Here is a 144,179-nt window from a genome sequence, read left to right as displayed (position 1 = left end):
CTTTGCTGTGAGCTAACATGCACAGCTTGATAATGGGATGCAGAGCGGAATATGATCTCTATAAACAGCATGAGTCAGACAAAGTCAACACAACTACAAAAACAATGGTTTAAGGTGGATGCATATCTGCAATGTGAGATTAGGTAACATGATCCTTAACAAGCCCAGTCAATACTGTCTTTATTATGTTATTATTATTATGCCATGTTTGTTGTTTAGCCATTTTTGTGGATAGAAAGAGATTATCATTGGGAAATATCCACAAGCAACATGCACCCAGGAAAACATTTAGTCAGCTTAGGAGCATTGGCATTTCTTTTAATGGTTTTTAAATGTCTTAATGGTCTTGGTCCTTCTTATCTTTCAGAACTGCTTTTACCCTATGAACCTTCACGGCCCCTTCGCTCCTCTGGCAGAGGTCTCCTTGTTATTCCTAAAGTCAACAAAAAGACTTATGGCGAGGCGTCTTTCCAATATTACGGCCCTCGCCTCTGGAACGACCTGCCGGAGGAGCTCAGGGCTGCAGAGAACGTTCATGTTTTTAAGAGCAGGCTCAAGACCCACCTTTTTAGCTTAGCTTTTAGCTGATTTCTACTTACTTATTTATTCAGTTATTTTTACTATTATTTATGTTTATAATTATCTTATTATACTAGTTTTTAGTTAGTTTTATATATATGTTTTATTATTCTAATGTTATTATTTGCATATTGCAGTTCTGCATTTTTAGAATTTCCAGTGTTTCCTCTGAGGGAGCCCTCTGCCCCGGGAGCGGTGGTCGGCTGTGGCTGTGTGGGCACTGTCCTCTCCATCTGCCCGGATGGAGGTGTGGTGTTTCTGCTGCACCTCCGCTGGGTGCCCGGTGGTGGTGCCCTGTGGCTGTGGCTGATGTACCGCTCCCGGTGCAGACGGCTCCTCTGATGGTGTTTCCTTACCTGGTTCATCTGTACCCAGACTCAGCACTACGTCCATTACCTGTGTATCCTGTGTGTGTGTGTGTGTGCGTGTGTGCCTGCGTGTGTGCCTGCGTGTGTGTGTGTGGCTATGGGGAGGGGGGTGGGGAGAGCAGTGTTGTCTGTTTGGAAGAGTGGGTGGTTGGGTGGGCGGGAACTGCTTTTAATCTGTAAAGCACTTTGTGTTACAACCTTGTATGAAAAGCGCTTTATAAATAAAGTTTTGATTGATTGATTGATTGAAAATAAATAAAAAAATAAATAAAGTAAATGTCATGTAAATGATTCAGCTTTATAATTGCTGTGAATCATTCAATAGGGCTGTTTTCAAAGTGTAGTACACATTCAATATTAAATTCTGTTGGTCTCGAAGGCAGTGAATTTTTAAAGGTAATGTTTTTAGGATGAGCTCTTAGTGCTTTAAAAAAGCACGACAACTGAACCTGTTGCCTTAAGCTGCGTTTACGGACACAGGAACAAGTTTCACTGTATGTGTACATCATCATTTAAAAGTAAAGAATCTCCATGAGTCTGTCGGTAACTTGCTCGCTTGAATCCCACAGCTAGAAAGCTTTGCATGTTCTCCCCGTGCCTGCATAGGTGTCCCAGTCCACAAAAAACATGTACAATAGCCCAGAATGAATGAGAGAGTGTTTGCTTGTGTGTGTGTGTTTTTGTACTTACGAGATTGTGAGGACCAGGTTGAGTTTTTAACCAACAGAGTGAAGACATTTTTGAAAAGTGAGGACATTTTGGGTGCTCCTCACTTATTTGAAGGACTGTTCGAGGGTCAAGATGTGGTTTTAGGGTTAGGGTTAGAATTGGGTTAAGATTAGGGTTAGGGTTAGGATTAAGGTTAGGATTAAGGTTAGGGGTTTAGGGTTAGGGTCTGGGTAATACATTATGTCTATGAGTGTCCTCACTAAGATAGAAGTACACAATCGTGTGTATGTGTGTGTGTGTGTTCTTGTATTTACGACATTGTGAGGATCAGTGTGAGTTTTTAACCAACAGAGTGAGGACATTTTTGGAAAGTGAGGACATTTTGGGTGGTCCTCACTTATTTGAAGGACTGTTTGAGGGTCAAGATGTGGTTTTAGGGTTATGGTTAGAATTGGGTTAAGATTAGGGTTAGGGTTAAGGTTAGGTGCGTAGGGTTCAGAGTTTTAAAATTGCTATATGTTAAATTTTATTTGTTAGTTTGAGCACAACATTAAAAAAAATCATCTCATCTGTAGTATTTGGTGTTGATTTGGTCCATATTAAGATTCTGGAACTATAAATTGTGCATTCTAATGACGACCCACTCAGAAACGTATTCTTATGTGCATTTATTTCCATAACCGTTTGATTAAAAAAAGGTTACACAGGCTTTTTAACATAACATAACATAACAAAACACATTCAGAGAAAAACCTAATTTTACACACAAAATGCTCATAATAAGGTTAGTCTTTTTCTTTAATGATACACCCATTTGATAGTATACACTGACGCTTTTGCATAACTAATATTTGAATCCACACAGAGCCAGTGTGCTCCATATTTGCATAATATTTCTAAATAAAGACAGAATTTGCATAGGTTTATAAAGGGTAACATGCACAAAGCAACACAGTAAAGCAGCAATACTATAAAAAACATTTCTCAAGTCCAACCTTTTTCCTTCTATGGGCATAAGTGGTTCGGCAAGCTACATTATACATATGGCACTGAATGCACTGGATTAGATACAGCTTTAAGGCAATAACAGAGTACCCTCAGTATTGTTACATTCTTAAAAAGGTGCTAGATATAAAAGTATTTACACAACGATTAGAGTTTGAAGACATGTGAAAAGTGATACCTTGTCATGCAAAACAGACCACCATTTACTTAATAGGTGGTTTCAAAACAGTACAGGATAGTAATCTTACAACCAACCAGTGGTTAAAGGAACAGCTGCTTCTCAGCACGAAGAAAATATTTAGAACAAGCCTCAAAAATATATAAATTGTTAAGATTGAGTTGCATGTTAATTCAGTGAGCCATTTGGACTCCGAAGACATGGTGTTTTTAGTTTCGCATGACTTTTCTACAAGAAACTGACTAAACACTGTGGAGGTCATTTATCAAGACAAGAGCTACATAGCGAGTGGAAGCTGCAAAAATAGAACATAGCCTTTTGTGGAAATGATGCACCAAATTTGGAAGTGCTTGTATTTCAGTATTAAGGCCCCAAACCTGATGTAAATGAGAGGGTGCAGCGCGAGTCTAAAATGTGCAAATGACTCTGCTGCTGATCCGCTCTAGCACATGCTACTCTTTTTGCACATGAGCAAACGCCTCGGCAAATGACTTCATGTATCGACTTTTAATCTGCTTTCTGAGATATAACTAGTGTATTATCTTTTGTCAAATGAACTTGAATGAATTATTGGATTGTGGTCAATGTAGTGCAATACAAAAAGCAAATATCAAGCAATGGCTTAAATGACTTGAACTGAGGAAATATATCTTGTTTTGAGGGGTTTTCATTTATTAAGACCTTTTTCCTGCTCTTACCAATATTGTTTTGCTAATTTGATGACATTTCAGACAGGTTCTATGGTAAATCTCGCTTGAAATAAGAAAGTAAAACTGTCAATGGGACAAGACCATTTTTCTTACCCCATTGGCAGAGAAACTTACTTGAAATAACGGCGAAATGTATTGAAATGAGTCAGAAACATCTCAAGTGAAATAATCTAGGTCAAATGCCCAACTAAATCTCGACTAAAATTTGGATTATTATGCTCAAATTGAGACATCTAAACTAATCTAGTAAATTACTTTTTGCAGTGTGGTCAATGTAATGTTAAATCAATGAGGATTTTAAAATGTAAAGTTCACAATTTAGTGTTTGCACGAAAGCATTCTGATGCCATAGTGTGTGAGTTTAACTGTGACCCGACAGATAAAGTTGTTCTGGATATATTTTTTTTTTACCTCTTTGATATTGTTTTGGATAGTGTTAGCAACCAAACGGCAGATTTTGTCCATAAAGTTCATTTTCAACATTCAAAATCAAACTCTCTCCGGTACAAAAAAAATTAAAATAAAACTTCTTCGCTTCAGTAAAAGCCGAACTTGATTTGGTCAGCGTTGCCGTGGTTACATGCTAAAGCCAACAGTAGCTTTAAACGCTCGCCAAAGAGGGAAATTACCGGAGCGTGTTTGAGGGCGTGGAGGCGTTTCAGAGGGTGTGAAGAGAGCGCAGATAAAAACAAGTGGCCTCGAGCAGTGTAGTTAAATGGGCCATAAAAAGGTGCTGCGTCCGGGATGTTTATTTTTTTCCCCCTCTCTGAGTTTTACAGTAACAAGTGCTGGCATCGAGAAGAGACGGCGAGGCCAAGAATATGCCAAAGACACTCCACTATTCACTGTAAAGGGTTAGCTGGCCGTGAAAAGACAAGTTTAAAACACAGTAGCACTATAGTCTTCAGATAATTAAGGGGAAAGGGGGCAAGAGTAAGAGATATGTTGGTAATGGTTTTTGTACACAATTTCCGGGGCCAAGATAAGATGTGATTGTGTTAAACACATTGAAACGATAACTTTGATTGTGTTCAGCGTGAGGCAGGTGCAGTCTGTCAGAGCCTCAGTGGGAGCTGGAATCCTGCCCTCAGCACATGACAGGGATAAAGGATGAGGTCACGGCTATCTCAGTAATGACCATCCATCCTCCCAAGTCTGCACAGTAGAGAAATTTATATCTCATGTTCCTACTTTGTAACCGTAATCTACCGTCTGATCCAATTGTGTTCATTAATTGGATTTATGTGAGGTTTGGGCAGGTAATATGAAAACTTAACATGACATTTCAGGGTTCAAACTCACATTAAGGTCTTAATAAAAGAACGTTTGGGATATTTATATATACAGTCGGCATTGTATTATACAAGGGGGCGAGGCCTCGCCGAGGGGGCAGTATGTTTTGGCAAACACAATTTTTCACTCTTTTTAGCTCTTTTCTGGCGGAATTTTAACTTATTTGTTCCACACAAATAAAGGAAAGTCTAAATCGGGCCCATATGGATGCTTTTTCAATGCAGATTGTTCAGTAGAAGTGAAAAAACAGCAGTTATAGCTAGCGTTATCATGTAGCATTATGGGCTGTTGAACTACTTTGCTCCTCTCCATGTCTCCATATCTTTATTTAGCAGAAATAAACAGTAGTAGTTATTTAGTTTTGGAGTAATTATAGAAAGTTTAGACTTTTCTCCTCTTTGTTTTACCCAGGAGGAGCTCGGAGTAGAGTCGCTGATCCTTCACGTTGAAAGGAGCCAACTGAGTTGGCTAGGGCATCTGTTTCGGATGCCTCGTGGTCGCCTCCCACGGGAGGTGTTCCAGGCATGTCCTAGTGGGACAAGGCCTCGTGGAAGGCCCAGGACACGCTGGTGGGACTATGTCTCCGAGCTGGCCTGGTGTCGCCTCAGGGTCCCCCCAGAACAGCTGGAGGAGGTGTGCGTGGATTGGGAAGTTTGGGCATCTCTGCTGAGACTGCTGCCCCCGCGACCCGGCCCCGGATAAAGCGGAAGAAAATGGATGGATGTTTTTTCCCTGAACTGCATAAAATACAAGCACTCATTTAATTATTGATGGTTTTTCGAGTGAATATTAACTCTGAGCACATGTATCTTTAGTGTTGGCTTGCCGCAGTTGATTTTCCAATTTTCTGCTTTGCACAAAGTTTAAATCTATGTGTGATGAAATGAAACAAGGAGTACCTTAGAAACATTGCCGTTAACTCGACATAATAAAAATTGTGAGCAACATTTCATTGGAAGAAATCACTTTTTGGCATTTACAGAGCATGGACACAAGCTATTAATAAAAGTTTTGTTTAGAGTCGATTTATGTAAAAGCGTTTTAGTTAATTTGGTTTTAGTAGTGTCTGCTGTATGAAAAAAGAATAATGTAATGTAAACTGTTGTTACTCGTCTCATATTCTTGTGATTGTCTAGTTTTACATTTTATTCCTAGTGATAAGCGGTAACGAAACAAGCGGCTGATTTAGCTAAAAACTCAGTTACAGAACGTCTCTTAAGATTAAAGTCTTTTTACATTGTCCCTTAAATAAATACTATGTTAACACAGATTGAGAGTGTGCTGTTGATCTATTTCATTCTATTTTACATGAAAAAAGGTGAGATAGCCCTTAACTTTAAAGCATAGTAATAACATGGTGATAGAATGGAAATAGCATGGTAACTAATTGGTGTAATAACATGATAATTATGCTAATTACAAAAGAGGACTAGGGCTGGATACCGTTAAGTTTAGCTACTACTGGTATTGGGAGAAAATAAAAAAAAAGGAACCAAAAAAATATATGTTTCTTTACAAATTATGATGCCAGTTGGGTCCTGTTTTATGGTTCTACCATGACAAATATTTAAGTATAGGTATGGAAAAAAGTATTGTTCAGGCATCGGAATCATAACCCAAGCATCATTTAAGTACTGCTATCCACAAAAATGTAACGGTACCCAGCCCTAAACAACACATTCACACATTTTATTTTTTTAATGGTTATAATATAATCATTCCTTTACCCTCACTTAGTATAAAGAGTCTGGATATCACATATTTATATTGTCTTTTGTCTTGTGTCTTTTGTTTGGTGGAAACAGTGCTACAAAATGCACTATCCCCGTTGCCCCTAGTTACCATCCTATTTCTATCCTCATTCTAGTAAAGTAAAGACCAACCAAAGGTAAGCAAATATATTTTGGTTTTAGCTGGTTGGGCAACTGTTAAAGTTAGAAGCTACAGTCATTTTTTGGCTTCTTCAAAATGTTACATACATTCAAAGACTAGAGGAAAATGTATAGCTTTGCAATCTAGTATGGACTTTGTGGAGATATCACCAGTCGGGCGGTGAGTCCGTGTGGTTCTTATGTGGGCGGGGGTCCCTGGTAACGCAGCATGATGTTGAACGACCGGGCGAAGTTGTTGGACAGAGAGCAGGAGCTGGATTCTTCGGCGAGCGGCAGCATGAAGGCCAGCAGCAGGAGAGCCAGGAGCAGGAGCCAGAGAGGCAGCGCCATGCAGCACACGCGGTACAAAAGACCAGCCTTCTGTCAAGAGACACAAGTACAGCTCAGTGAATAAACAAACAGCACATCTACCATTATCTCAGCATAGATATTTCACTTCTTAGGATGGAAAATAATGTCTAGGTATGAGGGAGAAAAGTGGTTTATGAATGAAGTCTGTGTTGGTCAGGATTTCCTGCAGCGTCCTCTGCGAGTGGCAGTGGGAAAGACGTGATAAAATGTTAGAAATCATAATTTTTTGCATCAGATTTCTGTGCGCTCATGACGTAAATCTCTACTTTTGCAGAAAGTTCCACCAAAAAAAAAAATCTAAATTCCATATACTTTTTAGCCATGAGGAGGCAGTACACACATGGTTTTAGCAATGGCCGCTGGTTATTCTGTTTTGTGGCCGTGACACTAGGGGCCGCCATTGCTGCAATACCTCCATATAGGGGCGGCAAAACAAGCTAGTTTTCCATTAGAACGCATTGCACTTAACACACGTTCTAAGCAACTCTTTAAAATGATTTTACAGCTAGATATTGCTCCTGTGATAACGCTGGGTTAGTTACAATTGAAGAAACCTGGCTGGTTTTCGTAGGGAACATTTTAGAAATCTCGTATACTGATGAGGGCTGGACTTTGATTGACAGCCCGTTAGCATGAGAGCTAATGGCGCGGTTACGACCGAACTAAACGCTCCGCAAGGGCCGAATCTACAGTGATGATCACGCTCTTATGCCCTTTTTAGGAACATGCACGGTCAGAGCTGCTCCACCCTTGAATCTCTTTCGAATGTGGTCATTATGACAAATGGGGAGGAGCGAGAAGACGGTGTCTATTATTTATGTTTATGGGTATAATACGTGCAAAATAATCTACACTAGAATTACAACAAACTCAGTGGGAACAGTTGCTCTTTAAATGACATGAAATACTCCTCCAGGTAAGTTTTGATTCTGGGAACAGTGTTATGACGCAACCCCTTTAACCATCATCATTAACGGTGGTGGTGCAGTTTTCACTCTTGCCTCACAGCAAACGGCCCCTAGGTCTGCTGTGGAGCTGAAACTGTTTCTATGATGCTGTGAACAGCCAATGGGTTGCCAACAACACCCACATATTATTCTTACAGATAAATCACACTGACCTTTTCTGAGATAAGAATGACACATTTCGGCAAAAGGTGACAAGTTTGCAGCCCTGGAGCTGAGCACTGGTAGTATTGGGAAATTGACATGTTTGCAAAGGGCTGATAAAAAAGAGTAACAGAATCAAATGTACTCCACATAAATTGGATGTACCTTTTTTTACAAAGTGTTTTGAACCAAGTCACAGATACAGTCACAGATCGGTTCATGTTTTCCTTGTTCTCCTGAGTTTGTGTTGTGCAGATTGTTAGTCAGAGTCGGAGCGAGAAAATCTTGTTTCGGAAATGAAAATATCCTCACGACGACGAGAGCGGCTCAAACACCCACACAGCAAGAGCGCAGCGGCATCATGTCCACCGCACAGAGCCGAGCCCAGGCCTGCTCCCTCCCCACACGAGGGCCACTTGTGAATCATGTTCACCACCCACACCCATCACATCAAAATAACACATTCAAATTCATAAAATCAAAGTCAAAGTTAGAATGGAAGTATTTGAAATGTTTTGTTTTGGTTCCTTTCTTATACCTATTTTACTAAATATGGACTGAAAAGACAAAATGTTTATCAAACGGCGGGAAGATATTTGGGATTGGTTTAGCATACAATCCCGCTGGAAATGTTTAAATGCGCATAATGTGAATCTTTTCTCTTGGGTAAAGTTAACAGACTGTGCAGTTCGCACAGAGAAAACTAGTGAGTCATGATGTGAAACGCGAGAGTCAATAGTCACAGAGAGTTATACAGAAGTCAAACACAGGTCGGGGGCAGGTCTGCGTCAGGTTGCGGGTCTGTGGAGGGCTGTGTGTGTGCCCTGATGTTACTGATTAATGGAGCAGGAAGTGAAACTACTTCTAGAGACCGAGCCTCCACAAACAGAGGGCAAAGGTAAAGCTGGCTTTCACCTAAAGACACGACACAATGGGACGCTTTAACACAGGTTTATTCAATACCTGCACCAGTCTCCTCTCAAAATGTTAGTGCTCCTAGTTATTCTCTTCACGCAGGACCTTTAAGTGATACCTATTTCAGGAACGATATAATGCTCAGTGCACAAAGGTCTTCTTTTATAAATGTCTGCTTTTATAAGACACTGAAGGACAAAACTAATTGTATTCCACTACTATACAAAGTCAGGTATTGAGATATAGAGGCTTTCAGGATGAAAGAGTTGCAACACCAAATGTATGCACTGGAGATGTTTGAGTTTCACAGCAGTAAAGAGAAGAAATAACTGGTCGATAAAGTCACCACACTGGACTCTGCAGATAAGTCTGGAGCCTGTGTGAACGAGAGGGAGGAATGTCTGGGGGCTGTTTTGGCCGAGCGTCTATGGGCCGGCATGACACTCAGGGGAACGGCATTCTTTAATCTGCCCCAAACCCCCATCAGCCACCACGCTACCTCCCCCAATACCCTCACACACACACACAAGGCTCTGAATGAATGAATGAAAGCTGGAGGGGGGATCTAAGCTTCAGACAACAGCGAGGGTGGTCAGGTTTCAAGATAATGCAGTAAATCTGAATTGTTGACTTTTGCAATGTATAAAATTTAGTCCAGAAGCAACGTCATGGTAAAAATAGAAGATAGAGCAATGTAGCTGTACAAGCTTCAATTCTTCACAGAATGTTTACAGTCTTTGAAGTAGATGTAATGAAGTTATTTGAAAAGTCTGCTGATGTACTGACCTTTTGAGGTTTAGAGCGAGACTGCAGTTGGGACTTCTGTGGAAAAAAGAAATAAAAATGACCTACACAAACGTCACCAAATATCAATACCATTTTTAACATTTCATCTTGGCCTTATGTGTGCTGTGGCTGCTGTAACCAAGGAATAGCAGTCACACGCCTGTCTTTTACTGCCATCTAGTGGTGCCATGGCAATGATGCATATATTTGTATAAAAAGCAGAATGCCCATTTAAACTGGGCATGCATGGGTCAATCAGGATCCTAAATTTCAGCTACCAAATAAACCACGCCACTTGAACACATTGAAATGTGTGAGCGAGTTCAGGTAGCGGAGCTTGAACACTGAAGTGTATTGAGCCATAGCAGTAAACCGTAAGGCTTACAGGCAGTCTTAAGTGACATTTCTTGCACATATCTATGTCAATATCTTGAAACCGAGGGAAGAGACAAAGGCTCAGGGCGGCTGCTCTGTAGGCAGTAGTGGACCATAGTCGACACTAGTAGAGACAGGACCTGGAATCAGCCTGACACTGACACAGTCACTTTCTAAATCAGAAAAAGCTTCAAAACAGTGTTTATGTTGAATATAGTTTGGCTGTGTTGTATACCATCAGATCACTCATGAAAAAATACAAATGAAATAAATTTAGACTCATGTGCATGTGGATCTATCTGGCCAAAATTAAAAATACTTTGTTTACTGTCCACCTCCTTATTGAGAATGAAGATTCTATGTCGTCTTTATTTCTTATCCCTGTTTAAATATTCAGCCACAGTTTCAGACCCTGAACTTTGTCCAACCTTCCATCAGTCGCCTTCAAGGGTCAGAAATGTTTTTCTCCAACTATGTGAACAAGGACTGGTCGTCACTTTTGACATCTCTCTTCATATGAACAGCAGTTCAGTTCTTTCTGTTTCTGTCTATCGTCGTCCGCAGTCCTGGTTGTAAAAATAGACTTAAAACTAATATTGTAACAGGCTCCACGGCTACTACAAAAACACTTTAAATCATCAACTTTCCAGCAGTTGAAATGGTCCAAATCAAAGCTTTCTTCGTTGCTTCAAGTTAACTATCAATATTGTTTGGTAGCCAAACAAATTCTCTTACCCATAATGCAACATGCGACCCGAGATGGGCTTATTGTTTATCATGAAGGATTAGGTTCAAAAAATATCTATTATAGAAAACGCTATCTCAATGGCCGCCGCCTGGGCGCCGCCATGTTTATTTCCCATACCGACTTTGAAGCTAAGCAGGAAAGTGCCTGGTTAGAACTGGGATGGGAGACCGTTCCTCCGATGCTAAGCAGGGAAAGGCCTGGTTAGGACTGGGATGGGATACCATTTGGGAACACCAGGAAGCCTGGCGACAGTACTGAGTGTGTGCGTGGTTGGTGTTATTACATCCGCGGCCGGCCCCCACGTGACGAGTCCCACCGCTCGCGGGCATTGGCCACGGGTCCATATGGACCGCGGTGCTGCTGTCCGAGGACAACCCGCTGTCACAAAAACCCGAGTGCACGACATCTGACTGCCGTGCGTGTGCGCGCGTACAAACAGGGCGATGTGTGTGTGCGTGTGTGTGTGTATGTATGTGTGCGCGTGCGCATCCAAACAGGGCCATGTGTGCGTGCGTGTGCGTGTGTGTATGTGTGTGCGTGCGTGCCCAAAACCTCCTCAAACACGAGCCTCTAATCACACGCGCTGCTCCGACTGATTTCTCCTCCGTGTGAGTAAAAGCGAAAATGACACTACAACTTAACGAGCGCATGGCCTGCACTGCGTAGTTTTTTTTCTTTTTATCTTTTTTTTTACTTTGCTGCTGTACCATTTGTTTTCTATTTTGCTTTCACATATTGAGCCCAGAGGTACATTTTATTCTAAAGCAGCTTGGAAAGCATTGCCAATTTTATTGTAAGGTTATAAATACTGTCTAACAACGATAATTCGGCTATTTCATTTCTAAACCTACTCATTATTTTTTGGATTGTAAACTACCGTGATGCACCAAACCACGGGTCCTGCACTTTGAACCAAAGCGTTAGAGCTGAACCCCTAATATTTATCCATAATTATTCCACTGTCTCTTGAATTCTATTCCCTGAGTTTAGCGAAAATATTGTCGTTGTAGTTTATAAGAAAGGAGCACGGGTGCATCAAACACTCCAATTGCAGTTTGTTTGACATTTTTTTTTGCATTCATTCTTTTACTCATTTGTAGTGGCCATACTTTTTGGCATGGGTTGGGAACCACTGGTCTACAGCTGAACTGTGTGACGGGTTGGACATTTCTTTGTAATCACTCATAATCTCAGAATATCAAATGTGGAGACTAGCGAGGCCCGGCCGAAGGCCGGGTCTCAGCTAGTATATATATATTATTACCCTTGGATTTTTAAACATGTAATTCAAAGATTTAGATGCAATTTTCTATAGTATAATTAAATATATAAGAACATCCTATTTATTCATCTCAGTGTGTCAGAACTTCCACTCACCGCGCCTGTTGCTTTGACAAAATCGACATCCTTCAGCTTGGACTTGTAAAGCATCCATCGGTAGCGCAGGTCCTCCATTTCTGCCGACAGCTCTGGCTCGTCCTGCTCGTCAAAAGAGGCGCGTAGATGCTGAAACAACTCCTGACCGTGAGGCAGATTCTTCCTCAGAGTCTGTGTGGGGTAAAAAAATAAATAAAAAAGCTGTAGGTACAGCAATCAACCACAAGAGGTCAGTGTAACATTGTTCTCGATTATGGATAGGTTGTAATTCAGTAACTACCCCAAAATCCCAAAGTAAATAAATGATTTAGACTTACCTGGACTTTGCCCTGGTTCATCTTGAGTTCCTGCATGCTCAGTGGACCAGCAGTAGAGCTCAGAACATCAGAGAGGACCGTGTTTTCTTTCCTTAACCACTCTTCAAACTCCCTCCACCTGAGTCTGTACTGCTCTCTCCGGTCTCCTCTCGACTGAAAAATAACAAGCACTGGTGTGAACGCTCACTTGAAATCAGACAATTTTGGCTGTCCAGAGTGTAAAGTTAGAATCACCATGTCAACATCCAACAAAATAAAAGTGGCAAGATATAACAGTACAGACAGTTCTTTTCATTTTGAGACAAATGCTATAAATTGGAGCATGTGACAACAACCTTATTATAAGCGGAATAAGTGTGGATAAAAAATGGTTTTGTGACATACATCTGCACAGCATGTTTAATATAACAGTTTTTTTTCAGTACAGTAAAGTAACAGTAGGGCTGCGATATTGACAAAAATAAAAATCTCAATAATTTGGGGATTTTCTCGATAACGATGATAAAACAATATTTTTTGCAAACCATCAGAAATACGCAAAAATGTGCAGGAAAACAACCAAATTTACATTGCAACAAGACAACTGTCCTGAACAAACAGGGCAAAACAAAATACTTTCCCAATTTTTGATGTTTAAGAGATACATTTCTATTGATTGATATTGTAAATTTGCATATTGTCCACACAGCAAATGTCTTATCTTATCTTGTAGCTGATATATTGCCCGCCTCTAAGCTGAGGTGGGTAGAGTAGCCAAAATTTTACTCAAGTAAGAGTTACTTAAAGTTACTCAACTAAGAGTAACTTTTTAATTACTGTATTTTCCGGACTATAAGTCGCTCCGGATCATAAGTCTCACCAGCCTTGGCAACTACCTGGGCATGGAGGCGTAACTGCACCGTTACAAGCCTCTCTCGGCAGAACACTGTTCAAGCTCTCACTTGCGAACTCGTTCCTCGACCTGTAGCCATCTAGCTTTTAGCCAGCTTTTTTAGTTTTCTTCATTGCAGTAAGAGTAACCTCCGCTTTTCACCAGTCCCTCACAAGTTTCTCACTCACTTTCCTTTGTGCTCGATTACCGTTTTTTAAAATCTTCAGAGGTACAGGGGTAGCAGATACAAGCCTAGAACACCCTCTAGCAGCTGTCAGTGTGAAAATAACAAATATGTGAAACTATATATTTTTATATATAAGTCGCACCTAACTATAAGTCACCCCCCCCCAGCCAAACTATGAAATAAAGTGTGACTGTACCCCTGTCCGGAAAATACGGTACTCAAGAAGGAGTAAAAAAGTACTTGGAGAAAATGTTACTCAAAAGTAACTGTTTGAGCGGAAAAAAACAAAAGTTAGAATCATGTGGAAATCGTGATATTTCCAAATAAATTCCAAGAAAATGAAAATACAGAAAAACTAAATAATTTTGAAGAACAAGGAGCACGAGAAGATCTACACCTACTGGTAAAAATTGTTTTTATTCACGTAAGAGTACAGATACTTGTTGTACTTATTATCATTATAATTTTGCTCAAGTAGAAGTAAAAAGTCATGTACGATAAAACTACTCAAAGAAGTCCAATTTATACAAAAGTTACTGAAGTACATGAGCTTGCCTTAATGGAACTACTCCCCGCCTCTGCCTCTAAGGAACAGAATTTCCCATTTGCAAAAGCAGCAACTAACGTGCGTGCAGCAATCTTTACTCATTCCACTGAAGCGGGGGTTTGTCTTTAAAATTGATTGTTGTTGATCTCCAATCTAGTCTGTGCTGCTGCCAAATTTATGTCTAGCTTTCACAATACTTCTTTTACGTCCCGATTGCTTGGACAGATTGATGAAATGCATGTTGCAGTCAGACAATCATGCAAAAATGGAAATAAACTGCTCGGATTTAGACATATAGACATTTACTTTTGTGCTCGCTGTTGATAAAAATGTGCTATAGTTAGATGCAGAGCAGACGATGCCCGTGGCCATTTCCCCCCCCCACAAATTGCTATGTTTACGAGACAAAAAAAAGAAGAAGAAAAGCACATTCTCTACCTCAAGAAAATGAATCGGCTACTCAGCTTTAAACCATTGTGCATACAAAGACAGCTTGCTCACCTTGTCATCATGGATGTGAGTGCCAGCCCCGATAGTCTGAGGAATGCCAGTCGCCGCTCTCTCCCCCATTTCCTGCTGGGCTGCACTGTCAAATAAAGCCTGCGGGCCAAACACATTATTAATTAAAAATGTGAAAAATGTTGAAACTGATTGATGCTTTTTATACTGTTCACTGTAAACATAACAAAAAAGCGGGGCATTTGTAGAAGACGTTTTAGGGCGGGAAACAATTACCGAAGAGTGATGAGACTCCCGTGTGCTTCTTCTGAACTGTACAAAAGCTCCTCCTCCAGGGCTGAGACTGTCCCCTGCCTCTGCACTGCCGCCTCTGTACCTCAGGCCGCCTCCCTCGCTCATCCCGACCGCGGAGACGGTTACAGCTCCTGTCCTGTCTCCCAATAAGACGCCATCGCCACCACCACCAGCAGCACCAGCAGCACCACCAGCAGCACCAGCAGCATCGGCACCACCAGCAGCACCAGCAGCAGCAGCACCACCAGCACCAGCAGCAGCAGCACCAGCAGCAGCGGCACCAGCAGCACCACCAGCGCTACTTCTGCCACCGCTGCCTCCTCCAGCGCTACTTCTGCCACCGCCGCCTCCTCCAGCGCTACTTCTGCCACCGCCGCCGCCTCCTCCTCCAGCTTTCAAATGATCGACAGCAGACGCTCCATCCACAATTACGTCTTTGGCAACACTTTGATCTTCCCTTTGGCGGAGAATCCACGCGGTTGTGTCCGTTTCATCGCCACCGTAGGACGTCCCGCTGTCAGTCCTGGTGCTTGAAAGTCTGGGATTCCTTTTGTTTTCAACAGATGCAATAAAATGACCCTGCGGCTGCCCCTCCACCCAGCTGCTTTGGCCGATAAGATCATCCTCATCGAACTCCAACTCTTGACTTTCCTTCTGGTAAGCTTGCAATCGGTATATGTGGCCTGAATGCTCCTTTTGGTCTAAAGGACTTCTGCTGCTGCCAGTGTTGACCTGGATGTTATCCCCGACCAAAATGCCCGCCGATGACAGGCCTTCTAGCTTCCACGAGTCAGTCTCTGTCTGCTCTGTGGAGAATCTCAGCAGCCTGGAAAAGAAAGAGATTGTAGTCGAGAGAACCGCCAGAAAACATGAAAAAATAATCCTTATTCGGTACTGGAATCAATTCAGGATGCTGGTTATGAGCTTGGCTAAGGCTGGGCACCGTTAAATTTTTTCCCGATACTGTGCTTTAACAGTACTTGGTTTTCGCTACCGATACCTGAACGATGCTTCAATATGTGTCATCTAAAACCAGACTAGCCTTTGTTGATCATGAACGTCTCATAAAGCTGGTCTAGACAAAGCTGTTGTAAAAGTACAGCCAAAAATTATATATAATTCTTACTAAGCATACTTTGATGAGTTAATTTAATGATCTGCATGTAAGATCTCAACATATTCAAAACCTATTAGTATCAACATCTCGAATGGCATCGCTGGATTGAAGCAGCTGAGCAAATTTAGCATAAACTTTCCCCTTTGACGTGAAATATAATAAACGGTGATTGCACAGTCCTTTGTTTATTTGATCACAGTGCATTGATATCGCTTCCCGTCTTCCACCTATCTGTTTTAAGAGCACATCGGAGTGTTTTGTGCCATTGCATCTTATCTTATTTAGTGATTCATGGTGTTTCTGTTCCCTCGTCCTTGAACTGAATGCCTCATAAAAGCCGTCTTGCTTTTGAGACTTTATATTTGTTAATGTCCCAAAGCCGTCTTCTTTTATAAGCAATAGTTTCTTTTCCACAGATGACAGACCTGCTCAGTTGTCATGGAGATTAAAAGCCATTAATGCAACAGCGAAGCATCCCGGTGTTCTGGTCACACAGGCACTTTGATGTGAGTAATATCTCCGAGTTATCCAGGTAGTGCCGTATTTTAGCTTTAAAGTTGTTGTTTCACCTTTCAGCAAAAAGGTGTAAAACATGTCCACAAACAAAACAGGCTCTTTGGTCATTTGAGCAGCATAATAAGTAAAAACAACCTGATATTTGACACAGTAGGCTGTTTTCAACTGTAAATGCTTTGATTTACTAGACTAATTGTGTCAAAATCAAAACATAAAAGACGATACCTGGACCTATAGCCAGAGCTTTGCCACAATTTTGGAGTTTGATTGTATTGATATTGCCATAACTCTCTTCTTGCGATACACTGTGCTATTCTTCAGATGATCGTTACCTGTCCAGATTGAAACTGATGTTGTAAAGGGACATCCAGGACGCTCTTAGTCTCTCCATGTCTCGCTGAATGTGCACCCTGCCCTCCTCTGAGGTCTTCTCCAGCACCGACCGACCCTGCACCTCCAGCCTCTGCAGCTGAAGCTCCTTCTCTGGAAACTCCCCCAGGGCTTTCTGCACATAAGATTGACAGTAAAAATGGCCGCTCTTCTTACTGGAGTGTTTTCATCGTCATCTTATAGTAATGAATGGTTGGCGGAAAATGGACAGTGGACAAGTGGTAAAAGAACTGGGCCTGGACTTCATTTACTGCACTGAGAGTCATTTTGCTTCCACTTTACATGTCGGCATGGTAACACAGACACTGGTGGCCTCTGCGTCACTGAAGGATAGGTCAAAAGACGGACAAACTTCCCCACGGGGACATTTCGCCTGTGTCGCCACAACCGGCTGAACTCTCCTATCCTTGCCCTTCGTTAGCAATGGCAAAGAATATAACAATGTCGAAAGGGTCAAGGGTGCTTTGAGAAACTTGCTAAGTGCCAACCAAGTAAAATAAAGTGAGACATCAGGAGATTGGTCCCCAGGCGCTGCAGGCGGCTGCCCACTGCTCCTTAAGGTTGCCCCAGCGGCATCAAAGCATGAGTGAGGCTCAGAGGACACATTTCGTTCAACAGCTGTATAATGACTAACAAAGCGCTTTACTTACTCTAGAGAGCTCTAAGTTGTTACAAACTGGAAAGCTGAGTGCATAAAAGCCTTGACCTACGGTATTATTAGGCTGGTTATGTTCACAATTTTCGTTCAAGCACCAAATAAAACTTGCTCATTCAAAAATTAAAAATACATCAATTTCAACTTTTGACGCAACACAAAGCTCTGACCATGGAACAGGGCAGAGAAAAGCTGCCATCCGCCCCTGCAGACGCTCTCAAGGCAGACAAAAACAGTGATTTGTTGTATCTGGATTTCATCATATTTTTAGTGTTGAAGCTGTTTGCTCTCTGCGTGCACGCTGTTTAATTCTGGGAAGCACACTGGGCTGACAGTGTTACTCAGTGGGTAAAGAATTCTCTCCTGTGCCTCACTTCTGAGGATTGTCGTCATCTTTCAAGTGAGCGCTAAATTTGGAAGTCTGCAAGGCCTGGACTCGGAGCGTGGGCAAAAAACAAAAGTGTAAGGGCACATTCTAATATTTCGTTGGACCACGTTTAGCTTTTCAATAAGCTTCTGCAATGGCACAAGATTTATTTCTGTCCAGTGTTGCATTCATTTTTGCAATCAATCTTGAATTGATGATGGGACAGTTGGTTCACTGTGGCTTTGTGGTGGTCCTTGTGTGAAAATTAGGTCTCTAATCTTGAATTACTCTTCCACTGTTTGAGCCACATGAATCCTGGCAATGTCATCTTGGAGTATGCCCGTGCCCCGTGCCATCAGGGAAGAAAAAAAAAAGAATAATCACCATATTCAGGCAGTCAGTCGACCTTAACCCTTCAATAGTTTGCTCAACCGTTTGGTAGAGCACACTTTATCGGATCATGTGTTGTTTCTAATTCTGCCAATCACTACCATTCGGTTCAAGTTTGTAATACTCAAAATATCCAGTTTGGACTAGTATAGGTTGGGGTTGGACTAGTTAAGCCTAGTTTATGCTGGTTTAGAGCAGGTTTGGGCCTGTTCCGACCTAGTTTGGACCGGTTTAGAGCAGTTTTGGACAGGTTTGGGCCGGTTTAGAGCAGTTTTAGACTGGTTTAGACCTGATCTAGAGCAGTTTTAGACGGGTTTAGACCAGGTTTGGACTGGTTTATGCTGGTTTTGACAGGTTTAGAGCTGTTTTCACTGTTTTAGAGGAGGTTTGGGCCTGTTCCGACCTAGTTTGGACCGATTTAGAGCAGTTTTGGACCGGTTTAGAGCAGTTATAGACTGGTTTAGACCAGGTTTGGACTGGTTTATCCTGGTTTTGACAGGTTTAGAGCTGTTTTTCACTGGTTTAGAGGAGGTTTTGATTGGTTTTCGACAAGGTTTAGATCAGGTTTGGACTGGTTTAAGGCAGGTAACTCAGAGGTCTATCAAAAAATATATATATATATAAACTAATAACATTGATGTTTGACCTCCAAATGCTTAGAAAATACAAAAAAGGGTGTAGGGAGTAACATTAAAGGGTTAATCTTTGGGCACATAAAGTTGCTGAACACATGGTTTGAAGCCATGGACAGACTTCCATCAGTTGTCTACCATTTCACTACCAAACACACTCTCGTTCAAACACCTGCTTATACTTTTGAGTAAAGAGTCTTACTCAAAGACACAATGACAGCAGAACCATCACTAAAACAGTCGGGGTTCTCTACCTCTGCCTCCTGCTGACGGCCGTCCACGCTCCACTCTCCCGAACTGTGAAACGACTCCAGCTTCTGCTTCATGATCATGATCCACTTCTCCACGTTCAGTAAACTGTCGTGGAAACTCTCGTGCTCCGCGATGTTCTCCTCGCTGTCATGCACCTTCTTCTGCAAAACGAAACAAACGTCGATCATTAGAATTACATCAAGCATCTGAGACAAGGTTTAAAGCTTTTAACAATTCTCTCTCTTTACTTCCATGTGAGATGTCTTTTTGTAATTATGGTTTTCTCCAGGTGCCAGTTTCTCAATTATTGAATTTCTGAATCTCTAATTAGGTAAAATATTTGTACAATCCACCACTTTGATTAATGTTGCTAAAAAGGCACACCAACAAAGCATTTACTCACATTTTTTTTGTAATTTAAAGGGGGGGTATTATGCAAAATCGACTTTTTCAAGCTTTACATAATGTTATTATGTCATTCCCACATTAAAAACATGCCTGAAGTATTGCCTTGGCACATTCACGTATTTTTGAGTAGTCTGTAAAAACTCTGATGGCAGCCATTTTAGGGATAGGTTTGCCTGAGTCCTCCTTGGAACGCCCCCACCTCCTGGAGACGCCTCTGAGCTTTCGTCACCAGCCGAGTAACCAACCACTACTCCTCAGCAGAACCCCCTCCCCAGTGATGCCACAGACAGCGGGTGGAGGGGGTGTGTCGGAAAGGGTCAGAGGTTCTTAAAGAGACAGAGGCCTATTTCAAGACATTCGCTACAGCCATTTTGAGAGAGCAATTTTATACAAGGCAGTTATTCTAATTTACTGCATTTACAGACCAACAGAAGGTGTGATATAGACTGGTGCTATGTGATTGAAAAAAGCATAATACCCCCTCTTTAAGGACAAATCTTGTGCAGGTAAAAACTGAAAATGTGTGTAGTTGTTTTGTTTCTTACTTTGACAACTGTGTAGAGATTCTTCCACTCCGAGTAGAGGCGTTCAAACTGCGTCCTGTTGTTGGGGCTGGAGGACACCAGCGTCTCCAGAGCCGTAATGTGAGCCTCACACTCTTCAAAATCCTTCTGTATCACCTGTGGACGATCCGGAAACAGAAGTGTGTGCAAAAGAAACCAGATTTAAAGTTTTGGCTGGAAATGCAAAGTTTCCATTGGTGAAGATTTACAAATGATTTTCTCTGTAGTCGTCATGTACTCACTGTAAACTGGTCGGATTGGCTCTTCTTGGTCAGTATGTCGGGCTGCAGGCCGTCAGCTGCCTCCAGTCTGTCTCTGAGGCCCGCCAGTCTGAGGCTGATCAGCTCGTAGGCGTCACCGAAGTCCTTGGTTCTGGAGATTAAGCCCTTTGAGAGGAAAACGATTCACTGTTATGTGACAAAGCAGCATTCATGTGATGATGAGCTTTGTACTCAGCAAAAGGACCCATTAGAAACTGGTAATTTTCATATTCCAGGCTGTGTGAGTAAGTTAATATCCCTCAATCAATTGAATAGAATATAACAATAAAGCTGTGACTCCATATAGAGACGAGACGCGAACCACCAACTCCCTCTAAATTCCTAAACATCTAAAACGTAAATCCACAAATGTTGTCCTGGCTATTTATGTGAGTGACAAGGCTCATTATAGACCATTATCAGTCATGTGACTAATGATTGGCAATAAGTGTGACAACGCAATAATAAGCTCTTCCGAGTCCAAACTGTTGAGAGCTCCACTGATAACCACAGCAAAAACCACAGCCTTATCTGAATCTCCTGCTGAAATAACAGATAAAAGTGCAAAAACAGGTTTACTCTAAGTTAGAATCATATATTACAGGCCAAATAAAGATGTTTTTGTTTTTTTAAAATAAGCCTTTATTGTGTATGGAAAAAAAAAAGTTGATAATTAATGCCAGAAAAGCATTACTAAAGAAAATCCAGATTAAATGTAATATTTCTGTGTGATCTGATGTTTAAAAAGTGCCTTGTAGTCGGCTTTATAGCAATCAGCAAAATCCAGGTTCAATGGAACTTTGGCCCTATTCACTGTAATGGGAAGTAGAGCAACGACATCATCTCTTAACAAACGTATAGTCAATAGCACCTTTTAATAACTGGTAAAAGGTTTGAGAGTCGAGTTTCAATTCCACTTTCAACTTCTAATGGTCCATCTAACTCATCTTTGATAATACCTGCCCACCCCAGTACACCCATTACTGATCTATGGGCCCAGTCATCAGTCCATCCACATTCACTCTGATCTCAACAGTCCATAAAACCTTTGAAAACCTGTCTCTAGATTATCCTTGCATAATAATCCGGCACTTTATTCAGAGGGGACCTGCTTTGACTACACTTCCTCTAGCTACAAACACCACCATCACCTGGGACACAACAATCCAACAGCCATTCACTTTTACACCGTTCGTAGCTTGAATATGTAAAGAAAAATCAATTGCGTAATAATTGTGCACGCAGCGTAATTGGCAAAAAAAATCTCAACTAGAACATGAAGAGTCTCCTGTAGCACTGCTGAATTGTTGAAATAGGAAAAGAGCACTTTAACACACTTTTAACTAATCGTAAGTATAATTTTCTGTACATGCTGTGCTTTTCTCATCTTGAAGGCCTTATTTTTGAAAAGGCCTAATTACAACATAATATCAGCTTTTTATTTCCCTCCAGTGCTGCTGACAAGGACGGGCTTTCGCGGGGAGGAGGGGGGGGGAAGAGCGAGTATTTTTAGCTCCCATCTGCGCTTGGCCTCAAAAAATGGTCCGTCAGTCACTTACACTTCAGACTGCAGCGGGCTGACATTAAAGGGTATTTAACTGAGCCATTATAAAGCCCTCACTTGGTCTGGTGACAGGAGAAACTGCTGCAGAAGAGACGTTAAACCCACTGCTGGTAAATGATGTGATTTTTCAGACTTTTTCAAGTGGGATTAACTGTATTTGTGTTATGACAGCGTCAAAAACGGCAGAACAAAGAATGAAAGGGAACTGTTGCACTTGTTCCACCTTTGGAATCTAGGGTTGGTTTGTGATTTGGGCAGCGAGACATGAGACAAACATGCGATATTCGATGACAATATTGCGATATTGTATTTCAAATGGAGCTCAATAAAGGAAATCATGACAAAAACGAAAAAAGTTGTAAAGTTTTCGTCATTTACCTGTAACCTGCTCTTCCTCTGCAGCAGCTGGGGGTGGAGCAGCTCTCTGTTTCTGACGGCGGCACTGAGCTCGGTTTGTAAACTTTCGGATCTCTCCTTCCCGTAAACAGAGTCCAGCAGGTCGCCCTTCGTCTGCAGGAGTCCCAGCTGCTCCTGGAGTTCAGCACTGTCCCGCAGCAGACGCTAACAACGCAAACACAACGTGAGGAAAGAGAGATTGAAAAACCCTCAAAATCATGTTATTTTTCCAAAAGTTAACAGTTTGTTATGGATTGGGCAGGGCAGCGTTACATTCTTTTTGATACCGGTACTTTAACGAAACTTGGTTTTCGATACCAAAACGTGAACGATACCTATACTAAAATATTTGTCATATTTATCCAAAAACAGATGAATAAAAAAAGTATTTTTTGTTTGAGGTGAAACAACACAGAAATTTCTACACAGAAACTACAAAAGGATGGAAAAAAAACTTTTTTCACATTTTTCACATTTTTCCCCCCTAAATTTCGCCCAATTTTCTTACGTGTTTTTCCCCAATTTTTCCATTTTAAATTTTCCAATTTTTTTTTCAAAATTTACCCAAATTTTTGCAAAATTTTGATTTATTTTGGCCCAATCATTATCCATTTTTTTCCATATTCTTTACAAAGTTGTGTTCTTTTTTCCTACTTTTTATTCCCTACATTTTTCAATTTTTTTTTCTCTAAATTTACCCCAATTTTTTAATTTTTATTTGTCCAATTTTTTTCACCTTTTTCTCAATTTTCCCCCTTTTTTCCAATTCTTTTTCAACTTGTGTGTCACTTTTTTATTTTTTTAAATTATGATGACCAACAGCATCAAAATGTGAATGTAATGATTTCATATTTCCGTACCAGACTGGTATTGTTTTACGGTACCCAGCCCTAGTTGGACAAACACTTTCAAATAAAAAGAAACCTAAATTGTGAATCCCTGTTTTTACTTATCGGACCAAACGGACAAATAAATAGTAAAACTTAAAAGTACCAACCAATTTTCACTTTAGATAATATATATTATTAATAAATAGATAGATGAATTATAAACTATAAAGATGATGCTTAAATTGAGACATCTCTAGAACCAAAGTAAGATTGACCATCAAAGACATGTCCGTGGTTAAACTTCAAGAGCTGACGTACATGGACTTTCCTGGATCTTTGTACGGCTCCACTTCAGTGCTAGTGTGACGCAACAGTAGCAAACGATTTTACTTTGAAATGTACTTAAACATGAAAGTAAGACGTTTCATGTCTTTCTGCCGTGTTTTTGACGATGCCACAGATATATCAGGGTAACGTACTTTTCAGTCGAGCTTCAAAGCAAATCTATAAGTATTCTTTATCCATCAATGCAAAAAGAAGTATATAGTCCGCGTTTAGCACAATTCTGCTTTTAATACACGCCTCAGCAAGTGAATTCCTCCCTTCTGAGGTAAGTAAATGATCATCTCGTTCCATTAGAATGTTTTGTGAAGGTGCTGGTGCGGAAAAAGCCACATTCTACCCCTGAATGTTAAGCATTTTTTCTTGAACAGTACCTTTTATGTGTTTATGATACAAAAAAGAAGAAATATAATGTTAGGCACAAGCCCTGTCCAGCTTGTTTTATGTCAATGGAGCCAGGGGGCGCCACTTCTTGCTCCTCTACAAATAGCAAACAACAATGCCAATTCTATTTCTGATCAGGTAGTTTCTTGCTCGGTTGAAGCTTTGCGTGTCTACCTCGATCTTCTGGACGAGCAGAGCGATGTGTGAGAAGTCGGTGACCTCGGCCTCCAGTGCCTGTGAAACCTGGTGGCTCCACTGAGAGAACAGCAGCAGAGGGTCATGCAGAGTGCTCCTCAGGCCAGACTCGGACTCCGAGCACAGACGCACCGCTCGGCATTTCACACTGAAAGACACGGCACAGTCAGAAGGAGAGTAATGGCACTAATATTTTAGAAACAGTCGAAATCAGACAAAACGCGATGACCATACGTGCAGATGCAGGCTTCAAACACATCAAAATAAAATGATTTGTGTCCTACGTGCATAGTAATACACATACAGTTTTGTATGTTATGCATTTATGCTATTCCCTGGGCCCTGTTGCTCTACCTGATTGGTGGAATTCATATTAACATTACCCACTTACGTATATGTCTATAAGTCACACTTTTCTCTTAGTTTGGCCGGGGTTGCGACTTACGGTGGTACACAAAGGTTTGGGTAGCCCGGAAAATTTTCATGATTTTCCTTTATAAATCATTGGTTGTCTGGAGAAAGAAATTTCAATTAAATATATCATGTAGGAGACAAACACAGTGATATTTGAGAAGTGAAATAAAGTATATATTTGATTTATGGAAAGTGTGCAAGAATTGTTTAAACAAAACTAGGCATGCCCATAAATTTAGGCACCCACTTGTGATTTCATTTTAATACCTTTAGCACCAATTACTAGATCTCAAAATTGGTTTGGTAACCTCAGTGACCTCCATACAATGGTGAATCCAGTCATGAGAAAGGGTATTTAAGGAGGCCAATTGCAAGTGTTTCTCCTCTTTGCATCTTCTCTGAAGAGTGGCAACATGGGAGCCTCAAAACAACACTCAGATGACCTGAAAACAATGATTGTTCACCATCATGGTTTAGGGGAAGGATACAGAAAGCTGTCTCAGAGATTTAAGTTCTCAGTTTCAACTGTGAGGAACATTGTGAGGAATTGGAAGACCAGAGGCACAGTTCTAATTAAGGCCCGAAGTGGCAGACTAAGAACAATCTCAGATAAGCAGAGGCGCAGGATGGTGAGAACAGTCACAGTCAACCCACGGACCAGCTCCAAAGACCTACAACATCACCTTCTTATCCAGACAACCGATGATTTATTGAGGAAAATCATGAAAATTTACAGGGGTGCCCAAACCTTTGATAAGATAAGATAAGATAATCCTTTATTGATCTCACAAAGGAGAAATTCACTTGTTACAGTCGGCATTCAAGAAGATCACTCATACCACTGTATACTCAGGTGCGACTTATATATCAAAATATATAATTTCAATTTTCACGTGTGTTATTTTCACACTGACAGGCACTGCCATGACAAATAAAGAACTTACATACTTACTGCACCACTGAAAAGGCTAAGTTTGGAGTGAGTGAGAAACTAATGAGGGCCTGGCAAAAAGCGGAGGTTACTCTTATTGCAAAGAAGAAACCAAAAAAAGATAATCACAGACTAAAAGCTAGATGGCCACAGCTAGCGGAACGAGTTAGCAAATGGGTGTTTGAACAACGAGCTGCCGGGAGAGGCTTGTCAACAGTGCAGCTACGCCTCCATGCCCAGATAGTTGCCAAGGCTGGTGCGACATCTACTCCAGAGCGACTTATATATGTTTTTTTCTTTTTCAGTATGCATTTTTTTGGCTGGTGGCTCATAGTCCGGAAAATACGGTACTTATTTATCAGCGGAAGAGTGTATCATTTTACAGCTGTGAGAGTGCCACATTCAGACCACGAATGAAATGTGTGACAAACCTTTGATGCTCCTTAACCACAGCGAGCACGTCGTCTGACAGGTGTCGCGAGTCCTCGGAGAATCTAAAGAGGTCTTTGAGTTGAGCTTTGAGATGCTCCACCTGGGACTCCTCTCCGACCAAAGTGTTCTTCACACCCTGAAAAGACACAAGGGCACTCAGACCACAATTCAACACCGCTATTAACGTCAACCACATAACAGCGCAGCAGCGGGGCGCACAAGTTAACTCCAGGTGTGTCTGGAGAAACATGGACAACAGGAGAAAAGTAAGTCGCAAGTTCAAAAGTTGTTCCCTTACAAAAGTCTTCTTTTATGGCACGGGTCTGTCAACACTGCGATTAACTTTAATACTGATGTCCCTTTTGAACAGCTGCTCAGAGCGAGACTGAGTCATGAGCGTGACCAATCTGTAGAAGACAACTTCCTCAGAGCTCAAAGACAGAAAGAGAAGAGAAATGTATATTTGTAGTAATACATGCTGTCAGTCTCTCTTGAGATTAGTGAAAGTCTTACAACCGCCGTTTCATTGTATATTTTACTACGTTACACAGTAAAAAAAAAATTTGATAATATATTCCATTATTAATTTCAATTTCAATTCATTTCAACAGTATATTTTCTTTGCTCACTGGAGGAGCAGAGACCCTTGTCTCCAAGAAATTAAGTCTTTAGATAGGATAAGACAGAAATTGTAATATTTGTAAAACTTGTCCTTGACAACAGTGACAGTGCCATTGGCCCTCTGGCCTCCTTCTGTCATTGTTTTGCAAGGAATCTCGGAGTGTTTGTGAAAATATACCAAACATATAAATCATGTTGAGCCTTTTCCACCTTAAACTCTAAGCAAGGTCAAAGGCTGTCTACCTGCTGGTGACTTCGAGAAAGTCATTCATTAATTCATAACTTTGCGATTATTGTAATTCTGTGTATATTGGTCTTGATCAGCGTTCAATTTGATTCCTCAAGACGATACGAAACGCAGCTGCCCGTCTCCTTACAGGGACCAAAAAGCGACAGCATATCACTCCTGTGTTAACTGCGCTTCATTGGCTTCCTGTTCATTTTGCTTATTGTTTTTAAATGTCTCCATGGCACTGCTCCTTTGTATTTGTCTGAGGTTCTTTTGCGTCACACTCTTGCTAGAGATCTGCAGATAAGCTGCTGCTGAAGGTTCCTCTCTCCAAGCGTGTGACCAAAGGGGACAGGGCTTCCTCTGTTGCAGCTCCCGAACTGTGGAATGAAATGCTGATCCACAGATGCTTGATCAATTTAAAAGCTTTTAACACTGTCTAGAACATGCATCATGTCCAAAATCTAAGCTGTTAGTGCTTTGCTGCTTGTATATTGTGTATTGTCTTTCTTTATTATATGTTTTAAAGGCCTTTGTGAAGCACTTTGGTCAACAGTGGTCGTTTTTAATGTGCTATATAAATAAGTTTGATTCAAATATCTTAAACAAAGTCGGCGTTGTTATTCATATAGCAATTCAGTTCCCTCCTGGATCGTGCCATCTTTTGCATCCCAAGCACAGCACACAGCAGCTTCCACCTAATGTAGCCCAGAGTATTTATCATTCCTCCCTTGTAACCTCAAAGTGAAAACAAACAGGCTCCACCATTACGAGGTGACAGCCTATCATTGCAGCGGGTGACAAACACAGGAGCAGTCCGCCACATCATTGTCCATTCCCGTCACACCCAGTTAGACTCCCATCGCCAACCCCGGCCCTCCTTTGACAAAGCCCCTCTCTGAACTGTCTCATGCTGATTCTACCGCCGCAAATCTCTCCCTCGCACTTCAGAACTCAACCCTGCTTGCTTGGGAGATTTATTCCACGTTTCTTGCTTCTTGGTGGGGTACGGAAGACACTGGTAACCTGCAGAGAATGCATCACACCTTTCTCAAGCACCAGCCTTTGCACAAGTATGAGGCGGAGGCTCACAAAACACAATTTCAAACTAACATTTGTAATTAGATTTATGGCTGTTAAATGTAGAGGCCATGTTTTGGGCCTCAGGGAGCTGAATGTAACTTTTTTTAAAGGGTCATCTGAGGGTTAATAGAACAATTTTCTTCGAATTAGATCACAATTCATGTGCACTTAAAGGAACAGGCCACCGTTTTTACATACTGAGATATGTTCTTGCCTGAGCTTAGACAAGTTGATGCGTAACTGTCTGGTCTTTGTGCGTGCCCTCAGTCATGCAAAACGATCAAAGATGTTGTTAGCATTTGGCCTCTCCTAATGTATTCCTATAGCTCCAAACAGGGTGAAGTTAGAAGCGGCCATGCTCTTCCATGGCCACGCACAAAGACCAGACAGGTACGTATCAACTCGTCTAAGCTCAGATAAGAACATATCTCAGTATGGAAAAAACGATGGCCTGTTCCTTTAAGACGAACGGCAAAAGAACCGTCTCCTTTATTTTCTATAAGAGAACACCGAGGCTGCAGCGACATGCAGCGACACTCGATCCCGCACCACGATTCAGCTGAATTCAGACGCGGCACCGCGGAGGAAAACACACACTTTTAACCATTCTGCAGACGCTCAGATGAGTCTGGCCAGTGACAGACAAAGAGACCGCCGTAAAGGGACGAGAGAAAGAGAAACCATCACCAGGGCTCATGCATCAGGAAGCATGATAAACTTGTGTCTGTTGCCAACTCGTTATTAACCTGCAAAAAAGAGCCACGTTTGCTCTCTCTCTTGCAACACAGACATACATGTCTACTTTTATTCATAATAAATGTATAAATCACATGTTTAAAGCCCTGCACGGTTTGAGAAAAGCCTCTGAAGTGCCGTGACGCGGCGCGCTCTAGTGGGTTTTGAAATCCCACATGGATGCGTGTCAGATGGCGTGCCACGATGCACTGCGTTCTAGTGTGCGCTGGCTTTAGTATCTATGTTACCTTCAAGAGGACATGAAAGCTATCTGCTTCTTTTAAGAGTTCACACTTTCCTGTGATTGGTTAAAGGGACTATATGGAGATTAAAAATGTTAAAGTAAATGTTAAAGTATTTTCATCCACCTACATGTTCCAGCAATGTCCTAATGTGTAGAATGAGCTCAGACCTGTTCACCACAACGGCCTCTAAAATCCTGCACGGTCACTCAAAAAGTTGTTATTTCGGGTCCGAAGTGCTGTCATGCACGAATATAGAGACTGCAGTTACACTCAAGACCCGTTCATGACAGACATGACATCTCAATGTGATATTCTCACAATAGCATAAATGCGAGTGCTGTGATGCACGGTGCGAGTTGTTTAACCCCGTCTACCATGAGTCCCACATACTTCATATTTGTTTAATTCATTTACTTCATTTACTAATTTAACTTACCATGCTAAACTACAGGGACTACTCCATGTAAGTCTTTAGCCGGGGGCACACTGCCTGATACTTTGATACTCTGATACTCTGTCGGGTGCAACAAAATACAACATCAGCGCCCGCCGCACCGCCAGAATCCAAAGCAACAGAGCACAGACATGAACAGGACGCATTTGACTTTCTTTGCCCTTTTTTTGTGGAAATAAACACCGCTCACGATCTGCCCTCACCTCAGCAGCACACACGCCGTCTTCTCCTGAAACTCACGACAAAACTTTGGTTGTACAATTCTCCATTTGAGAAAGCACAGTGGAGACTGGTGCAGGCTGGCAAAATAATAATCTCTAAAAATCCACCAAAACGAAAAAAAAATTGAGAACTGTGAACTATATCTTGATTTTATAACATGTTGTGAAAATAAACCACAATTATATATAATCCCCGTAAATTTGCTCTCCAGGACGACACGGCCACCTGCAGAAAATGTGACAAACATTTCTAAAGCATTCAGTCGAGCTGCTGTTAGACAGATGACACGCTGTTTGTAAGCTGTAAAAAAAATTATGGCGATGGAGGTAAAGAATTTGTAATAAAGTTGTCATGTTGGGGCAAGCAGCGTGGGATAGTGGTTATAATGACAGCTAGGCGTGGTAGATAGTAGTAAAAGATAAGTGATAAATATTTTAGTAAGGCAGCCATCCATCCATAGAAGAGAACGGCTTTATAATGGGGTGCCATTTCAGGCAGCTCCAAATGTACCAAAACATGTCTATCTTCACAGTTTTGTGCCACAGAAAACTTTTTGTCACTAAAGCTGCCATTAGAAAAGGTAAGAAAGGCGAACAAAAACATGTTATTGTGAGCCTCACAGGAAGAATGCACTGACAAAGCTAAAAAGTAGCTGAAGCTGAAAAGTTTGCTGCCAACAAAGAAAACAACAGCACGTAAGAAGGCTGTCATTATGTTTATGTCAATCACAATGCAAAACGATGTAAAATCACTGATATACCATTGAAAAAGCCTTTTAAATAAGAAGGCAGTGACATAACACTGAAATAACAGGGAGTCATCATTGAACACTGTAATCGGCAGAGCAGCTACTTTTCTGTGTAAATGAGAGAGAGAGAATGGGCACAATATAGGTTTATAGGGTGGATACAGTTGGAATAATCAGTAATTGGAAGGGTAAATATTAGTTTGTAAAATGTGCAAAATAAACAGGGCTGCTACAATCCCACACAAGGTTCTTAAAGTTGATGACAGTTTTCATATGTTTTTCTAATCATTGTGAGTGAAATTTGTAGTCTAATCTGCAGCCATTGAAACTGTTTGAGAGATGAAAATGCAAACAAAGCTCGCCTGAATATAGACAAAACAAATAGTTGGACTAGAATAACCATTATGCTGGGGGCAAATCAACAAAGCCTCGTGAGCTCCAAAAAACCCAAACTTCCTGGACCTGAACATCTGAGTTAAAAGTTCACCCTGCCCTCACCGTGTACGTCCTCCACTGGCCCACCATCTGCTCCTCTGAGCGTCCGGCAGGATCCCCAGTCTGGCGGCCCTGCTCCAGCTCCTGCTCCAGACCCAGCAGGAGCTGATGGAGGCGAGTGATGTCCTCCCCGAGTCTCTGGCAGCGGGACATGTACTGACGGTGGGAGTCCAGGCTGGCCCTCAAACCCTCCTCTGCCTCACACAGCCCCTGTCTGAGCCGCTGCCAGCCCAGACGCAGCTCCTCGGCCTCCTCGGCCACCTTGTAGGGACATATAATGTTAGAGCAGCTGATAACTCAATAATAGCTCATTCTAAATATATAAGCCAATACCATAATAACATGACAATAATGCAATTAGGGGGCGATACTAATACTGGTGTCGGATTTTATAATGATATAATGGATTTTCTATGTAATCTAAGTATTGATTAGTAACCAAACCAACTGTGCTGAAACGATTCATGTTACTTCTTTGATGCCTTTACTGAGTCTTTAGAGTAGAAGCAGAACTTTACCAGACTTGAGCAGAAATAACTTATCATAAGAACTCTGTTTACTTTGCATAATTGGCCACGTATAAGGTTCAGCTTTTGTTTTTAATCACACCCTGTTGTGTTATACTGGTACTTTGTATTGGCATCGACAAAATTGATTGAAAAGCAAAAAGGCGTAGGACCAGCACTAAATGTAATATAACTTTTGAGCCAATAACATCTAAACTTTATTTGAATAATGTGAGCCTTGTTAAAGTCTGATCAGGCTGCAGAGGAATTTTAATTTGAATCCCGAAAGGCCATTTCTGTGGGGGAAAAAAATTAAAAATTAAAAAATCCACCATTTTAGCAAATTAAAATGCTGTAACTCCTCACATTATTGAGACAAATTCAGCCAAACCACCATCATTGAAGGTTTTGGCATTTTATTACGTTATCAGCTTATTACATTTAAAATGATTACTTATTTGGCTGCTAATACATCTCCACACACCTGCTCCGCCCCGGCTGGTGATGTGTTGGCCCGCACCGTCTCTGCGAGAGACTCGATGTGCAGCAAAGTCTTCTCCTCGCTGGCCACGCTGTCGTCCAAGATCTGTAAATCAAATTGAAAAAGGGGGAAACGTACTGTGAGGAGATTTGGAGAGTTTCGCCGACTGCGCTGGCAACACACTTTCGTAGCGTGAGGCAAAACACTGCGGAGCTTGGACCGGTTTAAGAAAGAAGAGCAGATAAGATAATGAGCAGGACTGGGCAATTTGGCAAAATTAACTGGGTGATCATCAATGCGGACTCGGAGCAACAACATAGAAGTAATTGGAAGTAATTATAAAATAGCTGAGATTAACTGTGCATCAGTTGTTACAGGCCATAAATATAACAAACTAAATGACTGAATGTTTTCTAACTTTCAGGAAGAATATACTGTGAAGTTATATTGATATTTAACACAATATACAGATTAAATAAATTTGAATACCACAAAAGGCTTTTTTTATTGCAGAGATAAAACACTAATATTCACTATTAGACAACAAGTAAGTCTAATATATTGAACTAAGTAAAAAGTGGCATATATCCTCCAGTTAGAACTTAAATCACCATTAATGATGAAGATTATACTGTATATATATCTCTATTTTTAAGTAAAGTGCTAATGTGTTTTAAAGCAGAACTAAGTTGCTTTTTTCACTCATTAATTGTCCGTGAGAGTAAATACTACGCTGACAGAAAAGACAAAGGGAGAGAGGGATATTGTACATCCAATTACACAATGGAGATCATTCTTTTCACTCAAACTTGCCTGTAAATACTGTTTAAGTGGTGCGAGTCCGCAGTTAGTTTTGCCTGTTAGTTTCTTCCTTGTGATACTATTAATGTGTATTGAGAAAGTTGCAATTGTGGTTTCCTGGTCAGAGACACCAGGGGGAGATGAAAGACCCCCCAATCATCCCATTAACTCTTGTATTACCCCCCGAGGGACAAAGGAAAGGATTTATTAAGGTAAACAAGTTACTTAGTTCTGCTTTAAAATAATTTTCCTTCTCTAGTCAACTGTCATATGTAGTATCCTGACCACTTCTAGTGCAATATGCAATACCCCATGTGGTAAACAGGGTTGGGTAGTTATTAAAGTTATCAAAACTGGGGAATGTGTCTTATCCTAATAATATTTGGCAGAAAAAAATATAAAAATACTGGCTCATTTGCTCAAAGAAATGTATTAACATGGTCTAAAACTGTGGTAGAGTACAACCGGTGGTACTTGGGCTTCCTCAGGTGGTACTACGGTACTCATTTGCAATTTTAGACTTTATTCATTATAATTAGAGCTGGCAATGGTTTAGTAATGCATTTCAGTTTAAATCCCAATTAGACATTATTTAGTCCAATATATATGCCTATTTTAGACCCTGAATTGATCATGATCTAGGACTGGTGATACTTGGAAAGCCAAACATTTTTTTTTAGATAATACTTGGCATGAAAACTTGGAGAACAATTATTCTAGGCAAAGGGTAATACAACAAATATATGGGAGCATTTTTCAGCTCACTTTTAGCGCCTGCAGCTTGTTCTCCGCCGGGTCATCCCTCTCCATCAGCTCTGTCAGCTCCCTGGTTTTTGACAGCAGCCAGGACTGGAACCTCTGCACGCAGCCCTGGTAACTCTGGTGCTCCTCGGCAATCTTCTGAAGCAGTGACAGCCGCTCCTGGCACAGCGGGAGACAAACGGTGCGGTAATTTTTAGATTCCTGTCTTGTATGTCTTTCAAACGGAGAGAATGAGCGTACATCACTAACTTCCTATTTGGGGATCCGTGAGCGGTGGAGCTGATTTTGTTTCTCTACAGACACACTGAAGTGCAAAGTGCCGTGGATGAGACAAAGGAGGCAGGTGGGTGGCGCATTAAAGAAGGGACAATTACCCCTTAAAAACAAGGAATTATTTAAATATCTTCTTACAAATCGCAGTGAATCACTAAAAGTGGATTTATTCTAATTGAAAATAAAGGTATTGATAGGCGTGGGCGATTGTGAGAGACGAGCGGAGAAAAGAATAAGGCAGGGAGGAAGACCAAAACAAAAAGCTCTCTACAGGAAGTGTCCATCTACTCTAAATGTAAATGAAGTAAAGATCGCAGTTTGAAAGTTTGCTTCAAGAAAGAGAGAGTAAGTAAGGAAATAAAGAAGAAAGCGGCTATTCTTAGATTTTAAATTGGTGTGGATCTTTTGGCATATTATTATTAAACTGTCGACGAGCATTAAATAGCAAATTTATCTTTACTCTGACAGAGCTTGGCAGCATCTCATGAATACTTAGAGGTGTGACTAAACGCTAGACAGAGGATGCATCTGTGCTTCAGGGTTAGTAATGAGTGTAGAAGTAACTAAGTAAATGTGCCTTTTGGAGTATATTCATCTTTTTTTTAAGCAAAATGTATATATGAGTATAATTACTTATATAAATATAAATATTTTGCCTCCTCAGACACCTCTGGTAATAACCGCACAGTGGCAGAGTTGTTTTGAGTGTGATAGTGCCGATTTACTCGCTCCGTTGATTGTTTTGGCATTTTAAGTGGCATTTTCGGCAGCAAGTGTATGCGATAACAAGATGAGTGTGATATTTGTGCTAGCATTATAAGGCAAAATGGAATCAGCCTGTCCACTGGATACATCATTTGAAAATACAGTAATTCTAGTGTGACATTTTGTTGGTTCAGGCAGTTACAATCCCATCTAACTATGATCTTTCCCATCAGCTTCTCCCGGGGTTTTCGCACAATTTAAATAAGCCTTTTTATAAATAAATTTGAACTCCCTGAACTTAAAACAAAGTGTGTAGAACACGTAAATGAAAAGAAATGTGTGGATTTAATCACCTTCTACTTACAATTGACTCTACCACGACTATACCAGGTACAGTGCGCTCTCGAAAAGTCATGGAAAACCTCAAAAGGAAATCTGTATGAACCCTGTTTAACAGTTTAAGTGTCACAATTGACTCAAACATTAACTTCAAATCATAACAATGCCCCCAAGAAGGGACTTCCTGTTTCGATCCAGCACGCCAAAATAAAAGCACCAACTTATTAATTAGTTCAGCAGTTCATTAGTTCAACTTTCTTCTGCCTAATTATGAACAGGCAAAACACTTAAAATGTGTGCTTTTAATTATATTCCTTTAATATTGCAGGTACCTGCTGAACTAATCAATGAGACGAGCTGTGCACTTTTATTTTTGCCGTGCTGGATCGAAACAGGAAGTCACTTATGCACAGTCAACAGTGACACTTAAACTGTTAAACAAGGTTCGTACAGATTTCCTTTTGAGGTTTTCCATGACTTTTCCACGACTTCTCCATAACTTCTCCAGCGCGCACAGTACCTGGTATAGTCGTGTTGTTACTTTATTGCCAAAGAACATCCAAGTATAAAGCACTGGAGTCCTCATGGTCTAATGTCGCCAATTTAAACACCTACATTCTTGATTTTTGATTCTTGATTCTTTTCTCCTCTGAGGAAAAGTCCATCTCCAAATTCACATGGTCTGTATTTCCACGGTTATGCATGGCTAACAATCACCATCCTGACGTAAACTTTCACAGATCCACTGCATCCCCTGGTCTTGTGTTTGTGTATTCATGAAGCCAGCTCCGATATATTCCTCTATAAATGCATAATTTTCATAATTTTAGCTTGCATTAGCTGTGCACGTGTCGCCGCTACAGGCCACTGCCTGAATGAAAATGTGTGCCGTGATTCCTGATTTACTTTGGATTTAGACCTATTAGTTTGTTCCATTATATTTTAGGATTGCCAAGTAAGTTTCTTAAAACTCCAAAACTTTTCCAGGATTTCCATGACTGTACGAACCCTGGTTAAGGAGCGCTGAGACTATTAGCAACATGGAGCAAACAAGTAAATGCTCAGTTGGCAGCACTGTGCTTATTTTTATAGCGTTTCAACCATGCACATTGGTTAAAAGCACAAAAAGATGACCGAGCATAACTTTAGGACTGTTACCAACAATAAATACCCAAAGCTTACCTCAGCCTGGTCCCGTACATCATTGTAATCCCTCTGCATCCTCTCCTGGGCCTCGGGGTCCACGCTTGGGTCCTGAGTTCTGGTGTGCAGCGCGCCCGCCTCATCCAGGAGCCGCTGCAATAGCGCCCCCTGGCTGTGGATGTCGCTGACCTGCACCCTCTGCTGGTCCACCTGCCACAGCTTCTCCTTCACCCCGAGCTGCAGCTCAACGCCCAGAGCCAGGGCGCGCTGCTGTCGAAACAGCCAAAGCTCGAACTCCTCGTAGGCCTTCAGATACTCGCTCCAGTGCAGCCACACCCACTCGATCCGACTGTCGGTAAAACAAGGTGGAAGAGGTTAAAAGTCGTACGGCTGGTAGAGACCTTCACTCATAAAGCCGGTGGTTGGCAGCTCGATTCAGACATCTGGTCATTTTCTTATTGCATTCTTAACCTCTTACGTGACCCGAGCGCATTTTCTCCAGTTCGACTTTACCCAAATCTAAAAGCTTCTCGACTGGGAAGCAACAGTATAATGCCTCATTTGAAAGCTAAGGCCTACAAAACTGATTGTAACTTTTTAACCACATTGTCACTGCGTTTTTGTCACATTTTAGGCGTTTTTGTTTAGGTTTTGTCATGTTTTTGTTGCATTTTAGTTGTGTTTATGCCACGTTTTTGTCACGTTTTGTCACTTTTTTGTTGCGTTGTTGTTGCTTTTCTGGCACATTTTTTATTACTCTTTTGTCATTTTTTTGTTGCATTTTCCTCCTCATTTTTGTTGCTATTTTAATGCTTTTTTTGTTGTTAACGCCAAACTGGAGTAAATGTGCTCGGTTCAGGTGGGGGTTAAGAGGTTAAAGTAGTAGAGCTGTGGAGTTTGTGTAGGCTCACCTCTCAATCGCAAGCATCCTCCAGGTGCTTTGTTTAGTCCAACCACTGAGGACAACATACAATACAAGAGTCCCATGTAGGGGTAGTACTGCTGAAAATTTAACATTTTAGGCCCATTTCACCATTTGAGCTGATTCTGATCAAATAAAGCTAAAAAAAAAAGTGCCTTTCTTTGTTGTAAGTCGTATAAGTGTGTGTGATCTAAACCGAAATAAAGTTCAAGATAGCTATGCAAACTAAAAAATATGTATAGGTAAACCCATTTGACAAGCAGAAAACAGCGTGGCCCATTTGAAAGTTATATTAAAGGGGGGGTATTATGCAAAATCGACTTTTTCAAGCTTTACATCATGTTATTAAGTCATTCCCTCATTAAAAACATGCCTGAAGTGTTGCCTTAGCACATTCACGTATTTTCGAGTAATCTGTAAAAACTCTGATGGCGGCCATTTTAGGGATAAAACGCCTGATTCCTTCAGGAAACGCCCTCGACCTCCAGGATACGCCTCCGACCTTTCGTCACCAGCCGAGTAACCAACCACTGCTCCTCAGCAGAACCCCCTCCCCGCAGTGTCTAGCCCTAAGACGTAAACAGAGTCATCATGGAGGATTAGCTTCATGTGTTGTGAAACGGAGCCACAGCAGACTTTACAAAGACACACATCAGTGTTTCTGTTACCGAAACACCCAGGATTATAAAACCGGTGACAAGAACGCTTATTTCAGTGTCTGGTTCTGCGCTGGGCCTTGATGATGCACAGAGCCTCCGGAGAAAGCTAATGCTAAGCTAAACCTCGAGTCATCACGTGAAAACGAGAGATATGCACACATAAAGTCAATAAAACCACCACACACATAAAGAACCGTTTAACAATGATCACACACGGAGCCAGGCTTGTTGATTTGGACGTTTATTGCTCACATTTCATCTACAATGGGTCATAGCCGAGTGGCTTTCTCCCGGAGCTAACAAGCTAGCCGCGACAAGCTAACGGGAAAATTCACTGAATACAAGCAGCATATTATGCATTGAAAACGTTACTAAAACAGGCAACTGCTTGAAGCAGCCTTTATGATGATCACACACTGAGCCGGGCTTGTTGATTTCGTAGTTTATTGCTCACATTTCATCTACAGTGAGTCGTAGCCGAGTGGTTTTCTCCCGGAGCTAACAAGCTAGCTGCGATAAGCTAACGGGAAAATTCACTGAATACAAGCAGCATATTATGCATTGAAAACGTCACTAAAACAGGCAACTGCTTGAAGCAGCCTTTATGATGATCACACACTGAGCCGGGCTTGTTGATTTCGTAGTTTATTGCTCACATTTCATCTACAGTGAGTCGTAGACGAGTGGTTTTCTCCCGGAGCTAAGGCACTATTAGCCGCGCCAAGCTAACAACCTTCACCTTCACAACATTCATTGAAAACAGGCAGCATATTATGCACAAATAACGTCAATAAAGCAGCAACTACTCGAAGCAGCCTTTACGATGATCACACAATGAGCCTGGCTTTACACATTTGTGGTTTATTGCAGACTTTTCATCAACAATGAGCAGTAGTCGATTATAACAAGCTAACGGGGTAACCTCGAAAAACCATTGTCCACCTGCACAGATAATGTCCGTCTTTGAATCGTATGGGCTCCTGCAGATCCTGGTGTAGTCCATGGGGGTATAGTTAGAGATCCATAGGGCATGGCAGATGCAAAGAGATAGCCTCCAAACAGCAGTTATTTTTCAGGCAAGAGCCTCTTCCAAGCGTCCGGTGTGGAAGGTTCGTCTCCAAATAATATCCTGTGTGGCCATTGTTCACAAAGTGATAAACAGTAGCTCCTTTCCAACAATAAAAATTAAAATGCACCGATCGTAGTTTCAATACTGTTGAGACAAGCGGAGTGTTGTGATGCCACAGACAGCGTGTGGAGGGGGCGTGTCGGAAAGGGTCAGAGGTTCTTAAAGAGACAGAGGCCTATTTCAAGCCATTTGCTAACGCCATTTTGAAAGAGCAATTTTATATAAGGCAGTTATTCTAATTTACTGCATTGACAGACCAACAGAAGGTTTCGTCATCATTGTAGTGTGATATAGACTGGTGCTATGTGGCTGAAAAAAGCATAATACCCCCTCTTTAATGTAATCATCAATCAGTATGCAGATGGCTTGGGTAGAAGAGGTTCCAAACCAATTTTGTTTGCAAGGGACACAGGGTTGGCTGACCAGCATACACAAACACGGTCTTTAATGTGTTTACTAGGGGTTGACACAAACTATCAAGATACAGTATCAGAAGATAAAGGCTATTAAGCACATCAAACTGTCTGGGAAGAGTTACAATGGACATGAGGAAAATCTGCAGTGCATTAAGCCAAGGATCAGATTCACAATAGGCTATTAAGATTGGCTTGGTACAACGTAATTACTGTATTACTGTGAAGATATAAACCCTCCCTCATAATGGAGCGGCACAGCAGGTCAGCCCATTTTAGTCCCTTCTGCAATTAGCACTTCATTATTAGAAATAACAAAGAGCAATTACCCAGCTTCATGGGCTACTTTATTCTTTTATGACTACAACTACGTGAAAGTTTCTGATTATATAGGTAAGACAGTGCACATGGCTGATTTCTTTTAGGTCAGAACCTTATGTAATGTATGGCTGCATGCCGACGTTTCTGTCACACTCTGTGCCAAGCCAAGACGTCTTGCACAAAGAATCACAAAAATGTCAAGCGGGGAAAACTTCGTAAAACTTTAGCAAAATCTGGCATGTAATAATGTCAACTGTTCTGGTGAAGTGGGTGATTTAAGCTTTAATATACACTTTAAATTCCACACATGAAGGCACAAGCTGTCGCTGCCATCAATAAAGCAACGAGATGAAACAAATATGCAAATCCACCATAAATCGCGGAATTGACAGAAACTTGCCCTGACTCGACTTTGATTGACGGAAAGACATTATCTGAATTTTTTGGGAACCCCTTTGGTACAATCTCAGGTGCTTACTATTCACCATCTGACATTTTCTACTGTGCGTGCGGATTTAAGTTGATTTAGCCCATAAGCCCGGCCTCGCTCAGATACATGTTAAAAGTTGTACTGTGTGTATGTAATTAAATCCAGCCTCGGGGCCTAATTATTTCGGAGGCAGTGAGTTTGGGGAGCACCTGTGACAGTGGATGATGTAGGTGGACGTCTCCTCCCACTGGGACTTCAGCTCTCTGAGTCGGCCGAGGGTGTGGTTCCTCTGCTCCTCGTCACCGTTCTGCAGGAGCTGCTCCGCCGCCACCATCGCCAGGTCAATTTTCATGCGACCTTCATGCTCCGAATGGTGGATTTTCTGTACGAATACACAAACATTTATACTAAATGTGTGTGTTGTTGTTGTGTGACTTTTTCACAGTTAGAAAGTTAAAGGAATAGGCCACCGTTTTTACATACTAAGATATGTTCTTACCTCACTTTAGACGTGTTAATATATCCCCGTCTGGTCTTTGTCCGTGCGCTCTGCCAGGCAAACGGAGCACATACGCAGCCTCTCCCACATGTCACATAGCTCCGAAAAAGCTCACGATAGAAGCTACCAAGCTCTTCCACGTGTTCCCTATTTAAATAAAGTTATGTGAAGTGTTTTCATGCGAAGTATATTTACACAGAAATGTAGCATGTCGATTTTATAAGCAAATAAAAAGGGGGACTATATTGTGAGGCGTAATGATACGAGGAGCAAAACGTCCGCGCAGTAACTCCTAAAGACTTCCCCCGCTCACTTCCGTCAATAACCTTTAGGAGTTACTGCGCGGACGTTTTACTCCTCGTATCATTACGCCTTACAATATAGTCCCCCTTTTTATCTGCTTATAAAATCGACACGTTACATTTCTGTGTAAATATACTTCGCATGAAAACACTTCACGTAACTTTATTTAAATAGGGAACACGTGGAAGAGCTTGGTAGCTTCTATCGTGAGCTTTTTTGGAGCTATGTGACATGTGGGAGAGGCTGCGTATGTGCTCCGTTTGCCTGGCAGAGCGCACGGACAAAGACCAGACGGGGATATATTAACTCGACTAAAGTGAGGTAAGAACATATTTTAGTATGTAAAAACGGTGGCCTATTCCTTTAACGGCTGAAATGTAATGTTTGTCCCTCCTTCACTGTTTAAGAATGAGGGAAATTAGTTTGTAGGGCTGGATACCATTAAACAATACCAGTTTAGGTTCTACTAGTATCGAAAAAAAGCGAAAGCAGGAAAAAAAAATCCATTTGATGCTGTTGGTCCAGTTACAGCATTAAAGGAAATGACTCAAATAAATTATTTTTTTGCCCAGTTTTTTAAAGCAGAACTAAGTAACTCATGCCCTTATAGGCCATAAGCACCACTGCAGATGTCGTAGCATTTCCGTGAGAGTAAATACTACACTGACAGAAAAGACAAAGGGAGTGAGGGAAATTGTACATCCAATTACACAATGGAGATAATATTTTTCACTCAAACTTGGCTGTAAATACTGTTTAAGTGGTGCAAGCCCGCAGTTAGTTTTGCCCGTTACTCTGTTAGCTTCTTCATCTATTAGAGACTATTAGTGTGTATTGCACCTCTGACCCGGAGGTAGGAAAGTTGCAACTGTGGTTTTCTGGCCAGAAACAGCAGGGGAGATGAAAGACCCCCCAATCATCCCATTAACACTTGTATTTTCCCCAGAGGGACTACGAAAGGGATTTACTAAGGTAAACAAGTTACTTAATTCTTCTTTGAGATATGTTTTCCCTATTTTTTTCCCATGTTTTCAAAAACATTTGCCCAATTTTGCCCCATTTTTCCCTCATTATCCCAATTTTGGCCCCTAATTTTTTATAACTAATATTTTCCCTATTTCCCCAATATATTCCCCATTGTTTTTACATATTACATACATACATTTTTTTTTTCTTTTACCCCAATTTCTCACGATATAAGTTATTCCCATTTTTTCCACACATTTCTTGACATTGGAGGTTTGCAGATCATCCACACATTATTGTTCGGTTTTCTGTTTCTAGGCGACAGATATTTTAGCATAAGTAGCGGGAAAAGTATTGTTCGGTATTGAAAACCGTATCGGCAAAACTGTAACGGTACCCAGCCCTGTTAATTTGGATTACAAGCATGTTAGCATATTACCTCAGTCTCCCTGAGCCGGGCTTCCAGGGCGTCCCGGGGCCCCTGAGTGTTGTCATTGGCCCTCAGTCGCTCTTGAGTCTGCTGCATCCATGAGAAGGCAGCCTCCAGGCTCTGCGAGAAGTCCTGCTGTTCCTGCTGCGGCATGGCCAGGCTCGACACCTCAACAAAACAGACAACAAACACACAGCACAAACCGAATCTAATTAACAAGAGAGTCCAGAGATACAGCACAGGAAATGAACAGCTTCAGTGGCATACGAGCGAGAGACGGATGAGAGGAAAGTGTGAGAGGGACTTGACAGGATGCCAGCCGATTAACAAACAACAGACAAGACTCACAGAGGAGCTATTAAAGGGAATCATCATGTGCTAAGACCATTCCAAATGAAGAATTCCCTTTTCATCATTTGTTTTTTTCCCTTCTTCTTTTTTTTAGTCTTCAGAGAAAAACAGGCCCCAAGGTTGTGTCATGTTGTTGTGACCTGATTGCGCTTTCAGAATCACAAGATTAAACCTCCTTTTGCCTGAATTTTATGTATTTTATGTTGAGTATTCCGGTGATGCCACTCAGAAGTGTCTCAAAATGTCAAAGTAATTAGAGAATCAAAAGTGTGTCCTGATTACTTAATTAGTTTGTAATCACAAGAAGGACGATGACAAACGGCAGAAAAACTTTAGTATGCAGATGCTGTAGGCACACCCACATGCCTGTTGATTTTAATCATCTTTCCGCGGATATATTTATTCAAAATGAACTGCTATTGTGTGACACGTACACTTTCAAAACTCAAATAATGGCAAGATGCCATGCATTTCATGAACAACAATGAGTGTGAAGTGTGCCCTCTGGAGATGTAGATGGAAAACTAACGAACAGAACTGGCACACAAGGTCTATAAACTCCAGGCGGGAGGAGCCCTGGCTCCGCATGCACAAAGAGGGGCATCCATTCTGAGGGGAAAAATATACAGCAGCAGCCATGGCTTGGATGACTCACTTCTCCCCACAACTGCATTCTTCTGCCCCAAACGAATGATTTACACTCACTCTTTAGGACAGGATAGGGTGTGCACACAGAAAGACACATAACTTCACAAATTCCAATGTCAACCCTTTCTATAAATTACTTTCAATATTGTTCACATCATATACAAATCCCACAATATTGTTTTATTTTAGATCTGAGTCCTGTCCTGTGAATATGTCCACTTGTCCTGAGGTTTACCGGGCAACTGGACATTGCTGCAATATGACCAACTTTTGTCTAGTTTTAACATCTATTGCAGTAATTTCAAAAGCGAGATACATAGGCTCCCCCCCCCTGTTGAAGTCTGTGACAGTTGCTGCAGGCAGGGGACTCCTTGGCAGATCGTAAACTTACCGCGCATTAACGTAACTATTACGCTAATCCTACGCTCAGTACAAACACGGAGTAAATAAACCAGCTCTACCTACTATTTTTACATGGTCTTTACCACATGCTCGCGTAACTTGCACATTGCAAATCACCAATGATGTTTGAAGCATGCTAACTTTATCTTGCGAATGTTATTTGAGACTAATAGGATATTTTTGACAGCCACAACAAACTCATGTGCGCGGATCGGGACATCGGCGCTTCTTATTATAGCTCCTTCAGTAATCTATGGGGAAGAAGAAGGGCTAAGGAAGAGAAGCTACACTATCTTTAGCTTTAGGGGCCTATGATGTTTAGCTAGCGCGAAAAGGCAATCGTACAGATTCTCCCAGGCAGTATAACATTGTAAAGACTTACTGGTTTGCGTGCATGAGGTGAAAGTAGCGCGGATATGGAGGCTGTCCCGCTGGAGAGTGCTGTGTTCAGTAAAGTTGTGGAAGCAGGAAGTCGAGCAGAGCAACTGTCATGGCGCATTCACGGTCTCCGCGCTAATCCCACTGATAAATTAAAACGTTCAACACAGCACGGAATTTGCAGTCAGTAAAATTAATAAACACATATTAATAGATGTACCAGAATTGCACAGATACATATCCATATATAGAAATATTTTTCTACGGAGGAATTGTATGTTAAAATAGAAATAGCGCGGAGTTAACTTTTAACAAGGGAAATAAAGACAATCAATAAAGTTAGTCGTCCATAAAGTATCATCTTTAAACTTAGTAACATGCTTACTTTATTATTGAGTGCAACTACAGTGTTGACAACTTTTCACTACTTTAAACGAATAAAAGTTATAGTCCTAGTTGTACTTCAATCCAGCGCAGATGGAAACAGGGAGGAGCACAGCAGCTGCTCACTGCACTGGTCACTCACAGGCACAACTGGTATAACTAGTGGCATAGTGATAATTATACTCACAAATGCTGTAACTACTCCCAACTGGTAGTATAACTATTGTGGCATTGTACTTATGGAAGTAGAATAAAAGATGCATAGGCCTAATTTCAAATAAATGTAAAGCAGAAGTGAAATAGGGAAATATGCCTCTTTGGAAAAAATCTTTCTTCAATTAAAGTTACCCACAAAAAGTCCAGTAGATTAGCCAGCTACTAGTACTTTCCTAAGCTACTACTACTACTAACTGAAGTACTACTGTTATGTCCAAAATATTACACTTTATATTAACATCGTATTTTAATGAACTATTCATTAGTTAAGTGTGTCTAACAGTGAATAACTATACTTCACTACTACAGTTCATGCCTAACTCATAATGAATATTTCTCCACATACTTCACTTATTCATTAAGTAACTAATGAATTGTTCATGATGAATTAAGTGTTAACTCATCATTTATTAAGGCTTAAAAAGGTGTAGTTATTATAAAGTGTTACCAATCATATTGAAGTATTACATTGTCATAAGACCTATTTTAACAAACTCATGTGTATGTCAAAAGCGATAATAATATAGACGAATACATTAATTCGTTTTGGGATTAGGCAAAATAAGTCTAACTTCAGCCTCAGCCACAAATTATAAGGATGTTGATGTTGTTTGTCTGTTGTGCCTTGTATTTGTTGAATCAAAAATAAACTATGACTACTATTAGGCAACTGTAACTGCAAAGTGTAAGTCCTGTAAGTGCCAATATAACACTTATGACAGTAGTTACTAACAGCCGGTCCAGTGTGAATAATAGATCCATGAATTGACTGTGCTTTTTGGTTCAAACTGAAACGTGTTCATCTCTGATTGGTTCAAAAATTACAGCTCTATTCCCATTCACTCACAGACAGCTGTATTCCTTTAATACAGCTCACTGAGGCGTTTGTTGATTGAATTACTTTTACGCATTGTGAACGAACCCGCCTCAAGAACAAGTCGACTTGTTCGAAAATAAACTTTAATTGGATGAATCTGTCTATTCTTCGGTCTTTGTTTGGAATAGCAATCACATACGCTCGGGAAGCAGAAGTGGAGTGTGGCAAAAAACTCCAGTTTATTTGAAGGAAACAGACTGAAGAGGGCATGCATGTTTTTGAATAGTGTATTTGCTATTGACAGAAACTCAAACGAATACTTTTTCAATTGTTTACTAATGAAAAGCTTTTGTTTCTTATTCACAACATTGCAGGGAATCTATGTTATTTCTGCGTTTTTACATTGTAGAAAATTGCTTTGTCTCAGAGTAAATTGCTTTGAAAAAGTGAATTTCTTTGGAAAGCCTCCCACCTGATATAGCTCGCTATGGGATTTTAAAATATATTTTGGCAACTTGTTTTCCTTTCAGACATTTCCATTATACTCTTGGGTAAAATGAAGCTTAGTGAGGTGGTAAGTGGCACTGGAGAGGCCTGTTTACTGATGCTTTGTGTAAAATTCTCAAAACAATGTAAAAAAAATACATACATCTCTGACTTGGTTCATTGCTACCTGGTCCCTCACTCCTTTCCGTGCTGTTTTTCCAGCTCACTGTTCTGCACCTGGTCAAACACAGATTCTTATTAGCTGGCACACTTTTACAGGAGCCTCGTATTTCCCGGTAGACCTGGCACAACAAAGTGTTTATTTTGAATCCATTCACGGGCTTAGAACGCTTTCATGTCCTCCAAATGTGGCACTATGTGCTCGGTTCTGTTGTGTTGTTTCTAAAGTTATCCTGATTACGTAAACACAGCAGATGTGGAATGTATAATGAACTTTCACCACATTTATTGAGGATTTGCGGTCGGTAAACGAGGATAAAATGGAAGAATAGCAGGGAAATGAAAACTAAAACTAAAAAAAAGTGGGATATTCTCAGTTAGGTGGAATATATCAGTGATTTTGCGATCTGGAACTTGCATCATAATAATGCCCATCATAGCATTAATCCACTGAGGACGGACACGACCCCGGTGCTTTTGCATGTTGGTATAGGGTTCAAAAGGGCAGCGGTTCATCAGAGCTGAATCGCACAGATCACAATGACAGGCAAATTACAGTCACTGACGATGCTCACTGTAAAAATAATAATATGCTTTGAGTTAACAGCAGCCCCGAGACCTGTTCAATGCGGCATCTGCTGCATTGTGCACTGTATTTATCTGCACCTCTGTGGCCTTTTAAGATCCATTCAAAGCTCCAGAGTGCAAGGTGCAATTTTAGTAAGAGGAGCGTGATTTACTACTGACACACTTTACAGTATGCATTTCTTTTAAATCAAGAGCTCCGTCTATAATTGAACCATTACAGTGAGCATTACACCCATCCCTTTGCATATTATAAATATGGCCATTAGCTGGATAGATAAGGGTTGCGTCAAAAAAGGCCTCACAAGCTGCGTTCCTGTAAAAAGAAAAATATCATCTTAAGGCTGCATTATGCAACCTTTTATGCAAAATGAAAATTTTATATTTATGCGTATTTGACCTGGCGGCTGTGAGCGGTCAGCATGGCGCCTTCACTTTCGATCACGATGGCCTCTACAACGCTCCAAGATCAATTGTTTTGTAAGGTTTCTGGTGAGAGGGTCCGTCAGCAGTGAAAACCTTCCAAACAATTGATCCTGGAGCATCCTAGAGACCACTGTGATGGAAAGTAAAGGTGCCATGCTGACCACTCATACAGCCACTGAGTCAGTACAATGTCAAATACACAGAAATATCAACTTTTTTTTAAACATAACAAGTTGCATAATGCAGCTTTAATATAACAGTGCAGAAAGAAGGCAACATTTGTATGTATTTCTACTTACATGCTGATTTGTTCATTTTGAAATTCCAACAAGTAAAACGTCGAATTTTTGTAAGAATCCTGAGAGTTTTAACCACTGATCAAACGCTGAAGTGCAAATAGGAGATTGAAATAGTGCAATAGATAAGGGTTGCATCAAAAAAGGGCTCATAAGCTGCGTTCCTGTAAAAAGAAAAATATCATCTTAAAGCTGCATTATGCAACTTTTTATGCAAAATGAAAAGTTGATATTTGTGCGTATTTGACCTTGTAGTGACCCAGCGGCTGTGAGCGGTCAGCATGGCGCCCTCACTTTCGATCACGATGGTCTCTACAACGCTCCACGATCAATTGTTTTGTAAGGTTTCTGGTGAGAGGGTCCGTCAGCAGTGAAAACCTTCTAAACAATTGATCCTGGAGCGTCCTAGAGACCACTGTGAAAGTAAAGGCGCCATGCTGACCACTCATACAGCCACTGGGTCAGTACAAAGTCAAATACACAAAAAATATCAACTTTTTTTTAAACATAAAAAGTTGCATAATGCAGCTTTAATATAACAGTGTAGAAAGAAGGCAACAGAGAAGAGCATTTGTATGTATTTCTACTTACATGCTGAGATGTTCATTTTGGAATTCCAAGAAGTAAAACGTCGATTTTGTGTAATAATTTTGAGTTTTAACCACTGACCAAACACTGAAGTGCAAATAGAAAAGATATTATTTCGAAAAAATATTGTCATTTGAAGTGCCACATAAAGCAATAGAAAGTACCTGAATGAAACTCCTGCACACGTTTGTAAAACCAGGTGTTTGAAATGAACGTTTTTGTGGTAAATACAAAACACCACACGTCGCACATTTCAGCTTTTGTTCTGCTAAAATGGTAATAATAACACGTGACTCTTTACAAAAACATTTTCTCCTTCAAATACTGTCAGTTTGAAGTTGTTTTCCCCAAAAGTACAAACTGTTGCATTATTCACATTATTTATAAGAAACATTTCTAAAAAGTCAAAGTCAAGTGCGTCTATATTTCGCCCTATTTCTTACTCTAATTCCTCTCTTTCTCTCAGTTCAAATTCCCCTCCCGTACCCGGAAAGATGTTTGAAGAATTTGATTATATGTAAATGAACGTGTCAGAGCAGGAGCTGTGCTTTGATTTGCAAAATAAAAAGGCCAAAGGAAGTGCATCGGCAGCCATGCAAGTGTTTCTGCAATATGTCCTCTCTTCTGCAACATCTGGACACATTTCAGACATGAGGGGTACGCAGAAGAAACCAATCCCATGAGGAGAAAACTTTACAAAGAAAAGCTCTGCATGCCTACACTGAGAAGCTTCAAATTACAATAATCCACCACCGCCACTACTGCTACTACTAACTGAACCCATAGTGCCCCGTGTGTTTCATAACTGCACTGAGCAAAACCATCCGTGCCTTGCATCACCTGGACGTGTTTAAAAGTGCTTGTCGTGTAAATTGCAGGTGACAATTTGGTGCTATCACGGAGGCGCTTCATTAAAACGAGTGCTGCCTGCCTGCGGGTCATCTGATCACACACGGGGCTGTGCCGGGGACAAAGCTCTGACAAAACACTGACAGCGTGAGCGGGTGACAGGCAAATGTAAAAACGGGACACACGGAGGAGCTGATTTTTAACAAGCCATTTTAGCACCAGCTGTTGAAAAGTGCAAGGTCCAAGGTTGTTCTGAACTCTTGCTGCTTGTTGTTTTAACATTATCATTGTCAGTCCATGATAAATATATGTGTGTTAGTATCTCATAGAGACAAGCTTCAGACTAGTACAAGTAAAAAATACCTGTGCAGGCACCAGTGTTGGGGGAAATGTATTACAAAAGTAACGAGTTACAGAAATATGTTACTTTTCTGTAACTGTTGTGTAGCTATTTGAGATAATGAGATGATGTCGTGTAGCATTTAGCCTCTCTTCCTCTTCTCTTTGAGGTGGGAAGTTAGAAGCGACCAAGCACTTCCACGTTTGTCCTATTTAAATACAAGTAAGTATGATTGCACAAAATTAAACATGTCGATTTTCTAAGTGGACAAAAAAGGGTACTATATTGAAGTGTAATGACACCTTAGGAGCACTTCGAGATCCGCGCAGTAATGTGCTACTATATGCCTTACAATATAGTACCTTTTTATCCGCTAGGAAATTGGCATGTTTGATTTTTTGGATCGTGTAAAGGCTCACGTAACCGTGTTTAAATAGGGAAAACGTGGAAGAGCTTGGTCGCTTCTAACTTTACCCTCATTGGTCCCATAGAGGAGGAGCCTGGCACATGCCAGACTGATCCTCCATGTTAAGAGATACATGGGGATAAGACGAGCCAATCATTGCACGGGAGGCGAGAGTTAATGGTGTCATCTTCCGCCCTAGGATTTCCCATCAACCAGTGCTCCTCCGGGCCGTAACCAAAACAGTGAAGATGGCGGCCGCGACACTGATTTTCTTCTGTTTTAAATAAGCTGGACATGGTGGACGACATAAACGCAAAGCGTAAGTCGCTTTGTGTTTGATTGGTTCTCACTCGTTCAAACTGCGATCACTAGCCCCGCCTCCAGTCTCGATTTGGAAATTGTGTCTATCACCACAATTCCAGACTGTCTTTATATCTATTTATAAATACATGACTAAAGCCAGTCTGGCTTTATGCCAGGCTAACAGAGGAGAGGAGGATAAATGCTAACAACAGCTTCCATCTTTTTGCCTCTTATCTCAGTATTAAAAAACGGGTGGCCAATTCCTTTAAGTAACTTGAGCTACAAGTGCATTTAAAATGAATTGATGTACAAATGAAAATGACCCCCCCAACACCCTCAAAATATAATGCAGCACCAAATGAAGTTTGAAGTTAGTGTATAAGATCTGAAGTTGTGTGTAGCTAACATAAAAAAAAAAAAAAAAGAATGGGGATATAGCGAAAGAAAAGGAAATCTTTGACTGGACTTTTGCTCGGTGGCATTAATACTATTTTCCGTTTTTCCGAGTTAACTCAAAGAAGTGTAAGTCGGCTACATTTTTGAAACAGTAATATGGAATACAAACATATTGCATTTTAAGCTGTAATTACTAGAATGTATAGCAATTTTAAAGTATTGCCCAACACTGGCAGGCTCTTCACTGTTTGGAAATTCGGACATCCTCAATGTGCATTCGATTTTACTGTGTTGTTTTTTATAGTGAGTTCTAAACGTCATTCTAGGTTGAATATTCTGTTTAACGGATACAACACAACAAAAGGGCAATGTCATCCTGATAAATTGCCCCTTTTCATGTTTTGGGTGTCATTTTGAGGACTTTCGCCCAATCCTCTGGCCCTTCTTACTTCACCTCCAATGTATTCACATGTGCTCGAGCAAAGGAATGAATGCGAACAAAATATTGTTTTCCCTCCAAATATGCCTCGAGCCTGACTTTTAGCAAAAAAAAAAAATTGGCCGTAAAGTTCAGCGAGCTTCGTCCAGCCAGGCAGCACGATCATCCCCTCTCTCCTAATTAAGCCTCTCGAGCATCAGCGAACGCTACAGTCGGCCATTTTCTTCCGCTCACAAGGCTGCCGTCAATAGAGTCTCCTTTATAAATCTGATCAAAGAGTGAGGAGCTGTGAGATTGACAAGCAAGAATGTCATCTAGCCCAAAGATGACGCTAAGAAGGGCAAGGGCTTGGTAAATATTGCAGCATGTAACAATATACCACTATCTGATGAGTAAATTAGGGGACTGTATGAATGCAAGAGGTGGCAAGGTGATACAACGGTGGCATCATAAGCTGTACCTATAAGTGGCGAATTAAATGCATTTTCTAAAAGTTTACTTCACGACATTTGGATGAAAACAAAGATTAGGTGAGGAGAACCGAGTGACGACACATCCACAAGGCCTCAGGTTATAGCAGTGCTACATTTGTTACATTTCAATGAGTCCCTTTACAATGAGATGTTGTCTCCTGTCCACTTTTGCCCGCACTGTGATCCTTATTGTTGATGCAATGTTTACCGAGCTCCTTCCTGTCTGCATCCATCTCTCCCACAGCTCCTGTCCGTCCGTCCTCTCATTCATATTCAGCGGCACCTGCTTGTCTCCTTCTCACTGGGACGCGGAGGCATCACACTAACGCCTTCAATGCATCTCCCATATGCATCCTTTTTTCTCCTTTTTTCTCTCGACGTTCAGTCTTTTGCATCACAAGGGGGGGAAAGAATAACCCCGTCTGCCTTCAGCTCCCATTACGGGCGTTTGCGAGGATGGGATTGAGCTGCACCGCGTGAAATGTTTTGAGAAAGCTGTCTGAGTGGAGCCATTCAGGGAAAATGAAGGGACTGTCTTGCAAATGGTGCTTGTAGAAGACGCCTGAGAGGCCATAGGGTACAGAGATGGAGAATGTATAGTGCAGATGAGCACATTTTGTAGAGTGTGTTCACGCTGTGGTCATTGAAACTTCTACTGACACTGATCGATGTTTCTTCTTAGTTTGAGATTCTTGAAAAGCTCTAAGTAAGGATTCTATGATGGTTATATTATTTGTTCCCTTTGTCCAGTATACCCTGAGTCCCTCAGCAGACGGTGCCAAGACCGCTGAGGAAAGACCAGTCCTTGTTGGAGCTTCAGTTTTTCTTGTCCAATCCCCCCGCGGACACGGCTGAGTTTGTTAACACTTTAATCTAACATGCCTGTGTTTTGTTCGTGTAATTTCGCATTCAGGAGTTATCCATCATAGTTTTAAAGGTGTCATCGTAATTAAAGTGTCCTAATTCTTGGGTGAGAAGTGAAAAGTACACAACACCACCATCAAACGCAACACACAACTGATGTACTACGTATCTGAATCAGAATTGGTTTTATTGCCATTGTTAGTGAACAGGTTCACACACTATAGGAATTTTCTTATCAAATGAAAAGCTAGATAAATAACAAACTATAAAAAAAAAACCTGCAGAAACCTCTGTCTCTCTCAGTATGGCTGCTTTTTTTGCCTGTTTCTGCGAACTGCATTTGTGGTTTCTGTGTTCACATTGTTTTGCTGGATACTTTTGTACATCTTTGCTGTGTTTTTGTGAGGTTCGGTGGATTTTTTTTTACTGCAGAGTCCATAATGGTCCTGAAGAAAACAGCTTTTTTTTTAATAGTAAACAGCTAGCTTATCAGCTAAACCCATTTGAGACCTACAAATATCTTCTTCTGAGACACTGAAGAGGCACCAAGAGCCCCCACACCTGCAGCACAGAGGAGGCGTCACAAGAGGAGCTACAGGAAACAAGGAAGGGACAAACAAGGAGGTATCCGGGCGAAACTCACAGCTGAGCCACACATGCCTTGTATTGTTTTGACTAATGGACGTTCACTGGAGAAAAAAACAGATTAACTGCTAAGCTCTTCCCAGAAGATGGTGGAAGACAGTTGTGGAACGGAGGGAGCGAGGTGAAGCTGCACCGTTTTAGAGGATCAGAGGATCAGCGCTGAGGCTGACCTCCAAAAACATGCTGGTCAGTTTCGCCCACAGTGGCCTGAACACTATTTTGTTGTACACTTGTACAATGACAAATAAAGCACTTACTTAATTAAAAACTTAAAAGCTTCAAAACTATAAACAACTACAAGGGCATGCATAAAGTATTTGAAAACAAAATCTGCATTCTCCAACAAGTCCTCCAAATCCATAAGAGACAGGAGAGATATGGAGTTGGCAGTGACGCATTTGGAGGAGAAGAAGGACTCACGAAGACATCAATGGTAAGTTGTGCTTTGGTATCGCTGTTGTTGTGAGTAAAATGGCGATAACCTCGCCTACCCATATAATATAACAAATTATGAGAGTGGTGAATGGTAGCCGCTGCTGCAGTTGGGGAGGTGTGATGCGTAATAGCGCAGAGCGCGCTTGGAGAGCCTTTGGCACCGCTGGACGTTCAGTTCCTCCACTGGTGTGGCGGGGGTGAAGATCTGGGACTGCTTTCCTTATTGCATGTGGGGCTAATTTTGCAAGTTTGTGATTTATTTCTTTGCGTTTGAGTTTTGGAATCGTCATCGCAAGTGGTCAAATCGAATCGGGTTAAATGTAATGGACATACCCTCAATGGGAGCTTGGGGGCGCTGTTTTAGCAAACTTCTTATATGGTCGTAATTCAGGGATAAGACAAACGACCACTTGTGTCGTTTTCTGTTGGAGGACAGTCTCGCATTAAGTGTTGGCAGCAGATATGAGTGTGGACATACCACAGAGCAGTGCAAATGGCTGGAACAGGTTATTACGGTCATGAGTTTGCTAAAGAGTTATGTTTATCATGAGTCTAATGTTGGAGGAGGAGAAACAGCTAGTCACCTTCTCAGCAGCACTCACAATGCGCTGCAGTCGAAACGCATAAACGCATAAACCATGGCAATACAGAGGAGTCATCATTTATATTTTTTATGAAGCTTACTTTTAATACATCCCTGTTCTTTAAAACATAAATATGTATATTTTTTTAATAAATAAAACTGCTTTGCCTTGAACTGCCTGTTCTGGGAATTCACAGCCATTTTGCAACTCATTTTGTCCAGCCAAAAATGTGCCTGCTTTGAATCTTTCATGTTTTTTTTTTGGAAGCATGAGGCTAAAAAAGAAAAGAAAAGCCCTACACCCACAATCAAATGAATTTATATTTTTGAGTTGACTGACGCGACATATGAGGTCTAACTATTACATAAAGTATACATTACAAATCCTTAAATGTCTTTGTATTTGCCGCTCCTCACTTCTCGGGGGTTACATAAGGCTTCCGTCTGCTCCGTCTTTCAGTAATTGCCAAAATTATTGCTCTATTTGTGAGTGAGATTAAGCTTTTCAGTTGCAAGCCGGCACAGAAATGATTGATCCACCAATGCCTTCCCATGTTGTGCACGGGCATTTGAGGAACAGCTGCAAGAAGAAATCTGACACTATTATTGGGTCATGAAATAGAATGTCCATATATGCGGAAATCAAAGGCATGTTTTGTTCAGACTTAGATATTCTTTCATAAATATATTGCAAGCTATGGGGGATTCTTGGATGTTTTTCTGATTCGTCTTTGCCAACAGAATTCTTATAAAGTAGGTGTCATCAGAGTGAAGTGGTTTGACAAAGAAAAACCTTCTTTTTTAACACTCCGTGACATGTTTTTACAGATCATTCTTGTCCGACTTGTAAACAACGTAGCAGAAATTTGAACTAGAGAACTGTGACTCATCTCCCTTGAACCTGTCAAAACGTTGGCAATTTATACAGACTCCTCGGTTTGAATAACAAGACTTTTCAAAGCGCCTAAGTCTCTTTTGAAATGGCCCAGACATTTCAGTGGATGGAAATGTGTTAAAGTTCCTGTGCCTGTGTTGTAGATGGTCTACTTTCATCGACCCTTAACAATATCTTTGCTGTCATGTGTGTGTTCAGTGTTTAGTATTTCTTTTAGTATTTCTATTGTCTATGACCTTCTGCAGAAAGACCATCAGGACCAAGCGACTACACATTCTGAGTGCAGCTAAGGAGGCCATTTGTTCCCCCTCTTCCCTCCATTCAGGACATTTGCTCACTTGAAAAAGCCCTCAACAACGCGAGCGATTGAAGTGTCTTGAGTGTGCTGCCTTCAAGGGAGGTTCCTGGAGTCTCCGAGTCAGATCCAGCCATCAGAGAGGAAGCTTCATCCATCAGGCTGTCAGGGAGCTGAACTCTGGTCCTTCCCAGCTCCTCAAGGACACAGAACTCTGAGCCCTCCATCTCAACCCCATTGTGTATTTCATATATTGCTCCATGTATTGCCTTAACTCAAGGTTTGCACCTAAAGTTCGAGAGCAACTCAAGTCGATGTAATGATTGATGGATAGGGTGGGTTTCCTGCTAGAAGTGTACTTGTCCTGCTCTATGTGGGCAGAGAGTTGCAATATAGAGGGTGTTTCAGTTTCCTCTTTCCACAAATAAGGGTACGAAAATTGCAGAAAGTTTGGTCAGAAAGAGCAGTTCATCTTAGAAGAGTATGAAGGAGCCTATTAAAATGAAACAATTAGATTTGCTTTGTTAAATGCACTGTAATCTTGAAGAAAAAAAAGTATTTATATATTTGAAGACTTACGAACAGCACCATTGTATAGAACAAATGGAGTAGTGTATTCTGAATTGCCTTTATGTAAGCTGTCGTACTCCGGTTTCCCGGAAGGTATTTAGAAGATAAGGCACAAACCGTGTGATAGCCACAAAGCTCCCACAAAGCTCCCACAAAGCTCTATCTCATTTCTGAAAGGCTGTATTTGAATACAAAAAAGTACAGATCACAAACTTGCTTTTATGCATCCTATTAATCCATACGAGTATTTCATTTCAGTAAATTACACAGATCTTTTTGGTATTTTTTGCCATGATATGATCTTTTCTCTGTCAAGATTTGACCTTTCAAACTAGTCTCTAATGGCAACGTTAAGTCTTTTCATTCTTTAAAGTTAAAATAGCACCACAGACACACCCAAAAAAGAGGTTGCCATCAATACTTGGTCATACTAATATTTTGGTGGACCGCTTTTCTTAAAAGAACAGGCCACTGTTTTCCATACTGAGATATGTTCTTACCTGAGCTACGTACCTGTCTGGTCTTTGTGCATGCGCTCAGTCACGCAGAACGACCAAAGATGTTGTTAGCATTCAGTCGTATATATTCAGTTCTTATATCTCCAAATGGGGTGAGGTTAGAAGCGACCAAGCTCTTCCACGGGCGGCACAAAGACCAGACAGGTATGTATCAACTCGTGTAAGCTCAGGTAAGAACATATCTCAGTATGGGAAAACGGTGGCCTGTTCCTTTAAGCTTTCATATGGCTAGTGCATTAATTTTTCACCAAGATCTCAAATTGACGATGGGAGAGTATAACCACTGTGCAAAGCCTTCTCCAGCACACCCCAAAGATTCTCCATCCATTAAGGTCTGTACTCTGTGGTGGCCAATCCATGTCAAAAATAATGTCCCTGAACCATTCATTCTATTCGAACTTATGCCCCGAGGATGCAGTGAACTTTCTCATAGTAATTCAGCAGCTGTTTGTCAGACCTGTTGGCGAAGAAAAATAGAGTTTTAATTTGCAGCATTTTCCGAGGTGCTGCCAAATGAATTATCCTCTGGAGTGTAAAGGCTGCATAATAATCTCAGCGTCCAGTGCGTTGGGGAGCGGCGTGATGCATGACCAGAGCCGCACAAGTCACTGGCCTCATTATCCGCACAGGTATATAAAACATTATTAATGAAGCAATTTGTTCTGTTTAGCTGGAAGTGGACATATCATGTAATTGTGTTTTTGGCAGCTCGGCATTTATATTTTATGTTTTATGACTTAAAACGATGTCTGTGTGTGAAATAGTTCATTAATTATCAGCAAGCACAGTGTTGGTTTTTCGTGTTGTTGTTTGGTCGGACTGCCCTCAGCTGTCAGCAGAAGTGTCAGTCTTCAACTGAAAATATAAACTTCCACTTTTTGACAACAAATTGTTGGTGTCGTAATAAAACCTGCTCAGAATGGTTCGGTGATGGTTCATGGGCAACAAAATGCAGGGAGCACGGATGGGAAAATTTAACAGGATTTCTAAAACTTGCTTAAATGAAGAAAAAATAAAGACTAGTTTTACATCGGGGAAAAAACTTCTTGCGTGATACACCCACTTCACATATTCAATTAATTTCATTCAACTTCAGAAGCTCAGTGAGCAAGATATAGACAGTTAAAGGAAGTACTATATTCGTATGATGCAAGTTAAAGCAACTGGACGCTGGAACTAAAGCATTATCATTGACACTTTTTCAATTTATATTGCTCTTTCAAGATCTTCCATCAACATTTTATATTATTCTAAATCAAAAAAGAAATATGGTTTTATGCTACGCAATGTGGTTGTGGTTATTGCTTTTGCTCTCTAAGCAAGTGGGGCTGTGGGTTCAATCTTCACGAGGTCCAACGCTTAAATAAATGAAAGACTTTTGCATCATGGCAACGCGAAAAAAACAAGCAGCAACTTCCCTCTCTCTTGGTACAGCAGCGTTTCTTGTCTTTTGCGGCGAACTGCATTTGTGGTTTCTGTGTTCCACATTGTTTTACTGGATACTTTTGTACATCTTTCCTATGTTTTTGGAGATTCCGTGATTTTTTTTTTTTACAACAGAGTCTGTACGACGTCTTTCCACTTTCCAACCCACTTAAGCCATGATCCCGCCCCCCACTTTTTCCCCAACTCTAACCAAATCCCTTTTCCTAACCCTAACCCTAGCCTTAACCTTAACCCTAACCCTAACCCTAACCCTAACCCTAACCCTAACCTTAACCTTAATTCCTAACCATAAACATTTGTAAAACGATAATAATAACTTAAAAAAGCCAAGTGTAAAGGCTGCATTTGGAGTGACATACTAGCCATGAAGGACCCGACTTTAAAGCAGCACTAAGTAATTCTTGCCCCTAGAGGCCATAAGCGCAACTGCAGGTGTCATAGCAAGTTACGATTTTTTAACTTATTAATTGTCTTGGAGAATAAATACTACGCTGACAGGAAAGGCGAAGGGAGAGAGGGATATTGTACATCCAATTATACAATGGAAATCATTTTTTTCACTCAAACTTGGCTGTAAATACTGTTTAAAGTGGCGTTAGCCCGCAGTTAGCATGTTAGCTTCTTCTTTGTGATTCCATTAGTGTGTATTGGTTGCTCCGGTCCGGTTGCAGTCAAGTTGCAAACATGGTTTTCTGGCCAGAGACACCAGGGGGAGATGAAAGACCCCCCAATCATCCCATAAACACTTGTATTACCCGCACAGGGACTACGAAAAGGATTTATTAAGGTAAACACGTTACTTAGTACTGCTTTAAAAGTAAAAAACAGCTTTTGAGCTAAAGACATTTGAGACAAATTTCTTCTTCTAAAACATTCAAGAGGCACCAAGAGCCCTCCGCACCTGCAGCACAGTGCAGGCGTCACAAAAGCGTTACAGGAAACAAAAAAGGGACAAATGACGAGAAGATGGAGAGTGGAGTGAGTTGCGTAGGAGGAAGGAGGAGGTGGAGAAGCTGACCAGTGCGGGACACCACGCTCTGAAACAGGGACAAACCCAGGACTCAGAGAATCACTGAAGGCAGTACTCCGGAATCCCCTACCTCCAAAAACATGCTGGTCAGGTTGTCCCACAATGGCAGCACACTCAAATAAAGCACAAATAAAGCACATAGATTGCTCCAGTGGCGCAGAAGGGTTTGGTAAATGTTCCCAATTGTTGCAAATGTAGACAAATACAAAGTGATGAGAGTTTGCAAAAAGGAACCATATCTTTATTAACACTCAAAGACAACCATGGACATTTCTAATTTCATTCAAAACCACAAGACTTACTTTGCCAAACCACAATGTGAAAGCGTTACACCCTACACTCTGTCGGACTGAGGCCAAGTGTTCTCCCTTATTTACTCGCAGATACGTAATGCTTGCTTTTCCAAACCCCCTAATGGTTAGAACTTCTTACAACCTGGATATAATAAGTCGACAAGGGTTACTTCGGTGTGTTATAGCCCCTATAAATCCTCGCTTACTCCAGTTCTTGATAGTGCATTAGCTTTTGTTCATATAAAAGTTCTGCAAAAGGTCTATAAAGCCCAAAGCCACGAAGTCGTAATGATTGTGTTTCAGAATAAGCTGCCTGAAATGTGAAAGCTTAACGGCCTGGCTCCTGCAGCGTTATTTACGTCATCGGGTAAAATAAGTAGGGACTTTAGAAGGAAAAAAAGGTGGCTTTACTTCCACACCTATTATGAGAAATATTGGTTTTGAATAAAGACATCATATATTAATGCCATAATCGGTTTCCAGGTTGATTGTTGCTGATTAAAGCAGAAACCATAGCACTAAAGGCCAAACAGTCTTAAAGTTGACTCAGAGAGGGCGGAAGGGGAGATCGCTTGTTACAATTGTAGGCCTATGTAGGAAATGATGACATCTTTCACTCAAAGCAGAGGACATTCTGACTTCATGCTATCTAAAAATCTGGGAAAGCCGGACCTCCTACTTGGAAAAATGGCCTCAACGGTGTCTCAAAACTTGCACATGTTGGACTCTGACTTACTGATTTTACTTCACTATGATGGGAAAGAGGACAGTGTGTTTTCAAAGTATGAAAGAAGTTGTTTAAACTTAGTATTTTACACCGTTATGCAAGAATGCTGCAATGTTCATTTATGTAGATTTGGTGTTCCAAGCATCTTTTCAAAGACGTAAAGAGCGCAGTTTCAGAGGGGAAGGCCGGACGATGTGAACATGTGGTACTATGTAAAACAGTTTATTCTACTAGAGATAATGCCTCAAAATAGTGCGATCCATCACAAAATAAATAATATGGATTTGAGTATTTTCTGATTGTTCAAGTATTTGTGACAAAAATATAAAAAAGTGGTGAACATATACATACTAATTATACTGTGTGAGCATGTTCGCATGCCAGCATTTACAGACTTGTGTTGTCAACATAAATACTTTTACATTTGAATAGATCTTTGTAAGAATATAAATAAGTTATATCTTCTTTCAAAGCTTGAGCAGAATTTTACAAATTAAAAAAATACACAAATTAGTCACGGATGAAGATGACGTCCTCATTTACATGTCGCTGCCGATGTGGCAGTGATACACTGATGAGAACAGAGCAGAACCAAGCAGGAGACAGAGCAGGAAAAGATAAATGTACAGATGTTTTTTTTTTCTTTACAGCAGTGCACATTCAAGTTGCTGAAAAAAATAAAAAGGTTGCTTCAGTCGGCAGCTGTGAAAATCCAGTTTTTAGCCGTTTTTCTCAAGGCTTGGTCTCCTACACCTTTTGTTCCACAGCTCCCATCGCCCATTTTAGCGAACAGTTTTAAAAGTGTCTTCAGCAGTAAACCGACCAATAAATGAGATTGAAGAAGATGTATGATCCGGGGAAAATCATCCGCGAGTACTTGTCGATGGCGTGAGTGTTCTGCATGATATTGAGTGAACGCATGCTCTTCTTCTTCTTGGTGTTGGTGGATTCGCTGCTCACAGAAAGGTGCACCACCATGTGCTCGGGTTTCTCCGGGACCTCGTGCATCTCCTCCTGCTCCATGTCGGGGCTCATGGGCTCCTCGGTGTAGCCCGCCAGGCTGTTGGTGTCCGCTTCGCTGTATGTCCCGTCCAGCATGGTCATGGTGCGGGTCTGGGAGATCCCACAAGTGCACGGCAAGGACTGGAGAAAGAAGAAATATGAAACATGTCATACACTTCTTGTAAAATAAAGTGGCCAAATTACTGGAAGCTGCACTCAACTCTACTTAAAACAACCTGAAAAAAATATAGAACAACTAATCAAAGGCTAATCAAATAGAACAAACCCCTGGATTTAGTTTGTATGAATCCCGTAATAGCCTTTTTACAGGAATATGCTTTTACAACGTAATAAAACATAAGGTGACCCAAAGATTATGCACAGCCATTAGAGCTGGGGGTGACTTTACAAATATCTGGGGGTTGTTTTTGGAAAATGAATTACTGTCAAGATCATATTCAAATCTGTAACACACCAGAAAATGCATGACTGAAAATGGAAAGCAACATTTACAATAATTTCACATCATTAAAGGAATAGTCCACCGTTTTTACATACTGAGATATGTTCTTACCTCACTTTAGCCGAGTTAATATATCCCCGTCTGGTCTTTGTCCGTGCGCTCTGTCACGCAAACGGAGCACATACACAGCCTCTCCCACATGTCATATAGCTCCAAAAAAGCTCACGATAGAAGCTACCAAGCTCTTCCACGTGTTCCCTATTTAAATAAAGTTACGTGAAGTGTTTTCATGCAAAGTATATTTACACAGAAATGTAGCATGTTGATTTTATAAGCAGATAAAAAGGGGTACTATATTGTGAGGCGTAATGATACGAGGAGCAAAACGTCCGCGCAGTAACTCCTAAAGACTTCCCCCGCTCACTTCCGTCAATAGCCTTTAGGAGTTACTGCGCGGACGTTTTGCTCCTCGTATCATTACGCCTCACAATATAGTACCCCTTTTTATCTGCTTATAAAATCGACATGCTACATTTCTGTGTAAATATACTTCGCATGAAAACACTTCACGTAACTTTATTTAAATAGGGAACACGTGGAAGAGCTTGGTAGCTTCTATCGTGAGCTTTTTTGGAGCTATATGACTGCGTATGTGCTCCGTTTGCGTGACAGAGCGCACGGACAAAGACCAGATATATTAACTCGGCTAAAGTGAGGTAAGAACATATCTCAGTATGTAAAAACGGTGGCCTATTCCTTTAAAACTGTCCAAATGTGTATTGACATGTGTGGTATTGCCCTTTCAATGCAGAGTCAAAGCCAATCTAGAGACTGAGGGCTGTATTTAAAGCTTTCAAAGGCATAGAATGGTCGAAAAAGTGCTTTAACATTTTCTTCAAAATGACCTTTTTTTATAAGTTCACATTCTTTCTTATGAAACACAGCTACTCAAGAATTGAATGGAATGTCCTTGAATGAATAGTTTCTGCAAAAACACGTTAAAATTGCTCAAAGACTTATCTTCAGTCAAAAACTTCAATGCACCTTTAACAAGAGACTTTGTCTCTTTGTCAGTAATAAAGAGAATGTCCATCCGTCCGTCCGTCCGTCCGTCCATCCAGCCATCCATCCATCCATCAATACCAGCTATTATACTATATCATAATTGTACCATCATTTTGTCAGTGAAAGCAACTTTGTACATACGACCGTATTGTGAACTATTGCATAAGTTCCATCAAAAATAGCGACTATGCAACCCTGTTAGCGCGGTCTTTTTTTTTTTTTCAGGAGAAATTATCGCAGATTGCTGATAATGTTATCTTCCCGGAGCAGCGGCACTCCAAGGACAAGCAAATGATTTAATTGATGTGCTGAAGTTAAGCCTCCACTCAACAGGGCTTTTAATAATGAATAATCCTTTTGTTCTGTGATTAAGCGATAACAAAATGTCAGAATCATTAATTTAAGGCATTTAACCGCCTCTGCAGTGGCGGTTCAGTGTGTATTTTTTGGCATGACCTGTTTCTACCCCACTAAAACTATATCATCTATACTGTATATGTCCTCTGCTGACTCCTCTCCCCCTGCCCCCAGCTGAGAGGGTATTATTCACGATTCAGCGGCTCTGACAGCGCCCACGAGTGAGAAAATCCTGTCCGACCGAATGGAACCGTGCACCGAATCAAAGAGAAGCAAGGAAATTCAAAGTTTCAACCCCAATGTTATATTACCATGCTCTTCTGTCTCAACTGCACTGTGCTCCAGCATTTGCAGATTTAGTGATATCATAAAAACAAGTTATTGCTTTGATCAAATCTTTATAAATATTTGGAGAGGAAATATTTTGCTGCTGGTTAAAATGGGATTTTAATCAGGAATGAAATCAACTTTAATAAAAGGCAAATCTGATTTTTTTTGTTTGTTTTTGCCTTGAAAGAACTTTTCAGTATGATACTAAAGACGCTTCCACACGCCTTGCTATCTTGCATTTAGAAAACACTGTTTGGTCTTGGAAATGATGAAGTATTTGCATTTACACATTATTGCATCATGGGTTGATAAGGCCCGAGAACATTAAAGATATCAAGGTGCTTGACTTTTCAGTTTTGCTATGATGGTTTTGATCGGCTCTTTCAGGTGAACGGTTCAAAGGAGTGTGTGCCATGTACAATAAATACACTTTCATCATGAGGAGAAAGTAGAGGGAAGGATGCAATATCTTGGGCATGAGGATATTTACAGGTCATGTAATGAAGCCTAGGCGTTAATTCAACCTGGGATACTAATTTCAGCATCACCCACCTCCAGCCAATGATCACTTCCAGGAGGGCCACACCTTCACCTCAGCCATCAGCGTAAGAGCCGCACCTCTATAGCAGCCAATCATCGCCCTCGGTCCCGCTTTTAAGCCCCAGCAATCACGGTTCGTTCACTTCCCAGCTGTGCTGCGACCCACCTCCACCCTATCTCCACCCCATCTCCACCTCTTCCATCCACGGCTTCTACCTGCTGCAGCTTCACGGGTCTTCCATACCACCACCAGTGTCCAGGCTCCGGGGTAAGACATCCCTAGCTACAAGCTGTTCATCCATACTGACTTTCATACATCGATGTTACCGCCGGGGTCTGATCGCCAAAACTAATATACATGTCAATAAATCTTCCTAATCGCTGCTTTTGTCTGATTGAGTCGATCCAGGTTGAACTAGGCTTAGGTACAGTTTTGAATGTGATACTTCATTACAACTTCAAACTCAAAAAGTAAATTTTTGCATGCAACATTTATCGTCTTTGACTCTAAAACTTGTCGATGTTTTCCAATCAGGTTAATTTTTCTCGTCCGCAAGCTGTTTCATCAACACAACCTCGTCAACGTTCTGAAGCCATTAAAGCAAAGAGGCGTACATATTTTGACTTTCATTACCTGAGACCTCACCCTCTCCCTCTCTCTCATCTTCCGCTCCCTCCGGTCCTGCACAGTGGACAGGTAGTTGACCGCGGCGTACTCCAGGACCGACAGGAAGACGAACACGAAGCTGACCCACAGGTAAATGTCCACCGCCTTAATGTAGGAGACTCTGGGCATGGACGCGTTGACTCCGGTGATGATGGTGGACATGGTGAGCACAGTGGTGATGCCTGGACGTCAAAAAAAAAAAAAAAAAGAGAGAGAAAAATACAATGAATTATGAGCGCAGGCTTCAAACATGACGCAACGTTCTGCAAAAAGAGCCCCAAGCACGCACCAGGGGGTCAAGGGATTTCAAGTGATCCGCAGGCCAATTGTTTCTCAAATGCGGGCTTGTGATGTGCCTGTGATATCCTGTTAAAGATACTTTCTTCAGTTCCCTGGGGTCCGTATAAGATCGATAAAGGAATATGTTAGAGTAAGACAGATATGTTGTGGCTTAACATAACAAGCCTTTACCCCTAAATTAGCAGATCGCTGTAAAATGTAAAGCTTCATTGATGTTACAGTCCCAACGCTACACTCAGCAGGAGTCCAAGCCCTTTCAATCTCGTGCAGCCAACTGTTTCAAACGAGGATTTGTGACGCAATCCAATATGCTTGATAATTTCCCTTTTTATGTTAACTTACGTAACGTCTAACAAAAAAACAATGGAGGCGCAGCTCCTCACCAAACGTGTCCAGACTTGCTTGTTAAATAAAAGGGCAATTTGAATGCAAATCCAAAATCCAGCCTTTGTGCAAGTCTGTGTACTGTTTGACACAACGGCAGCTCCCAGGCCTTTCCGCATCCTAAATCTTCTTAGAAACAAAACAGCGGAGCAGTGGTGAATTTGCCGGGAACTATGCCGCGGCGGATTAATTTCTGGGTTATTTAAGAGCATTTGACGGAGAGAGCTGTCAGAACAATGTGCTAATGAAGAAAGTGTCACTTGGGCCCAAGGGAGTGAGAAATTGGTTTTACAGTAAGAAACAAAAAGAATTCCAACAAAACTGTGGCTATGAGTGGACCTCTTAACTTTGTTCTTTGTTGTTATGATTTATATGAACATTGTTGTGTATAATTGCCAGATCAAATCCAAGAAGCTGACATAAATAATGTTCTTTATGAACATAATAAATCGATAAAGCTATACCTGCAATGCAAAGCTGGGCAAGTGTCGTTACAAAATAGGATTAATGTCTGAAGAAGAAGTAGTACATATTTTTAAAACGCTAAATTTAGATTTATCAATATGTCATAGTCTCCCTGCATGAGGGACTTGTTTGATAAATCTTTCTTTGAATAGTCTCTCGCGACATGACGTGGATCCGTTTGTTGTTTATTCTTCAAATTTAGCCTGAAGGAAACAACAAAACTCATATGGAAGAAGACATTTTACAAGAAAAGAAAGCGCAAATCAATCTGTGACTGACACACTGTATATTCTCGAAAACTAGTGATGCAAGGCATAAGAATCTCGCAACAAGGCATTACCCCAAGCGTCTGAATTATTTACATTCTGTATAATTCTAAGAGAACACAAAATGGTGGGGCGTTGCAGTGCTATTTTTTGCACGACGTAGTCTATCCTCAGTTTTCTTAAAGGCCAAAGAAATGGCAGTCTCTCCAAAGTGTTTAGTATGCGTCGTCGTGTTGTTTTTACCCAGGGAGACTCTGGCTGGCACGGCCCTTCGGTCAATCCAAAAGGACACCCACGAGAGCATGACCATGAGCGTGGCGGGGAAGTACGTCTGCAGCAGGAAGAAGAAGATGTGGCGCCGTAAAGTGAAGTTGATATAGAGGCGATTGTACCAGCCTGGGAGACAGACAAAGGGAGATTAAGTCTGTAGTACTATTGCAACCACAACGTAGCATACGTGACATACAGTAAACATACATTCAAAGGTTTACATTTTTTCAAAAAAATTGGGTCAGAAAAAAACCAGGCTTCAGTTGACAGTAAAGAGGAAAGGAGCAAGCACAGTTCCTTGTGGGGAACCAACATTGCTCACATGCGAGTCAGAGAAATTTAACATGGCTTGAAGTAATTCTACATGCAGTGCCCCTCACAAAATGTTAAAAAGAATGCCTTAATAACCCATCTTAACAAGTTAGCTTGGTTCCAAATTATGCTATCTGATGCAAAACTAGACACAAAGTGCACAAAGTCAATACCATAAAGTTGTTGATTTTTGGGGAAGGTGCTCTTTGGTGTTAGGGGAACCGAACTTAAGAGAGGGGGGGGGGGGGGGGAAACAACTCCTCCTATCATAATTCTCTATTTACATTTTCTTAAAAGCCTTTATTGTGCTGGGATAATATATATTAAAATCTTTAAACATATTGCTTTTTCGGCTCCAACAAGCCTTTGCATCTGCTATCTTTGCTTTCTGCAGGTTTAGCCTGAATGCTAAAACCCTGAATCCCACCAAAAGATGTACAATTTGAGAAGTATACGGAGAGGTATGGCATGCAGATGATTTAAAGCCGCCTTTTTACCTGTGCTGCTGTAAAAGGCCAGTCGGGACGTAGTGTGGAACTTCTGAATGAGGAACTGAGACAGCGAGATCCTGTCGTCTGTACTGAGAGACTCATCTCCACTTTTCCAATACAGCATCAGGTCCTCATCAGTGTACGCATCTGGAAAAAAAACATGCAAACACAGTCACAAATCTTGCCTCAATTGCTAAAACATGTTCAGACTATTTAGAGGCAAATAAATCCAAATTGCAAAATCCACCTGTATATCATTTCCGTTTATTGGCCTATAGCTATCTTCCCATGTTTATCTTTTGCCTCCCTCTTTTTGGAAGAGAGTTGGATCCATCTGGAAGAACAGCTCATCACTGCATATTGTACAGCTGTGATGAGACGCGTTAAAATCATAGAAGAATCATAGTGTTCAGTCGGACCAATAATTAACCTATGTGCATTTTTTCCGAGACTGCAGTTTTTAAACAAGTCATGATTGAAATTGCCACGTTTATCGCTATGTAATTTAGAACAGCTTCACAAAGTATTTAACTTCGCACAGTGGCTGGGCCAGATTCAGATAACGAGGCACATTATTATCATATACTTTTAAGCGGAATTATTTCTGCTCAGTTGCGACCAAAAGGCTTTTTTTTTTAATTTACTGAAACCTAGGCAGCTAGAAGGAAGCAGCAGGGTGGCTACTTTGAGCTCAGCCGGATGTCTTCTTTGAGATTGCGGATAGCTTAGAGAATATAATTAACAGCTAAGTCTTGGTGATTTACCTTTTTGGGTTAAGAGGAATAAAGAAAAAAAATCTTAAAAATCTGTTTATATCATCTCGAGAGTGATGCTGCCCTACTGCGCCAATGCCTCAACCCAGTATGCAACTTCTCTTTGTAGACCTTGAATCATGATTGCCAATTATTCTTTATTCCTTATTTAGAAGCTTGCACACTGTCAATAGTTTCTTGGGTTCCACACTACAAATGAATCCAACTCGGAATGGAAAAAATATTTTCTTACCGGAGTTAAAAAACATCACATGGTACAACCGTAATCTTAAACTTAAAGCCATGCTTTTTGAAAAGACCTTTGGTGAGAGTGCGATCCTCCCAGGGAAAACCTTTGATGTATCTGAAATGATGAATCCCTGAGTGCACGCTGGGGCACTTTGAAGAGGCGCAATCTGTCCCTCCGCCCTGCATCCCATCCAAAAATGCATGTCTGTCAATCAAAAGTGGGTACTCCCAAGGTGTCTATAAGATATAGCAGGGATTCGGAAGTTGACACTGTTGGGTTGAAACAGACTAAAAACTATGCAAAGAATAGAATTAATTTGTCAAGTTGAGATTTTGAATTTTTGAATTTGGTTAGAAGGACCTTGCTGGAGGATTAGGCAGTCGTGCAAGAAGAAAGAAACCATCAAGACTCGAGGAGAACGTTCAAACTCCCCAAAAGAAAGGCACTAAACCTCCAGGAATCTGCTCTAAGACCTTCCAACTATATGAGGTGAGGACGCTTTTCCGTTTCCCCGCTGCATTAGCCTTCTCACAATGGGCAGTTGAGCGCAAAGGTCATCATATTACACAGCAATATTTTCTGGACATAAGTTATTTTTGAACTTTTTGCTGCACGCCGTCCAAAAAGTCTGGTGAAGTGAGAGAATGATGGATTTGCTACAGAAGATTCATTACCCCCCACGGCAACAGCGGCAATGAAGAGGAAACGCGCTCTTCCCAGTTGAATTTATACAGCATATATATCGAAATTTAGATTTTGTTTGTGCTGCAGCGTGATTACGAGCTCACTAAATGCATTGAAATTGGAGACAGTCTTATTTTGCGCTAATATGCCCGTGGCTGTATTGTGTTTTTTTCATGCATTAGATAATTAATGATTTGGAATGGGGTTTAACCAGTTAATATAAACAAACTCACCCTGAGGCATCATTGTAAGAGCATTTTGTAAGAAAAATATTCTAATTCTAAGGTGCCTAATATAAAAAACTGCTCATAAAACTCTCAATACAGGTGTATAAGTACAACATAAAAGGACCATCCAAGCTAACCTCTATCAAAGAAGTGCCCCTGGGTGCAAATTTATGTGAAGTAGAAATTAATCTTTGAACGTGATTATATGAAAGGGGAAGAGATAATAAAGATAGAAGGCGGGACAACCTTGCCCTTCAACTCTCATAATGAACCCTCTCTTCCATAACATCATGTACACTTTCGAGAGCGTGGATGAGAACAGAAAGCGAGACTGGGAGAGAGGAAAGTTGAGCTAGAGGTTCAGCCACCCACACACAGGCTGACTGGCTGGTTCACTGAAATATCTTCACAGAAAAGTTCAGAAGTGCATTAAAAGTGTTCTTTTTTTCCATGGCTTTAATTGTGATGATGAGCACTGAGCATTGAAAAATGAGTATCGACAGCAATGAAGCAGTTTATTTTGTGGAGAGGCAAGCCCACTCAAATACGTGTTTTTTGAAGCATTTTCACCAATAAACAAGGATTTAATTACTGCTTGTACTTATGCTTTTTATTGCCGTGACCTCTCGAGAACACACACTGAGGTGGCTCCAAAGTCATGCTAGCCTGACATGGTACTAAGCACTCTGTGTTCCTCAGCTCGTCTAAACCACATTCATACCAAACAGTGGACTTTAAAAGGGCTTGTTATTGAGAGCCATCTTTTGAGCAGCCGGCAGAGTGTTGTGGCCATTACAGTGTGAGAGCGGAGAGAAGAGAAGCCTGCGGTGTTATGTGAAGTTGTGATGTGTCACTTACAGCTCTCCAGCTCCAGAGAACAGGTCTGAGAGTCCAGAGGGAAACGGCTGAAGTCCATGTTACACGCCGCGGTCACCGTAACCCTGGAAAACATACAAAACAACAGTGACTTTGGGGATTTTGTTTTTAATCTTGTCGACACAATGTTGAGTCCATTCATGACTGCAATATATATTGTTTGTCACATTTCATGGTTGAGGTAAACAAATCTTAACGTCATCATTTATTCATTCATGAACATTTAACTGCAGGGAATAGTCCATGGAGATGAATTATGCAACAATAGGTCCGCAATATAATCCGGCCCCTGCCCTGTAGAGCATGAATTCCAGAGTAAAAAAAAAAGGAAATCTCTAGCCCATTCCTGTGTGGAGTTATGAATTTTTAAAGAATAACCAGAATGCTCATTCTCGCCACTAGGGGGCAACTTAAATTTAAAAAAAAAGGAAAGAGTTCCACACGTGTCCAGCAGAGGGCACTGACATAATAAGAGCTCAGGATATGAACAACACATTATATAGCCACGTGGGAAATGGACAGTCTGCCCAAGGGTCACTGTGGCTTCAATAACAGCTTACCAACACCAAGTGTGGAGTGAATGAATAATGACTACTATGTAGTACTTTGAGGAACTTGTGACACAGGCTTGTAAAGTGCAATTCGTGTACAATAATAAGTGTAAGCCGTTAATAAGTGTAGCCGCTACAGTCAAGTTGGGGCTTTGACCAAATAACAGCTTATTATTATTGATTTATTGGAAAAGAAATTCTCTATCATATGCGGCCTGCGACCGGCCGTGGGAGCTGAATTTTGGAGCCATAGGAATACTTCACCATTTGGAGCCATAGGAATATGCTGGGAAAGGCTAAATGCTAACAACATCTTTGGTCTTTTTGCGTGACTGAGCGCACGCACAAAGACCAGACAGGTACACATCAACTCGTCTAAGCTCAGGTAAGAACATATCTCAGAATGGAAAAATGGCAGCCTGTTCCTTTAACCAATTATCACATATCTAAATAGTTGCTGGCTCTAGTCAAATCTGGTGCCCTGGACAAGATTGGGCTTTGGCACCCCCTTGTTCCCCCGTTCCGTCCTCCCTGGGACCGACATGTAGCGTGTGATTATTAACAGTCAAAAAATATTATGGAGACCTGTTTTAAGTTACACTCTGATGTAGTGGGACTGACTGACAGAAATGTGGCAGCCAAAGTACACCTCCAACAGCTCAGCCCACACGGACACATTTGCTTTGGAAAGGTAAATGAAGTGTCTTGCCCAAGGATACAAACAACAAACTTCCATGGCATGAAATCAGCAACAATGACAGTATATTGTTAGAAATATGAGAGAAACGTATTTTGTTCAATTATTATTATGCCACGGAGAATGGCAGAATAGGTTTTGATATATTCGTCTCTGTGAAAGAACAGCCTAAAGCCAATACGCTGTGATAGAGAGACCGGCCTGCAGTCTTCTCTTGGTTTAGACTCAATCAGGATTATCAGGACACAATAAAAGAGTTGAACTTCATTTCAGAAATTCTTCAAAATGACACTTAAGCACATTTATTATTAATGGCACTTTTAATACTTCTTAAAAAAGAGTTCACGACTATAACCTCCTGTGCCTCCCGCGCTTCAAACAAACTGACTTGAAAGACTATCGACTGAGCTATCATCAATAGTTCCCGTCAAAAGTCTGAATACACTTTTCCACCGAATTGTCGACGGGGAAAGGGACTCTTGAACTTTGCACAGTGCTTCAGAAAATATTAGGTGTTTCCAAGGACCGCCGTTAAAGGGCTCAAATACTCAGCGCCGGATTGGACAAAAGCGTGAAAAACAATAAAGCACCAAAGCAGAACAAAGCCAAAGTTAAGCCAAAACCTGATGTCTACATTTGGCTAAATCAGGGTTTTCTGTAGGATTTCATCGAAAACCCGTCTTGCCCCAGACTTTGAAATCTTCTCTCACAAGACATCCGTAAAATAGACATCCGTAAAATTTGCCTAAAAACAGACACGCCCATCCCAGTTCCATTCTCTGAACAGATTGCCGACCATTGCCAGTAGACCATTTCCTATGTCTTGTATTTTTAGTGAGTTTTTTAGTCTTTAAAAGTGACCTTGAGAATTTTGAAAGGTGCACACAGATTAAATGTATGTATGTCTGGTTCAGTCTTGGTTTAGTTCAGTTTCAGAAATGCTGCACAAATGTCTGACCAGAACAAAATAGCATTCCCCTACTTTAAATGTTTTTAATAAAACGATCATGAAATTGCTGTGTTTGTGCTTAACAGTCACTAATTTCCTTGGTTGTAGGCAAAATAAACAGTGTCAAGGAGCTTAGGGTCGGCATTTTCTTTGTGCTCTTGACACAGAAACACAAAGCTACTGGACTGAGGGGGTGTAGGAACCGATAATGTAATAATGGCCGATTAGTTAGTTAGCTTAGTTTTTTTTTTTTTATTTAGTTTATTTATTTATTTGAACAGGGACAGTGTACAATATACATTAACCTCAAAGGGAGAGATGCATTGTACCAGGTTATAGCACTTGTGCAAATTTCCACCTGCAGTCCCTGGGCAGACTGATGTCAACAAAGTCATAAAAATACTAATACAGAATAATACATTTCCCCAAAAACAGCATTAACATCAACACACACTTCATTCATTCCAAAGCATTAAATTGCACACTGTTGCACACACACCAATTACAGGACATTATGGGAACAAGTTTGTTTTAAAATAAGCCATTTTTTAGCCTGGTGTGAAAAAGTGTTAAAATTTACACATGTGGTCAGCTCTGTTGGCAACATATTCCACTGTTTGATGGCCACACTGGAGAATGCCGATAATGTAATACATTTGGCCAGTTTCAAAATGTAATAATAAGCCAATAAACTATAACTATAAACGATTTACAGGACGATTGTCAAAATGACAAAATGAAAAACGTTTAGAAATGTAATAAATGTAGCCAATAATGTAATAATACATTGATTTGAATTTAAAGGGACTATACAGAGTTTAAACATGTTAAAACTAAGTATGTTCACCCCCCTACATGTTCTAGTCTTGTCCTAATGTGTAGAATGAGCTCAGACCTGTTCCCCACAACTGCCTCTAAAATCCTGCACTGACACTCAAAAAGTTGGGTCCGAAGTGCCGTCATGCATGAGCTTAATATAGAAGCTGCAGTTACGCGTAAGACCTGAGGTGGCAGTAGTGAGTATAAAATGACCAACTTGCATCTAGTCTCTCTTTAACACATTAAACATAGTTTTTGTGCTGTTTTCTATAAATTGTTACGTGCCTGTTATTTGTGGGTTTTTCATCAGCTTTTGTATTGTACTGTTTTATTTTTTCACTTCCAGTAACTTGTCACATTTCACCTGCGTTTTCCTACCACGGTGGCCCAGAGTGTAAAGCGGGTCTTATGATAAAAAGGTCGCCAGTTCGACACGTGCACGACGTCACCGTGTTCTTGGGCAAGGCACTTCACTCGCATTGTACATGTATGAATGTGGGGCATGTGTGTGTAAGTGAGTGCTTCGTGGTGGTCGGAGAGGCCAATGGCACAGTTTGCCAGCCAAACCCAGGGCAGTTGTGGCTACAATAGTAGTCTGCAGCAGCAAGGGAAAGATTTTGTCAAGACATTTTTGGCTGAATTTATTACATTAGTGAATGATTTTGTCAAGCCAATAATGTAAGAACCAGTCGGCTGGTAAATCGTTAAACGCTTGGCCTGTTATTAGTTAATTGGTTTATTATTACATTTTGAAACTCGATTATCATCATCGTTATCAGCCGTTATTACGTTACGGGATCCTACAGGGGGTTTATGGTCGGATCCAGAGTTCAGAGGTAAGGTTCAGGTCCGTATGAGTGGGAATTTGGGTTCGGATCCAGATGAGCTGCAGACTCCTAAAAGTCGGACAGTAAACAGAGCTCTCTGCCACTTTCACTTTGCACCCCTTAACTCAAACTTATAAAAATCCCAACCACCCCAATTCTGCTTGCAAAGTATCATAAAAGTCTGGATATAAATTTGCCGACATCCCTGAAGCAAAAATAAAGCATATATATGAAATAACAAAAAAGTTCTCCCAAAGTTGAACACTTGGAACTTCTTATTAAAAACGGTAGCCACACTTTCTCTAGGCCATAGTTACTCTTTATAAATGTAATAAAACTTCTAAATTGGGGGAGGGGGATTTCTCACAGTGTCATCATCTCAAACTGGTCTTTTTCATCAACGTTCTCGAGTTCAGAGCCAGTTGCAAACCTCATCAATAAAACAAGGACTAAGTCAACTTTCGATAAACTGCCAAACAAAATGGACGACTGAATTTACGAGCAAATCAATTGTCAATTCGGAGGCCACGGAAGACTGGGTTTTAATGAATAGAACGGCAGAAGCGGATCTGGTGCTTGTTAAAGTGAGCTGTCAGGAACGGCTGGTGAGATGGCAGAAGTTGTAAAAAAAAAGAAATTCATGAGTTTCTATGTCGTGGATCTGAAGAAGGTTCAGACGAGCGAGACTACAAACAACTTCAAATGCCATTCTCAAGAAATGCTCCCTCTCTCTGCCCCTCATGCTGCTCTGCTCATGATTTTGGGGGAAAAATATGTAATTAAAATATAATAAAAATATTGACACTTTAAAACATGCCCAGGCAAGTTTGCTTGGTGGAGTGTTGGTTTTCTTCAAAAGACCAAGTAGACCATTGGTTGGCCGAAGTGAAGCATCATGTATGGCCTAAATGGGTGTTCTGCTCAGAAATGTTGAAGGAATTGGCAGTATTTCTCACATTTCTAGAGTACTTTAATCTTTAATTTAATCTTGAGGGCCAGATGTTCCAGGATAGAGGGCTGCCAGGTGTGACGTTGCCTACCCCTGCAATACATGGAGTGTCCATCCATCCATTTTCCGCTTTATCCGGGGCCGGGTCGCGGAGGGAGCAGTCTCAGCAGAGATGCCCAGACTTCCCGATCCACACACACCTCCTCCAGGCCAACTCGGAGACATAGTCCCACCAGCATGTCCTGGGCCTTCATCGAGGCCTCTTCCCAATAGGACATGCCTGGAACACCTCCCAAGGGAGGCGACCAGGAGGCATCCGGAACAGATGCCCTAGCCACCTCAGCTGGCTCCTTTCGACGTGAAGGAGCAGCGACTCTACTCCGAGCTCCTCCCGGGTAACTGAGCTCCCCACCCGATCTCGAAGGGTGCACGCAGCCACCCTGCGAAGGAAGCTCATATCGGCCACTTGTATCCGTGATCTTGTCTTTTTGGTCATTACCCAAATCTTATGACTATAGGTGAGGGTAGGAAAGTAGATCGATCAGTAAATTGAGAGCTTTGCCCCCTGACTCAGCTCCCTCTTCACATAGACTGTCTATCAATAAAGTAATTATAACCCACTTCTTCCGGAAGACCCAGGGAAGTGGGGGCAGTCTCCAGATAATCAGACAAAGGGCAACTTTTGAGTAAAAACTTTGCACACAGTCAGCCAAAACTGCAGTTGAGTTGAATTGTTTTTAACCATGTTTTTTGTCTTTTTGATAAATTATGCAGTTGAGCATTGTCATTATTGAAATGTAGTTTTAATGCTTGTTAGAATACAACTTAGTGTTTTTTGGCAAAATACATTTAACTCCTGAATCAACCACATTTTCTCCAATTTGGCATTACCTGAATCTAAAAGCTTCTTGAAAAAAAGCATCAAAACAAAAGCAAGACGAAAATGAGTATGAAAACGCAAAAAAACAGCAACATAACAGCAACATTTCAGCGTCAAATAAAAGTAATACAAAAGTGACAAAAAAGGCATCAAAATGTGACAAAAGTGAAACAAAAAAGTGATGAAAATCCCACAAAAGAAAAAAAATAATCAAAAAAGTGACAGCAACATGACAGGAACGCAAGGAAAAGGATCCATAAAGCCCATCTAGTTAAGACGGGGATTAAGTGGTTAATAGCTTTTATTGTTTCTTAATGCCCTGTGGAAACCCAAATAACTACCCAAAAGGTTTTAGACGTTCACCACATCAGAGAAGATACAACAAGGAAATACCTGCAGATTTTGTGGAAACTCTGATCTATACAAGTTCCTTTAGGTTTCTATTTCAACAGAAAAGAAGAACGTGACTAAGTGCTGGTGTCAACATCAGCCAACAAACACTAGCTTGTGAATGATACAAGCAAATCCCAGACTTTTGTAAAACGTGCTTCAGACAGTGCAGGGAAAGCTTTTACTGTCACCATGGTGCTCGCTAGACTTTCAACCTCCAAGAACGTCATATTGAAATGTATCTATAGGTGCCGTCTCTCTGTTTCTCGCTTCCTCCCATCTGTGCTACTGCGGTAAAATCAAAGAAGGCTCATTGCTCAGACAGGACAAGCGGTACATTGTAATTAAAAATGAAGTCACGCAAAGTGGTACTATGAGTGAACACATGGGTTTACTGAACAGAGCAGACACATTGATCTGGCGGGTGACAGAGCAGCGGTGGAACATTATCCATATGCAGTATTGATTTGTTTCGCTGTTTCCACAATGAGGATGGGTTGTTTTTACAGTTCACCGATGAATATGTCTTTTTTTATGTTTATATCCTGTTTTTAAAAAAAAATATTGCACTTTTAGTTACCATGGTAGAGAATTTCTATCCTAATGCCATGCTCATACTGTGTTTGGGAAGCCGTATTATCGGGAAAGTGCTTTGTCTGTGGACACGAGGCCTGGAACTGGCATCCATCAGCCGACAGTTGGCTCAGTCTTCTAAGTTACAGCAGATCAAAGTTCAGTTGATCACAAAAGTCAGATGAAAAATGTCTCGAGTGACCAGGATGTTCCAGGCGCGAGATAGAAGATTGAGCTGGGCTTAAAGGAAGACCATTTTCCCTGTGGGGATTATGTCCAAAAAAACCAAGCCCATGGAAGCTGTGAAAGCCACCCCACTGCCAGACTCGTATCAAGGGAGAAAAATACTGTAGAGACATTCAGCCAAGTATTGTTTACACAAGTCCAAAAGTTATAAGGCATCGGTTTTATATAGCAAAGACGCTTTCCATTGCATTATTCATTCACTCCATACTTGGTGGTGGTAAAATACCATTGTAGCCACAGCTGCCCTGGGGTAGACTGACGGAAGCGAGGCAACCAGTCTGCGCCATTGGCCCCTCCGACCATCACCAACCACTCACTCACTACATTTGCCAGGCTTCGTGGTGTTACCAAACGGTCTCCCATCCAAGTCCCAACCAGGCCCTTCCCTGCTTAGCTTCTGAGATCTGATGGGATCAGTCATAGCAAAGGCGGTATGGTAAAGCAAACAACCAACAACAATGAATAACAAAAAGACTTGGGGCTCAATCTTGTGTTTTTAAACTATAACATAACATTCAGCACTTTGTAGGAGCGTACTTTAAAATCTTGAGAGAGAAGCTCCTCTATGTAGCACATTTACTGTAAGTGAAAGTACGCGGTGTGGAGAAACACCCATGGCCAATGGCTGTGTTTTTCCTCGAACCAAGCTCCCCGGCCGGAAAGGGCGAGGGGTTGTGGGGGTGAATATGTGCTTTTGTTTTGGTCATGTTGATGCAATTACGGCCGAGCGAGTGCCGACACATGCCACAGTGGGACCGGCTGTGGGCGACATCTCTTTCGCTCAGGACACAAACATTGTTTAGCTCACGATGGGGTTAATACAGTTTTTAGTTTGACCTGTAAGGAGGAACACAAGGCTGCGCGATGAAAACAATGAAATGAATGTGAGGCTGCCAGCAGAGCACCGTTCTCAGTGCTGCTTGTAATAAACCACACCTCAGTCGACCTCTTCTCTTTTTATAATCTGCGCCACTCGGAAGATGACCATAGAGTTTAGATTTTGCACTGTCCTTGCGCTAGGCACAATATCTGGCCCATAGTGTCTAAAAGTGAAAATTACATTACACTTTTAGCCATGTTTTTTATTGTAATATAAGTTGTATAAATCAAAAAGTCGATTTGCATAATAAAGGCCATTTAATACAGTAATTACATGATGGTTTTCCTTAATAATAATAAACAGGCCTGCAAAATGCATCACTCTCTCCTAATAGGTACCATGCTATTTTTATTCTAATAGTATAATATTGTTGAAGCAAAGTCAGAGGACACATTGTGAAAAGATATGTATAAATACTGTAAATATATGAACTATGAAACTGTGAAATTTTCAGAAGCATGCCGGATTTCTGTTCTCTGAATCCCAAAACCTCCATCATCACTGTGACACTGATTCATGCATGTAGCCTTTCGTTTCTGCAAACAAGTGGAGGGGAAAATCAGAGAAAGGCAAAACTCGCGTCTTATTTGCGAACAATGTGGAGGGCTGAGTCAGGATTAAGCGTCTTTGGCAAATGGCTCTGAAGTGCCATTTCACAAAACAAACAAAAGACAAACAAGGACACGCAAACTCTCACTAATTTATGCGTAGACGGAGTGCATAATTAACGAAAACTGGAAAACACTTTTAAGGCGAAAAATTCCCAAAGCCAAAGCGTCTGTGTACATTTTTAAACCACTTAGTCCAGGCAAAAAAATCTGCATATTTTGCTTAGCTGGGGGCTGACGTTTGCACTTGTGTTGAGACTGGCCATTTTTTTTTATTTTTGACTTACAATTTTAAAGCTTAATTCAGGCTGGGGGGAAACAGAGGACATGTAATTGGGTTATTAAAAAAAAAAACATCTACACACAATGCTTCAAAATATAATTCCTGTATAGATTTTGGGAAAGAGTCATTTAGACAACTGCCATGTAAAAAGTGAAAAAAATACCAATTTAAAATAAGTTTGTCTGAGGTGTGAGCATTATTGGGCTATCATATAGATTTCCCCTCATCTGTTTGTGCTTATCCTATGGAGTAATCAATCGACATTTTGATCTCACTCCAAATCCAATACGGGACACAAAAAAAATCTAGGTCACTTTTACGGATACCACACACGGCTTTAAATAGAACAAGACCACCTACTGTTAGAGCAACTTGTATCACAAAGGACAGGAAAGGGCGTCAGTGTCAACCCAATAATGTCATGGAAACGTTAGCATAAGGTCACAGTCATAGAGAAGACGCAAATTAAATTGCACATCAAGTTTAAATCCAGCAAAGCTTATACAGTATTTGTTTTCTCTATGTGGGTTTCTTTGGTGACGTGTAAACAAGAAGCAACCTCCCTCTCCTTTGGCACAGCTGAGTTTCTTTGCCTTTTTCTGAGAACTGCATTTGTGGTTTCTGTGCTCCACATTGATTTACTGAATACTTTTGTGCATCTTTGCTGTGTTTTTTTGGTGTTCAGCTGATTTATTTTACAAAGAGTCCATAATGGTCCCGAAGAAAGCAGCTTTTTAAAAGTAAAAAAACAGCTAGCTTAAAAGATAAAGACATTTGAGCCCTACACATGCCTTCTCCTGAAACACTGAAGAGGCACCAAGAGCCCCCCAAGCCTGCATCACAGTGGAGGCGTCACAAGAGCAGCTACAGGAAACAAGGAAAGGACAAAGGAGGAGGTATCTGGGCAAGACTCACAGCTAAGCCACACATGCCTTCTATCCCTACAATTGCTCTTGCAAATAGATGTTCACTGGAGTATAAAGATGGTGAAAGACTGTTGTAGAGTGGAGGGAGTGGAGGCAGAGGAAGGAGGAGGTGGAGGAGCTGACCAGTGCAGGACACCATGCTCTGAAACAGGGACAAACCCAGGAGACGGTGCACCATTTCAGAGGATCAGAGGAGCACTGGAGGCAGCCAGGTTTCCCTGACCTCCCAAAACATGCTGGTCAGGTGTGCCCAGCTCAGTCGGCGCAGCTCAGTCGCAGCAGCTCAGGACTAACACCTGAACACTATTTTGTTGCAAGGTTGTATAATAAAGCTCTCACTTAATTACTTTTTGTTCTAAACTAAACTATGCACGTGAGACCAATCCTCTAACTCCGTGATTCCTAACCCTTTTAGTCCCTTGAACCCCCTGGCTTTATGCCATACCCATGAGTACCCCCTTATTTAATGTTCACAAAAGTAGACAATAAAAAAACCCTACAGGGACTATTCTTATGATTGTGCCTAATTGTTCAAAATGTATTTACTGAAAGGAATGAAAACACCCTCTGAGTCCATTAAAACGACTGTTGCTGAGTTGTTTTGATGATTACTTCAGCTTTATGTGGCTTATCAAATGCTTTTGCTTTCTATAAAACAAGTTCCATTCTATTTTGGGTCACTATAAAACAGTCCTATATTGCAAACAATTTACAACAAAATAATACAATTACAACTTGCTAATTATCTGACATTTTTCGAGGTACCCCTTTATTAAGTGTCAGCATGCCCCAGGGGACCCATACCCCTGTTTTGGAAACACTGCAAGTATAGCTGCCCCCATCCAAGATCCTGCTGCTAACTGGTGTCACACACAGCTCCGAGCATTGAAGAATTGGTCAAACACTTCCCCCCTACTAATTTGCAACTTCACTGACCTCTTGTGGCTATCACATTGGGAGTTGTCTTGCTAAAAGGCAAATGAACTGATCACTGTCAAAACAGAACATCCACAGAGATCCAAAATATCATGAATGCATTATTAAAAGCCTTGTGCCATGACTTTCTCAAGAAATATTCCAAATCAAATGCTCAGAGCAGCTTCAAAAATTAATCTACTTGTCTAAACAAAACACCAAATGTGACTGAGGGGAAGAATATAATATGCAAAACCCCGAAACCACATGAATAATGCACATACATGATCTGCAAACACTAGCCTTATGCAAGTCTGTGCTCTCTAAAGAGTAAACAGCACAGACCCATCTTTGAAATGCGAACCATGTGACAATATCATTACTTTCTATGGGAGCTTTAAAAACATTGCGAATGGCTTGTTGAACCTGTTCTCTAATTAGCTCTATAGGCCTCCTGCTAAATTACCACCCCGCTGTCACAATGTTTCTGCCGTTGACCATTTCCAGGCACAGAACAACGCATCAACACTGCCATTTTACTGACGCCACATGACATCTCTTCTATACTCAATCAGTCTGTCTTCTAAATCTAAAAGCAAATGAGGTTGTTTGTGCGACGACAATGGGGCTTTGCAACCAATTTCAATAGCAAAGCAGTATCAAACCTAGGTGGTAAAAGTGGCCCAGTGGGTTGAGTCTTCATCTACTGACTGCGGGGTAAGCTGTAAATGAACCCATAACATGAACAAAAGGCTAAATCCTCCAAACTCCTAATTCAAGCTTCTGAACTGTAATTACCAACTGCACCAGACAATTTACCCATAGGTCATTGAAATATGGTTCAAGTTCAGGGGACACTAGTTTCTATAGGGATAGATGTGCCCAATTAACTAAATCTGTATCAACGGTCTCAACGGTCACAACAAATCACTCTTGACCAAAGACACAATTAAGCCACCTTTCCATTGAACATGGTTCTTCGCACACACCATGATCTATGCACTCGCCTTGTCACGTATCTGCTCTACCCAGTACATGCTTGTGCTTCCACTACACTACACAACCGCAGTTGTTGTGGGCAGTGCCCTCACAGATGTGCTCGCTGTACAGAACATCATTAAAAGTTTTGTTATCCGCGATGAAAGCTAGTGTGGACCAATGGTGCCTTCTGGGTTGTGGAACCATTCAGAGGTGCCAATGCAAATACTCGAGGAAAGAAGCAGCTAAACTACGGGCTATGAAGGTAAGCAACAGGCTAATGTTTTGCTAACACAGCTTAAGTTGCGCTAACACCAGCTAAATCCCCTCTTAGAACAGCGGTATGATGTTGGGAAGTAATAAATCCGTATGATCTGCATGTTAATAGTGAGGGCTGTCCTCTCTCTCTCTCATTTGCCAATCAGCCAGCAGTGTCTGTTCACGTCACGTTTGCCTCGGTTCAGCCGTGACCAATGGCTTACACCAGATCAGATCGGTTTGGCACTGGCCTCGACAGTTGAAAAGCTCGCCCAACTGGGTTGACCAGGCAATGGCTCTGTAGTGTCTGCCCATGGAAAAGTGGTTTTACAGTATAAAATGGTTAAAGCAGGATTTGAACCATCAACTTTCTAGTTATGAGTAAGACTCTAACACCTGAACTGATGTCTCAAAAGGGAGCCATTTCAATCTGAATCGACATACTCACACATACTGTAAGGGGAAAATTATGCTAACTATGTATGTCATTAGCTCCGGTTGCAAGATTATGAGAAATCACTTTGCACCATGATGAATTTCCTTTTGAAAGAGCATTTACAAATTGCAATCTGCATAGGGAAATTTATTCAATCTATATATGTTATTTATAGTCCTGCTGAGGTTTCAGATTCGGAATATCTTTTTTCAGGGGAGTCTTGGGTCTTGTGTTTTTAGTGGTTGGGAAACACAAAAACGAGGAGAACAAACTCTATGTAGTAAAGCCATACCTGGCCAAAAATAATCAAAATCAGGACCTGACAGCTCAATTCAAAGAACAAAGAAAATCAACTAATAGAATTTCATCTGGTCAAAACAGGAGGATAAATCTTGAATAACTTGATAAAAATGAGCAAAGGGGAACAATGATCCATACCTTAAGCTGTAGAGCACGTGTCCATCGGGGAACACTCGCAGCATGATGTTGTCTGTGGTGGTGTCATGGATGAAGGAGCGTTTGGAGTGGACAAAGAAGACGTCGGGGACCCAGATCTTTTTGACCAAACGCCCGTCGAACGTCATGCTCTTGTTGGTGGAGCTGGAGAAGGACAGGCGCTCGTCCTTCCAGTAGTGTCTCAGGTACAGGGTCATGGTGAAGTCCTACAGCAGGCGGAAAGTGAGTGAATTACGCTTCAGACGTCATAATGCTTTTTCACGTAAACAGTAATTTGTGGCAAAGGAGCGAGAAACAGCGGCATCCTCTGCCAAATAAGCAATTGAAACACGAAACACAGTTAATCAGTGGTGAGAGAAGTTTTCGAGTTCAATCTGATTGAAAGGGGGTAATTTGAGCAACTGCCTTCCTGGGCTGTACAAAAAAGCGACTGTGATTGGGCCATATCAAAATCGTGATTGATTGGTGGCAAGAGGGGGAAGTTGAATCAGGTCTCCAATGGCCTTTCCAGTTGTGAAGAAAGATTAGAAAGATAATATCAAAATGGCTGTTTGGAAGATATGCAAGAGTATGTCCAATGTCAAGAAATGTGGAAAAATTGTAAAGGATTGGGGGGAAATGAAAAAAATGGCAACATACGGGTATGAAAATAGCGGAAAACACGAGAAAAATAGGGAAATGACTGGGGGAAAATATAGAGAAATTGTGGGTAGGGAAAAAATGGGGGGTTCAGGACAACAAAGAAATGTACATTTTCATGTTTGTCAGCATGGTTTTGCATATTTCTGATGATTTGCAAAAGTATAACTTCATCACTGTTATCGAGAAAGTCCCCAACAATATTGAGATATTCATTTTTGTCATCACCTGGCCCTATACCTTTTGATAAAGGCAGCGTTTATCAAATAAACTACAGACTTCATTTTCTTTTCCCACAAGTAAATACTGTGACTTACTTCAATACGTTTGCTCAGTGTGACATCACACATATTAAAAAGCTACTTCTGGGTCCAAACTGTTAGCGCTCCATTGACAAACAACAAACACAAATTGCAACTTTATCTGAATCTCCAGCTGAATCTCTACATTTCTCTATTTGAAATAAACCTTCATTGTGTGTGGGGAAAGAATGTGATCATTAATGTCAAAAAAGAATTAGTATTTAAGAAAATCCAGAGCCAATGCAATCTACTAAATCAGTTAAATCCCATTATATTGAATGGGGCTAAAGTTCCATTGGACCCAGAAGTGGAGCGATGACATCATCACTTACAGGAACAGGCCACCATTTCTCCATACTGAAATATGTTCTTACCTTAGCTTATACGAGTTGATGTGTACCTGTTTGGTCTTTGTGCATGCGCTCAGTCACGCAAAAAGACCAAAGCTGTTGTTAGCATTTAGCCTCTCCTCCTCTTCTCTATGGGGCCAAACGGGGGTGAAGTGAAAAGCGACGAAGCTCTTCCATGTTTTCCCCATTTAAATATGGTTACTTGAGTAGCTACACGATTCAATTAAACATGTCGATTTTCTAAGTGGATAAAAAAATAGCACTTAGGAGCACTTTGACATCCGTCCAAGCAGTCCTAAGGTGTTATTACGCCTCACAAAATAGTTCCCCTTTTTATCAGCTTTGTCGCTTCGGTCTTTTTGCGTGACTGAGTGCACGCACAAAGGCCAGACAGGTACGCATCAACTCGTCTAAGAACATATCTCAGTATTGAAAAACAGTGGCCTATTCCTTTAACAAACGTACAGTACAGTCAACTGATGTACAGTCAGTGTCAGATAAACAGACCTACAACGTATAGTATTTCTCTTTAACCCAGTAAAAAAATGGGTTCAATAGCCAGAGTGGTGCTTATGTAGTTATCAGATTTTATACCTCAGCCTCTGTGACTTGGATGTCTTTCAGGCTGACTTTTATTTGTTTGTCTTGAGTTGTTTTTGTGTCTGTATCCTGAATGAACCATAATCCCTTGATGACTGTGCCCACTTTGAGACTTTGTTATTTCATTGGGAAAATGCGAGTCCCAACCGAGCCGCCACATGCTCCATAAGTTCAATCTATACTGTATATCCAATTTTACTTTCATATCGCTGTCAAAAGCACACAGAGCTTGTTTTGAAGTGTGGCCTACAGCCTCTTGGCAAACTGCGTGTTATTCCTAGGAGCCTCTTGCTGCAGTTTATTGCGTGGCAGCAGGATTTTAGAGCATTGCCACAGTCTGATATATGTTTGCGCCGCGTCAAAAAATTCCGTTCAAACCCCAGGAGCCATTTGCTGGAACTGTTTTCTTACCATGTCGACTTCTGAGATGCTGTCTAAGCTCTCCACCTGCACATCCACTCCCACGGGGATCGCTGGGCCTGCCAAGCAAAAGGACAGTGTGAACAAAGGCGTGCCAACAGGGGCTGCTATTGAGATTCTGCGCCGCGCAATAGCTGGAAAGTAGACTTACAGAGGCTCTATTGTCATTCACAGAAAACAAGTGCACGCAAACAGGGATTTCAGTAAAGCATCGAGAAAAACATGTGCAGACTAAATACATATTTTGACGAAGGGAATCATTGATAATATTGCTTGTCTTTTTTTAATAGAGGGTATGCAGCATGGCAAAATAAGCCAAATGGGAGTCAATGTTGAGTCATGAGAGTTTGCTACTGTTTCTTTTTTAATGTGGGGCATTGAGGGTTCTGTTTAGAATCAAAATAGCCTACAGAGCAACCACCCCTCTGTTGCATGGCAATACCTCTGTAACATTCACAGTGTACATGACACTGTGCTGTTTTTTGTAATAATAAAGAGTGAGAAAGCAAACAGACATGAGCAGATGAACAGTAGCCTTGGTGGGACGATGCACCTGCCAACTGAAGCTGGCATAAAAAAACACTATGCACATGAAAGGAAACAGAAAATTATCTCACCAGTGCTTTTGTGTTCTTAGGAAACTCAAACAGCTGACTGTGTTTGTCGGCCAATCACAGGTTACCACCTTTTTCTCATGACCATTAACCAGTCACCTCCAGCCCTTCATGTATAAGCCGCTCTCATACCCTTCATCCTGCTCTTCCGCCACTGCCTTATCTCAAAATCCTCAAGCTGTGACCCTACCTTAAGCTCAATCTTGTCAGATGAGTGCTGCTGTGTGAGCGGTTGGTTTTTCGGTTGGTGGTGGGCGGGTTTCGTTTGGTGTTGATTTCGTTGACTAACATATTTCATTATAATTTCACTCAAAGTAGTTTTTTGATGACTAAAACTAAATTAAAAGTTGTTTATGAGACTAAAACTGTAAATAAAATCCACAGATATTTTTGTAGACTAAAATAGGACAAAATAAAAATGAACAGAAAAGGCTCAAATCCTCCAAACTTCCATTGATAGTTTAAAAGAGCCTCATATCATTTAGAGTCACTGTCAAAAGAGTAGTATGATTACTTAAAAGTATGATTATGCTAAATATTATACATGTAAAGATGACTCAATTAATCTTAGCTTATTCAACTTTGGGTTAATCAGTCCACAGAATATTTTGCTCGGAGTGCTGTGGAGCATCCAAGTGCTCTTTCGCAAATCAAAGTTGAATAGTTTAGGGCGGAGCACACAACATCAAGTGTGAAGGAAAAATGGAACAACACAAGCAACATCAAAACCCTATCCCTGCTGTGAAGTCTGGTGCAGGGAGAATCATGGTGTGGGGGAGACTTTGCTGCCTCGAGGCCTGGACAATGTGCTATCATCAATTCACAAGTTTATCAAGATATTTTGCAGAAAGACCTGAGACATTCCCAACAGCGTGGAATAACTAAGTGAACCATTGTATTAAATAGCTGGCTGACCCTTCTTTTATAGCAAAAACTGCTTTCCTGTAGTTCCAGATTAGACGCTCACAATGAATCTTGGACCATCTTTACAAAACTGCTGCAGTTCAGCGAGATTCCTGGGTTCACTTACTTTTTCCTCCCTGTCCTGTGAATGTTATAGCCATTAAAAACATCATGTAATTGTTTGGGTGGTATTAGTTTAAGCAGACACTGTTTATTCATTCGCATGATTTTGATGAAGATCAGACCACATTTAGTGACCAATTTAGGCAGAAATGTGAGAAATTCCATTCCAAAGATTTTGAGTATTATAAGTGCACACAATCCACAATCGTAACCAAAACACCTGCTTATTTTATAGAAAAAGATCAAATAGAACAGTCTGAGTGAGTGTTTTGGCCTTTGAGGAGCCTCAATCCCACCTCACAAACAAGCCGACCCCCTTGTCTCCCTCAGTTTTGGTTGTGACAATTACATTTTCAAACAAACAGTAGCATTAGCCTTGATTTCATGTACAATATAACAAAAGTACAAACAAATCGCTGAACAAATCGTTTCATAATAAAGCTTTCTGTCTCCGAGCTGCCTCCATAGCTCCACTTAACCCAGTTCTCTATGTTTTGCGTTTGCCTACAGGCAAGTCTGACACCTTCTGTCCACAGCTTAAACTAATGAATGCAAATGCTGCGGGTTTATACATTTGAATCTGCAGATAGTTCGCTAAACCACAATGACAATTGCAATAAAAAGCCCCAACAGATAATCACAGCTTTTAAACTTTTTATTAGGTTATAAATGTCCATCCGGCAATGGCAGCGCTGGATGGGAATAAGCTACTGTGGCAGCTACGCCAAGAGATACAAAAGTTATTTTATTGTCATCTATGCAAGGAACCAACTCACCACAGAAAACAGATATTTTACCATTTGTTTCTTGTAGAGTATTGAATGTCAACCATGAGTGTTACCCAGTTGCGTAATCTTTGAATTCGTGATTTTCACCTACCAAAAGGATTGATAAAAGCAAACACTGTAGGGGGCAATACAATACAGAGTACAATTTATTCAAGAATCTACAATTGGGAACCACAATTCATTTACAATTCAACATTCAATTCATTCAAGTTTGGCCATCTCTGGGGGACATTCTTTCACTTTTGTTGACACTAATTGTTTTCACCACTTAGACCGAGCGAGGCGGATGTAAATTCACAACTGAGAAGTCGGCAAAACAATTTACAGCTCATCTGTCTGAAGGTAACTGCAGTCGGAGATTTCCGTCTCCTAAGTCAAAACAATCAGTAGTTTGCAGAAAAATAAACTGCCGCAGGTTAAAAAGGAATATGATTTATAAATTGTCTGGGCTGAGAGATGGAACGAAATGAATATTAGCTTTGCACTAAAAACTTCTCGTCTCAGGAATGGAAAATCAATTTGGACACCTTAATGATTTTCCTATACCCAAAAGAAAACAGACAGATCATTTGGCATATTGTGTGCCTCATGAGCGGAACTATAAAAAGATTCACAGAGAAAGTGCTTAAGAAATCTTAATAACTTTGCACGAATATATTTCCTTCATATCGGAGAAATGAATCTTGCAAAATCTTCAAGAACAATCGTTTAATATTACCCAGGTGAACACGGTATGCGGCTTCTTTTTATCGCTAGCTCCATTTCTGTTCTCCATAACCACATCTATTATTAACCAAATGCCAACAAGAATCTCCGATACAACAGGAAGCTGACAACTTTTCTATTATGCATCAAGTGGTTACGATAAGATATTCCATTACATGTAAACAAATTCACAAAACAAGCCACTGCGTTGTCTCCAGGGAGCGAGTGATCCTCAAATATTCAAGTCGACTCACACTCAAGAGAATGAAATAATGTTTAAAGATTTATACTAGTTAATGGGATCATTACATTTCTTCAGTTTGAACTCTTATTAACATTTGCCCCAGTTTTTTTCAGTATTCCAGAAGCTGGCAGCTGTCTCCCTTTAAGCGCTGCGTATGAGTCGGCTCCCAACACATGACGCATCACATTTAGTCAACAGGAAGTGGATGCATTGACCCAAAAAGTAATCTCATATTTGTCTGTGCGCCATACTTTGTACACAAACACAAAAGCCAAGCCAGAAACTCCAGCTATAGCTTTCATCTCACAGGGAAGTTTGATGAGTTATTTTTGGCAAAGATCGAGCAGAACATTCTGACTATTGAGTATCACGTCTTATTTCAAGCAGGATGTATTAGGAAGAAAGTGAATTGTTCTTGTATAGCGCTTTAAGACTTGGAAGCACCGGAGGGAAACGGGTCCCGAGAGCGAACCCCTGGCCTTTCTGTGTGCAGTTTGCAGATTGGGTAGAGCAGCCAAAAATCTCTACTCAAGAAAGAGTAATGTTACTTGAGTAAAGAACTGAGTAACTTGTTTGAGTGCAAAAGTCTGATTTATGTGATTTATGATTCAATTGTCACATAAATCATGATAAACAAAACAAATACCGTACAAATATATTAAAAATATGAAAAAAAATGAGGCACTCAAGTAAGAGTAAAGATACTTCATTATAATATTACTCAAGTAGTAAAAAGTACTCAACGAGACAACTACTCCAGTTACAGTACAGTTTTTTTGATTGATTGATTGATTTGATTGATTTGAGTCATTATATTTACATTATTTACATTATTTACATTACTTTACAGAACAGAAAAACTCAAAGGGAGTAGGCCGAAGCAAGAAAGCTTATAGGTGCCTACCCCGAATTCAAGATTAGTTTTACTTTCCAGCTGCAGTCCCCAATGGGGTGATAATAATAGTGTTACAACACACATTACAACACATTATTACTTAGGTTGTTATTGTTATTATTGTTTTCATGTTTCTTTCCCATTCACGAAATACCATAACCAGTCATTACTTATAAAACCCTGTCACCATTCTATTGATTTACATCATTCTTTCAAGTATTGCATTTCTTATATTTTTTTATGATATACATATATGTGTGCATACATACATAGACATATATACACACACACATATACATACATACATCACTGATGCCTTGTATTTTTCTATTTTCACCATCACCTTAACAATGATGATGATGATTGCATTTTCCAAAATATCATGTTTCTTCTTGCTGTCATTCCCATTACCACATTGCCATTGCAATAGTGGTTTATCTACTTATTTATTTGTTATTATAATTATTATCATTATTACTTTAACTTGTTTTAGTGGTTTTTGATTGTTTGCCTTATTTTGTGAGGTGCATTAAAAAGCCAGGGTGTAATGTGGCCCGTTGGTTGAGGGCAGTAGCCCCCCATCAGCGTGCTCCCACCCAGCTGCCCTAACCAGGTTGTTGGTGTGAGCAGTTTAGTAACCTAAGTAACCTGTGCTAGTGCTTTAAAAGACAAGGTTAATGGACCTGTTGAAACGGGGGGAGCCCTCCAGCTGGTCCATCTCTCGCCTGCCCTAATAATATGTTGTTAAATGATGGTCCGTGGCAATGAGCAATAACAGCATTAGGTTTTCTTTCGCAAGTTTCATTCAAAGTTGTGACTGAGTCCTACCCGCTTCTGGATTTCTCTTTCCACCAACAACATGTACAATAAGGTCCCCTCTGGAGCCTGGACTCCTCTAAAAATAAAAGTCTGAATATCAAGGGGACTGAAACTCATGACTGCATTGTGGTATACATTTATTTTACATTTATTTTGTCCTAATAGTGTTCTGTCTACAGCATTCGGTTGATGCACATTTTCAAAAACGTTGTTATTTGGTTTATCACGATCAGAAGAAGCAACATGCTAACAGGCAAAGCTAAGTGTGGGCTAGCTCCACTTTAGCAGTGTTTACAGACAAATTTGAGTGGGGAAAAAGAACATGCCAGGACAACTGCAGTGACGCTTATGGCCTCTAGGGGCAAAAGCTACTTAGTTCTGCTTTAAGGTGAACGGTTTGTACCGGCTCTCCATTGTAAAACATCTTTATTTTAGTCATTTTTACCCAGAACTCCCCTGAACAAACTCAAGAATCAGCCCAACAATGGAGCAGGCAACACAAGTGAAAGCTTTTTTCACTAAAGTGAAAGCTAAATGCACTAAGAAATATTTGTCAGCTGCAGCCTCTTTTTATTAGTTGTGGTGCATGTTTTTCAAAGTGTAAATACCAGTCCCATTGATTTTTTGAATCAATCAATTATCTGCGTTCCTTTACTAGAATTTTAGAGACAGTCCATTGAACGGCTCTTTGAAATTAAACGATCCCGAAGACTCAGCTCCCAGTAAAGAGCCGTAACTACTGAAGATATCACATGACCCGAATCTTATTTTTCATTTCACTCCTAACTTATTTGTAGAAAAGCCTGTACCAATAAATTAGGAGTATTAGGAGTTATTTAACCCCCATATAACATATTATAAACCCAACTATTTGTAAAAGCCAAACAACAACAACAACAACAACAACAACAACAACAACAACAACAACAACAACAACAACAACAACAAAGCAGACTGCAGGCTGCTATCTTCACAAGAGATAATAATGCCTGTGCCACCAGTCTGCTGAGGGTCATCTCTGATCCTGATAGAAAGCAGTCAGTATATGCAGTGAATCACAACGTTAGGCTTGTTCAATATCTTCTCCATAAAACCATTTGTTTGTAACTTCATTTATATTACCACTTCAGACATGACCTTTGCCCTCTACATAAACACAGGGGCATTAGATAAGCCTTTCAAGTATATCACCGCTCATCAGAACGCTTGAGCGGAGGCCGCAAAGATTTAGAGACGATTCGCAGCACTTTGCATCACTTATGTATACAGTGGTAATCCAGAGAGATTAGCAGAGACGCTAAAAGGTAGATTAAAGTGACCAAAGCCATTCAGATGTGGGCCCGGTCCAGAAGCGCTGTCAGGGATTATAATGTTTGAACAATGGCATTCATATTTGTCACTTTAGGCATTATAAAGCATGCTCTCTTTGACCCTAGGGCACTATGAACTTGCACTGTTAGGTCAATGCAAATTGATCCAGTCAGTGGCAAACGTAGAATCTACTTTTTGAAGTTCCTGCGGATTTCATTAGGCCACTGTGTCCAAATTTAATTTATGCGTAATGACTCATTCTCAAATGGAGGGTCGCTGAAAGGTTGAATATATCAGTTATGGCTTATTCTAGGAAAGAGTTATTTTTGCATTTTCTTTTTCCATAGTTGAAAGTCCGCCTTCTTCAATTGGGGGACTGTGGAGTCCCCCAGGGGTCAATATTGGGACCCCTCTTATTCAACTTGTACATGCTTCCATTGGGGTCAGCTGAAAACAGTTCTATTTCCCCATGCATATGACTGAACGTATTTTATCTGCACTCTTGCCTTTTACTGTAATTGATTGAATTTTATGTTGATGTTTTTATTGATTTTATCTGTTTTCTTGTAATTTTCTTTTCAACTGTGAAGCACTTTGAATTGCCTTTTGTATGAATTGTGCTCTACATATAAACATGCCTAGCCTTCAGTTGCTTGAATGATGTGCACTACATATATGCAGACACTTTTTTTTTAAGTTTGTTTGACCCTATACTACTGTAAATTAACTCAAGACGAAATTTCCATATAAAAAATTCGCCCGACAAATTGTTATTTAATGTAATAAGGCAAAGAAAGTAATACAATATGTGAAATCAAGGAGATGCCTTGTTTTCCTTGGAGAAAACACTGAATCTGCCAGAATAATTGTGTTTACTATGTTGTTGCTTGTCAGAGATTTGTCCCAGGGGCTGCCTTTTCTTAACATTCTTAATACAGCTTTCTCTCATTATGTGTTAACAGGATTGCACTTTATTATTTTGCTCATTATGACCAAGCACACTGCAATTTGTGCATTTAAATTGATGCGCTCACTCAGTTCTGTATGCAACCCCAAATTACAAAAAGTCAGTGCAAACATTTGGACTGTTCAAAGACTGACTGCTTTCAAGATGACGCCGCTTATTGATTTCTTTCAAACGCGAAAAGACTTTCTGAAAAAGTAGGGCATTCAAGAAAGTTTCCCCTGCCCGCTTCCGTCATCGTTCTTCACTGCCTTTGTTATAGCAGATGCCTATAGGAGAGCTGGCGCTTAGATGTTGAAGGATACTGCGGAGAGGAGCCACGGGGAGGGAGCAACACTGTGAGTAAACATCGAGATAGAAGCTTCAAAATGGCAGGGGTTGAGCCTCGTCTCTCTGTGTGGGCCATGGCGGCCGGCTCCACACTGGTTTTGCCTGTGCTTAAACTTCTATCTATTGCAACAGTGAATTAGATTGGAGTGGGCTTGCACAACATGCCTTGACTTCATGCACAGGATGTTGTATTTCAGCGTTGTAGCCTGCAGTTAATTGTGAATGGTTGTATAAACTGTGTGCCAGCGATTGCATTTTGAGTCATTCGCCATATAGTTCCGACAAAAGATTTTCCAACAGAGGAAGTTAAAGCTCTTTACATCGAAGGTCTAATTCAATTCCCCTACTTTCAGTCCTTGAGGCACACACTATGCCATCCAATTTACAAATTACTTTAGAGAAAGCCATATCACAATTGAAAGCAATATCAGGCAACATTTGCTTTTGTATTCTGTGCATCCACTTCCTGGTTCAATGTCATATATTTCATTAAGTAATTGCGGAACAAAATGTTTTGAGCTTTTGAGAACATGAGACTGAGGGAAAATGCAGGATTGCGTAAGCTGAATGGATCAAGGATATTTGGTTAAACATATTATGGCGTGGCTGGGAAGAAGTCAGGTTAGACAGGAGGAGTTTTTGGTCCAGAAGGAGAGTGCAGCTGTCGATACAAGGTGGATTAGATGGATCACAGACGCCCTCTGTGAAAAAGGATGATGCGTTAGATGAGCCTCACTGCAGTCTGAGGGAGACGTATTTGTTCATTGGAAAATTGAACTGTGATTACTTCTTAACACTGGGCTTAAGATGGGAAAAAAAAGCTTGTTCAGCCTTGTTTGACCTGGATTTGATTGATCAGCAAACACTGATTTTTAGAAGCAGGCCAAACCAATGAGCTGCTTGTTTAAGGTTGTTGGAGGAAGTAATGCCATACTTCAGTATGCTGTATGGACGCCAATCTGCAGAATGCAATTAGTTATTTTTGGATGTGACCTGCTCTCTTAATGTGTGGTGAAAGTGGCCAAGACAAATTTCCCTCGGGATGTATAAACACAGCACCGAATTAGCAGAATTACAGCATTAACAAGGGGGAAATAATCAACGTCTTAATTGGTTTGAGGAAAGAAACTGACCTGATTTTAGAAGCGAAGGTGATGTTTCACTTTTCCCTGTGAAAGTCTATTTGACATTCTGGAATAAATGGTTTGCCGATAAGAGAACTTTCTGCAGTGCACTTTTAAACACACTTTAAAGGTGAAAGTCTTCAGCTTATGACAAAATGGAGTCCATTGCCAGCTGCAAGTGATGCAAGTGAAATCAATACAGAGACAGATTTAACTGAGAACTCGGATCGAAAAGGAAGGTTACAATTATACTCAGTGGATCCAAGGGACATGTGTTGGTGGGAAAAGAGGGCTCGATCGTCTGCCTGGTGCAACAACAGCATTGCTCAAGACGAAGGTGGAATATTGCAAACTCCATTCCACATGAACGTGGAAAAAAAAGTATTTGGTCAGTTCCCCATAGACTTTCTATTGGATTTTAGCCAAATACTTTTTTAACCAACTGTATACTGCACATTTCGTACACAAGGCAATTCAATGCTCCTGATAGCCCAACACTGCGCCAGTATGAAGGTGAAGATGAGTGATGCAACATTCATGATGACCGGCTCTTTTGATCAGCTCTTTAAAGCAGAACTATGTAACTTTTTTTTACCATAATAAATTCTTTCCGTAGTCCCTCTGAGGGTAATACGTGTTAATGGGCTGTTTAGGGGGTCTTTCATCTCCCCATGGTGTCTCTGGGCAGAAAACCACACTTGCATTTCCCTGCCTCCGACCCGGCAGCCCAATACACACTAATGAAAAACATCTCGCTGCTCTCTGATGTCTATACAATCAGTTTTGGCTTGCCTTTCTTTATGGTTTATGACATGGCGGACAGGTAAGTCCTGACTGTATTCTGTCTGCAGATTTCAGTTTGCTGATGAACATTTTGCAAAACGTTGTTATTTGGTTTATCACGATCAGAAGAAGCTAACATGCTAGCGGGCAAAGCGAACAGTGAGCTAGCGCCACTTTACAGTATTTACAGTATTTACAGTTTGAGCGGGGAAAAAAACTGCAACATGCTCTGCAACAGCTGCAGTGGCGCTTGTGGCCTCTAGGGGCATAAGTTACTTAGTTCTGCTTTAAGGTGAACGGTTTGAGCCGGATCTCAATTGTGAAAACAGACAAATCTTTATTTCAGTCACTTTTAGCCAGAACTCCCCTGAACAAACTCAGGAATCAGCCCAACAATGGAGCAGGCAACAAAAGTGAAAGCTTTTTGCACTGAAGTGAAAGCTAAATGCGCTAAGAAATATTTGTCAGACAGCTGCAGCCTCTTTTTATTAGTTGTGGCACATGTTTTTCAAAGTGTATATACCAGTCCCATTGTAATTTCAGATTTTTTTGACTCAACAAAGTGTGCCTGTTATCGATCGTGTCTAAGATATTGTGAGTTATTTGGGCGGCTTTACTAGAAATAAAAAAAGAAGAAGAGCCAGTCTATTGAACGGCTCTTCGTCTAACTCTGCGTTTAGAAACAGCCCTGAATCTTATTTTTCCTTTCGCTCCTGACTTATTCGTATTAAAGCCTATACCAACAAATTAGGAGCGCAATAAAAAAAAATGCTTCAAAAGACACTCATGGTACGTAAACCACTGTTTGAGAACCCCTGATAAATGTTTTTGTATATACATTTGTAAAGTAATGAGCTGTAAAACAACAAGGCATAATCTCCTATTTACTAGAGTGAATGCTGAATGGCCTCATATGACCCCTTGAATTACTATGGGCCTTGAATGGTAGATACAATTAAACAGCAGTAATTATAATATGCTGCAAACGGCTCATTCAGAGGAGAACAGTCACCATCTCAGTCCACCGCTCGAGGCTTTCTGGGAACATTAGCTGAATACAGATAGCGACGGCACAATCGTGAGCAGGTCTCTCATTAGCACAAGTGCATTTGAGACATTTCGGTGTTAGTGAAAGCAGAAGATTGCCACTTTGCCCGATTTGATGCGGCTGTCAATGATGTTGGCAATTCTGTAACATCTCGGTGCGTGCTAATTGGTTACGATCAGAAGCGGGAGAAGCACTTATGATTTGTGGTTAAGCACAAATACTGTTACTGCAAGTACCATCGCTGACAAAAATATCACACGAGCAAATGTTCGATAAGAAGAGTTTTTTGTGTGTGCATTATGTAGGATTAAAGAAACAGAGAAACAGGCCATGTGTTGTGTGGTGTCATATCTATTACTGTCATATTCTCCTTCAGAAAAGAAGCGCTCATTGACTTTTACAGTTTCATATTCCTAAAAGTGCTTGTTCAGAATTTGTCCTCCCGTTTCCTACTTTATTTATTATACTTCGATCACAATGACTAATACTTAACCACTAGGTTCCAAAAGACTGTGTTGTAAGTGAGTGAGTGAGTGAGCGAGCATCACTTTTATTTACAGTACCTTGATACATTGTACCTATCTAAATTTAGTAAGGTGCTCTGTAACAATCTGTAATAACTTGTACCTATGGGTTAGATACACAGTGGAATAACTTGTATTAGTACTTTGTAGGTACATAATGTAATAGGACATGAGACCCTTAGGGTTAGGGATAAAGGTTAGGGGTAGAGTTATGTCTTGTTACATCATGTACCCACAAACTACTTATACATATTATTGCATTGTGTATCCAACCCAAAGGTACAAGTTATTACACATTATTACAGAGCACATTATATTGTACTAAATTTGATTAGGTACAATGTATCAAGGGTACTGTAAGTAAGTAAGTAAGTTAGTTAGTTACTTAGTTAGTTGGTTAGTAAGTGCTTTATTTGTCATTGTACAACCGGACAATGAAATTGTGTTCAGGTGTTAGTCCTGAGCCGCTGTGACTGAGCTGTGCCGCGTCTGTGGACCAACCTGACCAGCATGTTTTTTGGAGGCAGGAGAAACCGTAGCACCTGAAATAAACCTGCTGGCTGCTTTCAGTTTTATTCTCCTTTTGTACTTTTCAAAGAAGAAATACTCAATGCCAAACTAATAAAAGGTTTGTTTGAAGCTCTTGGAAATTCTTGTGCTTTCTTTCCTTATCCTTGGAGAAATGTACTATAATGTACATTGCAATCGGATCGTATCGGAGCTGTGGCACGTTTTGCATCGTGACAGAGGCCATCCAAGCCTAGAAATAATTAACCTGTATTCAGAAGATTACTAATTGTGATGTTGAAATTATAGCCCCTAAATATGACTCTGTTTGAAAGATCTGTTGCCAGACACTGCGGGTTTTTTACGGCCACCTAAAAGTATAATCATGCCACTCCAAGCAGTCACAGTCACTTGGCACCATATTATTGGCACTACCACGTTCAGGCCATCACTCAAAGACATTGCCTGTCTCTAATTTCCAGCCACGAATTCATGACAAAAGCCAGCAATTTCGCCCAACAAAAAACACGTCAAAAAGAAATCTCCCACATGTGCTACATGCATAATTTTGAATACTGAATTGCGTGAGGTTGCTCCATTTGGAGAAGGGAGATAGTTCAATATGCAAAAACACAAAATTTCAGTGTTTATCTCAAGACAGTGTGTCTCAAAATATATTTAAAAAAATCTTATCTTGCTACAAACACAGCCGAGTTCAAAAATGTTTCCTTGGGAAGTGCCATTTCAATTATGCTGATTGTACAGCGCTTTGCTTGCAGTGGAGGCCGCTCCACAGGAAGTCATGCTCCAGGCTCAGCCAAATCGGGACATTAGCAGAGACCTCAGCATGACACACACGGGGAGGGTACAGTGGTGCAGATTAAAGGATTTGATATTTTTTTTTTTATTTTTTTTTTTTAACACTGCAAGGCAGGGACGGGGCAGTTAAAAGCAGCACATTTGGAGATAACAAGAACTATTGTTATCTTTTGAATTATAATCACTGCTGAGGTGGAAATGCCATGAGTTTCTACATACTTAAGGTTTAACAGCTTGATCCCTATTCTCATCTTTTCTCTTTTCTCTCTTGTTGTGTGAGTGCTCAAAGTAGGAAAGTCTGTCACAATTGTAATGATGCACCGTTGGATTGGGCAGAGCTTAAACAAAGGTCACATTTAAAGCCACGCTGCGGAACAAGCAAGGTTATATGAGACTGTTAATGATCAGGAAGATACTGACAATGGTGTTTTTTGCAGTGGGTTCATAATAAAACATTTGATGATGAGGTCCTAAGGCAGCTATTTGAACCTAATGTTTGGCCTCTTTTGCCAAAAAAAAACAGCAACATATCCGAGACGTATGCAACATAGGTACAAATATATCCCACCAAGCCAATAAGGCAGATATTAGCACTACACTCTATCATTTTACCAGCCTCTTTTAGACAACTCTCGTCTTAAAGGACACTGCTGATTCCATTTTAGGTGGCACTCCCAGATGTTGTTTGGCCAATTTCCACAACAAAGTAGTTGCATCTGTTACTTTTCCGCTCACTGTTCCGTTTCGAAAGCCAGAACCACTTCCACACCTGCGCAGCCCAGGTGATCCTTTTTTTTTTGTTGCTTTGATGGGACGCCGTATGCCTGCTTGGCGTTTCCGGTTTTGTGCTCTCTTCGTTTCGGGACAAAGTGTCATTCACGGGGTAACAGCTGTCCGATGGCGTAACAGATTGGTGCCTTTGCTAATCTAAGCTGTAAGCAGGAGAAAACCGCCGCCAGCTTAATCTGCTCATCACTGCTGGAGAGGGGCCGGTAGTAATATAAAGCTATGAGGCTATAGGCGAAAGGATAGGCTAACGACAACAACCGAGGCGGCTAAGTTACAAAGGTTGGGGAGGCTAAACTCGGCCCACCTCCAAATAAGCGTCTCCATATGGTTCCCGGGGCACCACTGACCCTGCCTCCATCATTGCACACAGTTTTAAGCTTTTAGTCTCAAATGAAAAGGACACAAACACTGTTCATTATCGGGAGGTTCCCTAAGCTTGCGTAATACGTCACTATATGGCAATGACTATCACTTGCTACCAAAGCTTCAATGGTTATACGTTTTTGGTTGCAGTTGTCAACGCAATACAGAATACATTCTTTATGCAGACCCATAAAGCCAAAGTTAACAGCTTTCAGACCACTCCTTTGCAGTGTTACCAACGCAAATCAATAGTAGATGAAGCTCATGAGCACAGCTACAGTGTGCACAACGCTCCAGCAAGATTCAAGCCATCACCCCCCCCCCCCCCCCCAAAAAAAAAAAAAAAATCTTTGATATTGTGAGTTGCAAAGACTTTCCAGTTGAATGAGTAAAGAACTGAACCTGACCTTTACATCTGAGCACCAGTGCAAGATCACACATTTGAAAAAAGCCCGTTCTCGTCTGATCTTGGAAGCTAAGAATGTGGATAGTACCAGGATGAGAGACAGTGTGGGAATCCCAGGTGCAATCATCATCAGGGCTTTCTCAGACTCTCCATCAGAGCCTCGGTCAGTGTGGGTGTTACGGCCCCAGCCCCTCCAGTCTCCCTCTTAGTTGTATTAAGTTTTGTTTGTGTGGCTAATTTCCCCTTATCCTCCATGGAAACCCTGCTGTGTGAACATCCAGCTGCTGGCCTTTGTGGCCAGTATGCCATTTTGTGTTCTCTGTGTTCCTTTGTGTCTTTAAAGAGGAAGGAAGAGGCTATTAAGTTGTGTCTCCCTTGTCTGTCCTTATGTCACTCGTTTCTATTGGGCCTATATGTGACACTCTTAACTTTTTAAACAGTTGTACTTTTACACTCCTTTTTATAAAATTACAACTTTATTTCTCCATTTTACATCTTAGTTTTGTTTGTCACATGGGGCGGTGTTCTCCCATGTTCTGGACAGTCCAGCTTTTCGTTTAGACAATGACATGAAGCCTAGGCATTAATTCAACCTGGGAGACTAATTTCAGCATCACATACCTCCAGCCAATGACCGCTTCCGAGAGGGCCACACCTCCACCTCAGCCATCAACGTAAGAGCCGCACCTCCGTAGCAGCCAATCATCATGCTCGGTCCCGCTTTTAAGCCCCAGCAATCATGGTCTGTTCGCTTCCCAGCTGCGCTGCGACCCACCTCCGCCCCATCTCCGCCCCATCTCCGCCTTTTCCATCCACGGCTTCTACCTGCTGCGTCTTCACGGGTCTTCCATACCACCACCAGTGTCCAGGCTCCGGGGGAAGACATCCCTAACTACAAGTTCATCCATACTGACTTTCATACATCGATGTCTACCGCCGGGGTCTGATCGCCAAAACTAATATACATGTCAATAAATCTTCCTAATCGCTGCTTTTGTCTGTTTGAGTCTATCCAGGTTGAAGTACAGTAAAACTGCAGACTGACATGAACACCTTTAACAGAGGTCTGAAACAGTGGCTGAAGTTGGGCCAAAGCTGCACACATAAAAAATGCTGTGTAAAATGTAAATTGTTGGTGTATAACCCACCCTTTAAAAAAATAAATACTGTACACTTCAAACAATGCATCTAATTTGTTCAGTGCTGTTATTTCCATATCAAATAAATAAATAAATTGGATGAGTGGGGTGTGAGTACAGAGAGTGAATGAATAAAACATGATATTGTAAAGTGACACCGAGCTCTTGGAAAAGCACCATAAAAGACCAAATAGAGGACAAATCCCGGCTTCTGCAGGTGCTCACTGTTGTTGCCAATAACTGCGTAAATTGGTATTTGGATGAGAGTGTGAATGGGTGAGTGATTCCTTGATGTCAAATGCTTGAGTGCCTAATGTAAGTGGAAATACGCCATATAAATCGAGACCAAATTGAATCTCTAGTCTCTATTTTCTGTTGCCTTATACGCCCCAAGTTGAGACCACAACCTCACTATCACACTTCATCTCACACATAAAAGAAACTTGTTGACACTGATGTAGTTCTCACTTTTACGATAAAGCATATAGTAAATTAAAGATTAAGCCACAGTGACCATGCAATTTCCCTTGTGGAGGAGAAGCATACTTAACCTCTTAACCCCCGCCTTAGAGGGGCTAGATTCAAGATGGCCATTTTATACTCACTACTGCCACCTCAGGTCATATGAGTAACTGCAGCTTTGAGTGACAGTGCAGGATTTTAGAGGCAGTCGTGGGGAAAAGGTCTGGGCTCATTTTACACATTAGGACATTGCTGGAACATGTCGGGGGAGGAAAATATACAATTTTAACATTTTTAAACACTCATATAGTCCCTTTAACTGAGGACATTTTCTCCAGTTCAGTTTCACCAAAATCTAAAAGCTTCTTGAAAAAACATCAAAATAGCTACAAAAACAAGACGTAGTTTAGGGTTATAACACAGAGAGAAAGGATCAGAAGAGCGACAAAAATGTGATGAAAAAGCGACAAAAACAGGCAACAAAAATGCAAACAAGACAAAACAACCAGCACTACAATACAAGCTTCCAACGACCAGCTCAACACAGAACATGCTATTACTGCAGTGGGTAATCAAAGAATGACCTGTTTAAATTTCAAATTCTGTTGACTTTACTCGACATCTCCATGGAAACGAGCTGGAGACTGTGGGAAATTGATGCTTTTAGCTAATGTTTTATTGTATAATGCTATTGAATGTTTTTGATGAGTTTAATCTATGTGCTTTAAGTTTCAGTTGAAACCGATTCAATACACGCACACCGCCGTAACAATAACCCATTTCTTGCTCTTGCATTATTTTGCTTAAACCTGTGGAGACGGTTCCCTCACCGGAGCTGTGAAAAATAACTCCATATAAGGCAACAGGAAGACACTTCTAGTGGAAAATTACTGAGAGAAAAGGCTTGATCAGTGTTTTTCAACCACTGTGCCATGGCACACTAGTGTGCCGTGAGATATTGTCTGGTGTGCCTTGGGAAATTATGCAATTTCACCTAGTTGTCTTTTTTATTTTTTATAAATTCATTATTATCCGCAAATAATGTACAGTTTTCGAATGTCTGTGCTCTCTAGTGATCGGCAGAGTAGCCATGTAATACTGTAATACTGTAATACAGCAAGTGGCCGCAGGTGGCTCATTTGTGATGATCAATGGCATTGTGGCTAGCGAGACTATATGGTGTTCCTATATTCAAGACACTTTGATGAGAACGACTGAATATAGGCTACAGAGTTACATTTTTTTTACATTTTCTGCTGGTGGTGTGCCTCGTGATTTTTTCAATGAAAAATATGTGCCTTGGCTCAAAAAAGGTTGAAAAACACTGGGCTTGATGACCTTGGCCCAAGCTCCACTCATCTCCTATCTCTTCGTGAACGTCACATTTCACATTTCACATTTCACATTTCACATTTCACATTTTCGTCAAGATTCCCGGGACTGCCCCGTTCAACCACTGTGTGTGTGTGTGTGTGTATATTGTTAGCGTTCAGAAAAATCTGTGTTTAGAAATTGTAATTGTTATAGGGAATAAAATCTCCTTGACTAAAGCTACTGAATTCTGGTGGTTTCTCCTCGGATCTTGCTATCAATGAATACGCTGGCGAAACCTTTTTGATACTTTAATATTTTAAACTTAACTGTGTTTAAATTGATCTTATGGAGTCAGATCTTATGTAAATTAGAGTTCAAATATTTCCTGTGAAACTTGCCCTCAAGACGTACCCACTCACGGTAAACTTACAGTCATGTCTTAGGACAGTTGAGGCGCTCACAGCAAAAGCACATGTTTGTTTGTACATTTAAGTTTATTTTTTTGTTTTGTTTATTGGGTAAAATTCTACACATTATGGCTTTAAGATTTGGGTAGAGGTGAACTGGAGAAAATTGACAGTTTGAAAGCTCTTGTACGATGAAGAGCATCTGCAAACAATCTCACACATTCCCACAGACAAAGTGGTGGTGGGTAAAGTGTCTTTGTCCAAGGCCGCGGCGCCAACACCGTGCAACAACACATCCCAAATTAGCAACCGCTCGTTCAATGAAATGCCCCGACTCGCTCACTAATAAACGGAGCTTGTCATGACGTCTCAGCGCAGTATGATTCATGCAAACATTAATCAACAACAGCATTTGAATCGGCTGGCGAAAAGACACATGACACCGCCCAAAATAACCAGATTATTCCACTGTGCTTTGAAATAACAGGGCTGATACCATCTCCTAATTGAATCTCCACAGTTCCAAGATCAAACTGCGCCACCCTCCCGCAGACTCTTCTGATGAGTGAGGGATTTGGTGTCATGTTAATTTAAGGGACGCAAGACAGACACTCATTTTGTGTCACGGCGTCCAACGTTTGAGCCCGAGAATGGGAGAATAGGGAAAACAATCTTACAGAATGAACAAAGCACGGGGTGTAGTTACAAATGTTTTAGTGATAGTGCCAAGCAGGACTCAGATCTGGTACAAATTGTTGGAGTTGCTTCAAAAAATGTAAAATGAGAAGTGGGGCAAGATGCGAAATGATGGCAAAACGGATCGTATTTTGCTGCAGAAAAAGAAAGAGAAGCAAACACTGGGAAAATTGACACTAGTGAATTTGCGATGCATCATGGGCTTGTGCTTTGAGGAGCTTTCAAGGGAGCCAGTGCTTTCTGTGTTTGCTATAGGCAAGGACAAGTGCCCAGAGGAAACCAAACCGAGATGAAAAGATTTGAGAGAAAGAGTCTCAAAGTTACAAATTCACTTTCAGAAGCACAATCACAATTTGAATGGTCGCAAATAGGAAAGACTTCAAGAAACATCCTTTGGGGTTTTTATTATGTGTAAAACTGCAACTGTCTAATTTAGTTAAGACTGCTACAAACATGATCTGAAACGCTTGTGATTCTTGTAGTTTAGTATTACACATTTCATTTTCTGTTTTTTATACATTTTCATAGGGAGAAAACAAAGAAGGAAAAGAACTAACCTACTATTTCATCCATTACTCCACCACTAATGGTAAATTATGAATATATTTCCTTCTAAATGAAGATAGTAGAAAGGAGCATAGTGGTTCAACAGCCCATGAACACGTACTGTAAATAACGGAGAATGACCGAGACGCTTTGATGCACAAACAAAAGCCGTCTTGATCATTTTCTATGAGAGAACACAACGCTCAACCACACGCCACCATTCAGACCTGCTGAATTCAGACGCAGCGCCGCGGAGAGTAACAGGGTTTTCAACCTTCTGAACAGGCACAGACAGGACGTCTCTGGCCTGTGAAGTCACAGCAGTAAACTTTGTTGGGAGGGATGAGAGGAACAGCAGAAAAAAATACAGCATTATCATAGCTGATGCTTCAGTCTGAGTAGGTAAACTCGTGTTTGTCATCGCAAACTTGCTATTAACCTGCAAAAAAGAGCCATGTTTGCTCTTTCTCTTGCAACAGTGGCCCACATGTCTTTTTTAATTGAATCCTGTGTTTAAAGAGCTGCACGGTTTGAAAAAAAACGTTTGAAGTGCACATGTTGCGGCATGCTGCGTTCTGGTGTGCTTTAGCTTCATGCTACATGCTAACGCTAGCTTTGAGTGCCTGTTTTTCCACTTCTTGTGAACCATTAGCTTTGTCTGCCCTGCCAAACTACATGCTTTTTCATAGATATTTCAAAGACATAGTCTGGGAGCAAGCATGATCTCAACGACAGTATCAACCAATAGAGCAACGCTAGATACGCCGCAGCAACAAGCGGCAGGAAGCCTTTCCAAAAAAGTCCTTTTTTTTTACGAGGAACGCTTCAAACACTGTTCCTTGCTCCGGTTTTAGGGATTTCATATTTTCCAAATGATTTAAAACAGACGAAAGAGCAGAAGAAAGCAGTGTATCGATCGCCGCTCCGCCATCATTAATGTTTTGGAAGAATGCGTGGCAGTGACAGGTGACGGCCCAGACGGTTCTTCTTTTGAACAGAAAGGGGAAGTGTCTGGCAGGCCAGGCAACCATTTGCTGTGTCTAAACATCCATATGGACCGGATTTTGACTTTGCTTTATTTCTGTATGACAAACAGTGCTTAATTTGTAAATTAGCAGTTTCAGAAACACTTTTGGTCTGATGTGATGGATTCGGGGAACAAGCCAAAACATTTGACGGAACACTCTCATGAAACCCTATTATATTGGATCAAATCTTTGTCGGATCCTCCTAAATATTACCAAGATCCTTTACCCAGAAAAACTGAAAATTGGGGAATGCGTTCCACCAAACGGGGGATCAAATTAAGCACTGATGATAAATATGTTTACAGTCTTCCAGAAAACGGCAAAAATAGTGAAACATTTTGATTCCCATAATAAACTTCTTCCCCCCTTGGCTAAGCCACATGTATGACTCATTGCCATCTGTATCTATGGCATCACAACCGATAAAACGCAGACTATGCATCACTCTCCCTTGCTGGAATGAAACACTTAGCTTACTCTTGACCATGAAAACATCCCAAAGAAATTCTTAAATATAATTTGCAGCCGCTGAATTTCTGGGGGTGACAATGGCAATAATATGTGAGGCATTGCTGGCACAGGAGCTGTTACCTAGAGGCAGTGCAGGGCCGAGCTGAGGGTAAGGCTCGGTGCGCTGATGGAAAGTTAATGACACAAACGAGTGTGCGGCCCCCGCGGAGGAAAGCGGCCAGTCTCTGTGGACGAAAGGTCATCTGGAGTTGTGGCAGACAGACATAAGCTCAGTTATTCAGTAATTAGGCGCAGCACCGTGAGCGAGTGAATGGACTGGGGGCTGCTACAGTGAGGCTGCATGCTTTCAGTGTGCACACGAAATAGACACAGCAGGGGCGTTTTCTTGTCATAGGAAGGGGGTTTGAGATAATTGTTGATGTATGACACTGCATGGTTAGACGTAGGACTAAAAGGTTATGCTTTTGTCTGTGTTGGTGTGGGGGTCTGTTTTCTGCATCGATGGTTTGGAAATGGCATAAAAAGTGTTTCACAGCAATGATTTCCCTGGCAACAGTAACTCTGTCCAACCAGAGACATGGCTTTATATCTCTCTAGTGCTTTATGTATTGCTGTCCTTCATATTCCTTATTTGAATCCACTTCTAAGCTCTACATTTCAACCATACAATAGAGAAGCAGTGAGCGCTTTAAGTGCTTCCATCAAAAGGCTTGGATCAGATTATTGGCTTGTTTATTAACATTATCATAAATTCTTTCATTTTGAGGTTGTGTAGTTGCATGGTGGCTCTTGTATATCAGCCACCTCACCTACCAGGGATTATCCATTCCTCCCTCTTCTTGGTGGGCTTAGAAAACTAATTGCTTGCCTTCTGGGTCGTTGTGGTTTGAATTTGTGGGACTTCATTGGTGATCAGGTGGGGACCCTCTTTCAATTAGCTCACAACATCTCTATACAGGGCTTGACAGTGGCACGAGCATCCCGGGACCACTTCCCCTGTCCCTTGGGTTCCTGTTCACTTCACTCAGCGCTCCCTCCTATCTGCCAGCAGGATTACGCCATTGCTCAGCCCTCTTCAGTTAGACCCATCTTGACAGTGTTTCTGCCTGTTTTGTGTCTCGCGAGCATGGCCTCTCACCTCGAGGACCCCTGACCCCCTGACCACAGTGTTTGGAAACCTCAGCAGCCAACTAAACAGTGAGCTTCCGAACTTTACAGCCCTTCAGTTGGACTTTAAAAAAAAAATCAGGCGCTGATACTTTCCTCGCTTTCTTGTCTTCTGAGATCCACTCTCGCAATCCTCTGTCGTTGCAAGAATTCCCTTTTCTTCAGGAGGCTGATAAACTGGGGACCTTGGGACTTCTGAATGGTCCGTCCCTTCTTCATTTCCTTCTCCAATCCCCCGGCCAGCTAGACCCACACCTGCTCATGTCATTGTCTATATACCTCCTGTCTGCCCAACATAGTTCACACTTGAGATTATCGGTCAGATTTTACCTCTGGAGATCCACTAGTGTAAATAACACATCATCGACAGAACACAACAGGAACTACAGTATATTAGACCTCCCACACCTATTTCTGTCCATGTTTTGCTGCTCTTTGGTTTAGTACTGATTTATTCCTGGTTCAGCCCTCGCATGCAATAATTAGAATTGATTGCGGTGCTATACATTGAAAATGTTGCATTAATTGTCTCCAAACCCCTAGCCTATAAACATTGTTGCTGTAATTGTAAATATTTGATTTCAGCTACTCCAAACCATAAAGGTGCCTTATGCAACTTTTTATGGAAAAACAAGTTGATATTTGTGCGTATTTGACCTTGTAGTGACCCAGTGGCTGTATGAGTGGGGTCAGCATGGCACCTTTACTTTCAATCACAGTGGTCTCTAGGGTGCTCCAGGATCAATTGGTTGGTTGGCTTTTACTGCTGACGGAACCTCTCACCAGAAAACCTACAAAACAATTGATCCTACAGCATTGTAGATCTTCACCATTATCGAAGGTAAAGGTGCCATGCTGAGCACTCATACAGCCACTGGGTCACTACAATGTCAAATACACACAAATATCTTTTTTTTTTCTTCCATAGAAAGTTGCATAATGTACCTTTAAGCCTGCTGTGTGTTATTTGCAATATATTTCTTTATGAAGGATATTTGTCCTAATTTAGTATCAAATTTTGCTATATATTTGAATTTATGTGTTGAGAAAGGAGAGTGTGGACCACAATTAATGGTGTGAACTTTTCTGTGCTTGTTGTTACAAAAAAGTAAATGAGTAAAATGCCTTTGACAACCCAGAATAACGATGTATAAGGTTTTTTTTTTTTCAAAACTGATGGGATGCATATTATCGAGTTGATAATTATGTTTTTAAACAAGTTATGTTTGTTAAATAACATTTGATGTATTTATAGTTTCTTAGTCTAAAAAATATCTGGTGGTGCACCAGAGATTTTTCTAAACTGTAAAAAGTTTACAATATTTTGTACAAAATTAAATCTTTGCCAAGAATATCTTAGACAGCCTTTCTCATTTCATCAGTAATTTGTAACTGACTGATGCTATTATCAATAATAAAACACGACAACCACGGACGGAGTGCTCGGTCTCAGCCCAAAACTGTTATTGGTTCATTATCGCATGTTTTAAACCAATATCTGATCTTTTTTTCTAGTACTGACTCTGATAACTTGTACCAGTATAAGTATTGTATCAGTGCATCCCTGTAATTTTTAGAAGGCAATTTGACATTTTTTGCAGTTGCACCACTTGACAGTGTGGTTGCACCACCTGACATTAGCAACTCATTTCAAACGAAATTGTCTTTTATGTGGACTCTTACATTAGCTTTAGCATTTGTACGCATGGGAAAACATTTACTTTCAAAACTAATTCAAAACTTTTATAATAAAATAATATTTCCCAATATTTACATCGGTTGTACCACCTGACACAAAACGTTTTCAAACCTTTTCACTCAGCCATAAAGACGACTTGTTCTTCTGGCTGATGTTATATCCTGTTTGCTGTTACTCTTTATTTCAAAATAACAGCCCTGTTCTTACGGTTGTGCCACCCTGATATTTTAAGATTACAATTGCAATTACAGAATTTACCCAATAAATAAAATTGAAGTACAAGCGTTTATTTTATGACAGATACTTTCATCATTGAAAAATACCTCATACATGCACAAGCAAACATGTGCTTTTGCTGTGAGCGGCTCACCTCTCCGAAGACATGACTGTAACTTTACCAGGAGTGGGTACGTCTCCAGCTCGTCTCCATGGAGATGTGACTAAAGTCAGCAGAATTTGAACTTTAAACAGGTTAGGTCCTCATCCAGATCCATTCTTGGATTACCCACTGCAGTAATAGCATTTTCTGTGTCAAGCTGGTCACTGAGAGCATGTTTTGTTCTGAGGCTAACATTATAGTCCAAAATGTTACGCAGTGTACCTTTAATATACAATTATGCCATGATGTTTTTGCTCGGACGGTTGCACCTCCTGATATTTTAGGGGTTTGAGGTGTGAAAACATAAAAAAAAATATATTATTGAAATGTGATGAAAATGTGTTTAAAATAAATAGGTTTTGTTGAATACAGTGATACATGTAATTAAAAGAAGAAATTATTTTTTAAAGAAATATATACACATCATGTTTCAAACTGCAAAAGTACCAGGTTCAGCAGCAAACCATTGTCACATATAGGTCCGATGATCAGTGAGAGTACCTAGTGTTCACATCTCTACATATTAATAGGCAGCATGTATGGATTCTTTGTAAATCCAGCACTAAGCCGTCGCATTTTCTGAAAAGCACACAGCAGCTTGCTCGTACAGTAGACACTCGAACATGCTACTACATCAAATGAATCTATCTATCTCCCATGGATTAACAGTGAGCTTAATGTGTTATTTTAGCTTGGATTAAAAGTAGTAATACAGGCCACATGCTACCGCCGACCGCTCGCACGCTCGCAAACCAACCCCATCCACAGAGACGGGAACATCTCCTCGAAAGTGTGTCCACCAGCGACGGACATTATGGTTATGTCATTCGGGGGAAAAGATAATGGATGAAATTTAATGAGCGACTTAAGCCCCGTTCCTCTGGGTAGTATTAGTCAACGGATGCGGGACGGGCTACGGCGTAGACCGTAAAATAGACTGCCTTCTTGTTAAACATAATTCTCAGCGGGGCCATTCCTTGTTCTACATTATATTACAAGCCATATACAATAATGAGTTTAACCAAAGATAATGTAGAGAGTCGTAGAAATTGTTTGGAGTCGAAAAGAAAGATTTAAAAATTATAGAACACTGCCATTTGGTGAGACACTATTGCAGTATATTAAAGTATTATTAAAGAGACAATTGTAGACTGTACACAAGTGGTAGATCTTTTTTTTGCTTTGCTTTCTCCCCTTTTGTTTACCCTTAGACAAATGAAAATTCAAAATTCTTTGCATCATTATGGCTTGGGATTTAGGCAGGTGAATGAGGAAACTTTTAAAATTTCGACATATCAATTTGAATTGAATTATGAGGAAAAATGTATTGCAAGTTCCTCTTACAAATACATTTTAGAGGGGATTTTGGATATCTTGTTTAAAATAAGCTGTTTATTAGTGGGAAAAAATGTGTAAAAATAAAAATGTTGCCTTATTTTTTGGAAATTCAAAACACAGTTAATCAGGCTAGGAATTAGATTAGAATCCCTTTGAAAAAAACTTCAAAATATTGTTCTGTCATGGCTGGAAAGTCTGTAGGTGCTACATATGGAGATATTATCGCACTAACGTATTTTTGTTTCCGGGTGAAAGTTTATATGTTAAAGGGATATTTCAGGATTTTTGACATAGGGCCTCATAGTTATCCAGTGTTGTTGATTTCAGGAGATTTTGTATTTATTTTTTATTCATACTGTGATTATATTTGAAGAGTTTAGTGGTGCTAGGCTAGTGCTAGGCTAGCGCATGTCTATGGTAACTAGTAGCCTGCATTAAAAAAAAGTCTGACCCAAGCACAGTGCACCTGATCAAATCACTTATAACACCAGACTACCCATATAAATGTGTTGACTGAATATTTTTTTAAATATAACCCTTTTGCATTTAAAATAACTTATATTTGAGCAGCATCAGCTTCCTGGTTGTAAGATACACAGCAGCAAAGTGACGGGTTTCTGGATCTACAGGAGTTTGCGGCCGGCATTACTACACGGGGAATTCACAAAGGAACTTTCTACAAATCAGATATGGCAACATTTGGAGGACGACTCCATGATTTTGAAGAGGTTTTTAATGCAGGCTACTAGTTACCATTGACATGCACAAGCCTAGCACTAGCCTAGCACCACAACACTTCAAATATAACTGCATGAATTCAAAAATAAAAAAAATCTCCAGAAATCAACAACACTCTGGAAAACTAGGAAATGAGGCCCAACGTCAAAAATCCCGAAATATCCCTTTGGTCTAAAACCTGAAAATTAAAAAGGAAAAAAAAGGTTTTGCATGTAGTGTCACACTGACACTGACACTTTACATTTACAACATTACTAATATCACACCAAAGTACGACGATTCTAATGTAACTCTGATCTAATCCGACTGAATCTCAAAACTGCCATTCAAACTAGACAAAGGCAATGCAACTCTCTTGCTCTAATATAAATGATAATTAGCAAAACGGCATGACCAGTTTGCCCGGATCAGAACAGAGAACAAAAGTACAATGGCAGAGGCTTTGAAATGAAACTTTCATTGCTCCACTTTTCATGCAAGCCATCTTTAAATGCGCCATCGCACCTGCAGAGTCAGGCCCTCGTTCTTGTTATAATCCAGAGAGCAAAGAGACCACCTGCAGGGTTGGAGCGTTTGAAATCCCACGTAAATACGGCAGTAGCGAACCGTGGACACTACTAATGAAACGAGAAAGCTTGCAAAACTTTGGATGCTTTGATGAAGTAACGTGAGCGCCGCCATTTTGCGAAAGACAGGGACATCAAAAGTACAGCTATGGGTAAAGTTCTGTCATTCTCTAATCTAAGGGGGGAGACAATAAAATAATAAACAAGAAAAATGTGTTATGTCGCCGTTAATATCCCAGCGTGAAATTGCACTGACAAAAAGAAACAACTCCATACTGACTTGACAATAGATTCAAAAGCGTAGATTTTGGTGTGGGGTCACAAAGTCTAAATTTGTAGCATTTGGAGGTTCAGTAAAGCTGACAGCGAGGCCGAGCTGACGCTCGGTGATCGCGTCTCAATCATCTGACAGAAGCACTGGACATTGCACTTGACATGTGTTGGCGTTTAGCGTCCAATCCAGAAGTCACATGATGTAATCCATTATCCAGAGTGACAGGGGGAGATATGAGATTCAGCAGTGCATAGGACAGCCACATTCTGCGCCATAATACCCACTATACGGCTTAGTATATAGGCTTTTGTTTATGTTGACCACAGCATACTGCTATGTGGAACAGTGTTTGTGGTAAATCACTCCATCACATCATGAAATCATCATAATCTTGCATTGCATATATTTTTTTTTAGATTGAGTTGCTATGTGTAAAGTACATTTATACAATAGGCTTTTCCTCCAGCTAAGTGCTCCGGACCATTATCATAGGGCGCTGCACTGCAATCCCCCTCTGCTCCTGACAGGTTGCCCCAGCAGCGTTAGAGGATGGATCAAATGAACAGGACGAAATTTCTTGAATTACAACTGTTTGCTGGAAAAAAACAGGCTATGCAGATATGACCCAATCAGCCACCGTATTTTCACAAATGTCTCTCTCCTTGCCCAGAAAAGAAAGATAAAAATGATTATAGCAGACCCTCTCTGTAGGGATGGGTACCGCTGCTTTTTTTTTGATACCAGTACTTCAACGATGCTTGGTTTTTGATACCGACACCTGAACAATACTTTTTTCCGATGCCTATACTAAAATATTTGACATCGAGAACCAGAAGACAGAGCCATACAAATGTACAATATCTGGTTCATCGCCAATGTCAAGGAATGTGAATGAAATGAAAAATGGTGAATAATTTGTGGAAAAGTGGGAGAAATTGTGGCAAAAATAAGACAAAAATTGGGAATAAATTGGAGGGGGGAAGGGGAAATAATGGGGGAATTAGAGAAAATAATTAGTCATAGCAAATGAAGGGGAAAATGGGAAAAGGAGGGGCAAACATGGAGGGGAAAAAATACATTTATTTGAGGTGAATTTACCAAGTCACTGCTTTTAACGCTGTCCTTCGACCAACAGCAAACAAACCTTGGATCTAAATATAGAAGTTCTTTTTTTTTTTTTTAGTACCTGTACTTTCATTTTTTCCATAGCAGTACTACCTAAACCTTTTTTTCTGATACTGTACTGGTATCATTTAACAGTACCCACCACTACCGATCTACAATCAATGTAAGTTCATATTGTCTCTTGTACCTACAGTACACTGTAAAATACATGAAATGGAGTTGATCTTTGGTTTATCCTTGACGATAATCTCAAAATGCAGGCTAAAATAAATGATATATTTGATTTCAGCGCTGCTATCGCCCACATGGAAGTCAGGTCACAGCCCCATATGTAAATTCCAGTGACTGTCAATAAACAGAAAAGGGTCTGCAGTTGCATGAAATATTTCTGTTCCTATTGCACCTGTGTCTGTCAGATGAAGATGTGCGAGAAGAGTTGGCAGGGAAACAGTCTGCTGAAGCTGCAAATGTTGTTCAGCTAAAGGTGAGCGTGAACTTTAGAAATGCCGTGTAACTTTGTGCAGAAGCGGCAGTCATTTACAAGCGTGGCACTCGGCGTAAAAATGGAAAGACCGAGTGACTTCCTGCGCCGCTGTTTTGTTTTCAAGTCACTTTCAAGTCCAAGTCCGTCGTTAAGAAGCTGAGTTGTTACACCAAATACGCAGACGTGGGGAACAGCTAAGATTACAAGAGCAAAAGAAAGAGAAAAAGCCTCTGAAGATAAAGGTGAAACGTCCTCAACTCAACCCCGTCCAGTCTGTGATCTCTAAACGTTACGACTTGAGAGTTGTATCGAGTAAAGGTGAGACTAATGGCCGCTGGTTACTCTGCTTCATGACCGCGATGCTCGAGGCCACCTTTGCCCTCCATTGTTTACAGTATAATACCTCCATATAGGGGTGGCAGAACAGGCTAGTTTCCCATTAGAAAGCACTGCACTGTAGACACGTTTTAGGCAACTGTAAAGCCTGGCGCCTAATTTTTAAAAACTTTCTACAGCGAGATATTTCTCCTGTGTTAACGTTGGGTTCGGTACAATTAAAAGGACGAGGCTGGTTTTTGCAAGGTACATTTTAGATTACTCGTATACTAATGAGGGCCGGACTTTGATTGACAGGCCGTTACAGTTTACAGTCTACAGTGAAGATCCCGCCCTTTTGCCCTTTTTAGGAACATGCTCGATCAGAGAAGGGTTGGAGGAGTCTGGAAATCTGCCATGGATTCACTGTCGAACTTAGTTATGCTAAACGGGGAGGAGTGAGCAGACGAGAATTTGATACATTTAGAGATATCAATTTGAAACTTTTGCTGTAGATTACTGCCGTTAATATGAGAAAAAATGTATTTTTAGTCATTTTATGTTTTCATATAAAAATAAGGCCTGAAAATAAGCCTAAAAATGCCCAAGATGTCCCATATTTTCGTCAATTAAATCAGAATAATGGATTGAGCCACGTTTAAATTCATGGCTTGAAGCAGAACTAAATAACTTGTTTACCTTAATAAATCCTTTCCATAGTCCCTCTGGGGGCAATACAAGTGTTAATGGGATGATTGGGGGGGTCTTTCATCTCCCCCTGGTGTCTCTGGCCAGAAAACCACGCAAATTCGCTGCCTACGGGTTGGAGGCCCCAATACACACTAATGGAGTCACGAAGAACAAGCTAACAGGCTAACAGGCAAAGCTAACTGCGGGCTAGCGCCACTTAAACAGTATTTACAAGTTTGGGTGAAAGAAAATGATCTCCATTGTGTAATTGGATGTAAAATATCCCTTTGTCTCCTTTTTTATATTAAGCCCTGATGAAGAACTGGCTGTCAACACATGTTGGCTTGGCAACCAAAATAATGAAAGGCCTTTTAAGTACTTCCTTGTGCTGTGCATATTTGTTTGGAGTGCCCGGGATTGCTGTTTTTTTGCAAGTTGGATCCCTTTCCCAAGAGCACCCGTACTAACTTTTGGAATACATTGGGACACCTTTGTCTTTTTTGTCAGCGTAGTATTAACTCTCATGGACAATTATTGAGTAAAAAAACACAACATGCTACGACACCTGCAGTGGCACTTATGGCCTCTAGGAGCTTTAGTTACTTAGTACTGCTTTAATTTTGTTGACATATTACCGGTAGTTACAAAGAGGTTTTCAGAGGGGATTTTGGATATATTGTTAACAGAAATATTGAAATCTCGCCTTGTTTTTCTGAAATTCAAAACCCAATGAATCAGGCAAGAAATTTGATATTAAAAAACCTTCAGAGTATTGCTTAGTCAAGAGCTCGAAAATTTAAAGTCTGTAGGTGCTACTATGTGGCGATATTGTCGCACCAACTTGAGAAAAATGCATTTGGAGAAAATGGCCCTTGAAATGACACTTTCCCATCTAAATCTTTAAGTCCATTGTCCAAAGTGCAGTGTGAGGGAACAGAACCCATCTTTAGACCTTAGGTTAGATTAAACAGGAGACACAATTTCACTGAATACAGTAGCGTTGCAAACCTAACACAACTGTCTCCTTCATTAAACAAGCAACATCTCTGTACACCGCCTCTTGAGGAGCACAGGACCAGACTTTAATAATGTTTTTGTGTTGCTGACTCGTCTTCCAGGGAGGCTCAAGGAAACACGCGGCGAGACTCTTTGTACTAACGCGACTGGAGCTCTGTAGCTTCTGGAGGGACCTGTGCTATTTTTAGACCCATTTCCACTGTGACCTCCCGCAACAAGCTCCGACTCTTCCACAAAGAAGCCATAATCCCAACGCAACCTTCCGCTTTCCGACAGAACAGAAAGCAGAAGGTTGCTCTATGTGTTTGTTGAGCGCTTGAAGTGTAAAATCCTTTTGCACTTCAAAAGTCCACAAGGACAGAGAAGATAAACAGGTTGAATGAGTACCAATCCTTGAATTATCGTTTGGAGCTTTAACTGATTGAAAAACGTTGGAGACTGCGTTTCAGAATTGTTGTAGAGGTGATGGGAACGGCGAGAACGACAAAAGACAAGACACAGCTGGTATGCACTAGCTTTACCTTGAAACGTGTATCTGTTGGAGGAACAGGCCACCGTTTTTTCCATTCTGAGACATGTTCTTACCTGAGCTTAGACGAGTTGATGCGTACCTGTCTGGTCTTTGTGCATGTGCTCAGTGACGCAAAAAATCAAAGAAGTTGCTATCATTCAGCCTCTCCTCCTCTCCTCTATGGAACCAGTGTAACTGTACTTGGATCGTGTAACCACTCACGTAACTGTATCTAAATACCGAAACCGTGGAAGAGCTTGATCGCTTCTAACTTCACAAAACGCAAAATGCTAACAACATCTTTAGTCTTTTTGACTGAGCGCATGCGTAAAGACCAGACAGGTACGCATCAACTCGTCTAAGCTCGGGTAAGAGCATATCTCAGTATGGAAAAGCAGTGGCCTGCTCCTTTAACTGTCTATTTTCATGTCCTGGGTTTGTGTCACACTCTGAACATGATAGCGCCTTTGATGTACAAGGCATATAGAAGACAAGTTGAATCTGAGGTTATTGTCAGTTCAGTGGTGTGTTTTCTTTCTCTACACACACAAAAAAGGGTCTCTGTCACATCTCTCTTTTCTGTCTATTCAACCTGCTGCCAAAAGATCACACATGAGTTGGAAAAATCCTGGATCCTTGCACAAAAATTAGGCCTCAGTCAATTCTGGCACCATGGCACCAATAGAGGCTGTTTAAACCACCACTGTTCCTTCCTTGGACCACTTTGGACAGACACTGACCGCTTCTGAATGTGAATACTCCACACGAGCCGTACTTTGGAAAAACACTCTGACCCAGTTGTTGAGCCATCACAGTTAGGCCCTTGTCAAACTCACCGAAATCATTTCCCTTCCAATTTGCTCACTACTAACACATCTGCTCGGTGGACTGAATATTTACTTGCCGCCGAAAAATATCCCACTCACTAACACGGCACGTAATGAGTGAGTTTCAGAGGCTCTGTGGTCATTTTTAATGGAGGCTTTTACAACTTTTTTTACTTTGATCTCGGTATTTTGTCTGTTTTATTCTACTTGAAATAATAGATGTTTTAAATACCCCTTATAAAATATACAACATGCCAGTAGAGCGCACTTCCCCTTGTGTGCTCCAGTGATTAAGGCAGCAGTGCAGAAATGAAGCATAACAAAGGCACATATGATAATCAGTGCAGAGAAGAAGAGTTTGACAGAAGGTGTCTAGACAAAAAAAAATATGGCCACCTGGATTTAGCAAAGTGTTTTAATGTGGGGTTGCTGCTGTTGGTCAGGTCTCGGTTCAGCAACACTATGTGCCCAAAGAATGAGATCAGCTGAAGACCTGATCACCCTGAGTGACCAGGTGATTTCAGTATTATGGACCTTTATGTGTCTGTAGTAAATAAAGAGTGGATGAATGAATGGATTTCTTCTTCCCTGATGGCACGGGCATATTCCAAGATGACAATGTCAGGATTTGTGGAGCTTACGTTGTGAAAGTGGTTTAGGGAGCTTAACCTTAACCTTATTGAGAATCTTTGGGATGTGCTGGAGGACGTTTTGCAAAGTGGTCACACACTCTCATCATCAATACAAGATCTTGGTGAAAAATGTATGATACACTGGATGTTTTGACATTACAGAAGCTTATGGAAACTTACTGCACACATTCGCTGTGTGCTGTAATCAAAGCTAAAGGAGGTCCAACAAAATATCAGAGTGAGTGACCTTTTTATGGCTATAGCCGCATTTCTGATATACAGGCCCTATAAAAGGTGGTCACTTCGATCTCAGCTCTGAGCTGTGTTTGCTGTTGTTGTGTGGGGAGTGATTGGTGGTGAGCAGAGAGGCAGTATATGGAGCAGAAACACTCCCAGAAATGTACCTCAGAGTTACTATGGCTACATACGGTAAGAAGACAAGATAAGATGGGACTTTATTGATCTCACAATGGAGAAATGCACTTGTTTCATCAGTGATAACCACCACCACCACTTTCAGCATTTGAAAAAGCGCCACACAAAGGCAATGCATTATTACGAGGAATCTTTGTCATCCGCGTGACATGTTACTAATCCACAATGATATATTTGGTTGCCGCATTACACATTTTACAAGTTGCATACCAACTTCTGTTCGCATCGGCAATACAGAGAACTTTTTGTCAAAGCCGCTACAGCTATTTTGTGACGTTCTACACTGGAGAAATGAAAGCTTTGAGTTCCAAGAGAATGAAAAATGTCACTCTAGACTGTGGTCACGACTCATGGAGAGAACGTGATTACATTGAGAAAGATGATTAGTTCAGTGTGGATTGATGGATTCTTTAAATTGGTTCAACATCAAAGAGGAGCATGTATCTGAACTCGGGCTCGAAGGACCAATGAATTACGGACTCGGAGGCACTTAGTGGCGGTAACGTTCTCAACCACATGACAGGGTTTTCAGCCCAGTTCATGTCATCTCAGAGGGGACATTGAGTCCCGGCCCTCCCTTTGCTTCCATGTTCTGTCCGGAGCCATATTGATTTTTTTTTTTTTTTGGAAGTGGCTTAGGCGGTACTTCATTTTTGGCTGAAATAAAAGCATCACTCAAACTAGAAAAGCAGAAGGGCACGTCTAGTGTGTCCATGGTGCTACAAGGTTCACTAAATCATACTGTCGCAAAGGTTAGCCCCACAAGTCCGAAGATGGGCTCCAAAATTGAACATATTCATCTTTTGTGTGAAAATGTGCCAGTTGAAGAGAGTGTACTTGAAGTAGAAGTAAAAGAAAAAGTAGGAAACATACTTTATGTGGTACCCTTACAAAAAATAGGCACCAGAAGTGATTCCAGGCTAGTCTGGCACGCTAGTATAATCTAGTATAATGCATGTACCCAACCATTGCATGCACTGCGGCTGGATTAGTGCTGATGCTGAATGTTCCTCTCACAGTTCTTGTTAGACGGATAAGATTCGGAAGAGGAAATGACACACACAGACTCACCTCCAAAAGCGGGCCTCATGGTGAAATCGTGATCATCTACTTTGAGCAAATGTTCCGTCTTGACTTTGCGAGATTTCGTGACATCTGGAGGCTTCTTGGCCAAGGAGCTACAAAAAAAAAAAGAAAGAAAAACAGAAGAGTCAAGATTAGAAACTTAGCAAGACTCTGCAGGAGGGCTCTGCAGGAGGACTAAAACTCCACTTTGAATAAAATTTCACACAGAAATCATTAACGCCTAACCTGTTTCTTACCCCAAACAGCATGGCTCAAGGAAGGGATCAAAACCTTAGGATTATTTATAATACATGCAAAACAACAAAGAGCGTGGAAAATGCCACAAAAGGGAATTAGAGAAACTTTAATGTGATAAATGAATGCGCTGCCAAAAAGCTGTCTGTCTCCTTTGTTGAAGCAGAGCAGTGTGATGCAGAGAGGGCTTCCTGCTGGGATAATTGCAGGTGCACAGTGTGACAGGAAAGGTTAGGACACTTGAATCAAGAATTGCATGAAATCCGGAGGAGCACTTTTCTAATGGAAAACATACATTAGTTGTGGCATATGTGGCTTTGTTTGTTCCCTTTGTACGGTCGGAAATGCAAGTAATGCCAGTTTCATGCAGCGTTTTCACACTTTTCATTCATGAGGACTTTCAGCTAGAACAAATGGTACACATGGCCATTGATTTAGTTGTTCCGGCTCATTTACAGAAGAGGATTCTAATTCGAGCCATCGCAAAGTCGTCACCTCCAGGGGCTGTGGTCGGATAATTAATGCTTAAATACATAGTTTTATGAAAGGTAAAATAATAAACAGGGCATTGCTTTTCTTGCACTGTAACAGAAGCAGCATTAGAGGTCTGGATGCATCAGCTATTGCCTTACCGTTCACCATAACATCCGGCAAAAATCGTAAGTAAACAACTACAGCGATCGCTCGAATATCAAAATCAATATATATAACTTTTTTTTTACAGTGCGGAATAAAATGGTTTTGTCCTTCTCCATCTTGTAAATACAGACATATGTGAAAAACAACAACAATGTGACAGTTTTTATTCCAAAAAGTGGTGAAACATACTTAGAAACTCCCTGTGCTGCACTATACAAGATTCCCTTCCCGTTGATTTGCTGTGAAGAATTTGGATGTTGGAAATGAAACCCAAGTGCAAATTCAACCTGGAAGACTAATTTCCGCACAACCTACCTCTAATGATCGCATCTGCGAGGGCCGCACCTCAACTTCAACCTATCAGCGCAGAGCCACACCTTCGTCGCAACCAATCATCGCCCGCGGCCAGAGGCGTAGCTTGCCATAAGGTGTAGCTTGTCATAAGCCAAGGCAGGCAGCTGCCTGAGGCCCCAACAGTCAAGGGCCCCCATAAAACAACTCGTTATTCGGAAGCCTGCAGTCAACGCTTATTATACACAGTGTTCCTAATGGTTTTGGTGATGCAGCTACATTATCTGTCCACCAATGCTCCGTGGCGCTGTTCATCCCCATCCTGCTGCTGCTTTAGTGAGTCATGGGTCCCTAATGTTAACTTATAATGAGCAGTGGACGGACTTTTTTATGGCTCCACCAGAGTATATTTCTAATAGTGAAACCAGTTTATTGTAACACTAGTCTTCATGACCTAAAGAACCTCAGCCTTCTGTTCTGAGGAAAACTTATGCAGAGAACTGCATTATCGGAGTTGTCAGGTCACTCACTCCTGCCCAAATGACGTCCTCTCTCTCTGTGCGCAGTACACCGAGCAGCCACCAGAGGGCCTACCGACATTCTTGCTTGGGGCCCCATGGTTCCCTTGCTACGCCACTACCCGCGTTCCTGCGTTTAAGTCTCCAGTGTTCATCCGCTTCCCAGCTGAGCTGCGACCCACCACCAACTCTTCTGTCCACGGCTTCGCTCTGCTATATCCTTCAATAGTCTCTCATACCACCACCAGTGTCCAGGCTCTGGGGGACGACATCCCTAACTCTAACCATCCATACTAACTAAAATCCGTATATCGATGTCTACTGCCGGGGTCTGATCGCCAAAATATTCATGTCAATGAGATTGGATCACAACAAATATAATTGGTTTTAATAGTTAATATTCTTATCTATTTACAGTACATTCTGCCACAACTATTGGCCATTGAAGAGGCTGGTTATTTGAATGGCTGACAAGTAGAGGCAGCCCTTCACTCACTTACTAAGGACAACGTGAATTCAACACGCACATTCCTCGTCTGTGGTGCCATTGGTGAGACGTAGCAACTCCACTCCACAGAGAGATCAAAAAGCTGATATCAGGATTTAACCATTAACTCTCTTGCAATGGCTTCATTAGTGAACATTTCAATTTAGCTTATTTATAAAAGAACTGTTTTGCCCCAAAGCCACAACAAGCAATCAATTTAAAACACCCTTCAAAAAGAGTTGATGATTCGTTGAAATTAGAGTTCTACTTGGTCAGAAATGTCCAAAGGCGATAACTACTTAATGCATACTGAGTGTGTTGCATTTTCAAACTTCTACTGCCAATTTGGCAAGCGCTGTAAGTGCAAGCGGGACATGATGATGAGAAACCTACAAGTGGACTCTTTGGGGATGCATCCATTTAAGTTGCTAAAGGAAGACTGTAATATCTGAAATATTTGCATCACAGCGTGCCACTCTGCAGAAGGACCACGGACCATCCTGATCCGTGTTATCTAGATATACTCTGTTTGAACTGAGGGCTTTGTGGGGTTTGTGTACTTGTGGTGAAATTGAGCTGACTTCAATCTTTGATGCCGTTTCAGGAGATGATTTCAATGTATGTAAATAGATTATGCAGATCGAGCAAAAAGACTTCAAAGACCAATTACTTTATGGTTATTTTGAGGTGGGTTTTCTTGCCCTGAAACCACAACAAGCAGTGAATTAAAATTAAGGACTACTTCATAAAAATGATTGACTAGAATGAATGAGTCCAAAAATACCCCAAGCTACAGTATGTCTGTCTATAAAATAATTACATGAAATGGTCCAATTCATTTCTCTCTTTATGAGTTCAATTTAGCCAGCGCTGTCAGACTTTGCACCATTCATACTAAACAGCGTTTTGAATGTGGGCCAACCTCAGCTCTACAGCTATTAATATGCATTTAAATTACATTATTATTATATTATTACCCTTGATAAGTATCCAGCCTCTGTAATTATTTCTTCAATGTATAAAAATGCCATGAATGACTGATTGAATTGTCCAAACGTGTGAGGTGGTTGTGAAATAAGATATTATTCAGGGGAAACTGCAGCGCCTTTTCATTTTTAAACAGTTTCAAATATCCTAAAGCGCATTCCTTAGAAGCACTTTTCAGTATTGAATAGCTCAGTGTGAGCGAGGATTCACAGGCATATGATTTTTTTAAGCCAGACTCTCCCTGTGGCAACGGTGGGGATGTGATTTCTTTGCACACGGTCCAAAAAAACATGCCGTGACGCCCCATGAGTGCGGTTTCATAGTGTCTGCAGAAAGGGGGGTGTTTATTTCTACTCGGGCCACACGCTGAGCAAAGAGCCCCTTGTCCGTATGGATACATAAATGAAAATGGTCAGATTTATGAGAGTAATGTAAAGCATGTTTTTCTTTTAATGGCTGGTTCGCAGAAAAGTCTGTGTTTATCACTGCCTGCGCCCGATCTACTTTGCAGTCAGGATTCAATCTTGTAGTCTGTATGACAACCGTGTGGCCAACATAAGCTTCTGTAAAGTGTCCACTTGAAGTATGTGTGCTGTATGTGTGCTGTACTCTCTCTCAGCTCTTAGCCTTTAAGTCGCTGCGTTAAGGAGGGCAAACTGGTAAGTGCATTGAAATAAAAAGGAGAAATAGCGTTCCATGGCCTGTCATGACAACAACATTTGAAGTTTGATATATTGAGGCCAGGGGCGGATCTAGAAAAAAAATCACGGAGTGGCAAGCATGGGTCAGGGATAATTTCTGGGGTGGCAACACATTTTACATTGTCGAATGTCTATAGCGGGAGTGCGAAAGTTTTGATTGATCACAAGGCAATTTTTACATTTAGATGCAGGCTGAGCCCCCCAAAATTATACACAAATAGTAGCATTGTCTATATAAGTAGGGGGTTTCTAAAATAAATATCAACTTGGGAGCCACAGGAGTTGGCGCCTGGCTCCTTATTTAGCTATAAACTTGATATAATTCTTTGTCCTGTCAAAAAAGTACTAACTGAGAGTGAGCCTATGTATGCACCCAAGTAGCTTCGATCAGATGACCACATAACAATGGGGTGGCAAAACCTCTATATCCGCCCCTGATTGAGGCACGAAAATATCGCGATAAATGGTTATATCGAGGACCACTTGATGCCACTAAAACCAACTTTAAAAAAAATGCACATACAGTAATTATTGACCCTAAAAATATATTGTTTTTCTGTAATTTACCGGACGATAAGTCGATAGAGTAATTAGCGTGACAGGCGTAATCTTATAATGAATGCGGATAGCTGGCCAGGCAACATGGAGAATTTGCCTGTTCAATGTGTTTTTTTATATAGTGGAAAGCTTTTGGCACTAAAACATAGCAAATCATGACCTGATGACCTCTTTGAATGCCGACAACAGGCGCTATATATATAACAGGCGTGATCATTTATTTACCATTTAATTAATGTACAGATCTGAGCTTAACACTAAAATACATTCAGTTAAGTTTCTGCTTTTTGTGGGCTTGGATTGTTTTATTTACTTATCTATTTATATCCTTCATTTAACCAGGAAAGTCCCACTGGGTTCAAGAATCTCATTTCCAGGGGAGTCCTGGCCCCAAAGGGAAACAACATCAAATTCAGTTAAAACAATTACAACAGCACTAAGATTCAAAACGATTACAGCATTAACACAACAATTAAAACTTAAAACACTAAAACAAGAGCATTCACAAGGCGGATACTCCTTCAGGAGAGTCTGTGTTCAAGGGTCATGAGGATGTCCACACGTAAAGCCGTTTTTTTTTTTTATGCCATTATGTCTTAACATGGTGTGCCTGTAGAGTTAAAATATCCTGAGACCTCAACATTTGACTTGACATTTATTTAATTTAACAAATTTTCAGGCAGGACACCAAACATACTGTAAACAGCATCTCATAATATTTTAATGATAGAGAAACCATGGAAATGTATAAACGTCATGAAATGGACGTACCACACTTTAACCATACTTAAATTTAAGGACTGGAACGCTCCATGACGCAAAAAACAGACAGGTCCTTTGAGCTTTGTTACTAACCTGAAGTGAGCAGATATAGCTAACTGCGTTCCTGTGACATTTCTGTGGCTAAGTGCATTGCTGCCTCACAGCGGGGCGAGCTTTAATTCCCAAATTAGGACCTTGTCTCCTCGGGCGCAGCACTGACTGTTGAAGGCCGGGTCAGACGCAGCAACAACAACATTGTCTACGGAAACAATAAGTTCTATAACAAACACAAGGCACCCCAAACTTGTAAAAAATGTACTATTTAGGCACTAGATCCAATGAAAAAAGACACCGAGCAAACAGATGATACCGTCCAGTCTAATAAAGCCTAGGGGCCAAAAACTCCATTTGAGAAAAAGCTTACTTATTATGCTGAATTTTCCAAGCATTATTAACTGTGATTTTTTTTTTTTTATGTTCCCATTGGTTGTCCTGATCTAGTTTACATGCATGGACCGGCGCTGACATGAGTAAAAAGACATATAATTTTGATCAGCGTGTGACAGAGAAGGTGGCAGCTAGGGGACCGGTGGGATCTGTGGAAGCCTGTTTTAAAGTGGTTGAAACTGTGGTCCTGCATATTAAACCGAGCGGGATCATGACTGGAATGAGAGCTACTCAAGTTTCAGGCTTAATACGCTTCTCCCATTGAAGACACAATAGACGCGCCACTAGAGAGGAAACGGTAAAATGTGAATATCTCAATAAATGGAATAAGGCTGTTGTTCCGCTTTGAATATTCATTTTGCACCATCCCAGATAAACCTTGGCCTTATCTCCCCACTGTCGCAAACCTGTGTTAGCGTTTCAATATCTGCTATAGCAACTTCAAAACAAACTGCCATCGCCACAACACCAGTGCCCTAATGTGTCGTGAAAGCCTGTTTCATGCCCAAGGACAGAGTTGGGTTTTGCACTTCATAGTGTCATTGCAATATTCAACAGAGCTGTTCCATGCATGTTACGAATACTGTGTGGTCTTGGCTCTGCACATCGCAGCACGTGATTGTTTAAAGGGTTCACATGAGCTTTCACATTAAAACTTAATAAGATTTCCACAAAAGGCCATCCTAAAAAAAATGTGCAGCAGGTGCTATCTGAAGTAAAGAATAAGGATATAGGACCTGATTATTCTAGAACTACACCTGGACTATAACTCTGGCTATGACTATAACTCTGGCTATGACTATAACTATAACTATAACGACAGTAGGGGGGACTTAATATGGCAAAAACTATGTCCAAGGCTAAATGGTGGTGTAATGATTTCTGCTTTAGCTTCACAGCAAGAAGCTCCCAGGCTCAGCTCCCATGGGGTGGGGCCTTTCCATGTGGAGTTTGCATGTTCTCCCCGTGTCTGCATCGGTTTCCTCCAGGCACTCCAGTACCCCTATACACTAAAAACATGCACAACAGGCCAGGATGAATGACATTGTGTTTGAGAGTGCGAGCGGGGGACAGCAGATGCAAAGTAACCCATGGCAAAATCAGGTGTGGCGTGTTTCTGCTCAGTAACTCACTCATGTGGCACTGCTTCAGGAGTTTCAGTGATATCGATTCATCAAATTCTGTGACATGTCTTTATTGTAGTGCTGTGGGAAGTTCATTCACATTTGCCCAGTATCGTATTTAATGTGAATTGTGTGAACCCTTTATTGTGGATAAGCTGGACAGCGAACAGTGCACATCTCCACACCTTGTTCCTCGTTCCTTTGATTTGAGTCATAATCCTCACGGCCACAAGAGGTCAATGTGTGTATTAGATTCAGCTTCGTCTTCCAAACTCCACTCCTATAGTATCTTTGAGCTAAGAAGAAGAAGTAGTTGTCAGGTATCACGCAGGTTGTCGGACTGGATCATTGTCAAGACGTGCGTAAAACCGAGATATCTCACAAAAAAAGGCGCAGCGAGGTCAGAGACGCGCGCAGCAACTTCCCCACCGCAGCCACCCGCTATTTAGCATTTATATTGCATCCAGTTGTTGCTGCGGGGATGTCACTGAATGATACGGTGGTCACTGGCTGTCCGACTGGTGTGATGCGCAGTTGGGGGGTGACCTTAGCGGATGGAATGTCACACCCCATTTCTCCTCACGCCTTTTTGCACCCCTGCTGCAACTCCATACACTGGCACGCATCCGCGCGGAGACCACGCAAGAAGAATCAGGCGGAGATCTCAACTGTTGCATGCAGCAGCACTTGGATGAACTCGCGCTGCTTCACTGTCAGACGTACACCACCTCCCAAAAGAGGTTTCCTGGCCACACCTTTGCGCAAACGGAACGGAACTGCACACAAGTGTTGCGCACTCATAATAAAAAGCCAAATTGAGGCATGCAGCGTGAATTCTGCTAATTATACCGTGGTATTGAGTCATGACGCTCATCCAACGGTGCGCTTTGGAACTACATACACAGTTTTAAAAAGTGGACATTACTTTAGACAGATGCATAGTTAAAGAGACATGTTGGTTCAGGAGTTCAAGTCAAGATTTATTTAATGATGCGCATGAATTGACCATAATCATCAGAATGAACTGAATAAACCTCGCCATAAAAGACGACACTTTTATTCACTTGATTGTACTTACGGGCCATGCTTCACCGTTTGCGTCTGCGTCTGCGTCTGTGTCGGACTCTCCACGCTCCCGGTCCATCTCCTCACCCGGTGGCCGTGCTGCTTACGACATCCCCCCGCGACGACCAGACTATACAGGAGCACAAAGCCCAAAATCAAAGGTTTGGTCAAATAAGGCATCGTGGCGGCGGCGCAAATCCACAGGTGAAAGCAGCCCGTCTCGGTCCGATCATTCCAGCAGCGGCAGGACACGAGCGGCGGCGCATGGTTCAACTATACAGCGGCGGAAAGACGCGCTCATGGCATCGCAGCGGTGCGCCTCTGTGGAGTGCCTGAGCATCCCGTGCGCACTGGAAGCTCCGAGCATTGATCCACTGACGCGCGCGGGATAGATAGAGAGAGAGAGAGAGAGGGAGAGAGGGAGGGAGGGAGAGGGACAGGGGGGAGAGGGGGGTTGGGTTGAGGGGGGGGCATTATAACATCTGTAGGCAAGCGAGGAAGACACGCGGATTATTTGCATCCCAGCATGACACAACAAGATTATTCCTGCCTCTTGTAAATAAAGATAATAAAAACTCAATTACGGAATCACGTTTTCTGCAGCTCAAGGGACATGAGGCAATTTTAAACGAAGCCAGACTACAATACAATATGTCTAGACCCGACCAGGGCAACAAGGGTGAATAAGCTTTGGGGAGTTTACCAGAACAGATTGAAGGCCCGATTAAAAATCTGTATTTTTTTTATTTTCGTGATAGAGGAATAAAGTGTGTTTTGTTCTTCAGTATAGTATAGTGTATAGTGTATAGTATAGTGTGATTATGGCATGCACAATTGATTTGTTTGCACTACCATTCAAAGGTTAAGGGTCACCCAGGCCAGTTCTATAACAGTTTTCAGCAGTGCTAGCATAATTGATAAAGGGTTTTCTAATCATCAATTACCCTTGACTTAACCTGATTGTAATTTCGCATATTTTCTTTTGTAAGGCGCATTGAGTTGCCTTGTGTACGAAATGCCCGGTATAAATAAAGTTGCCTTGCCTTGCCTTGCCTTGAGTGAACACAATCTACCATTAGAACACCCGACTCCAGCTAGAATAGTCATTGTCACTGTATTTCTGATTAATTTATGTTATCCCCATGAAAAAAAATCTGTGCTTTTCTTTCAAAAATAAGGCAATTTCAAGTGACCCCAAACTTTTGAGCGTTAGTGTATGTAATGTGAAGCAGCTAGCTTCATATAAAACACATATCTGCTCTATATATTTAAAATAAAAAAAACTCCCAGAAACAAAAAAAAAGAAATCAAACTTGATATTGGTGCAGGACATGATGATACATGACTCTGAGGAGATTTCTTTTCTTTTTTTTTTTTAACACACAGCATATGCTTTCGTCTGGCACTTATTAACGCGCCCCAGCTAATTTTCGGAGCCGAACAAAAGGGCACGCTCTCGGTAACATTTCTTATGTGGATCCAGATGGCACATGCGCATTTGCAGGTCACGGTTCTCCACACTGAATCTGCTTATGTGGCTTAGACTCCATTATGCCGGTCACAAGAGCTCTGACAAAGGACCCGCATGGCATTTCGGGTGATTTTTGGCACCAGATTTTGCACTTATTTTTCCAAGAGACCCCAGACGTAATCGAATTCCAGAGAGGTCAGTGTCATCTGCCACGGATCCTCCGTGAGGCACTAATTCAGTGGAACAGCAGCTGTTTGGAGAAAGACATTGTGAAGACAGGCAAAGCTGAACAGTGAACGAACACGTATAGGCAAACTTTTTAATTACTATGTGCCTACAAGTGACAAAGATGATAATTATCAACGTTTGCATCAAGTGTCTCATCCCAGAAGGCAACACCTTGACGAGACTGTGTATTAGGATCATCCGTGATGCGCTGAAGGTGAGACAGGTGGAGTCAATGTCCTCAGTTGGAGGAAGAGGGCCGTGTCGATGACTCTGTTGTTTTCACAATGCGCTCAACAATCTTGTGATTCATTTATTTATTTTTCACCATACTAGCATTATTGAAGGTCTTTATGAAAATCCTATTTGTGGCTATCAATGCATCTGTTGTAAAAGGCAGCACTGCTTGAATGCCTCAGCCACCTTGCGCTTGAAGGCCCTATCTTACTTACTTAGAGTTGCGGCAGTCTCAGCAATGTCTCTGGAACTCTCCTCCGCTGAGATAGGCCCTTTAAGCACAAGGTAGCTAAGACTCTGATTGATTGTGCGCATACAAAGGGCCTATCTCACAGCCTGGAGATGAGTTAGAGACTCGAGTTGCTGCTGGTCACGGAGATGTCTCCGAGATGTCCCCGGGTAAGTAATCTCGGTGAAAACCAACTGGTTCCATTTCAGCTATCCGACAGGTCTCGGAGATATTGCAGAGACAGGCTGAGGACAACAAATAGTATTCGTGACCAGTGTTGGGGAGAATACTTTGAAATTGTATTTAGTTACTGAATACTGAGTACTTGCCTTAAAATGTATTTTGTAACGTATTCCACTACTATCAAAGTACTGTATTCTGAATACTTTGAATACTTTTAGAATACTTTCACATTGATTGTCATTATATTTATGTATAAATATGGCGTATGATTACAAATATAACGTTTAATGATTGATACTGGGATGTTTTCCCTTGATATTTGGAAAGTAACTGTATTCTAAATACTCTCAATTGAAAGTGGAACTTTACCAGAATATAGTTACTCAAAGTGAGTGTTCTAAATACATATTCTAAAGACATGTAATTTAATTACTCCCCAACACTGTTTGCGACACAACTGCTTAAGACCGCACCCACTGGAGACTTTATGGAGACTTGAAAAAGACTCGCCTTATCTCCAGGGGACGTCTCATAAACATCTCCGTGACCAACTTGAGTCTCCAACTAGTCTACAGGCCGGTGAGATAGACACTCAGATGCCCGTTTTCATGCAAAAATAAAAAAAAGACTCTTATATGTATTTTGAGTGGGTCTTATACCCAAGAATCTGTTGGTTGAAATAAACAAAAACATTTATAGATTTAACAAAAAGGCAATGAAACCCTCAAACTACAGAGTACTGATTTCGGCTTAAGAATCTTTGTCAATGTTAAAAATACCTGAACTGATCTCTATTTGCATTTGACTCATCACTAATGTTGCTTCATGTATAACAACCAATGCCTGCCCCCGATGGTGGCCTAAAGATCTTGTGCAACAATCAGTTCTCCAAACAATGCAGGAACTGGTATCCAGAGTAACTAAGAAATTAGATAACATTTCATCAGTTCTTTTTCGCAGAGATTCAGATCAAAACCAATCATTTCTATTACTGGCTATTCTTCAGATTTCAGAAGATTTTTTTTTTCAGCCTCAAGGAGAACGAAAAGTTTTCTTGAAGTAATAATGTTTTGAAACTTTTGTCTTCACTCCCCTCGGAAAATGAGCACGGATAGTAGAGTGTTCTTGTGTCCTTTAGCAAAAACCTCGATACTGCTTACTTGCATTGTGCTGAGTGGTGACGGCTGCGTGGCCTAATGAATAATGCAATGTAAATGATGATTCAGACTTTTACTGCATTTGATGGTGTTGCTTTTGGTTCAGAGATGTGATAAGCTACATTAAACTATTCATGGCGAAAGACTGCAGGAAACGGAAAATCTAATCTAATCTAAAAATAAGGCAATTAATGTCCATATTTGTCTGTGATTTTGATTAAAAAATCTGAATACTCGGTAGATCTAAAATTATGGGTGTATTTTCAAAACATATTAAATACAAAATCCTTTTAGAGAGGAGTTGTTGCAAATCTTTTATGAAGCTTTTGAAATGAATAGCCTTCATGCACCTTACCTGGGCAGTGAAGTGAGGGCTGTGCTGCAATATGTTTTATGAATAATACCTTTAAGCACTCTGTACATACAACTTAAATTGTTCAAGACTTTATTATTTTATGCCCAGACAAGTGTTCAAAGTTTTATATAAAAGCCAAGAATCTCACGGCTACAAATTTTAAATTAAAGAAAAATTACACATTGTTATGTGAGAACTTGACACTTAAAAAATGTCTTATTATATATTTATACCATCACAGAGCTGTGGGTTCCTACAGTGAGCAGCCCCAGATAAAAGGCCAGCGGGTGTTCCACCTGCAGACCGGATACTGATTGATACTCATCTAAATCATTCACTCCCATTCTTTCATCCGCGCCCCGCCCCTCTTGTGTCCCGCGGCAACCTGCAGAGCAGCCTCCGAGAAGGGCAGCTTATCCCGGATTTTCCCCCAAATGTCACATGAAGCTTGGTGTCTCAGTCAGGCGTGCACGGCCCTGGGACTGGATCAATTATGCATAAAAGGAGTTTGTCACTTTCATATTGAAATGGGCCGTAAAAGGTTTATTTAAAGCTATACATTTTATTTCCTCAGAGCTTTTGCAAAAGCATTTATACAGATTACGACTTTAGAAACTTCTATGCTGGATTTCAGTATGTATGAAATGCACAGAGGTGGGTAGAACTGGAGTGCTTGAGTGAGTGTAAGTACATTTTTAAGTGAATAGTTCTCATAAAAAATCACCTCCTCTGGTAAGACTAACCTCGGGTCAAATTGGGAGCCTACACATAGAACTCGACCCCCTTCAGTGACCCTCCTTTGCAGGGTGAGGAGGTTCTGTAAATCATTTGGAGAGTGAAGTCTAAAGTCACATTTTTGAAGTATTATTGCATTTTTATCAGCAGAGGATCATGAGGACGGGGGACTTTAGACTGAAGTGCTGTTCGACGCTGCTGTTTGGTATTTGATATTCCACATGGATTTATTCTAAGTTTTCATACATTAAAAATAAAAATATCTTGTGCTTTCATATCCAGCGAGATGCACATATTTGTCGATTAGGCTGTACCCTCTGAATCTACTGTCATTCTCTTCAGAATTTTCCATTAGAGAGTGTCTCACAATGGCTCTGCAAAGAGTACAGCTTGTGCAGGCACTGATTCCATCAATGCCATATATGAATACATCTAACACATCTAACTTCATCTAACACTTTATTTTCACCAATCTCACAAGCAGATCCAAATGTACAGAGTAATTTAAATCCATCCATCCATCCATCCATCCATCCATCCATTTTCTTCCGCTTTATCCGGGGCCGGGTCGCGGGGGCAGCAGTCTCAGCAGAGATGCCCAGACTTCCCGATCCACACACACCTCCTCCAGCTGTTCTGGGGGGACCTCGAGGCGACACCAGGCCAGCTCGGACACATAGTCCCACCAGCTTGTCCTGGGCCTTCACCGAGGCCTCCTCCCAATAGGACATGCCAATTTAACATGTGCCAGGAAAAGGGCGTGGAACTCGAGATCATACTGCTAACATAAGATGGATAATAGACTTCTGTACTTCTGCTTCATTGATTACAGCAAAGTTTAATGTGACACTGTGGACGTGAACCAGAACCAGAACAGAACTTTTAATTGTCCTTGTCAAAAATAAGTGCATTGGACAGGAGGCCACCGAATTCGAAAAAAAACACTGAGTAGTTTAGGTAAAAGGGTAAGATAAGGCTGTATTCTTTCTCCCCATTTACAACATCCATCCATCCATCCATCCATCCATCCAACCATTTTCTTCCGCTTTATCCGGGGCCGGGTCGCGGGGGCAGCAGTCTCAGCAGAGATGCCCAGACTTCCCGATCCACACACACCTCCTCCAGCTGTTCTGGGGGGACCTCGAGGCTACACCAGGCCAGCTCGGAGACATAGTCCCAACAGCGTGTCCTTGGTCTTCCACGTGGCCTCATCCCAATAGGACATGTCTGGAACACCTCCTGATGGAGGCGACCAGGAGGCATCCGGAACAGATGCCCTAGCCACCTCAGCTGGCTCCTTTCAACATGAAGGAGCAGCGACTCTACTCCGAGCTCCTCCCGAGTAACTGAGCTCATCACCCGATCTCGAAGTGTCGCCCAGCTAAACTGCGAAGGAAGCCCATTTCGGCCACTTCGCGATCTTGTCCTTTCGGTCATTACCCAAATCTCATGACCATAGGTGGGGTGGGAACGTAGATCGCATCACTGCTGATGCTGCACCAATCTGTCTATCGATCTCAAGCTCCATCTGTCCCTTACTCGTGAACAAGACTCCGAGATGCTTGAATTCCTCCACTTGAGGCAAGGACTCCCCACCGACCTGAAGAGGGGAAGCCACCTTTTCCAGTGGAGAACCATGGCCTCGGATTTCGAGGTGCTGATCCTCATCCCGGCTGCAAACCACCCCAGAGCAGCTGAAGGTCCTGATTTGATGAAGCCAACAGAACAACATCATTTGCAAACAGCAGAGATGAGATCCTGCCGTTCCCAAACCGGACACCCTCCGGCCCATGGCTGCGTCTAGAAATTCTGTCCATTTGCCACCCATTACAGTGAAAATATAATGTGAAGTGCTGATCTGGACTGTCTTGATGTAATATAAATTAGAAAAGATAAGATAAACCTTTATTGATCTCACAAAGGAGAAATTCACTTGTCACAGTCGGCGTTCAAGAAGAGGAGTTAATAATAGAGGTAGTAATCTTAACAATCTGAGATATGCAAATGGCACAACTTTGATGGCAAACAGCAAAATGGATCCGCTAAGTGTGAAAATGGAAAGGCTGCAAGTCAAGCAGTAGGTTTGAAGCTGTAAAGAAAGATAATGGCAGCAGATGACATCAAAGAGTTTAAACTGGGTGAAGAAACTTTGGAAATAGTTGAGAATTTTAATTTCCTCGGCAGCAGGATCTATCAGTATCTGTGATAAAGGAGTACAAAGAAGAAATGGAAAGGGGGGAACAACTTTAAGAAAGCTTATAGACAGTCAGGTTTGTCCAAACAATGGTCTTTCCTGTGGCGACCGGGAAGTGAGAAATGGACTATAAAAATGGCCGACAGGAAGAGCATAGTATAGATGCGATTGAATTATGGGCGGGGCAGAGGATTCCACATGTTCCATGGTCAACAAAGAAGAAAAAACAGGAAGGAAATACGAGCAAAAACATCTTTGAGAGGAACAGATTGACTTTCCATTGACATGTGATCAGGGCAGACAAGAGTTTGTAGAAAGTCCTGATGCAAGCAGTGTTAATTTCGTCGACTAAAATATTTAGTCTTAATTTTAGTCAAAGTGATATTTTTGACGACTAAAATTGGACTAAAACTAAATTAAAAGTTTTTCATGAGACTAAAACTATGACTAAAATGTCCAGATATTTTAGTCGACTAAAATAAGACTAAATAAACATGAAAAGGAGAGGCTAAAATCATCCAAACTTCTATTGACCGTCTGAAAGAGCCAAGGATCAGCTCTGAGCTTTGTTCATGTGGAGCAGCTCCATGAAGCAGAGGAACAAGATTAAATATGATTATAATTAATATTATCAATGCAAAGTCCACTAAATTCGTCTTAAATTTAGTCGACTAAAATTACTTGCAATTTTAGTCGACTAAAACTAGACTAGAATTGAAGATTTTTTTTTGACTAAAACTAGACTAAAATCGAATTACATTTTTGTCAAAAGACTAAGACTAAAACTAAATTAAAATATGTTGTCAAAATTAACACTGGACCATGGAGGGAAAAAGAAGCAGAGGAAGACCTAACACAGGACGATGTTTTGGAAAAATCTAGGTTGACTTTGATGAAATCTCTTGCAGTGGCAACCCAATGGATGAAGGAGAAGAATGTTTGTGATATAAGCTTTTTCAATACATTCGTAAATTCATAGACGGGTCCAAGTAGGCTACATGCATTATGCAAATTGAGCCCACAAATTAGTAATGAAGTTTTGGCAAAAGTTCACTAGGAACATACTCTCGTCTCACTCAAACACCCTGAGGGGTTCATTCTTCAATCCACCCCCGTTTCTCTCCCTCTCTGTCAAGTGTGGGCTAGATTATTACCAAGACTTCATTTAAAGAAACATCGTGTTGTTTATGGCCTCAATCTGTAACGTAGCATTTTCTTCTGATCAAACCTAAGCTAATAACATTGGTGATGAAGTGCTGCGTTGCAGACACGTGCTTATTAACTCGCAGTGGTGGTATTTTTAACAAGCTGAACAAGAAATCTAAATATCTATAGACTAATATTTGGGGTGTGAATACATGAAAAGATTTGCGATACTGTGCAAAACAATTTTGGGATGCCAAAGGACCAACCTTCAGAAAACCACAAAAATAGGTAAAAATAGTTAATTATAAGAACAGGCAGCCAACAACAATAAAAATAAAAACGTATGTCTTCATAAAATAGCTATGCATTTTTGTGTTGCTCTTTCTACAACTCGTCTTGAAACATGACCTGATAAATCCAATATGTTTGCATTGCATGGGAAAATTAGGTTCAAAGAAGGTGGCTCGCATAAATCTTATCATTCACAACGAGACTCAGCGTAATAATTCTGGATACAGAGATGATTTAGGATCGTGGCAAAAACTAATCAGTTGTTTCCGACCTATCCTGGAAGAAAATAAACACCACAAAAAAGTAAACTTGTTGAACATAAGGCACTGAAATTTGGCCTCCTCGATCTGTCTATGAAACCGTAATATCACGCTGTTTTTATATGTTGCAAAAAGTGCAATATTGTTCCTCACAAAGGAAATATTAACCCTTTATTGGGCACTCATTGAAATACTTTGAATGAATGTTATTAGGGGACTTAAAGGAATAGGCCACCGTTTTTACATACTGAGATATGTTCTTACCTAACCTTAGACCAGTTAATATATCCCCGTCTGGTCTTTGTCCGTGCGCTCTGTCACGCAAACGGAGCACATACGCAGCCTCTCCCACATGTCATAGAGCTCCAAAAAAGCTCACGATAGAAGCTACCAAGCTCTTCCACGTGTTCCCTATTTAAATAAAGTTACGTGAAGTGTTTTCATGTGAAGTATATTTACACAGAAATGTAGCATGTCGATTTTATAAGCAGATAAAAAGGGGTACTATATTGTGAGGCGTAATGATACGAGGAGCACAGCGTCCGTGCAGTAACTCCTAAAGACTTCCCCCGCTCACTTCCGTCAATAGTGTGATTGTGTGATTACGTGGGCGGGGTCAGTCACCTCCCATATAGTTTGCATTAATATTTTACTAAAAATAACCTTTGCCAACATAAAAGCATAGTCCTAGGGTTTATTGGTTCCTTTGTCAAGAAAATACTGTATGAATAATAGGTGCATGTCCAAATATGGAAATAACTAACTGATCAAATATGGTGCCTGCCTTTTTCATGCTGTACTATCACTAATTTCACTACATCCTTCAAAACCAACACATACATCATCACTTAGCACAATTATTCACCAATAAAATGTGTGAGTTTCATCAACTTAACGTTGTTAGTTTTCAAGTTATGTATTAGAAAAGTACCATGAATTCAGCCAGACTTGGGCCTTTTTCAGACTTTAGAGAAAACAGGAAGTTGAGAGCACGACCGGTCTCTGCTGATTGGTCAAATGCCACAGTAATGGGATCTGTGATGTAGGGTGATCTCTTCTGATTGGCTAATTGAGGACTTCATGCTTCTTTACCTTAAGAATGTACAGCAAGGAATATGTTAAGTGTGAGGAAATTCCCAAAAGTAGCCACTTGCCCTATAAAGTGTTGGCAAAGCAGAAAGAACCGTAGTCTTCAGCTGTGGTCTGTGGACAAATGTATCCCTTGCCTGCACTGGACCCGTTCTTTGCTGTGGCAACTTGTCGGGAGCAATTTGCAACCACAATGCTGTGCCATTAGATTAAAGCCTAACTGGAAGATCCACCCACTCTGCACATTTTATATTGATCACATAGACGCAGGGTGAACATGCAAATACCACCCACACACTGTACCACTGTGCTGTCTGCTGTCGTTCCTCTCCCATTCGCCGGTTGATACGTCGGCTCAGAACGCTCTCCAGTCTTCCTCAGCGGTGGTTTACATTGCAGCTGATGATGACTTGGGGCTGTGAAAGCTTAACAGGGCTCTCCGGTTGCTGCATGCCCTGTTGCGCTGTTGTTGGATTTTCTTTATTAGTTTTGGCATTCTGACTTCTCCCTTCTCACCCATCTCTAATACCCATTTGAACTTCTCTTATTTGATGCCAGACTATGAGTTCCTCCGCCTACAAGTGTAAAAAGTAGTCCACTGCAGTGTTGTATTGCTCCTTAGCCGTAGTGCGGTTGGGTAAATGGGACAATTGAATGGACAATTCACCTTGGCACTTCAGAGACCATCCACTGATTTACGATGGCTCCTGTATTACAGGCAGACTGCGAGTGCTGTTGACTCACAAGGAGGCAGCCTCGGGCACTGTTGTGTGTACAGAGATGTGATCCAATCAAGGGAGTTAGTTCACATCAATTTAAGTAACTTTCTCAGAATATAGTCAGACTTTATGAAAAAGTTTGGCAGAGTAGCACTGGGCAATATGAATAACTAAACCTAAACCATTTTGAGTTCAGTACATTACATTTAAAGTCACACCACGTAACATTTCACTCACTAAAATAATACGATTTTTATTGTTGAAACATGACAACAACAAAAAAGAGCTCACCACTCCTCAGACTTGGCTTGTTTCTTTAATGGGACGTCTCGTCTCCATGGAGATGTTGACGAAAGGCAGCCAAATATGAGACTTAAATAGGTTAGGTCCTCATCCAAATCTATTCTTTGATTACCCACTGCAAAAATAGCCTGTTCTGTGTCAAGCGACCTGCTCGACACAGAAAAGGCTATTTTTGGGGCATGTTTTGTATTGGCAACAGTAGAATCCAAAGTGTTATGCCGTGTGCCTTCAAATAAGAGTAAGCAATTTCTATGTTTTTTAACAATTGTTTCAAAACAATACGACACACTTTCCTAATATCACTTTTGATATGACATAAGATGCCCCACAGATGTAATTTGTCTCAGTTGAAAGCCTTCACACTGTAAGTACTTGATAGTACAGATAAAGGGAGGTCACACCAAACTTCTCTCTAGGCCACAGATTAAAGTGCTTCTAGTGTGAAAGCTTGTTTGGCGGCCTGGACACCAAACCTGGCAGGTTTTGGTGCCGATAATGAGCCTCTTTTGTGCAGTGGCTAACCATCAGTCAGATTGAGCTTGTGCCTACGTGGAGTGCTGTGCTGAGAGCACCTGTCTTTTTCTCTTTTAAGTGCATTCAGTGCGATCCAGGGCAGTCGGCCAAACATGTCCAAACTTCAATCAATCATTTCACATCGACTTGACAGCACCCTTGACTCTCATTCTGAAGTTTGTTGGCAGTGTGTGAGGCTCAGTCTTACTATGGGTTCAATCATTATGTTCATTAATCTCTTATTTGATTTAGAATAGCACTTATATTAATAATATGACTACGGGACTACCTGTAGGTCATTATTCTTTAATAATGTCTGATAAGCAAAACCCTTAAAGTATAAGGCGCAGTTTTGTTGATGGTCTGGCTCATGGATTCCCAACATATGGGTCAGCTCCACCAATGGCTTTCAAATATTCATGTGTCACAAGAGGTCCAAAGCAGGAGACCCCACCTGTCCCTGCATTTGGCTATAGCGGTTTAATAAGTGGGTCTGTGGGTGCCGATGCTGAGTGACTTCTAAGTGATCAATTACAGTAGGGGTGACGGTGGCTCAGATGGTAGCACTGGGGCATCTCATAATCCAAATGTTAGCGAATCCTGGCTTCTGCTGCTGCAGATTGCCATTGTGTCCATAGGCAAGACCCACCCACCTTGCTGCCACTGTCTATGAATGAGAGTGTGAATGAGTGAGTGGTTTCATAATGGAAAAACGTCATTTGAATTCATACCATTCACCAACCATATGTTAAAGCAGTACTAAGTAACTTGTTGACCTTAATAAATCCTTTTTGTAGTCCCTCTGGGGGTAATACAAGTGATGATGGGATGATAAGGGGGGTTTCTTCCCCTGATGTCTCTGGCCAGCTTTCCCTGCTCCGAGCCAGAGGCCCCAATACACACTAATGGAATCACAAAGAAGAAGCTAGGCTGACTCCAAAGCAAAGCAAAGCTATCTCCATTGTTTATTGGATGAACAATATCCCTCTCTAACTTTGTCTTTTCTGTCAATGTAGTATTTACTCTTACAGAAAATGAATGAGAAAAAAACTGTAACATGCTACAACACCTGCAGAGGCGCTTATGGCCTCTAGGAGCATGAGTTACTTAGAACTGCTTTAAAGCAAGTTTGCTAAGTTTTTACTGTTTGCTTATTTTGTGACATGACATATGTCCCATGGAGTTGTTTTATATAGAAATAATCTGCATATGCCATCTGGGCTGGATAATTAGCATTGCACGTACATCATCCAAAGAAAAAAGTCATTTCTTTAAACTTAAGACAGGAAGAGCATCTGCTAAATTAGAATTGATCCTTTAACTTTTAGAGGAATCCGTAAATACATAAAATTATCTATTTTTTTAAGGATTTTTGTCAGCCCTGTCTGTTGAGATAAATGCATGTTATTGTTTTGTTCTAAACACTATAGTGGGTGTCTGCCTTGCAATTTATTTTGACTGAAAATGAATCTATACTTGTCAGCACCATCTTAAAATGCTGCACGCCGCCCATGATAGAATGAGGACAAGTGTGAAAGATATGTTAAGGGGAAAATGTAAGGCAAGGGGGAGATGGAGATGTTGAGAGGACTGGATATTCTGCTGCTGCGGTGGAGATATGCATGGGGAAGGGGGATTAGGGGAATGGCAGACACTTAGTCCATCCATCTTCTGCCATCATCAGGGGTCGGGTTTGCAGAGGCAGCAGTTTGAGCAGAAATGCATGCACACTTTCTCCAGCTCTTCCATGTGGTGTAGTCCCTTCAGTGCGTCCAGGAAAATGACCGGGAGGCTTCCTTCATTAAGTAATGGAAAATGTAAGTATTTTCCTGTTGCTATAAGACTTGTAGCCTATGGGCTCTCTGGTTGACAGCAGTTAAAGGCATCACACAATTTTTTGTACATTTTCGATCGATTCAACTCTGAATACAAATTTCTCCTTACTGTTCCATACCAGGGGAGCTATTTTTTTTTTATTTATTTTTTTACACCTTTTGCATTTTGACTGTAGCAGAGTTGAAACAAAAGCCCCAAAGCCTCCCCCTGGTCTCAGTGTTAAGTACAGGAGCAGACTGGGGCATTAGGGAAACTGGAAATCCCATTTATTTGTATTCACTGTATGCACAATCTCCTCACGTCACTCCAGTATCTCTCATGCCTTTCAAGCCTCCATTGATCATCTGCACAACTGCAAAGATTACAACCATCCTCATTAAGTTGTCACTGTCCATGAGAACTACTCTTGAAAGCTTTGTTAAGCACAAAGCGTACATGCCAATCGTCATTGCTGCAAAGTGAATTTCTTGCTCTAAAACTTTATGTTATATTTACTGTTTTACTGCAGTAGCTTTGAGTGTTTTAACCATATTACATTAAATTGTTGAGCTATTTCTCTGTTGATAGAGGCAAAGTTATAGCTGGAATAGCTGTCATCTTCATAGTTTGAGTGACCAATTATTAAACATGACGAGATGATACAATATCACAAAATCACAAATTTTCTCTTAATCTTACTGCCATGTGGTTTTGATCAGAAGTTGGATGACAAAATCATAAGTGGATGACATGGTCAACATTTTAAGTTATTCAAAATTTGACACTATAACGTTCTGTCGTCAAGCTAAGGCTGAATAAGGAGACTGAATGAAGAGCAGGTTGGAATATTTACTGTACTGCCCTGACGAAGGCCCTATACAGCTGAAACGCGTAGGCAATGTTTTAATCTAATGGCCATGCTGCAATAAAGGCCTTTTACCATTGCTTTTTCTCTGAGTGCCTCAGTTTTGTGTCTTTTTAAAGCCAGGTTGGAATATTTGTTTCGTCCTCCAAAGAGCACGACACAAACACGCGAACAGAATGTACTAGTCACAGCTGAACCATGAGACCCACAATAAGAGCCAATACTTCATAATGTGAGTGACCTTCAAGTCTGCACTTGATTGAAACAGTCAGCATCAGTAGCAACTAATTTGCACATAAAATGGACCAAATTACAGAATGTTTCTCCATCGGTCTCAGATACAGGTGCGCTGGTGTAATAAACTGCACACTGACCTGTAGATACCAATATGTGGTTTTATTAACCATCCGCTACATAATAGCACGATGATTCAGCCTTGAATTTAACACTCATTTATATAGTGTCTATTATCACCTCTTGATTGAAAGCCATTGCTGTCGCACTTTCTACTTAATCTGAAGCAGAAGTAATGTGCAAACTAAAGAAGTTCTATTCACTCTTCAAAGTTTGTACATATGAGAAAATTCTTCTATATGAAAAATAATGTTAGGTGTTGGGTAACTATGTAAGGGATAATGTATAGAGCGCTGGTCATTATCGGGAAAATAAGCACTGACAGGGCGAACCGGACCCCGACGCGAAGCGGAGCCGTATAATAAGCGGCCATTTGCCAACTGAACACACACAACATAAACTTCGTACACTTTTATGAAGGTCGAAAGGTTTATTTAATGACTTCCACGGCAAATAGTTCCCAAAAGTTTGCGCGTTGCTCGGCAACGTTTTGCTAGGCTAGAAGCAGCAAGGCTAGTAGCTAGCCTAGCTACTTAGCTGAAGGCGCAGTTGGAGGAATGGTGGTGAATCTATGGGTAAGATTGAAAGTCAGACTCACGCTAACTTCACGAGCAATTCCCCCAACTTCTCTCGCAGTGACGGGGACAGATAGTGTCCGCTGCTACGTACGCGCGAGTGATATGAAAGCACGAACTCCGTTGCCATTGGCAGCGGTCATTATTTTTTTCAGAGGTCCTTTATCAGAAAATAATGACCGGTAGAACGTTGGGAAATCCCATTCAAATCAACGGAGCGTTCTACTTACGTTGTGAAGAGCCGTATAATAAGGCTATTTAATATATTTCCATTCATTCCTTTTTAATATTGTTAAAATTTAAATAACGTCAACTAATTATTTAAATACTTTAAAAGCTACAAAGCGCTACAGAAGGACAATGTTTTCCAACCTTTTTTGTATTTTGTCTTTTTTTAGATTTAAAGGGGCGAAAGCTGGCACACGTGGTGGGTCGAATCCTGGCTCCTGCAGGTGCCGACCGTCATTGTGTCCTCGGGCAAGACACTTCACCCACCTTACCTCTGTCTGTGTGCACTGGTCTGTGAATGAGAGTGTGAATGGGTGAGTGGTTCCTTGCTGTAAAGTGCTTTGAGTGCTTACTATAGGTGGAAAAGCGCGATACAAGTTGAGACCATTAACCATATTAGTGGTAAATGGTTTCAACACTGTGTTGTGTTCGAAACCAAGTTAAAATAATATCAAATTCAAACCTTTGACTGCAAAACATCTTTAAAATCAACTTTCTTTTCCGAAATGACACCACAGTGGGGCAGCTAGTATTCATCTCAAATCTCTACAAATCACTTACTACTACGTTTGTACCGACAACCAATATGAGACTTCTATAATGGCACAATTATGGAATTTTTCACCCAACCACACCCCAAATCGAAACAATGTCCATTTTATCTGTCCCCACCTGTACACTAAACACTACAGGTCTCTATCATGTACAAAATGCAGAATAATTTGCAGAAAAAAATGCAGCAATAGCATTCCTAAGAGAAGACAACACTGAGGTCACCTATGTTGCTATCGTTCAAACAAGTTTTCCAATTCCAACAGCCAGGTGGTGTTTGGATTTACAACATTACATGCTCAGTCTGATTGAGGTGCGGCGTCACAGCTTGCGGTTTCAGAAGGCTCACGAGGGCAGGCCGGTGTGGCTTAGGACGGGGACAGCCCTCTGGCAAAGTGCTTTGAACACGAGACAGGGGAAGGACACATCTGGACAGGGCCGGTGTCACTCGAAAAAAAAAAAAAAAAGTGGCAGCGCACGTGGTCAGCTGTTTCTACAACCCTGACTGAGCCGGTTGCGTAATTTGACAAAGAGGAAATCCCACTACTATTTTGGGACTCTGTAGGGGTGGAAGAGGAAGGACAATTTTGCACAGCGCCCGGATAGAGCGAGATTTGGGAGTTTAATAAACTGAAAATCACTGATGCGTTTACAAGTGTTGATGATTGTTGCTGTGGCTCAGAATATAAGCTAAGGAAAATAATGTTTTCCCTTTGAGGCTGGGAGACAACTTGAACAACTCTTTAACCTCTTACCCCCGCCTTAACCGAGTGCATTTTCTTCCGGTTCAGCTGTACCCAAATCTGAAAGCTTCCCGACAGGAGCTTACAGCCTATAGGCCAGTGTGACGCCACCTTTTAAGCGTTTTTGCCATGTTTTCGTAGTTTCTTTTGTTATTGTTTTTTTTCTGGCATATTTTTGTCACTTTTTTGCTTTTAGATTTGGGTAATGCCAAACTGGAGAGATTGTGCTTGGTTCATGTGGGGGTTAAGAGGTTAACGTCAGTATTGGACCTGCGACAGTATTTTGCAAGTAGATAGATAGAAGATAGATAGATAGATAGATAGATAGATAGATAGATAGATAGATAGATAGATAGATAGATAGATAGATAGATAGATAGATAGATAGATAGATAGATAGATAGATAGATAGATAGATAGATAGATAGATAGATACTAGTTAAATAAATAGATACTAGATAGAACGATAGATAGATACTAGATAGAAAGAAACATAGATTCTCGATAGAAAGATAGATAGAAACTAGATAGAATGACACTAGATAGATAGATAGATAGATAGATAGATAGATAGATAGATAGATAGATAGATAGATAGATACTAGCTAGAAAGAAAGATACTAGTTAGAAAGATAGATGTTTGATGTTGCTTTAATAAAGGTTGTGTAATATGCAATAACACAACAACTTAGATTAGTTTCAGAATTACTTTAGAAAGGTCAAGGCAAGAGCAGGCGGGAATCTTATTAGCACTTTTCACATGGCACAACTCATCTAAAGCGCTTCATAGGGAGTCCATAATTAGCAGGGATAAGCAATGGTAAATGGTCTGAACTTATATAGTGCTTATCTACCTTTATTAGGCTCAAAACGCTTTACAGTAAGGAACCAGACACCCATCCGGTCTTGTTCATACACCAGTGTACGCAGACACTGGAGGAAACTTATACATGGTCAAAGCGATGTATAAGTTGAGTTGCCCTTGGAGTAGACTGACAGAAGCCCTGACCACCAACCACTCACCCAGGCCTCTTGGTAAACTGCTCATTTTCTGAGACTAGAAGAGATCAGACCTTCACATGGCTGGTGTAGTTGTAGTAGAAGTAGTATTAGGTATGAATAGCATTTTTCTTATTTTGCTTCGAGTTGCCTTGGTTCATTGTTAAGCTTTCAAAGTCCTTCCACGCTGCTACTCCGATTAAGTGAAAAGTATACAGTAGTCAGTTTCACATGCAAAGATTTTTTATGGATTACACACACTTTGGAAAACAAGCTTTGGCCATCTGCTGCCGCGAAAGTTTATCCATCGTTTTACTAAATCCACCATAAGCTGGAGTGTTTACGTTCCCATCACAGCTTTTTCATCATGGTCTCATTTTCCTTAACCATTCGGTTGACAAAGCTCCTTAGTTTGCCGTTTATAGCACCTTTCAGCGGCCCGCCCGTGATATCGGCGTGGCTCGAGCTCCCTGTCCATCATCTTTACCAGGGATTAAAGAAGACCGCAGCGAAGTCATCAGCCATCTCCATCAACAGATGTTAGAAAACAGGGAGGGCAGGGCAATGGGCTGGCCAGGCATGTGACCTATAGTGTGTCAGAGAATGGACTTAAGGATCAGGCGAGGGCAATAAGTATGTTAAGTAACAGGCGATCAGATACATAGCTTGTTCAGCTGCATTTCAACCAGAAGAGACTTGAAGGCATTATATTGTTTGAAGGTATGTATCCCCAGTTAGGTCTTGCTGAACCGAACAACATCTCTCTGATCTGAAGGCATGCCAAAATCGTTGCACCTTAAAAAGTCCTAATTTGGGCTTGTGCAGGCTGCTAAGTATTAAAGCCAGATGACCCCAGGTTGATAATCAATTGCATGAAAAATGATAAACTGTAAGTAACGAGGTGGGTGTGCGGTCATGGTTAAAATCATCAAACACTTTTCAAAATGTGTTTCTTCATTTGAGTGACTAATGGCGGCATAATGGTCTAAAATCTGAGAATTTGTGGGAAGTTTGATGTTCTGATTTGGTGGCAGTGATGTAAAAATAAATGGTGTAGGTGAAATTGGGCAAATTTTCAAAGTAGTTTTCATAGTTTCTCAAAAGAAAAAAAGAAAGAAAGGAACCACAGTTGATTGAAACAGATTGTTCAGGTGAATATATACTATGGATATATGTCCAAATGTCAGGTCTAGTTCTACAGACGTGCAAAAGCGTACATTGCAACCTCATCCTCTTTCGGGATCTGCTTTACCCGTACACTCGCCCCAGTTCCACATGCAAACAAACCTTGAAATGGCTTCTGCCCACAGGAGGTGGGGCACTAGGAGCCAGGGGAAGCCTGAAGTAGCTCAGCACATGTTGATCCAAGAACCAAAGCATGTCCCAGCCTGCCCCAGAGCAGACCTCAAATGAAGACTTTGACGAGACAGAATCGGAGTCAGATCAGATTGAGGAAGCAGCTGACCACGGCGAAATGTGCGACCCAGATGATAATGAAGCAGGGCTGCTACATCTGTCAGCACAACAACGACAAGTCAGCGAATGAGCAATGGTTGCCTTTGTAGCTATATTGTTCAGATGTTTATACGGTTGTTAAAGGTGGGGTAATATGCAAAATCGACTTTTTCAAGCTTTACATCATGTTCTTATGTCATTCCCTCATTAAAAACATGCCTGAAGTGTTGCTTTGGCACATTCATGTATTTTTGAGTAATCTGTAAAAACTCTGATGGCAGCCATTTTAGGGATAGGTTTGCCTGAGTCTAATGACCGAAAGGACAAGATCGCGAATACAAGCGGCCGAAATGAGTTTCCTTCGCAGGGTGGCTGGGCGCACCCTCCGA

The 144,179-nt window shown here is 41.0% G+C and overlaps 2 protein-coding genes across 2 annotated transcripts; both read right to left on the bottom strand.

Moving 5' to 3' along the window:
* Positions 1-6,363: 6,363 nt before the first annotated feature.
* On the bottom strand, positions 6,364-43,872 carry syne3 (spectrin repeat containing, nuclear envelope family member 3). Its single transcript, XM_079573377.1, has 20 exons — positions 43,766-43,872; positions 41,992-42,150; positions 39,994-40,166; positions 35,950-36,259; positions 33,454-33,609; positions 31,891-31,992; positions 30,904-31,161; positions 26,068-26,204; positions 24,271-24,439; positions 22,523-22,705; positions 20,563-20,706; positions 20,303-20,437; positions 19,352-19,510; positions 16,996-17,168; positions 15,013-15,856; positions 14,779-14,877; positions 12,673-12,825; positions 12,356-12,526; positions 9,856-9,891; positions 6,364-7,054 (listed from the first exon to the last, which is right to left on the bottom strand). The coding sequence occupies exons 2-20, from the start codon at positions 42,133-42,135 to the stop codon at positions 6,872-6,874; spliced, it is 3,729 nt and encodes a 1,242-aa protein (XP_079429503.1). The 5' UTR covers positions 42,136-42,150; positions 43,766-43,872; the 3' UTR covers positions 6,364-6,871.
* A 14,578-nt stretch (positions 43,873-58,450) lies between these two features.
* Positions 58,451-125,461, bottom strand: gabrr2a (gamma-aminobutyric acid type A receptor subunit rho2a). The gene is made up of 9 exons (XM_079573521.1): positions 125,111-125,461; positions 117,270-117,376; positions 83,871-83,938; positions 81,551-81,774; positions 68,930-69,012; positions 66,165-66,305; positions 65,329-65,481; positions 63,638-63,852; positions 58,451-60,389 (listed from the first exon to the last, which is right to left on the bottom strand). The coding sequence occupies exons 1-9, from the start codon at positions 125,275-125,277 to the stop codon at positions 60,054-60,056; spliced, it is 1,494 nt and encodes a 497-aa protein (XP_079429647.1). The 5' UTR covers positions 125,278-125,461; the 3' UTR covers positions 58,451-60,053.
* Positions 125,462-144,179: the final 18,718 nt, after the last annotated feature.

The sequence above is a fragment of the Gobius niger genome, assembly GCF_951799975.1.
Source record: "Gobius niger genome assembly, chromosome: 16".
Taxonomy (NCBI): Eukaryota; Metazoa; Chordata; class Actinopteri; order Gobiiformes; family Gobiidae; genus Gobius; species Gobius niger.
The sequence above is the reverse complement of the archived record's forward strand: the minus strand, read 5'-3'. Positions and strand labels throughout refer to the sequence as shown.

Coding starts and splice junctions, on each gene's coding strand:
- syne3 (XM_079573377.1), bottom strand. CDS start 42,135: ATGCCGCAGCAGGAACAGCAGGACTTCTCGCAGAGCCTGGAGGCTGCC. Junction 40,167..41,991: donor CCCGGCTCAGGGAGACTGAG/GTAATATGCTAA, acceptor GTATTCGTACAG/AAAATCCACCATTCGGAGCA. Junction 31,162..31,890: donor CACCAGCCGGGGCGGAGCAG/GTGTGTGGAGAT, acceptor TGTCCCTACAAG/GTGGCCGAGGAGGCCGAGGA.
- gabrr2a (XM_079573521.1), bottom strand. CDS start 125,277: ATGCCTTATTTGACCAAACCTTTGATTTTGGGCTTTGTGCTCCTGTAT. Junction 81,775..83,870: donor GCATCTCAGAAGTCGACATG/GTAAGAAAACAG, acceptor CGCCTGCTGTAG/GACTTCACCATGACCCTGTA. Junction 63,853..65,328: donor GCCAGCCAGAGTCTCCCTGG/GTAAAAACAACA, acceptor TTTGACGTCCAG/GCATCACCACTGTGCTCACC.